Source organism: Cyanistes caeruleus, chromosome Z (genome assembly GCF_971803275.1).
Source record: "Cyanistes caeruleus chromosome Z, bCyaCae1.hap1.1, whole genome shotgun sequence".
In the NCBI taxonomy this organism is placed as follows: Eukaryota; Metazoa; Chordata; class Aves; order Passeriformes; family Paridae; genus Cyanistes; species Cyanistes caeruleus.
The window spans coordinates 41,840,501-41,984,679 of NC_141732.1; the positions used below are offsets into that span (position 1 = coordinate 41,840,501).

The following is a 144,179-nucleotide window of genomic DNA, read 5'->3' on the forward strand; positions in this document are numbered from 1 at the left end:
TCACAGTTCAGCATCACAGAGCACAAGTACTCACCACACTAGACAGCACTGCTGTATAATTAGGAGTGTTGCCATCACAGGGCACTTCAAATATCCCTCATACCCATAACATCTAATTTTCTTTAGTTTGCTTATTTATGCAGGAAATTATTAAAGCAAAAATTAAACGAAAATTGACTCCAGCTATGCTGAAAATATTTGTTTATCAAATGTTTAGTCAATTCCTGACTGAAAATACACTGTACTTTCTGTGTATTGCAAAAACAGAAGGGCATAACAAGATTATGAATTACAGCCTTGTTTGAGGAGATATGAAGAGCTAAGCTGATCTTGTCTACTTGAAAATAGCCAGAACTGTGGTTATGGTCCAGAAAACTTACTTAACAAAAATCCAAGAGTAATCAAGAATGTTTGGATACAACATACATAAAATTATGATAGCACAATGTACATCAGGCTGAGATTTTTTGTTAGCTATCACAGAGGAATGCAGTTTGACTGAAAAAAATATTAAATAAAATTCCAGAAATCACTGAACTCTTACTGAAACTTACAATAAAGTCCAACAGCTAGTATGAAATGAGAAATAAAATTATCTCTGAAATGACTGCTCTAGATTTCCACAGCTGTCATGGTGCAGAAACAGCAAGGATATTCTTCTTTATTTATTCTTCTCTATTTGTCTCTATTCATATCCTTTTTTTCTTCTGGTTGGCTGGTTGGTTGGTAGTTTCATTGATGTGTTGACTGGTTGATTTGTTGTTACACAAGTTTGCTATAACACAGAATTAAGAGTTTTGTATTTAATCATGAACTATGCCATTTCACATACATAGGCCTGTACAAGAATTCTACACTTACAGGATCACAGAATAGTCTGAGTTGGAAAGAACTTTAAAGATCATTTCATTCTCACTTCCCTGCCATGGGCAGGGACACCTTCCACCAGACTGAATTGCTCAAAGGTCCATCCAGCCTGGCCTTGAACACTTCCAGGGATGGGGTAGCCACAACTTTGACAGAAGTGCTGAAAAACTAAACAAGTGTTTAGATACCATGATTTTTCAAAGCCAGTTTCCCTTCAGCTTCAGGACTCAGCAGTTCACCATTTAATCTGAGGTTTTTTGAGAAAGCAAGTTACTACCACATGCTTTTGAAATTAGTTGCAGCCTGGTCCTCCTGGGCAATTCCAGAGTCATCTGTGGCCCTTAACACAACTTGCTCTTTATCTTTCACTTCTGGTTACAAGGCATTAATGTATCCTATGCTGCTTCTTTTCATGTTCTTTCTTTTCATGTCAGGAGTTAATTTTTTTTTTCTGAGACTAAATACTTCTTGTTTAACTTCTGATATTCCTATTAAATGAACACACAGCAGGAGACAGCAGAGAAATAAGAAACTATATGTTAGAATCAACAGCAAAAAAAATTCTCCTTGATAACTGCAGTCAAAAGCATTCAGAATACGAGCTGGGAAGGCAATTATACAGGAGACATTTTGCTCTTCTTTGTGAAAAAAATTAACTTTGTTAAGTTTCTGTGTTACACTATCTTATATTGAATTATTTCTTAACCCATTCAGATTTCTCTGATTCAGCAGAAACCTTACAAAAATGCATCTTACTTTTAGCCACAGTGCCAGAAACATCAGATACTTCAGCTCCATGACTTTGTAACTATATTTACATTGTAATTTTTTTGTACACGTATTAGACCTCCTAAGTAGGGCATAAACAGGTACTATATGACGTGTCACTTTAAAGAAATAGACAAATGTATTACCTATATATCTTCCCTGGAAGATAAAAGTTTCTTATACTCAGCATCTGAAGTCCGGTGTTCAAAGCAAACATATTAAAGTCAATTTTTATTTACCTGACTTTGAATATGAGTTAATCTTTTAATCTCCATAAATTGAAACACTGTGTTTTAGGTGGTGGCTCTCTCTGACATCAGAATTCACAAGCACACTTGCATGCATGAAAAAACAAGTACAAAGAGAATCCTGTGCACAATAAGATGAGTCGTCATACTGATAAAGCCCCAGTGTCACCATCACATTGACGGGGCACATAGGAGCTGGTGACAAGCAATAAAGAAAATTGCATAGAGGAGTTTGAAGAGCAGGTAGAAAACAACAAGCCAACAAACACCAACCCAAACCAAAACAGAACAATCTAGCTTAATTTGTGATTACATTAATGCTCAAAAACACAAATTTCCTTTTGAAATTTCTTTTTTACCAATTTATAAATATGGAAATCTTTGCTGAAAAGAGGGCCACCTACAGAGTAAGTAATTCATATTATGGATTAATTCTACTGAAAAAGTGATAATTAAAGCAGGAAACATTTCTTTTGTGTCAGCTTCAGAATAAATGTAAATGTTCTCTCGCATGTCTTTGGTTAGCCTTTTGAAGGCAGAAAAAGTAGGGGGGGAAAAATCATCTTACTAATTGCAAACAAGTCTCTCTCTTTCTGCTCAATTAAAATTTAAACTAAGTGGAATAATTGTACATATGGCATGCATAACAACAGCAATAACATCCTCTCCAATTCACTGCAATGGAAGTCTCCTCATGTTAATGGTATATAATGTCACCCAATTTAAAAAATTGAATGAAATATAAAGAAGCCTTATACAATGAAAAAAATGAGTATCTGACAGGACCCCAGGAAATACATTTACAACTGTAAGATGGCCAAAGGTTTAGCAAAGGATGGCATTCATTGCATAGAACTGTTTCCTGGTGCAAGCAATAGACTTCTCCCAACAGAGGGGGTGCAAGATGCTATTGCAACACCAGATTTTTAAGCTTCATAAACCCAAGACCCAAATACAGTAGGAAAGAACTACAAATTTTGAGTCACATCAGATTAAATTGAATGTCATGATCGCTGTGATTAAAAGACAAATTGTTCAAAAGGTCTGTTAATGAGGCCCAAACACTAAACTTTTTTGTGATTGTTGCTGACTGGCTAGCAAAAATTCTGTAATTCTGTCACAGATTAATATAATATTTTTGGTTATTTGGAATATGAGTACCAGTATCAAAAATTTCAATCTATTTTGCACACATAGGAAGTCCACTTCTCAACAAAAAGACCTCAGTTTCTTGTCAATTAGAATGTTGTGGTACTACAAAGTTTATGAACATCATGATTGGCTATCTTATTCCTAAGTCTCTTTAGCTGACTACTGTGTCATATGTCATTAGGCCTGAACATTACAATATTTTCTTTCTTGATGCCCATTCTCATTAATTTCTTTAAGCTGTAGGTAATACAGGTTCTAGAAACAGCTGATTATCAATATTTTTATTGATTTAGAACTTACCTAATTGCATTTTTTAACAGAAAAAACTAAGACACTGTCCACTCTAAAAGAAAAAATTACATTAAATTATCATAAATTGTTTTTAATCAGTATTAGAAGGGCAACAAAACTTTAAGCAAATTTAAGCATACTTTGATGGATTGGGGAAAAGAATAAACCATTCACATGACCCTTTTAAGTCATATTTATTCCAGGAGTTTTAACATTATGAAACACATTTCTAAGCACATCAAAACTGAAGCTTTCAGCTTCCATAAAAAGATTACATTACAATTCATAGACAGCTAGCATCCAGACTACAGTTTGTTGCTTTCACAGACTTCTTTTTCTTATTGATAATTTACTTCTAATTCTATATGTACAAAAACTGTTGCCTTAACATGACTTGAAACTGATTTCCTTTTATTCTAATTACTTTCATTTTTTTGGTTTGGTTTAAGATTTTTTGTTTGAGACTTTTGATATACAAACCAGCTGCATTCATCAAATGCACATCATGAGCCTCTAGATCGGAGGGCTGAAGGAGAGAGAAGGGAAAGCAAGGGCTTATAGAGAAGGACACACTAATTCAATACCCAGTCAGTCTTCATTGATTAGGCTACTGTCAAGTTTTTATTTCTTCTACCACTTCCAAAATAGTGATTTCTTCCTGAAGATAAGTTGCATTTAATTTTCTGAGGCAAAGAAAGACATAATAGGCATAGAAACAAAAAGTTATTTCCATTAGAGGAATGATAGCCCAATGTCTACAGCAAGTTAACATGAAAATATCTGATAGACACTTCATGGTTATTCAGAAATAGAAATCTAATAATTATGCAAATCAAACCTTTCTGAGTCAGAGTGCGGGGATTTACATAATTGAGAAATAAACTTACAATTATGGGTCAGTGATGGCACAGCATCAAGGTACTCAAGAGGAAATATCCCAATGTCACTGTATTTAAACCAAAAATATGGAATAGTTGAAGGGCAATAGATGTAGCATATTAAGCCTGAGTCTACAGAAATATGAAACCTATGAAAAATCTCATTCTATGCACCAGAGTAAAGTACAAATTCTCAGCTGCTAAAAGCCTACACAGCTTCACTGACTGAAATGGAACTACATCAATTTCAATAGCTACAAAGAGAGCACTGTTAGAATAGGTCAGTATGCTATGCAATCAAGATAAAGACATGGAACCCAGATAAAAGTTCTTAGAGAATTACAGCCTTTCCAACCCCCATCTCCTCCCTCCCATTTCTTCACCAAAATGAATGTTGTTTGGAAGAAGGATTACCCCTAATGTTATGAAGACCTGATCAATTCCCTACCAGTACTGAAGGTGCAAGTGGAGCAGCAGTCTCACAAGCTCTCTGCTTACACTACACACCAGCACCCACAGACTTAGGGTCATGTGCTTGGGCAAAACCTTTTTACCCAAAGGTGAGATTAAATAATTTTTTCTGATTAAACATTCCTCTGGTTACAACAGATCAGCCTGGTCAATTTAGTTTGATTTTAAATTTCACAAACGCATGAAAAGAAAGTTTGAAAGTTAAATACTATTTTTACCTTTTTTAAAGTTCATTAAGAGGAAGTAGAAAAATTTAAAAAAATGCCTGCTAGAGGAAAAATAAATCTGTCACCCTTGTCCCAACATTATTAAAAAAACTAAAGACTTTGAGAGGCCTCACAACAGAGTATGCGCTAATTTTAAGATAACTACTAAAAGATTATATCATTTTCTATGTATCTCTTCAGACCCTGAGAGTTTGGACCTCTATTCCTGTTTGTGATTTTCAGATTTTTCTTTTCTTCAAGCAAAAACTCCACTACGGTTTTTCAGCTCAATTATCCTACTTTCTTAATTATTAAGCTTCCTGCCAAACATTGTTTCCACCTCTCTTTTTTTGCCCATGCTGAAATCAATGGCATCAATCCCTGGAGTGTCAATCAAGAGAAGGGAATTAATGAAGTCACAAAAACTTGTCAGATGTTGCACACATTTCTTAAACCATGTAGCAAAAAGAGAGAAAAGTGTGCTAGTCTTAAGATAGAAACCAGATTACAAACACACACATATAGTATGTATTTGATCTCTGTGACAAGGAGCTGGAACAACAGGAAAAGATTTCCCTGAGTGAAAGATGACTATTAACCCTTGGTGACACCTCATACATTATATCACAGAAGGTGTAAGGATTCCCAGTTTGAGGAAAATAGCTTTGCCCTTACCTTTAGCATTTGTTACTTTTCTATTGAAATTTCTTCCATATACTTAGCCAAAAGAGGTCTGTCCTTTAATGCATCTGTTTGCTTGATTGTTTCTTTGTTTTTCTAAAAACCTAAATAAACGCACAGGATGATTTCTGTTTAGGTAGCTGAAATATATCTAAAGGCAACTGAAATAAAATTATCACATCAATGATGAATGTACTGCCAGGTTCATGTTGGGTTTTCATGTTTTGCTGTGTGCAGTCTGTTTTCTACCGGTTGGGTTACAAGAAATTTTCTCAAAAATCTGTGTTTTCCTCTGTCCAGTTTCACTTTCAATTGCTATTTTATAAGCAGTTAGAAAAACACAACACAAAAGCATCACAGAAACAACACTTGTTTAAAAAATTCATCTGTTTAAAAAAGGTGTGTGTTCTTGTTTGTCAACATGAAACATATACATCATAATTATAAATTACTGGTTATAATAAAATTCTGTTATATCAAAATACTTCTGTAAGGCAGAAAATATAACAAATATAAAATAAAGGAATGTCTCAAAGTGCCACATTAAAACAGAGAATGTGTACTATACAACATATGAGTCAGACTTTATATCAGCACTGATTTTGGAAGGAAAGTATTTTATCTTTCTAAATTGAAACAGTTTGGGTTGTTTTTTTTTAAAATAAACAGAAGTATTTAAATAGAAGAAAGGTATTTTAATGCCTGTGATATTCAGTGACTTCCCACTGGCCTTATACGAGTGTTTTCCACCTCATATTTATACTACTCAATCTTACTAAGTTAAATGTTTCTGCAGTAAATTTAGCAGAAGCTACTATTTATTTTAGCAGAAGCTATAAATCAAATCAATTTCCACCCTTATCTGAAAGCTCATATAAATATGGACACTTGTTTTCCTTTCATTCAAGATGGTTTGACAACAAAATATAATCCTGAACCGAGTCAAAAAAATCCTTCTTCTCCTTAGCTGCACAATTTATATGCAGTGACCCTGCAAACCTGCAATTCCTATATTCATAAAATCATGGATTTGTTAAGGTTAAGGTTGGCAATGGTCTCTTAGATCATTAAGTTCAACTGTTTACCTTACCCCTTTGTGGTCATCACTAAACCATGTCCCCATCTACTAGACCCACACGCCTTTTGAACACTTCCAAGGACAGTGATTCCACCAGTACCCAGGACATTCTGTTCCAATGTTTGAACACCATTTCAGTGAAGAAAGTTTTCCTAATAGACTTCCTAAACTTCTTCTGGTACAATTTGGAGCTGCTGCTTCTTCTCATTGTGTCACTTACTACTTGGGAGAAGAGGTGAACCCGCACCTAGTTAAAACCTCCTTTCAGGTAGCTGTAGAAAGCAGTAAGGTCTTCCTTGACCCTTCTTTTTCCCGGCTCAACAATCCCAGCTTCTTCAACTGCTCCTCATGATGCCAGGTGAAGAATTGCTTGCCCCAAGTGGGCTAACACAATGATAACTTTACAAAATCATTAGGCTATGGAACTACACAATCAGAGATTATAATAAACATTATAATGTTTATTATAATCTTACTATTATTATAATTATTATATATATTATAATAATATTACTCCAAGGAGAGGAGTAAGAAATTATACTTCATTGATCTAAGGACTCAAAAAATAATGAGCAGATATGTTAACTTCTCTCCTAATTAGGAAAAATAACATCAGTTCATCACATGGTCAGACACAACTGTAAGGTGACTGACCACCAGAGATCACCAACAACACCCTCAAGAAAGAGGAACCTATGTGTTGAAGAGAACATATATGGAAGAGAATATATGTTAATAGCTTTTGGGAAATTATTGTCACACATATGTTTCCTCTGGGAAAACCTGTGAATATGTATGTAAAATGTAGTATGCGAACAGGAGCTTTTTCCATACTCAGCATGTAAAACAGGTGACGCTATCCCCTGTGTATCTGGTGACACAATGAAGAACGTCCTGCTCCCAAATACAAAAATTATAATCTTAAGGAGTTTGCTTTTTTGCTGGTTTTTCGCAACACACACAGACTTTGTGATCCTTATCCCTCTCCAGCTTCAATGACCTTCTCCAAACTTGCGCCAGCACTTCAAAATCTTTCTTTCTTTGTGAGAGGTCAAAAACTGAATACAGGATTCAAGGTACACCAGTGCCAAGTACAGGGAAAGGATTCCTTCCTAATCATGCTTGACATGCTATTTCTGATATTCACACTAACAGTAACAAACATAAAAACCTGGCTTAGCTTCTACACTAATTAAGAGCTGTAAATATTTTCCTTATCTTGCTTTTCATATTGCTGTAGATTTTTTACACCTCCTTAATAAGTATAAGGCATCAGCTGCAGTACCAGGCTGCTGGACAAAAGGGAAAACCTCTACAGCTCCAGCAGTAGTAACAATCAGGACCTTGACAGTAACATATGGCAAAGACAGTGAAAGTACTGGAGATTAATACAGTAAATACAATAAAAGGGATTTTAAATTACATCTTGTACATTTTTTAATTAAAAGGGCAAGATAGTTTTTTACTTCTTGGCTAAATTTTTAAAGACAAGCAAGATGTGTGGTTGAGGTTTACTGTGCTTAAACAAGCTTACAGTACTCAAACAGGTGGCGTAAGGTGAATTAGGAGCCCACATTTCAGCAACAAATTTCCATTTCATTTTTGGTGACAACTCCCAGCAAAATAATGATACTGATCTTAACAAAACAGTTGATTCTCTTGTTCCAAAATGCATTTCCGTAACAAACTTACTAATTTCTGAGAAGTGGAAAGGTTTACCACATGTGCTTCATTTTTTTCTGTTCAAAAGGAAAAAAAATCTAATATTCAACTGACTAATCAAATTCACTCTGAAATGTAAAGAGTTCATAAAACTAATGTTTCTGACTGATATTTGTATTTATCATTGTACTGGATTTGGCCAGGATGAAATTTACTTTCTACACAGCATTCTTTGCATGCTATGCTCTGCATTCATGGCTAGAACAATGCTGGTAGCACACTTGTGTTTTGTTCATGGCTGATCATGTCATGCTTGCAAAAGCATTTCTCTCTTCTTCACTGTCCTCCTTTCAGCAGACTGAGAGTGGAGGGCACATAGCCAAAAGAGCTGACCAGGTCTGGCCAATGCATTTGCTCTTACATAAGACATTTTGCTGAGCAATGAATGTTCAGGGAGAGGAGGAGGGAGGGATCTTTGTGGTTCTGGTATTTGTCTTCCCAAATAACCTTTATGCTTTTTCCCTGCTTCCCAGGGAGCAACATCTTCTGGGAATGGCAGACACTTTTCATTTTCCTTTCCATGCAGCTTTAACTCTTCTTATTAAAATCCCATTACCTCTATCTATGAGTATTCTCACCTTCTTTCTATTTTGTCCTCAGAGCTAGGTGGATGTTTTTGGGGCAAACCTCTACACTCACTCCATGACTTTACAAGATTTTTTTGCACTCTCCATTCATTTTAATATTTCCTCTCTCTTGCTTACCTTCTCTGATTAATGTGGAAATCTTGACATTTTTTCCTTCCTTCCCCTTCGTATTTCACTGTGGAAAGGAGTGTTTGAACATTTTAAAAATACAAGGATAATTCAATGAGACAAATGAAACAACTATACATGTCTCTGATGACACACAAAATTAAGATTCTTCAACAGAATTATAAGACACTTCATTTTCATAGAACCATAGAACATGCTGAGTTTCAAGGGACCCATCAGAATCATTGCATACAAGCCCTGGTCCTGCACAGGACACCACAAGAGTCACACCATGTGTCTAAGAGCATTATACAAATGCTTCTTGAACTCTGTCAGGCTTAGTGCTGTGACCACTTCTCTGGGGGAGCTTGTCCCAGTGCTCAAACACCTTGTGGGTGATAAAAATATTTAAGAATATCCATATAGATATCCCTTCACAATCTTATAAACTAGCACAAGGACATACCTTTGAACCTAATTCCAAATATCCAAAAATATAATCTGATTTTAAGGTGGAATAATTCATGATGGCAACATAGTAAACATGAAGAATATTTTAAGAGACATTGCAGAAGGATCCCATGGGCTTTTACATAAAAATTTTCTTGATGCAAGAAGACCTCCTTCACAATGAATCACATTCGCTTTGCTTCCTTGCAAGTCAAAGTACTTGTGGAAAGCTGAAATCAGAATATGAAGACCCTTGAATGCTCTGTGAAGTAAGAAATTGGTTAAAATATGAACCATGTGACTTCCTCTTGATCATTTATAATATGATGAGAAGAATCAAGATTTTTCAGTAAGCAACATGATGAAAAATCACCAGTGTGGGCATACACAGAAAACCAGCACATTTTTTTGTACATTCTTGAGTATCTGTCAAAACTCTAATGTTTCTCCACACAGCAGTGCTGAAACACATACATAGTTCAACATGTTTCATGCCACTTTATTCACCAACACAAAACAAACAAAAAAAAAGCAAGAACAAAATAAAAATTTTTAAAAAGGGGTTGGTGGCTGTTACTCAAAACCCTAAGACAGAGTAGACACCCTAGAATCAAAGCAAATACCGTGGATGGAGAACTGTGGATCTTACCGAGTAGATGAGAATTGCTTAAGAATGAACAATGTTGCTTACAGTATGTATTAGTAGAATTATGTATAAGGACAGGGAAAGAAAATCTATTTAAGGGCAACCTTGGTACAGAATAAAACAAACACTGACTAAACAAAAATGAGAAGGGAGAAGGCAGTTTCTAATTGTCAGAATACAAGGCTTGCCAACAACACTCGAGAGCACTGATAATGTGAACCTGGGAAAAGGGAAAGGAAGTTATGGCATTTCCCATCCTGCTTGACAAGGAAAACATGCATTTATAGATTTTAAAAAAGTTATATCTATCAGAAGGCAGGTTGATGGGGCAATTTTTGAGATAAGACTTATGAGTCTTCCCACATGAACAACAAATATAATTTCAAAAATTATGCTTAGAGGTTAGCATAAGACAATTTTGTAATATAAAGCTATAAACCTGGACAATTTTGAAATTATAATGGGTAGCCAACCTATTCAACATTCAGTTAAGAGCAGGCAATCAAGTCAAGAAATACAGCGAAGAATGTGGTGAATCATTTGCAAACTTCATCAGCACATTCTCTAAATAACTTGTAAGTCTGATATGACATCCTAGAGGACTTTTTGTTAAGTAAAAAAATCACTTGGTATGTGGAATTAACACCTATGCTGGTTTATAAAAACAATGAAAATAAAAATACTTCAAATAGCCAGTGAAAGAAGAAAACAGCACCTGCTGACTTCAGATAAATTGAGTGCTTGTCCTGCTACTGTCTATCCATCTATATCAATCTAAATTCTATGGCTGCTTTCTTTTTATATCTTCAGAACTTTTCACCAAATATATTAGTAATATCAAATTATAAGTTCTTTTATGAAAAAGAACTACATTTTCAACAAAGAAATGGCAAGAAAATAGTAGTTTTCTAAAACAGCTAGAAATGCATTGAAGATCTATGTAAAATTAGGGGAGAAAAAAGAAATAAAATAGATATGGTCTAAAATGCATGGTTGAAACAAAGAAAATATTAACTTTTTTATTTGTCTAGAAAAACAATAAAATAACCTTGTGAAATTTATGCATCCATTACATAAGTCAGGCTCTATCTTATATGACATTAAAGCTGTGGTAATAATCACACGGTACCCCTCTCTCTTTTTCCTACCACGTGACAATTTCTGCAGATCTCTCCATGTAATTGGTGTGGAAGGGAGAGAGAGTAGGGTATTGCTCACATTTCTGAAAACAAAACTCAGCTTTCAAGTTGAATCAGCAAGCTTCAGAAACCTCACAGAAGAAAAGTTACTACGAATGATGCTTCCAGTATTCAAATGAAAGTTGGATTCAGTGAGACAGAGTGAGACACTCTACAGAAGTGAGAAAACACAGAGGATGCCCATTTGTGGGACAGCAGGGTCTGTAATATAATATGGCTAGAAATCAGTCATAGAGTACTTACATTATTAGTTACAGCCACTGCAACCCTGAGCAGTACCACAGGATATTTACAGTTTATGAATGTGAAGACATTACCCCACAGGAATGGAGGAGACAGCTGTAGGAAATGTGCAAGCTGGAGGCAAAGTGAAACATTTGTGGAGCTCCAGAACTATTCAAAAAGTTTCAAAGATATTCTGGAAGTAGAGGAAAGACCTATAGTGCACCTGACAGTCTTTTCCAACGTGCTGGAAGTTTCATCTGAATACCTTAAACTTATTTAGTATGCCAAATAATCCCTTTCCATCAGTTTCATTGCTACAGTGTACTCACTGCTGTAGTCTTCTCCCTTCAACAGTTCTACTCAAACACCCGATTGAAAAGAAAAATTACATGAAGATATAATTCATTCTATTTCCTTTAACTAAACTGATCTGGACAGACACTAAAATGCAGGCAAGTGTCTAGCCTAAGGCTTGGTACTGCAAAAGAAATTAATGTATATGAGTGTATGTAATTTCTGAAAATTTCCTCTGTGGCATCAAAAGTCAAAGCAGATCATGGGAATACTTTTCCTTTGGCAAAATGCCACTGCTTTCTAAGGCATGAATTATATGGAATCAATCACTCCTATGCCAGATAGCTTCGATTCTAATAAACCTTTCTACATCTAATGTATGGCTTTATATTAAAGTGTTAGATATTACGGAAATCTTCAGTAGCACTAAAACTGGGGAGCAAAATCTTTCTATTCTATAGTATACTTATGAAACATGTTTCCTAATAATTTGATCAAAGTCTCTCTAAAGTGGTTGTGAAATGGGAATAACAGAAATGTGTAATGCATATTTTTGTGCCTCTAAGCCATAACACCAATCCCAAGGATAAGGCAAACTGCAATACATGTAGCATTTGTGCTGGACAGTCGCTTTCAGCAGCTGTATGACAATCCTGGGCATGCATCTTTACTCCAGCCAGGCAAGGAAATGACATGAAATGCCAATGAACCAAGGTGCTCTCCCCAGCTTGCCCTACTATTAGTGCATTTTGCAGAGCCGCAATAAACGGGGTTAAATTAGAGAAATTAAGATTACTGGATGGGTGGGAGCTGCACTTTGTGAATGTGGGAATTGTGTGGGCAGAGTAGCCAGATTCCACCAGGTTTAGAATAAGATCAAAGTATAGAGTAAGAGTGGGGAGAAGCGGCTAGAAGCTGCTACATGTCTCCCATATTTGACAGTATCTGTCAGCTCCACCTACTCAAATCTCTCCTTAGTTCATACCACTTGTGGTGCCAAAAATATGTCACATTAACAATCTCAGCTAGACCAGAAAGCAAATCTCCCCTGCACTTAGCTGCCATTTCTTCAGCACTCTGCTGTCAGACAGAAGACATATGAGTAGGTAGCTTGCTTGTCATCACAAAAATCACCCAGATGCACCACTTGTGTCACTATCTGCCCTTACAGACTGCCTCTGTGGTCCCCGCAATGTCCCCAACAAACTAGGAGCAGTTTGCATCTGGCTGAGGTGGAAATGGCCTTGCATTTACCTTTAGACTCCTTACTCTGCATCTATATTGTGGCATGGCTACAACAGTAAATTTCCTACTCACATTACAAAAGACAGAACAATACTAAGCCACGGCAATTTCTACCAACAGGTGTAATTGCTATGCTTTCTATGTACAAGTACAGCCTCTCTAAAATGAAAATTTCTCTCCCAAAAACAGAGGACCATAGAGATTCAGAAAAAATTACTTTCCTGCTTCCCACAGCATGGTACTTCTTAATATACAGATTTTTTTGAAAGAGAGCTGGCTGATTTCTATATTGACACAAATGGTGAACAGCTAAATCTTCTGGGCTAAAAATCTTTCTGAAACTTCAGAAAGCCAAGCTTATACAAGTTTGGTGGCATACTTTTTTTTAAAGACCACTGGTAAATTATAAGTTAATAAAAGTCTTTCAGGCTGAACATTGAGCTATGAGCACTAGAGTAGCATATGGTCTTTTTTACATGAAAGAGACAGCCTCTGACTGTGAAATGCTACACTTTGTTTATCATCCCTCTCAAAACCAAGAAAAGTCCTACAGCCTCTACTGTCCCTGCATTACAGAATTTCTTCTAGCTAGCCAGTCCTTGTTTTTTGCTAACAGATGCTGATATTTTACCTGCAGCAATAGAAAGATAAAGCAAAATTCTAATTAGCTGTCTGTACATTGCTTTTTGCCACAGTTGTTGCTGTATCTGGACACAGGCTTCCAGAATGCTCCTTTTGGTCAGAATGAAAACGAAAATAGGTTTTTAAATGCAAATGTATTTTAAAGCTGTGTAATACATAAGTAATAAAATACTAAGGGTGAAATGTAGGATGAGGTATGATGAAGAGATAAAACAAGGAAAAATCATACCTGATAAAGGTGTTTGATAAGAAGCAACCTTGACTGTAATAGTGAACACAATTTCAAAATATGGAGTACTAATCTAGCCTTCATTAATCTGTTGATTTTGTCCTGTTATTGTTTGGTTTAATTTCCATTAAAACTACCTCTTTTGCAGTTCAGATAAAAATTGTGCTCACATTTCAAAAGACCTACATAAGAGATGAATCTGGAGAGAATCAGTTTCTAAATAACAATTTGACAAGATAGCCAGCACAATTGTAGGAAGGAAGAAGTGCATAATCCACACACAAATTCCAGTACCTTTGAAATTAAAAAGCTTCTTGAGGTGTTCTAGTACAGTATGAAAACCCTTCAGAATTGGAAGAACAGACCTGGGTATATATTTCAACATTAGCAGAGAGTGAATAGAAGTCACAATACATTTTGAAATTCCTGGCTGAAGATGTACATTTCTGGTGCTTTCTAAAACTCTCTCATATACCAGGCAACAATTCTCTCTCTAATATTTACAGCCACTGAAAACAACAGACCAAAACACAAGTGAAAACTTTGAAGCTTCAGATCCATGCAGCAATATTAATTAACAGCTTTCCAAAACTCTCAAGTCTACAATCATGCCTCTTGGACAATAGAAGACTACTCATTTAGTTCAGAAACACCTAGAGAAATCAGTTTTCTAATGTTTTTGTTCTTTGCCTTTCCTAAAGCCTCAAGAATTTTTTTCCATTCACATCATTTATCCTGAAAATACCTTATATGCCTCCCAGAAATTTATAAAGTTAAATAGGAGAAAAATGCCAAAAAAAACCTGTAAGGCCTTAAAAAATCTGAATCTTGCACTTTGGATTGCACTGAACCATATTTCAAAGTGCTTATACATCAATGTTTCCTCACAATCAGCTGACCCTTGATGCTGTACAAAAAATTAAAGCCTTAAATTTATTTTTTAAAAATGTTGAGAATACAATAATATTCACCAGTTTTCCCTTTAAATAATTTATGTGGCTTGGTTAAATTAAAAATTCCAATGGAAAAGTTGTCCAGAAAAGTTTATCATCCTTCAAAATAAGTATTGGAATGATCAGTGAATTCTCATTCAGTGGTTAGTGTGCCTTGGGTTTTCTTTGTTTCCCATATTTTTATATCTATATAGTTTTTAAATAAAAGATAGAAATAGATCATAAAGAATTCATTGGGAACTTTTGAGGAAGGAAATTGAAACCATCAGCCAGATATAAAAGCTCTTCAAATTAGTAACTACCCAGAGCACGAGGAACGGACTACAATTCCCAGAAGATAGCACGTAAAATGCAACACTTAAGTACCATGAACATGGCTGACATTTTGTTTTGCAGAGTTCATTCCTATTCCAGTATTACAGAGGTGCCACTTACAAATGTTATTCTGATAGTTCACAGTGGCACTTCCCATGTGTATCTGCTACATTGATTTTAAATAAATCAGAAAATATCAGGAGCCAGCAACTGGCTAACTACAGTGGATAACCTACAACTTCTTCACAAGCTGGTTGCTAATGAGGCAAGGCTGTAGTTTGGTGAGCATGTATTCCAGAGAAAATGCTTTACTAAACTCCTTTGTGATAGTAGAAACAGTCAAACAGAGAATATGTCAGAATTAAAACACACAAAAACCTTAATCCACATGAGTTCCCTGAGGGGGCTGAAAGCAACATGAAAAACGAATTAGGTTAACATGACACTACAAAACAAAACACTACAAAAAGAAATTACTGACCAACTCTAACCAAGATACCTTACTGATGACTTGAGCAATTTCATCTGAAACTCTTCTCATCTCCACTTGGTATCGTAAATGCAAAACTATTTTACTTATTGACCTGAGCATCTCAGAGCTATTCATATTTCTGATTTGATTTTAAACACAGAAAATAAGCTGGTTTTCCTTCACTTTTACTTTTTTCAGCATAAAAGCAAAAACACCTCTAACAAAACTGTAGCATCAATACAATTGTTTACTTAGTGAAAAAGTGTCTACCTTTACTGTACAGCCTTGTAGTACTAAAGACAAAAATGGGAATACTATAAAACACAGGACATTTACTGTGCCATTTCCACAAATCTAGGTTAATAGCAAATGAGATGTAGTCCCAGGATCATACTTTTAACAGGAAATCCTACTAACAGGCTGTACAGATCTTAAGAACAATTCTTCCTGTACCTGGGGAGGAACAACCTAAAGCGTCAGCACAGACCGGGGTTGCAGACAGTCAGAGCAGCTCTGCAGAGAAGGGGCTCTTGGTGGATCACAAGTTGTCCATAAGACATCAGTGCCCTTGTGCCCAAGAAGGTCAAGGGTATCCTGGGTTACAATAGGAAAAGCATGGCCAGAAGGTTGAGGGTAGTGATGTTGTCCCTCTACTTGGCCCTGGTGAGGCTGTGTCTGGCGTGCTGTGTCTGGTTCTGGGCTCATCGGTAAAAGAGAGACAAGGAGCTACTGGAGATGGTCCAGAAGAGGGTCACAAAGATAATTTGGGATCTGTAGCACCTCTCTTATGAGGAGAGATTGCAGGAGCTGGGCCTGTTTAGTCTGGAGAAAAGAAAACTTAGAGGGGATCTTATTAACACATATAAGTATCTCAAAGGTGGGTGTCAGGAGAAGGGTGTCAGACTCTTTCCAGTGGTGCCCAGCAATAGGATGAGGATCCATGGCCATAAATTAAATACACAAGTTCCATATCAACATGAGGAAGAACTTCTTTACATTGAGAGTGGCAGAGCACAGGAAGAGGCTGCACAGGGAGGTGATGGAGTCTCCCTCTCAGAAGATATTTTAAATCCACCTGGATGTGTTCCTGGGTCACCTGTTCTAGGTGACCATTGGCTTGGAAGTGGGATTGGACTGGATGAACTCCACAAGTCCCTTCCAACCCTAATAATTCTGTGATTCTCACCCTATAGCAAGCAGGGATATGCAACAGAGAAAACTTTCCACAAGTGTGCAAAACGACATTATCGCAAACATCTGCAGAATTTCTTTACAATATTCACTTCTATTAATCCAAACATCTGACGCACAGTACAGCGATACTCTTTCCATGAGTCACTGAAGCAGTTCTAGAGCTGTACAGAACAAATTCCTCTGTTTACTGAAGTTGCTTGCAATATCCACAAATGTCGATGAATGTCAGGCAATGTTCACCCATGACTTAAGATATTATTTCATTTTCACTCTTCTGAACATCATTGCATTATAGAAATATTCAGTCAGGTTTTATATTACTGATCTCAAAGTTGACAACACAGCAGATAGCACTCTTCAATAAATCTGGTGTAATCAACCTGCACATCAGGCCATGCATTTCTATAGTGCTGTAACATTACAGTTGGAATTGGCCACATGAAGCAAAACTGTTTTCAGGACACCCATCCTATCCCTGGGTCACAGAGCAGTGGAAGATGGATGGGATCTCTAGTCGTCACCTTGTCTAACACCCCATGCTCAGGAGTGGTCATCTAGAATAGATAGTCCTGGACTATATCCAGAAAGTTTTTTTGGCTTTAGTTTTCATTCTTTGGTTTGGGTTGGGTTTTTTTATTCTCGAAGAATGAAGACAACCACCTCCCTGGAAACCTGTGCCAGTGCTCAATAACAGTCAGAGTAAAAATGTGTTTCCTGATTTTCATTAAATACCTTCTGTGTTTCCATTGATGCCCAGCCTGTCACTGGACCCCATTGAGGACCACCTGATTCCATATTCTTTGCACCCTCCCTTCAGGTACTTATATACATTGATAAGGTCCCTCTGAGACTTCTCTTCCAGGTGGAACAGTCTCAACTCTCTCAGCCTCTCCTTGCAGGAGAGACAGTCCAGTCCCTTAACCATTTTCATGGCACTTCACTGGACTTTTTCCAGCATGTCAATATATCACCTGTAGTGGGAAGCCCGGACTGGACACAGATGTGACCTTACCAATGCTGAGGAGATGTGAATGATCACTTCCATCAGCCTGTTGGCAGGACTCATCTTTATGTAGCCCAGCATACAATTAGCCCTTGCCTTCTTGCAGCACACTGGTGACTCATGTACAACCTGGTGTCTACCAAGACCCACAGAGCAGTTTTTGCAAAGTTATTTTCCAGCCCCCAGCATGCGCTGATGCCTGGTGTCATTCATCCTCAAGTTCAGAGCTTTACACTTCTCACTGAACTTCTTGAGCTTCCTGTCAGCCCATTTCTAGAGGTTTCTCCAGGATAAGAGCACAACCCCTGAGTGGCAGCACAGCCTTCTAATAAATCAACTACTCCTGCCAGTTTTATGTCATCAGCACACTTGCTGAAGGCCCACTGTGCCCCATCATCATGATGATAATTACTTATTAATTAATTACTAATGAAGATATTAAACAGGCTCAGTCTCAGTATTGTCCTCGGGGATCACCAATTGATACTGGCCTTGAATTAGCCTTTGAGCAATTGGCCACCTCACTCTGGACCTGGCCACCCTTCCACTAGGCCAGGCATTTCAATGTGGAAGCTGGTCAGGCATAAACTCCCCCTGATGAAGCCATACAAACAGCTTCCATGATGTTTTTGTCAGGGTGCCTAGAAATATTTTCCAGGGAGTAATATGGGCCTCTTTAAAATGTAAAAATTAAAGCCATATTTACTTTTTTTTTTTTTTTTTAATAAAGGTTTAATCTCCTTGAGTTGCCTGGCTGTATCAGGTGTTGCCAGTAGTGGCTCCTGAAGTTGCCTGTGACAACTGAACTCACCTTCCCTCAATAGCCTCAGCGTAAACAGATGACCTGCCCTATTTCTCTGGGGCCAGGGCAGCACTGCAAGCTCAGGATCAACTTATTTTCAAATATTTATCATGACAGAAAGTTGTATAGATATCACAGGTGACAGATCTTTACAGTTTTGAAATCAGCAAACACAGAATAAGAACTAAACACTGAGTAACATTTTATCAACTTAGCGCCCTACAGTATAACAAATTGGTTTTTGAAAATGTATTATTTTATGTCATTATATAATACACAGGCTTAAAGGCTGACTGTGCTTCAAATTGTCTGAACCCATGTAACAAATGAAAAAGAAAATGCAATGTTGTATATGTAAATTTGAACTCAAATTTTGCTCTTTTATAGACTAAAACTGATTTTCAGTTCTCTAAGCTGATATTCTTCTTTACAGATCCATTCACCAGGATTTGACAGTAAATTTAATTACTTTATAAATGTCACTGTTGATTTTAGGAAAAGGCTGGAAGCATTAATGGAAAATATAAACTCTGAACGTGGCCAAGGCAATATGCTTAAGATGCAATTGCATTTTAGATATAAAAAACGTCTTTACTGAGATTTTGCTGAACCTTGAGTAGTTATGTTGCAGCTGGCAACAAGAAAACAGAAAGTTCCAGGGAGCAGTAAGAGACAGTAATGATCCTTTCATATTAATGACAGTCAGCAGATAATGAAAACACGATGCAAATCGCCTATTTACACTCAGCAATACCATAGTTGTTAATGGACCAGTGAAGTGAAGAAGAGAGCAAGCTGTAGTAGAGAATGTAGTCACAGCTGGAGTCAGCCCAAGTAGCAGATTCAGCTATTGAAAAGAGAGGAGACTCTTCTTGAACTGCATTTGAAGAGTATAGTAGTTACTCTAGAAGTGCAGAACCAGAGTTATGCTGAGTTACAGTTCTATTTATTAGGACCAGTTCAAATGAGGTCTCAAAATCAGGACAAAACTCCTTATTTTCCAATCTACCCCCATCCATTATGAAGCAGGAGCTAATCTGTGCAGAAAGAGTGACGCCATAAAAGCATGAACATTGTTAGTAATTGCTGACTTCTCTCTGAGAGTTGCTGAAGTACCCATTTGCCATCTGGACCTCTCTAGAGAGGTTTGCTGCCTACTGGGGGCTCACATTCACAAAGTCACAAAGAGGCTGCCACACCTGGTAAAACCAGAGGACTATCATGCACTCCTACTCTTACACACAGGGTTGAATTAGGCTGCAACAAGAAGTTGTCCAAGCATCAAAAGGGGCTTCACATCTTTCAGAAAGATGTTGAAGGGATCAGAACCATGGGTAGTGTCCTTCTCTATACCCCTAGCTGGAGACTGGGGACCCAGAGAGAAGATAAATGGATCAAGAGAATGGTTGGCTGCATAGCTGGTGCCATGCCCAGTGTTTTGGCTTCTATGATCTAGGATGCACACCTGAGGAAGAGGTGACAGTCAATGGGGCTCACCTGACTGGGTGAGGTGAGCATGTTCTAGGAAGGAAACAGGCTGGACTTCTTGGCAGAGCTTTAAACCATACTCAGCAAGGAAAAGGGATATATTTCCAAGTGTCAAAGAGGAACAAGGAAACAACAGCACTTCCAGGATACAGTAAAGAAGTACCTGTAAATTCTCACTAAGGAATTAGGTTAGGATCCTCCCAGAAAGGGAAGAGATCTCCAGCCAAGAAGGGGCTATTTGTATGTAGGTCAGAAAATAAATTCCAAGGAGAGTGTATTCCCATCTCTGGTAGATGAGAAGGGACATCTGGTATCAACAAATATGGTATCAATGGGAGAAGGAGGGAATACTCAAAAAGCTCTTTGAAATACCCAAAAAGCTCTTCAATCACCCACCACCAGACATCCCATGTCTCTCAAGTCCCCTAACATCTAGGTGGGATGTGGGAGTGAGTTCCCTCCCACTGTCAATGAAAAGCAGGCTTGAGAGCACTTTATGAAACTGAATAACCACAAGTTTACAGGACCTGTTGACATGCATCCAGGGTCCTGAGTGGTGATGCTGTTGGCAAGCACTTCTCCATCCTATTTGAAGAGTCATAGTGATCAGGTGAAGCCTCTAATACTTGGAAGAAATGAACTATCACTTGTATTTTTAAGGCGAGAAGACAGAGAACTGCAGACTCTCTTCTGTGCCTGGGAAGATGATGCAGCAGATCCCCAGAGAAAATATTTTAAGGCACATGAAGATCAAGTAAGTGATCCAAGGCAGCCAGCACAGGGACTGCCATTATCAGAGAGGGATTGAATGAGCTGAGCTGACCCTGCAAACTCCACACCCTCTCCCTCAAACCCAGCTAAAGATGATAACTCTTCTGTTCTGGCCCCAGCTGAACCAAGGCCCCACAGTAATGTGTGTGAGTTAAACAACCCTGGAAACTACACCCTTGTTTTTCTATAACCACAACATTAAGGGCAAATTTTGCCTGCCCAAACTGGTGGCCTTGTGTGATGGAGTGACTGCAGTGCTCAACAAGCAAAGACTAATGTCATCTATCTTGACTTCTGTATGGCCTCTGACACTGTTCTACACAACATCCTTATTTCCAAAATTAAGACCAGCTTAAACTGAACATGGATTTGAAGGGTGGACTGGTAGGTAAGGAATTGGCTGGACAGATATATCCAGTGAATTGAAGTCAATGTCCAGGTGGAGTTGATGACAAGTCATGTTCCTCAGGGCTCTGTGTTGGGACAAGTGCTCCTCAGTATCTATCTCAATTACACAGACAATGAGGTCAAGTTCTCCCTCAGCAAGTTTGCAGATGAAATAAAGCTGATCGACAATGCTGTTGACACACCTGAAGAATGAGTTACCATCCAGGCAGACCTGGACAATCTTGACAAGTGTGTCCAGGAGAACCTCATGAGATTCAACTGGACCAAGTGCAAGATGATGCACCTGGGTCAGAGCAATCTCAGACATGAGCACAGATGGAGAAGTCATTGAGACAAACCTGATGAGGGCTCGGGAGTTGCTGAGAATGAAATGCTGGACATGAGTAAATAGTGTGAACTCACAACCTAGAAAAACCAACCGTGTCCTGAGCTGCATCAAAAGCAACATGTCCAACAGGTTGAAGGGGGTGATTTTCTCCCTGTGTCCTGTCCTTGTGAGACCCCACATGGAGTGCTGCATCCAGCTCTGGGATCTTCAGTGCACAAAGATGTGGGCCTGCTGGGAGGGCCGTTAACAACAGGACTTAAAAAAGGAGAGGTATTTTTTAAGAAATCCGACAGTTTTAGGTCAAATGGGGAACCATTTTAAAATTTATATTAGAATTAAATTAAACATTAGAAGAAATTATTTACTTAGAGTGTGATGCGTCACTGGAACATAGAAATTGTGAATGCACATCCCCAAAAGTGTTTGGTGCCAGGTTGGATAGGGCTTTGAGCAACCAGGTCAAATGGAAGCTGTCCCTACCCATGGCAGGGGGAGGTGAAACAAGGTGATCTACAAGGTCTTTTCCAACCCAAGAATTCTATGAGTCTATGAAATCTTCCACAAACCAGGAACTAGAGCCTACACCATCAGGAAAAGGCCATTCCATTTTTCATTTTGATTGGTGCTTCCTTTACAGAAAGTAACCACAGTAAATCAGTTCTGATGTTTCAGAAATGCTCAAGGCAGGGGGGGAGGAATATATTGTACAGTGTTAACTGTAAGTTAAGCCAATATCTGATGCAAGACTATGTTATTCCTAGATATCCATTAATTAAATATGAGGTTCTTTGCTATCCTTACAAGCTTATCTTCTTGGCTTATAATATGCTATCCTAGAAACAAGGTCACAATACAGAACAAGGAAAAGGAACAAAATTAGATGTGGTTTTCTGATTTACTTTTGCACATTGAGTCCATGAGTATTCTAGAAAACATATTTCAATTCCTCCCAGTTTTGCTGCTTTGAAACAGCAGCCAGTTGTAAAGCAGAACAAAGTACTGAGTTTTAGGAGGTGTAGTATTTGACAGCCGTAGAAAATGCAGCACGGAAGAAAAACCACATTATTTTCCTTAAGGTATCTAAGTAACTGACATCAGAAGCCTGTAAATAACATAAATTTCCATTGTACACAAAATTGCTATCATTCAAAAAATTATTCCATTTCAAAAATTAGTATTTTTTTATATATTTTTATATTATTAGTATACTAGAAATAGTATTAAACATGCTAATATCAGAATTCTCTTTGGTAGTGTTATTTTCCAGTAAAAGATAATTTTAATTATAATTGCTAGCAAAACAGATGAGGTAGAAAAGCAATACAATTAGATCTAATTCAAAATTTTGATATGCATGGGTTTTTTTCTACAGTAGAGGACTCTAATAAAGTTATATTTAACATCATATGATAGATATGTAAAGGACATAGAAGTATAACTTCTTGTAAAGGACATAGAGGTATGACTCAAATGGAATTATGCTGGTTAGGTATTTCAGTACCAGCTGGCAGCTGACATTACACACTGCAGGTCTTAGGTGTAATGGAGACCACTGAAGACACCATCTTCCCCTTAAACAAAGGTACTTAACAAGTTCTGTTAACAGCAGTGATAAATTCTTATCTATGGATAACATATGAGGAAGTAATGTTCTACAAGAGCTAGGAATAAAAGTTCTCAGTCCTGTGGAGGACTTGGGGATGCTAATGAACGTAAAATAGACTGTGAGCTAGTTATGAGGCCTTGCAGCCCAGGAAACCAGCCCTATTCTGCAACAAAAGGAGCAAGGCCAGCAGGTCGAGGGAACCTCTACTCTCCTGTGACCCTACCTGAAGTACTGCATCATTCTTAGCACAAGAAAGATAAAGCCCTGTTAGAGTAGATCTAGGGGAGGGCCACAAAAATCACTGAAACACCTCTTCTTTGAGGATAGAGCTGAAACTCTTCTCCTTTGAGGAAAGGGTGAGAGACATGAAGTTGTTCAGACTGGAAAAAAGAAGTCTTATTGCAGCTATTCGATACAAATAGGTTTATGAGAATGTTGGAGAAATAAATTGTTAACAGGATTTTTAGTGACAGGACAAAGGGTAAGTTTCAGTAAGAAACTGAAATATGGTAGATTTAGTTTTAGATTGGATCTAAGGAATAAATTCTTTACAAGATTGTTGTGGGTGCCCCATCATGGGAAATATTCACAGTCTAATGAAAGATGCCCCTGTCTTATGAGAGAGGAGTCAGGACTGATTATCTTTGAATGTCCCTTGCAATTGAAATCAATCCATGATTCCATGAAAATTGGATTGACAGGTGTCTGAAGTCAAGTTAGAGGACACTATTTGGATGCCTGTATACTAGTAACCTTGCATTTTCCATGAGTCAAATGTTACAGATTTTTTTTAGGAAAGTGTTAACCTGAACTTAAAGATTGCTGGTGATTGAGAATTTGTATTTTAGAAGTCATCCCCTGGTTACTTTTACAGGAAAACAGACCTTTTATTTCTAATTCAGATATGAGAAGTCAAGTTTTAGTCTTCTGCCTTGTGTTTGCTTGCTGCATTAAAAAATTCTGCTTCTAGACAGTGATCTCAATTTATAAATATTGACAAGCAAATGGACTTGTGAACAATGCTGTTCAATGAACTTAAAAATGTATGGGCTTTATTTATGCAAAATTTTTGTCTCTGTCCCACTCTTATCTCTGAACAGCAAAAAACTTTTGAGTAAGATTAGCAGCAATCCTAAGGATTTATGCAACTTCTCTATTCACATACTTTCTTTTTATATGTACAATACTGATGATAGTAGAATTTGCACTGTCACTTTTGCTAATTGTGTTTGTATTCCTAGATTTTTGTAGTTACAGCTCCTTTCTATAAACTCAATCTTTGTGATTTCCATTCCTATAACTTTCACTGGATAATAATAAACTATGACAGAATTCTAGAAACAAAATTTCAAGCAATATCAGAACAGATGTCTTATAGAAGTTTATTACATCAATATCAATACTTAACTAAATTTATAATTTCAATAAAAGAAAGTTTGGTAGGATGGTTTCACATAGCCTACTTTCTCCAAGCCCACTTTGACACCATTTGATTCTGTTTCAATTTCTTCATAATAAAAAAATTGTCTTCTATTTTTATGCTTCAGATCAATGTCAAGTTTTCTTATTTTTTAAACTTCCCCCTGAATCAGAACTTGCTTAAAATCTGCATTAACACCAGAGACCAACCTGAGTGAGTTTTATTTTGATAGTACTATAACTGCAGAAGACTGTAAGTGGAATAAATAACACACCTACTGTTTATTTTTTTTTATTTTTTTATTTTAAAAGATTGAGAGGGAAAGGGAAAGGGAAAGGGAAAGGGAAAGGGAAAGGGAAAGGGAAAGGGAAAGGGAAAGGGAAAGGGAAAGGGAAAGGGAAAGGGAAAGGGAAAGGGAAAGGGAAAGGGAAAGGGAAAGGGAAAGATCTTAAGTTCTTTTTCCATATGGAAGCCTGAGAAGCATATCCTTCATTGCTTTGCTTTTTAAATATGACAACTTAATTGACATTCATGCACAAAAATGAGAATAGCTCACCCATAACAAAAACCAAAGATGCAAATATTGTCTCACCTAACTGCACCTAAGTTTAGGGCCATTTAAATTCTATAATTTGAGTCTCAATTCTCAAAATCTCAAGTCTTCTTAGATTAAAAATATTGCTCTATTAGACAAAAAAGTACATGTGAAACTAGGTTTCTGAAACTCTACTCTATATACACCTAAATAACGGCATATAAACAGATTATTAAATAGCAATCAAAACAATGTTTTACCAGCAAACTCATTCTTACACGACTTGGAAAATACCAACAAATTTCCACAAAATCCTGTGATCTAAAACCATTAATATAAGACCTGTGTCATCATTTTGCCAATAGTATAAGCTGGCACCAGTTAGTGCTTTAAAATCTTACTTAGTATACTACTGTACTATAAGACTGCTTAGCACAGAAATTTCAGTCACGTTGGTTCTTGAATTTACAAACAGGTAAAGGCTTGAAATATGCTTGAAAATAAAAAGGAGAAGTGCTACAGTTCCTATATGTAAAGTTGTTGAAACTTATCTAAACTGAAATTTCCAAGAACAATTTTCTTGCAGAACAGAATGCAAATGTGAACTACGGGTGTGTTCTCATTTGAATACTGTAAATACCTGTGTGTGTATTTGGTCTTAAGAAAACAACAAATTACATTCATTTTTTAAATAAATCTATCCCCTTTCATAAAATCGCATATCTTCTTAAGATCATGGTTTCTGTTTCACTGTTCCAACTACAACATACAATGTTTTCATTCTTCAGCTATGCCTGTGTACACTTAATTGCAGTGAATATTTACTTTCAGCAGGTCTACATGCAAATTAGTGGCTGCTGCTGTGAACTTGAAAATAAGGATGTTGACCTAAAATGTGAAACAGCATTTTATCAAGGTTCTACTGCTCCTTTTTTTATCTGTAGTTACTTGAAAAGACTACAGAAACAAATAAATAATTCTATATGATTTTGATGTCATTCTGGCCATCTATATTTTCATGTGTTTGCTATTCAGGTAGATAAAAACAGAGTTATTCATCTATTCAGTAGAAACCTAGATATTTTTAATCTTCAGAGCTGGAGACTGAGCATTACTTTTGTAGTGTAGGAAGGAGTAGACTCTGAAAAAGAGAAAAAAGAAATAAATCTCAGACTTTAGCTATTTAATCCAGCACAAATAAATGGAACCCTTAGCTAGAAACAGATGGGTTTGGTCTTGTTTCAAAGCTACTCTACAAATGATCTCTGTGCTATCTTTCAGAAATTCTGCTGCTTTATATTTTATAGAAGATATTCCTTCTACAGTCTGTTTTTCAAAAGAAGGTATAGGCATTATCTATAGCACAAAAGTTCAGAAGCAGGAATACAAAAGTGATTCATGATCCAAACTCTTCATAAAAAGCAGGGAAGTAAGTTCTGTTTAGGGAGGAATAAAACTATCCCTGAGCTGCCTCTGCCCTCAAAGAGCATAAAGCTGGCCTGTTCTCAAGAGGGTCAAATGCAGGTTTCAGGCAGCCTGACAGACTTACATATTTCCTAAGACTGTAGATACAACTCCATCACTACATAGTTTATGATTGCCTCTAAAGATGGATCATGGCCTTAGTTTTTCCTCCATTGCTTTCTTATCTCCATTTTAACCACTGTTGCTACCATTACCAGAACCCAGCACTTTTATAGTAGACTTCAGTTTGGAAATAGACAGAATGAATATTCATACGCACAGATTTTAGTTGTTAGCAAACAGAAGTCCAGCATGAGAACAAGAACAGTGTTATGAAGCCACACCCTGTGGTCTTTATATTTCCCTTTTAACAGGTTTCTAGGACCACTATATAGACCACTTAAATGAAATGCAAGGAATGAAAATCTACTGTAAGATTAATTCCACAGAAAATCTTTTCTACGCACAGACAATTAAAGGAAGTAAAAATGAGCCTATGGTGTATTCTCCCTCACAGGAAACTTTCCCTTTTTCCTAAAAAAAATGTATTAAAGAACACTCAAGAGAACAAGGATTTTTCAATAATGGTGAATATAAAACAGAATAGCAATATGAAGTAATATGTATAGTTTCAGGTGCTATGTAATAAAGATAAAAACAGGTATTTTTCTATAATTGTACAGTGGTTAAATAGTTAGTGTCTTGAAGTAGATAATACTGTCAAAGAATATTCTACCAATACAATGAGGCTTTCATATATACACTGTGATTCTTTCTGAGGAGGAGAAGCACCTCTTCAGGAATTCAAAATCTCCAATACTAATCCCTAGAGAAGTAAGTAAATCTAGAGATTGAGAATATTTTTGTGTTTACCATCAATTAAGGTTCAGGCATATACAAACACAATTTTGTATACATATTTTCAATATCAAGGGTCTTAATTAGGGTCCAAACTTTTAACAAAGCAGATTTGGCATTTTATTATTAGTCTTATTAAAAGACATAAAAGACAACTAGATGTTACGAGTATACTGCTTGTTCTCCTAAAAATGAATGTTCCCAATTATGTCTGCATTTGCAGCCAAGACAGCAGGGAACTTACTACAGATTTACACATACCCCTTTCCCTTAGGTCTTCAATGTATGTTTTCATAAACTCTTTCTCAACTTGCTCACGTTCACGTTCATTTTCTATTATTTCTTCAGTGTCTTCACATACAATTGTTTCAACAGGACTGTCCTTGAGACTTACAAATCTAGAGAGAGATTAACACAGAAATATATTTACAGGCAGCTGAACATCACTGGCCTTTGTAAATGACATTTTAGAAATTTCATTTCTAAATTGAATTAGAATTCAATTTGGTAGCATTTTGCTACCAAAACCAGAAGAAATGTAAAGCACATTAGCTTAATTTAGCATTATGGAATAGTTAGGATACATCTATTATTAAAAATACAGATTTCAAATGGAACTTTCTCTATAATCCACTTTCCATATGAAAATGATCTGTTTTTTCTTTTTTTCCATCTATCTACATAAATCGTTCTTTACAATAACAGGTACAGTTCTTTATTACAGAACTTCTGACCAACTGCACTGTAATTTCCCCATCTGTTAATGGGCAATATGAACTTTATCCTAACAACATTGCCTAGCAATCTGGAATTTTGCCAGAATCATTTAACATGACAATATGTACCTCTGTTTTTTGGTGATTACATTTCTTGTCTTTTACGATACATGGCAGGGCATGCATTACTTTGTAATTGCAAACTATGTAAAGCTATACTTTGCAGGTGAAAAACTAGGTGGTTGCATAAGCAGCTTAAATAACTGGCAAACAAGTGTATAGCATTCTGAAAATCTCAGATTTTTCACTCCAAGAAGGAAAAAAAAAAAATTAAAAGTTGTTAGTTTCAAAACAACAAATGTTCAAACTAATCATACAGAGTTCTAAAAATCTGATGAACTGCTGTGAGTTTGTGATCAGCTGCCTTGTTTGGCCCAGGTACCAACCAAACACCTCTCTCTGCCTCTCTCCTCAATTAGACAAGGGAGAACAGCAGATGAAAATATTGCAGATAAGCTTAATGAGAAAAGTAATACCTATGCATAGAAGAAAAGCAAAGCAAAAAAATTGCTCTCAACTTCTCAGCAGGTAATATCTAACCACTTCCTGGGGAACAGAGACTCAGTATATGTAGTTGGTTTCTTTGGAAGACAAAAACTCCAGTAACACATGATCCACCACCCCTCGCCTTTCTTTTAGCTTTATATGCTGAGAATGACACCCTAGGGTATTAAATATCCCTCTGGTCAATTGGGGTCAACTGCTCTGGCTGTGTCCCCTCCCAACCCCTAGCTCACCCTCAGCACCTACTCTTTCTTAGGGGAGGGTTGGAGCGATAGCCTTGATGCTGTGCCACCACTGCCCAGAAATTGCTAAAAACACTGAAGTGCTATCAGCACCTTTCTAGCTACTAGTGCAAGGAATAGCTCTAAGAGAGGAAAGGTAATTCCAGCCACAGCTAACTCCACTCCAAGCCAGACCCAACACAGAGCCTGAAATGGCTCCATAATGAAGAACATGAACATTGCCTGCAGAAATGCAATATCTCTGTAATTGCAGACTAGAATGTCTTTTAGTCTTATTCTGCATGCAGCAGTAAGATGGTATTTCACACCAAAGAGCTACTAAACCCTTGTGACCTTACCTAATGTTTCACTAGCCATATCTTCCTCTCCCACCAAGATGCTTTTGTCAGCACTGAGCTTATCAGCAGCTAGATCCCAGGCTACTGGTCCCACTGTGAAGCATGGTTTTGCAACTCTAGAGTTAGAGCTACTATGACCCAGTCTAGCCAGAATAGCAGTTTAGACATACATATGCTCAATGTGGGTAACCGGTAGATGAACATCACGGAACTGCAGATCCTCTGTAATTTCCAATTTTGTGCCTCCTTTACCATTCTGATATAAATTGGGTCAGAATTTGTAGAAACTGGTGCTGGTGAAAGCATTTCTCCTGGGTGTTTCTTACCTTATCTTTTTAAGAATATTTTCCTTCTTCTTTCACTTTTACTTACTTTAAACCTGTGGTTGACTCACATATGGCCGTGGGTATCTCAACCAGGTCATCACCACTGACAGCTAACAAACTGAGCTTTGGCATATTGACAAGAGCTCGTGGAAGATAAGTCAACTTGTTTTTCTGCAGGAGAAGTGTCTGCAGTTCATCTAACCTGTAAAGATGTCAAAGACAAAGATGATGTAAAATATTTATTTCAAACAGGAACATCTATCCAAGATAGTAACACTGACTTAATCTTGTGTATAATGGGAGCAATATAATGCAATATCTTTTTTCTCTTAAAAAGTCACTCAAACCCTACTTTCACAAAATTTCATCAACTTTAGTGGAAATCTCGGGTACTGGCTCAGCATTATTAATAGCATGCCTCTGACAAGCAATCAGAAGCACGCTCAAGATAAAAGGTTACAAAATTTACTGTGCTTTCATATAGAAAATGTTGCCAGAACATGATATAAAGCCTCACCATGTGCATCCTGCAACTAAATAAAAATACTGGCCACCAGCTCACACCTTTTACTCATATGCTGGTTTCTATGAATTAGGTATATCTGTGGTAGGCAGTACATCTCCACCTATTGTTTTTCACTAGTAATTAATACTGTGGGGAGCAGGAGAAAGACCAGCTCCTCGTCAAAAGGCTCTTGCAAGCTGTCCCAATGAAATCAATTTAATGGCAGTGGTTTGTGGAGGAACTTTTGTGTTATTTCCCCTGGCTTTTCCTAATCCAATAGAAATTTGTGTCTGTGCCTTTATTCCTTGTATTAGGCAGAAGACAAAAAGTATAGCAAATTGATGAAAAGAATTTGTCTTATTTGACTGGAAGGGCCCATTCCTAAAACACGGCAGGCTATGCTTATCAGGCCCATGTGGTTTGTTTGAATTCAGGTAAAAATATTAAGTAAGGCTTCAGTTTACTGTCAACTCATCTTTATTAATCACAGACTATTGTAATGGTATTACAGACAAGGATTATTCACTGAGCTTCTTTGACACCACGGGCATTGAAGTCACATGTCTGAATGAGAGTATCAGTTTACTGATGTGGGGGTTATCCTGACATATTTTAGTCTTCGGAATGCACATGAGCCCAAAGTCAAACAAAGAAAACCTTATTTTTTGGAGCCTGAATATGATATTCTAGCATCAAATCTGGCAACTCAGTACAAAATGGAGAAGATTAATTGTAGAAAGGGAATAATTTGACGCTAAGGGAATTTAGGTTCCAGGGTAAAAAAGGTTGTTTAAGTAGAGAGGGTATCCTTGCCTAAAAGGAAAATATCCTCTTAGAAACTCTTTGAAGTTAGCTGAATCTCTGGTCATATCCCTTGGGAAAAAATGGCAAGTTTATTTTGTTTGTTGTGAATTATTAACACAAGTTAAGACCAGTGCTGCTGTCAGAATAATCTGTGATTACACAACGTTCCAGAAAAGACTTTTTGCCAACAAAAAAGGCCTAACTTGTAAAAGTTAGGAGTGAATGAGTTTTCTGTGAAGTTTTCTCTGATGCAAGGATTTCTATACCCAGATAAATAAATAATCCTGAATATTTTCTTAATAAACTTTAGTTAATATGTTTGAATTTTTTCAGTGAAGGCTAGCTAAAGTTTCATAAACCAAGTCACCACACTGCTCTAGAGTGAACAAATAAGCTCAGGGATAAAAAAAGTGCTTTCTCAGGCTAAAAAATCCCATTAAAAGAATCAGCATTATTTTTTAAAAAACTGGTTCAAAGTGGTTATCTAAATTGGGAGAGTATGTGTGTACACATTCAGAGTAGAAGAGGACTGTCATTGGGGTTTTTGAATATTACCAATATTTTTCTTCTTTACTACCAAAGTTTATCAAGCTTTCTGAGTAACTAAAATAAGCTTTAGTTCACCTTCTTCCTCTCCCTATCTACCCTCCAGAGAATTACTGCTGCCAATTTCTTGTGGTGAGTCCCCTTTGCTGGAACTGGGGCAGAGTATATCTGGTGAACTTCCCAAGAATAACACAAATTATTATGAAAGCAGCAGAAAATATATTTTGTTAACTGACTGCCATCAATGAGCTAGTAAAAGTAGTTTTTGTTCTCAGATCCAGTCCATTAATAATAACAGAAATGTTTGCATGCAAAAATACCTGATACATTTCCAAATGTGACTTTGCATCAACAGTGTCCCTTGGAAGCTTGTTACTTTCTAAATTCACTTAAGAGTTCCTATACATCTCATTGAATTAAAGCATAAACTACCTGTCTATGTCTTCTGGGAGATCTTTCAGGCTGTTGCTGCTAATATCCAACCACTGCAAATTAGACATCCGGAGTACACAAATTGGAATAGAATGGAACTTGTTCACTGAGACATCCAAAAACGTGAGTTGTTTCAGGTTACTTAGCTAGAAAGAAGCAGTGCTTTATTTTAGTTACTTTTTGCAAATACAAGAAGACATTTCATTCATCAACAATTTTTATTCCTCTAAAAGCACTTAGAAAGATAAGAATTCTTTTTTTTTACTCAACTATCTTGCCAACCTTGTCTCTTAGTCATCATTTTATAAAAAATGTAATTCAGAAGTACCTACCTCCCAAATTGTTCATCACTCTTCTAACAGCATCAGGGGATTGAATGAAATTTTTATTCTTTAAAACCCTACAGATTTAGATGACAAGTCTGGAACCAGAAAATTACTTGGTTCTGAGGTAACAAAAGACAATTTTTATAACTAATAGATACCAGGTTGCCATTCTCAAAATCAGAGATTAGATAACCCCTATCAAAATTACAAAGATTCCCTTCACTATAACCTTGCTGTGCACTGAGAGTTTAATACTAGGACATGATTAGAAAATGAAGCTATCAATTTAAGCCAGATAATTTGGTCCAATAATTTTCAAATATCTTTAAAAACACATCTTCCATACTGCAAACTTAATATATAATAAGAAACACTAGAAATTTGTATTGGAATAATTTTCAAAGGAATTCTATTTTAAAGTAATAAATACTAAATGCAATCAAAATTAAATACAAATGTAAAATACACCTGTTAAAGAAATTAATGAGTTGAATAGAGCTCTCTGTGTAGTGAATCAGTTATGCATTCTACCAGTGTTCATAAACCCATGCATCTAGCTAAAGTGAATATCAAAGGAGTATAAAAGTTAACCAAAAAAGTATTTTAGAATTGAAATTATATTTCTGAGATTCTAATCAACAGTCACCATCACAATCAAACTCTACAGATCATGATACAGAAAAAAGTAGCAAAAAATTTCCTTGGCCTTTGCCTGAAGGTACCTCAGAATACAGAAAAAAACCTCCAACTAAACACGTTTTCCACTTCCAAGGAAAGCAGAACACATGTGAAGGATAGAATATGAAAAAAATTATAAAATAATAAAAAACTCTCTGAGAATTATCCTTGAGAATTATTTTTAATTATTAAGAATTATGACCTGGGGTTTTTTTTTTAGTATTATCTAACCAAGCTCCTTATAATTACAAGGCTTTCATCTTAATTTGACCCTTGCTATTTAAAATTCTCACATTCACAACATGATGATGTGACAGAGCTAGTTTCTTTAGAGGCCTTTTGACAGTGATTTTTGGTAGGGTTTTGTTTTGTTTTGTTTTGTTTTGTTTTGTTTTGCTTTGTTTTGTTTTGTTTTGTTGTGTTGTGTTGTGTTGTGTTGTGTTGTGTTGTGTTGTGTTGTGTTTTGTGGGATTTTTGTTGTTGTTGTACTTCTTTTTTGGGATGTAGGTTTCTTGTTTGATTTGAGGTTTTGTAGATTTTATTTGCTTGCTGTTTCTTTTTTTCTAGTTATAGCCTCATAAGCTTCAAAATCTTATCCTCTTGAGAAATATTTTCAGGGAGATTTACTGAAGCTATCCTATTACAAATGACTACACAATGAAGTTTCTCTTTCAAAAACATGATAGAGGTTCAAAGTTCTTGAAGTCAGAGGTATAATTTCAAAATCTCCCCCCACACTATCTTAAAACAGTCCTGGTGAGTCATCACCATGGATATGTCTCACTACACATTCAGAGCAGGCAAACACATTTTATTGTGATACATTTTACTTTCCAACCATTTTGTCATTTTGGGGACTGACTACAAGCAATGAACACTCAGTCATATTCTGTAAATTCAGATACTGAATCTTTTTTCCAGAAAAACAGAATCCCTCTTTGAACAAGGAAAGCACAGAGACTCTTCCAGATTATAGCACCAAGACAGTATAGAAAATAATTGTCAGCATCTTTATACTGCAATAACTTTGTCGTTTCAAATTATCATCACAATTTCAAATCCCAAGCAAATATTTAAAGTTTCTCTAAACTCAGAATAACTTGCTAAAACTGCTGATACATGTATTTCAACAAACTATCCTCCCAAAAATTTTGCAAGTACAGAATTAAAATAATATCCCACAGGCTTCAATTCCACCCAAAATGCTCTCAAACCATCCCCAAAGAAAAGCCACAACCTCTAAATACAGAGTAACAGATATATGTCAAAATATATACTCTTTACTGTTCACTCAGGTTCCTAAACACTTTGCTTTTGCACACAGTCACGCTGAAAAATCTTGGTAACATTAAGGTTAGATGGCAAATTCATATTTCTTCAACTTTTCTTCCCTGAAAGTCCTTTATTGAATTAAACACTGCAAACAATCTTAATATTGTAGTATTACATTTTTAAGAAATATAGCTGTTTCTTCCATTTTTCATATATGTTTCTCCCATTTTTCACAACGCTAACAAGTGCAATGGTATATAGATTTTTTTAATATTTTAAAACTTGGTTAGATTAAAATAAACATTTTCAAGAGGTTTTATTCACATAAAAATTTGCAAACAAAACATAAGGCCATCTACAAATTCAGTACAAAATCAATACAAATTTTGGTTCAGCATGCCACAGAATATTTGGAGCCATGGTTATATTGCATATGCTGCAAGCCCTCAGTACTTTAACAAAGCTGCCCATTTTCTAGAGTATGTTGAAATCTAATGGAATTTTTAACTCAATATCTTCATGATAAATTACCAACAAATGCCTATGATAGATGATGCATTGGAAATTATGGCAGCTGTGTATTATATTTTCTAAAGAAAACACTCCGTATTTTATTTCTTCTTAAAGGACTGATGGATTTTTGCACCTTTTACAACATTTCATTTTCAAACAAGCATGACTCCCATATAATTTTTAAGTTATCATTCATTTTTGCTTGATGTTGTTTTTTACTATTTTCCTTTATGATGCAACTTTGAATCAGTCGCTATATAGGCTTTATACAAATTCCATTAAAAAAAAAATAACCATATTTAGTAGTCTAGCTACCTGGACAGACTTATTGTGGTACTTATGTTTAATCATTCTTGTCATTTTTCTTTGAAAAACTGCACCATTTAATTTATCTTCATAATTTTGTTCATAGAATTAATCCAGATGATATTGTAGAGGTCCATGGCCTCTTTTTCTCTCTGACAGTTAAACTTTCAGAGCAACATGTCCAGGGATAAACTATTATTTGATTAACAAGTGTAGTTTTATTTTTCTTCTTCTTTTTTGTTGTGAAAAGGATTTTCACATGAGGTTGCTTGCTTATTTACCATGAGTTGCCTACTAGTTAGCATCAAAACATTAAAAGGTGTAACATTGTTTTAAAACACCATATTTTTCAGTAAATGTGACATGTAAGTAACAGAAACTGCAACCCATCAGACTCAATACATGGTAAAACATGTGAAGGATTAACCAAAAAATGTCTATCCATGCATTACAAATGCACTTTTGCCCAGAAATTTCAGAATTGAAGTCAAAGAAAATTTGTACCACTTCAATGGTATAGGCTGTCATATATATTGTTTCCTGTAGATTGACACTCATTATTAACCTGCTGAACACGATAGTATATATATGAAAAAGAAACACCCTAGGAAGAAACTGCATAGTTGTCCACTTAAATATCATGACTTCAAGTGCCTATAATTTATTTCACTGAGCTGTAAGTGTAACCTCTTCTATAATCTCATTGACATTCATGGATAAAAGCACCAACTACAGAAACTTAGTAGAAGAATCATTAGAGGCAGATGATACCTTTCATGAAGATATGGTTGGGTATTTATAGCCCAGCCCACCATCAGACTGCTAAACTGGACTCTTAAACTTGATAAAGCAAATATATTCAACAGTCAATACAATGGTCTAAAAACAGTACTTATTTCATGTGTTTTGTGACAAAACCCTTAGAAGCCCAAAATACATGAAATCAAACAGCACTTCATTTGGTTGTATCTTGTACAATGCCTTAAAGAGCACAGTTATCTGTCTCAAACACTTTTAAGACGGCTGTTAAGGGGAAGGACTTTACCATGAGATGAGATGAGATGAGATGAGATGAGATGAGATGAGATGAGATGAGATGAGATGAGATGAGATGAGATGAGATGAGATGAGATGAGATGAGATGAGATGAGATAAGGACAGTACAGGATGTGCACTAACTCCAGGCCTGGTGGAGGTGAGACCTGGGTAGTACATCCTGGACAATGCATCCAGAAAAAAATTTACACTGTGGTAAACTGTGTAAAGAAGCAGCTGCTCATTTGCTTATCACCAGTCAAACAAAGCTCACCCCAAGCTATGATATGGATAGCATCCATAATCACTGAAGCCCCTGTGAAGAGGCCTCTGTGGATACCTGGAGCTTGGACAGCAAATTAAACCACCACATCTGGAGATAAGATAAAGGTGGTGCTATTGTCTGAGTGTTATCTCATGGGGAAAGTTAACAAAGCTTTGGGAGAAGAATCTATCACTGATAATGACCACAAAGAATGCAAAATTTACGGGCCTCAAGGGAAGCCAACTCAGCATCCGTGCTGAAAGCATCTCCATCTTGGTGAAAGGTAATTCCTGCAGCCGAAAATCACAAGCACCAACTCACAGCCTACCAACCTAAGAAACCTACCAACTCAAAAGAAGAGAAAAAGTGAGGATGTGGGTTTACTACCATTAGAAATAAGGTAATCACATGAGCAATAGATTAAAAGAACAGTGTAGCCAATGAGCATGAATTCCTTAGTTTGCTAGAATGTATAAATAGTGAGGAATTTTGAAAGAGTTTAGGAACTCCACCACCAATAAACCCAGGGAGATTAAGGACCAACAGGTTGCTGCTGGATTCATGGGTGGCAAATATCTTCCACTTCATATCTCTCTTTCTCCCCTCTGCCTTTTCTGTTTCTTTATTTCTTCTTCATATTGATTGTTAAATAAAATTTGAGTTGTTGACTTGAGCATATGGTGTTGTTTGCACCTAAATTAGGGCAGAGGGATTTCTCACTGGATTGTGGTACCGGAGAAATGTAAGTGAAAGACAGCACTCACTGTGATGGCACCATTCTGATTTTGCAATGCTAAAATCCTAACGTTTTGTAGAGTTAATCCATCAACAGACACTATTATCGTTATGCCAAACCATTTACTTGGAAGTTTAATATTGTCCTCTTTCACAGTTCAATACTTCATCATCCAAAGAACTGAAGTTTAGTGCTTAATGAGTAAATATAGTCATGATGATCTAGCATTAAAAGTCCATAGAAAGGGATTTTATTTATTATTAAAGCAGGTTTTTTGTGTGCACAAATCTTTAATTATCTCTACAAAAAATGAGGAAATCAGTTTTATTCAATATTCAAAAAATACATGCAATACATGCAACACATGCAGTGTTCACAAAAGTATCAGGTATTGATCAATCAATCAGCTGATTGAAGAATCACATAGCAATAAGGGCAGGACTTTCGTCATATAGTTAAAATCCCTAAGAATGGAGATTGTGTGTTTAAGTCTAAACATAGGAGTTGTTCCAAACCAATAGAAGAGTCACATGTATGAAATTAAGTACCCAATTAATGATTTCCTGGGCTAAAGCCAAAACAAGTCTTCTTTCTCAAAAAATAAATTTATGTTGATTACTTACATTAAATTTTCACAGCTTTGATGCTGCAGCTACACACAGTCTGCATATATTATTGAGCTTTGCCATCATGAAATCATCTCATATTCAAATTTCCAAAACTCATAAATTAAGGGCACAAATTAGAAGGGAAAACTAGGCTCTACCAAAAGTCAATTAAAGATTTTTCATCAACTTAAATAGGTCCAGTAGCTCACTTTGGGAGTGTACTCTTCATATGTTTAAATTAAAATCATTAGAAGAGGAAGAACAGCAATATCAGTAGCATATGGACATTAACTGACCTATCCAGCATGTTTGGAGACAAAGTGTTTTTAAACCTTTCAAAAGACTCTTTAAAGTTATATTCTGTTCCTTCACCAAGAGATGATCAATACTGCTTACTCTCATAGCACAATAAAGAAAAACCCAAAAATATTTTTTAATTCTGCTTCAAGGTGCATAGCAATTGAAGAAATACTGTTCAGATGGTGCCATCTTAATTAAGATTTAATCACGCACAACGAATCTGGTTTGCCATGACAACACAATGCACCCTGTGCAGTTACCCTCCTGATTCAAAAAACTGAGTATGCTCATTTGAGCTCATTCTGAAACCCAGAATAAATCAGTATTTTTCAAAATGGGGTGGAAAATGGAAAAAAGGTCCAAAAGATATGGAAATTTTATTCTGTAGCAACTTTAAAAATACATTATAAACAAAGATGACAGTTCAAATAAACAATTACAATACATTGGCTATTTTGCTTTGCATTGATAAAATAGTAACCATTCACTTCAAAGGAAAAAGTTATCAAGGATGTTTGAAGAGGTAGTATCAGCAGAAGAGAACCAAGTAATAATGCAATATTGACAGATGCAAAATACTTAAACAGGAGAACTGTGGGAGAATATCACAGAAATAAAACTAAGAATGTGGTTCTGTAGTTCTAATTTGTTACAATCACCCCATTTTGATAACTGATGCTGAAATTATTTCACCTTATATATACTGCGGCCGGGCAACAACAACAATCTGCATTCTTCACCAGGCTGAGCAGAGATAGCCTGATAAGCTTGAATAAAGGCTTTCACAAAATGTCAGCCAGAAATCAGCTTGCTAATATATTAAGTGGAAGACAAAATGTTATGGCAAAAAAGGCACTTCTGCCTCAGCAGCAGAGATCAGAAGATTTGCAATTTGTGAGCCACCATTATAATACCAAGAATAAGCATCTCTATGGTTTTTCTGCTTTGCAAACATAAATGGTGGAAATTCCTTTTTTCGTGGCACAGAATAACTTCACCAAAATGCACAAGATTCTTGCCATTTGTGGTGCTGAGAACTAAAGCAGTTGTGAATAATTGTCTGCTAGCAGGAGAACCCTACAACTTGGATCTGGATTTGTCTTTTCTTGAAGCAGAGGTCTCATAAAGAATATCCCCAGATTTGTGAAATTCACAATGCAGATAAGACTACCTTGCACACTGTGATATATCTGGTCTGGAATTAGACTATATGTAGTCCAGCATATTTTTGTAAAATATCCATTATAAAAATTATTTTTCTTTGAACTCCACAGACTACATATATATGGCACTGCTAGTACACAAACCTACAACTGAAGACACTGTCAAAAATTTAAAATAAGAAGTCACTGCTTTGTGGCTTGACAGAAAATTTTCTCTCCTCTTTCTTCCTTTCCTATAGTGTTGCTAGACACACATGGGGTTTTTATATACTTTCTTTCAGATAGTGACAAACCTAACAGGAAAGATTTTGATTATATCTCTTCCCAAAGGATTCTGTTCTCCCTATTTTATAACAATATTTCAAGGAAGTTTTATGTCTTGCTTTGACACAAACATGCAAAAATAAATTGAAAATAAAGCTAATATTAGTAAAATAATCAGATATGCAAGAGGTCATTTCCTGACTTGGTCAAGAAAAGCAAGGAATAGTACATATGTTGTACAGTGTACAGTTGTTGTACAGTGTTCTGCAGTGAGCAGTTTTTGGTCCAAATAGATATCTAGAACTTGTTATCTAGAATAGATACCAAGAACTTGTTGGTGCTATTAAGAGCATGATGCTGTGAATTCTTACAATTCTTAGTACTCCATTTTGCTCTACTCCATCCAGTCATCCAGTGACCAAGAAACCTTAGGGCATCTATTGAATTATGTTTTTCTTATTTGGTGTCTGATAAATGTAAAAATTAATGCTTAATCATATACACACTTTAGAAGGCTTGCAATGGAGCTGGACTTTCAAGATGAATTTTAGAGGTTCCTCTAATGTAAAATATACTGATATGTGGCACAGGTTCTGGAGAGCAGCCCTCTAGTAGTACCACACAGTCATGTATCTTTGGTAGGGATGATAACATAGCAAGCCTACAAACATCATCTGATTTTTACTGGAAAGTCTGGAAATTATCTTTTTCTTGGATTTTCGGTTTGATTGATTGATTGGTTTGGTTTTTTTCCCATTATACTCCAATGAAACATTTGCTAAAATGGTATTTAAAAAAAAAAAACAACACCTGCCTGCATAGAATATAACTGGCCAGGTCTTCAGGGTAGCCAAGAGGCTCTTGTATTTCTGGGAAGCTGCTAGGTCTAAATTATATCAAGACCTCTTCCATTGGCTCAGAGTACCTCAGGAAGACATAGGCATCTGCATGCAGCTGAAGGCTTGTTCCATAAGCTCCTTGGATTGCTAAATATTGTCCTGTGTCTCTTAAACAAAAAGGAAAAAGTGGCTAACAAAATCAGTCATCTTGCCTGTCCCAGTGTAGCTGTTTGGAAGATAAATTGTGTAGAATCAGGTTTCATGGTATTGAAACAGTATAATCTCAAATACATTTTACACTTTTATTGCTATGTCCTATATCAATATAAGTAGCTTACAAACAAATGTTTTACTACTCAATTCCCTTCAGATAGCATCCAAGATACTTACCTTTGTTTAGTTACGTATTGCTGTTAGAAGCATATATAGCCCCAGTAATTTTTTAATAATAAAACAAAAATCTTTGATGTATTTGTGCATATCATATGCAATATCAGATCTTTTCTGTGATCTAATTAAATAATAAATGTTAATATTAGTATTTATATTTAAATATAATATAGTATTTATATTTAAATACTTAAGGTTATTAAAATATTAAATACCTATATAATATTAAAAGCATATAAAAACTTGAATATTGCAAAAGAAAGTATGACTGCTGAACAAATACATTGGAGCAACATTTATTATTAACAGCATGCATCTGAAGCTGTCATGATTTTCACAACTGCAAATAAAACCTAATACTGAGAAGTAGAAGCTAATGCAAGAGCATTTCTTAAACTGACTGAAACCTGGAAAGGATGGAAAAATGAAAAAAGTAACTTTGTGAAAGTCTTGTGCTCACTATGCACTAGTGTTCAAAAAAGCAAATAAATAGTTGGATACATATATATATATATACATATATATATATAAAATATGATATACAATAATTAATCCCAAATTACTTCCCACTAAGTAAAACACTACACACAAAACACCATAATTTCCAATTTTTCTCTAGGCAAATTGTAGTACTATATGGGATTTGGATATTAACAATAGATAATAACAGAATGGAAATACCTTATTTACTTTAAATTTTTGGTTTGCAGCAGTTTTGAAAGACCTAAATCAAGATTAGGAAAAACTGTAAAGGTTAGAACAATTGAGCAAGAAATTGGTAATTCATGACATATTTTTCCTTCACAATAACAACATAACCAAAAAGCATTGCACTTCTCCATAAAATGAAACCTCTACACAATTAGATTCTTGAATTTGTAACATTTTTTTTTTAATAACTTTGCAGAATTCTGAGGAATCTGACATTTACATAAATAATGACAACCTCTATTTCTATGTCACAGTCCAAATAAGCAGTTCAAGTTTTTTCAGCCTCAGAATATAGCACAAATACCTCACCAGTGTTCTTGTAGAATAATTCTGCTTATTAATTACTAATTAATGCTGAGATTTCAAATGTCAAAACATCTAAATGTTTAAATTTTTAAGCAGATCTGCAATGTAGGGTTTATTACTTTACTGATATCATCATTACCAGAGCACAAGAAACTGCAAATAAATCTCTGTGATGCATATGCTCTAAAAAACACATGGTAAGAGTTCTCTATTGTGCTGTTTCAATACCTTTAATAGTCACTAAAAGCAAATGGGAAAAAGCGAACAGAAACACAGTGGCAGGAAGTCACTTACAAAAAGTACATCAGAGGAAGTATAACACAGGTTTCCTGATTTCTAGTCTTGACATGCTGAGAACCACTCCAGGTATGTAATATAACAAGTATATCAAGACCTTAATTATGGCAATGAAATTGATTGATATTTAAGATGACCAATATTTTTAGAACCTCCTAATTTCTTCCCTTTTTTTGAAAAATGTAGTCCAACATTATACAGTTCTGAAGCATCACATTAGGTCCTCTAATGTCGGTAACATTTTTGTTGCCTCTAAACACTATTTCAAAGACCATTTTATATCTGAGAATGAAAAATATTTCAGCTATATTAAGGACAGTTTAAAGTAGCCTGGCCTCTCCTTAAACCACCTTAAAGCACCTCTGAAAGGAATATTCTAAGAGAAACCGTAAGTGCAGAAAAGAACTGTAAATCATGAAATGGTGATGCCCATGCGTGATTAAAACACTTGCAGCCCCTCTGCTACCACTGTGACGCCCTTCAGACATCACTTCCAACTGATCAAATCTGTGTTTCAAGATGAAATGAAATACCAGTCTCAAGACTACATGGCAGCCAGCATATGACATGACTGAAGCTAGGAGTCAGCAGCAATCTGTGGTACATACACTTGCCAGTCATGCAGCCATGTAATCATGCATTGTGTAACCATACACAGTCAGGGGAAGTTCTGTCACATAATCACACACATTCTTCACACCAGCTCTACACACAGGCAAGCACTGGTCACATATACCCAACATCCACACTGCATGTGTAAAAATGGTATCTCAAAATTTAAGTCACAGAATTCTGCAGAGAGAGATTATCAGCATCACCTCGGATTAGTCCAGAAAGAAAGAGTTTGATGTGGCTACAGTAATGCAGGTGATGGGGAATCTAATAAAACATGTGTCAATTAAAAATAGGCCAGAAGAAGGGAAAAAAAAAAAAAAAAGAAAGAAAAAGTTCATTTTGCAAAGTAAAAGATAAGTCTGGAAATATTATTCTTACAAAGCTGTGGTTTAACCTTTACATGATCTCCATAACATGTGTTTTTATTATCCATAGAATTACACATCTCCTTCTAAATTCCATCAGTAGAAAATGGTTCTATGACAAGTCAAAATAGTGAATTAGATGCACTGTCTAAACAGCAAGTGAAGACATGCCTCCATTTTTTGTATTTGTTCTGAGCTTTCTAGCCATTCCTTTCTTAACCTAAACTCATCCTGCTTTTTACTGCAGTTTAGAATGACAGAAGTCCAGGCCTGTGAGTTCGAGTCTCATCAAAAAGTAAAGCTGTATCCACTGGGACACAGCCTTCTTTGAATTTCCTCACAAATTTGACATCTCTTCCACTTCACACTGGGTATAATTCTATGCTCTTTTGTCCAGGACTAGTAAGGCAGAGATCTTACCTGAGTTCTACATGAGATAAAAAAATCCTGGGATGATGTCTACTTTCAACTGATCAGGCTATCTCTCTCTTTATATCTTTCCCACCAATCAATGATGATGAATAAAAATGTCAGCCTTACCAAGTGTTTTTTACAGCTGTGAAGAGTTGATCAATCATATAAACACTATAATTAGTTAACAACTGATAGAAATATATTCAGTAATAAATTAAACACATTAATTTCAATTATACTCTCCAACTTTATTCTTCTTAAGGAATAAATAATACTACTCATTATCTGCACTTCATGAAAAAATAAATAGGATGTTTTTCTATCCCTTCAGCTAAAATTCTGTTTTGATTGTCATCAATCCCTGTGTGTTGGCACCAGAGACATTTTTTTGCAAGACAAAACATGCAAGCCTGATAGTGCTATGTATTTGTTCTGCTCTCTGCTTCTATTCAGTAGCTATATAAAATCTGCCTCAGATTATCTCACAGATGAATGGAGGTTATATTATTGGAATTTTGAAAGCCTATTTTGCTTTCAAAGAGATCTGGAGCTGTTTTGAGAGAAAGCAGAGTTGGAACAGTACCAAATACTCTTTCCTGGTGCTGAATTCTTTTACAGTTATATTCATGCTTTTTGTAATAATATAGCCATGCTTTAATGTACATATTATGCCCCTTTGGTCATTGTTAAGTCTTCCCTTATGCTGTAAAATTACTTGTCTGTCATTCCCTATTACAAAAACATTTTAGATTGTGAAAGGTGATATTACTTTTACTGAACTAATGTGAAAGGTAAAGGAAAGGTCATTGGCACCACAGCATGGAAGTAAGCATGGGTCAGATCTCCAGTGAAGTGGACTGTTATTATTAGCTGCTGACTTACTCTGATAGTGAAGTGGTTTTAAAATGGTGCTATATTAATTAGAAGGCTTTGGAAGCACAGTGTCAAGAGTGGGATCAACTGACACGTTTTCCCATGCCTAGCTGCATAATCGTATTTCCTAACATAGATCCATGTCCTTCTTTAGCCCCTCAACTATTAAAACACTCATGAGAACTCCTGCAGTAGTAAGGCCTCTGAGAATCTCTTCTGACACCTAACACCTTTGCACCTGCTTTTTTGGGTTTCACACTCCTCCTACTAATGTTTGATATTGCATCTTATACCAGTTCCATGACACAGCTGTTGTTTTACATGGATTGACACTTTGACCAACTGCATTGTAAAGCAGCTATCATGAGCTTTAAGCAAATTCAAAGGGAATATAAGCCCTGAGCAAAGAAGAGCAAGATGAAATCCTGTCTAATGGAGATGCAACCAAGACAAGCAACTGGAAAACCACTTCTGAGACTGAAAAATGTATGTACAGAAATATTGGCCCAATTACAGTCAATTGAACTCTCCGGAGTGACTTAAAATGAAAAATTTACCAGAGGTTGGATTCCAATACCAATACCAACTTGCAGCACCCCTATCTCTTTGTGGTCCTGAAAAACCCTCACAAATAAAATTCCATTTTTAACAAATATGATACATGGCTCCTTTGCAACCTACAAAAAAATCTTACAGAAGTAAAGATTTAATGGATTCTTTTTAGTCCTATTTAAAAAGACAGAAAGTACCTACAGGTGAGTTCTTCCAGTGCCTTACTGGATAGTGGAACCTCTGGAAAGATAATGTCCTGTACTTTTGATTGAATTTTTAATTTATAACTGTCACACGTATTAAAAAAAAGAAATAAAATAAAACAAATAGCAGTGAAATAAGACAGGTTTGGAAGCATACAGATTTAAAGAATAATGTGCAAGTAAAACAAGCTATTATTTTACATTTCTCTAGAGATGTCTGGTCTCCCACCTACCAGGTAATGGCTTTGAGATGTGTCTGATTACAAAGACAAGAAGTTACATGAAAATGCCCTGTGGGGACTTATTTGAAGCCTACACACACACACACACACACACTTATGCCTAGAGTTTGTGCCTCTGTTCCTCCTGCTAAATGTGTGGCTTTCATGAAGAGGACTGGACAGACAAACAAACAGAGGATGAAAGAGACTGAAATAGAGAAGAGAAATTATCCAGTTGTTGAACTTAAGTTTTAAAATATTAATTGGAATCATATTAATGTATAAAAATTTACTTATGTCTATTCTGGATACTGTTGTGTTTGAAAACCATAGGTGACTAATTTTAATGCCTAATAAATCCCTGATCATGTCAGGGTTTTTTTTAGGGTCACACCTGTTAGTGTTATTAAACTATTTAAGAGACAACTATTCATATTTTCAGGTAAGCAAAGCAGAGAAATAGGACCAGTTATAACTCCTGTGGCCATAGAAAGCCTTTCCAGGGGGGATGTATTCCTGGAGCTGTAGGTCATCAGTGCAAGTAAGCTAATTCGTGACATAAAGGTTAGAAGATGTTTGGGCTGCAGTTACTCCTTCTTATAGTTTATTTATCTTGAGTTTATATTCCTTATCAGGGATTCATAGTCCTGAGGGATATGAGTCAGTCAAAGAATAAAGTCAGGACCCTGAGCTTTAGGAAAGCAAATTTCCAGCTCTTCAAGGGTTTAGTCAATAGCAATCCCTTGGGAAACTTATGTCAGGGACAAGGGTGAAAAACAGAGCTGGCAGATAATTAAGGATGCCTTCCATAATGCATAAGATCTTTTTATCTTCAGGTGTGAATGACCAGGCATGGATGAGGAGGGACTGGAATGGCTAAGCAGGGAACCCTGGTCAAACTAAAGAGAAAGAAGGAAAAACATAGCGGAAGTATGGACAGGTAACCTGAGAAGACTATAGGAACACAGTCTATTTGTACAGGGATGGGGTGAGCAAGGCCAAGGTGAAGATACAAGTGTATCTCTGCATCCTTGTAGACCTCCATGGGCTGTAGGAGCATAACTGCCTCCCTGTGTTCTGCATCAGAGGCTGCAAGCAGAACCTCAGCTCTGGTGCGTGGGTCACCTCCTCCCCTTCCTTCTGCACTGACCTTGGCACCCACAGAACTGTTCCTCTTACGTGTTCTCACCCCACTCTTCTCTGGTTGAAACTACATCTGCACAATAACTTTTATTTCATTCTAAAGTGTAACAGAAGCATTGCCATGATTTCTAAGTCGCCCAGCCTTGGCACTGTCTCTTCCAGACTTGGAGAAATCTTCTAGCAGTTTCTGATAGCAGCCACTCCTGTAGCACCCATACTACCAATACCTGGCCACACAAACCCAATACAGTATGCTAAGGCATACAGAAGACTGGGAGGTGATTCAGGACAGCCAGCAGATCTTCACCAAGGAAATGTTCTGCCTGCTCAGCCTAGTGGCCTTCCACAGTGGAATGACTCCATTAACAGATAAGGAAAGAGTTACACAAGTCATCTGTGCGGATTTCTGTAAAGCCTTTGACATGGTTCCCCACAACATACTTCTCACTGAGGTGGAGAGACAGGGATTTGATGGCTGGAGTGTTCAGTGAATGAGGAATTGGCTGGGTGGTATCATCCCCAGCATACTGGTCAATGTCACAGTATCTGGATGGAAGTTTGTGAGAAGTGGTGTGCCCTAGGGGTCTGTATCGGAACACTGCTATTCAATTTCTTCATCAATGGTGTAAGCAGTGGGATCAAATGGACCCTCAACAAATTTAGAGATGACATGGAGTGGTGCAGTTGACCTGTTTGAGTGATGTGTGTGATGTGATGTGACAATGTGATGGTGACATGACGTGATGTGATCCAGAGGGATGCAATGTCATCTAGAGTGATCTGGACTAACTTGGGTACTGGGTACATGAGCATCATGAGATTTAATGAGACCAAGTGCAAGATACTGCTCCTGGGTCAGAGCAAACCCCTGTATCAGCACAGGCTGGGGCTGAACAGATGGAGAGCAGCCCTGTGAGAAGGCCCTAGGAGTGCAACTGCGTGAGAGGCTGGACATGACCCAGCCATGGGCAGTCCCAGCACAGAAAGCCAAACGTGTCCTGGGCTGCATCCAAAGCAGCGTGGGCAGCAGGGGAGGGAGGGGATTCTGTCCCTCTGCTCTGCTCTGATGAGACCCCACCTGGAACCCTGCATCCAGCTCTGGGGTCCCAGCACAGGAAGGACATGGAACTGTGGGAGGGAGTCCAAAGTAAAACAACAGAAATTATCAGAGTAATGAAAAACCTGCTCTGTGAGGACAGGCTGAGAGAACTGAGGTTGTTTAACCTGGAAAAGAGAAGGTTTCAGGGGAGACCTCACTGTGCCCTTTCAGTTCTTAAAGTGGGCTTCCAATAAAGATGAAGGCAGCTTTTAGCAGGGACTACTGTGATAGGACAAGGGGTAATGTTTTTAAGCTGAAACACTGTACAGGTTCCCCAGAGAGGTGGTAGGTATCCTATTCCTGGAAACATTCTAAGTCAGATTGGATGGGGCCTTGAGAAATATCTTCCAGTTAAAGATGTTTCTGCCCATGGCAGGGGGGTGCACTAGATGATCTTTGCAAATCCTTTCCAACCCAAACTATTCTACGGTTCTATGATTTTGAAAGGTCTTCATGTCTGTGCTTGCTTATATTAGGACTTAGCTGAAACTGTGCATCAGAAATACAAAACAAGATTTAATTTGATCTTTTGAAGACACAGTGTGTTAAAGCAGCCATGAAGCATAACCTTTTAATTTCTCTGAATTTTAAAGTTCATTTTATACAGGATTGACATAAAAATGTAGGTATTCATAGATATTCACTCTGCTTGACAAATTATTCATATGCTTTAACAGTCTCTAATTCCTTCACTTTGCGCTACCCAGATGATACAGAAAACATTCTGATCACTTACTGGGACTACTCAGATGTAGTATTGAACACTGTTCGAGGCAGAATAACTTTGAAAAAAACTTTTTAATTTGTTTTCTGTATCAGAACATCTACTGCAAGCATTTCTGTCTTGTTCCTGGTACTGTGGAGTGACTTGCCTGTCCTGTTGGTGACAGCATGTGCCGTACCAGATGGTACAGATGGAGGAAATTAGAACTTCTTCATACTCCCTCTCTTCTCATTGAAGTTCCTTTGGGTCACATAGATACTGTTGGCTACCACAACATTATTGGCCAAAAAAAAAGGAAATCCACAACAAAGCTGTCTCTTTGAAATATCATGCGCAAGAAACTCTAATTGCTAATCTAATCTAATTGATCCAGTAAATAACTGTAGAAACTAATACTTTCTGAAGAAAGTATACTTGAAAATCAGGCCAGAGCAGTTTTTCTACAAACTTTTATCAGAAAATATAGTATTTATAGTACAGGCTTTTTTCCAGGAAGAAGAGATTTATTGCATAACCTGTATGATGATGACAGTGAGAGGAACTCTATCCAACAGTTAAAATACAAATACCAACATCATACTAATTCTTAAATTCATATGCAAAATTTACAAGAAATTTGGAAATAAATCCATCCATCTCCTTCTCCTTGTAGCTATTAATAAATAGCATCCAGTATAATCACACTAAGGTAAGAGAGGGACTGGATAAGGTACAGGACATGCCTCTCCTGATCATCTCAACTAGAAGAACAAAGTCCTCTCCACCTAAGAATCTTATCAGATATGTGTTGTATCAGGGAGGATTACAAGCCTACTTACTAAGCCTCATAGTGTACCTTCCTCTGCTAAACTTGGCTACTGAGGTCTAGAAGTATCTGTTACAGGCTGACTGCACAAACCTAATGTCATGTAGGTCGACTTTTCTTATATGTACATTTACATATTATTTTAATTTATATTTTCACTCACGTCCAGAGGAAGACATTATTAATTTGCAAGTGTGGCTAATATAGATTTGAACTCCACTGCAGATCCATAAACTTTCTCTGCCAAATTTTACTTCCAATTGATACTAATGAAATATTGATCTTAACTGTAACTTTTTAATATCTGAACATGTGAGACATCCAACAATATAGCAAATTTTAAAAAACTGAAAACTAGACATTGAAACAGATTGCTCTTCCTTTGACACAATATGGAATGGTATGAACTCCTAAGCCTTGAGAAAGTAAAAGATGAGAGCACAAATCATCTATTTTTTTTCATGTAGCATCAGATTGCCTCATTTTAAGATTTAGAGAGATGACTTACAGAGTGCAGAAAGGGGCCTTTACAAACAGAGAAAGAGCTTTCTCCTAAAAATGAACAGACAAGTGAGCAATGTGCTCTCCTCCTGATGTTATGGCACAAGACACATCCCTCAAGGAACATTTCCAAAGCACACCCAAACAGAAATACTTAAAAAGTCCAGGCATTTGGACATACATGAATAGGTGATACAGCTACTTTCATGAGGTGTATTTAGACAGGAATAATGATATGGTTTTGGATGGGGTGTCTCTCTGGCCATTACTCTATATAAAAAAAAAACCCAAGGCAAAATTAGACTTTAAGAATTTTTACTGGGCTGCAGTTGGCCTTTATTACTTTTGACTAAGTTTTACACTGAAGAATACTAAGGCTGTTCTTGCACACTCCTTTAATCTTCCCAGAAGAAACTTTTAAGGATTTGAAAGTCAAATAAAAATTTAACTTCATAACAGAGGATAAACAGGAAACATTTTTATCAACACTCTACATTACTTTTTCTATTGCCAAGTTTCCTCTTTCTTCCTAATGTGGTAAAGGGAAGCCATTCTCCTACCAAAACAGAGCTTGCATATATTTGCTTGCTTATAATCTCCAGTTCCCAGTACTGGTTCCACATGAGAGACACAGCCCATCCTTATGACAATTTCACTGGATTAATGGATGTTAGCAGCAATTGTATTAGACAGTAAACGTTATCATCTAACTTATGGTCATAAATACTTGTATTATTTGTATTATTTGTCCATGACAAGGTGCTGGGAGTGTGGGGAGTTCAGGGGAAGACACACTGCAGGAAAACACCAGAGGCTGCCCCAAATGGATACCAAAAATACCAGATGGCTGCAATGGACTGAGCACAGGAAGCAGCAAATCTCCTCAACAATGTGTGGGGTGCCACTCTAAAAACTGATTTAAAAAAGAGGAAAATAATCCACCAGAGAAAGGGGGAAAATAAGAAGAGTGAGAAAGAACAGAGGGAATATAAAATGAAAGCAGGAGGAGGCAGAGGTGCTGCATGGCGGAGTAGATCTCCACACAACAGCTCATGGAAGACTCATGCTGCTGCAGATGGATATACCTGAAAAAAGTTCAGCCCATGGGTACCCCACACGAGGAGAGAACAAAAATGTGAGGATGAAGGAGAAGCAGCTATATACTTCTGTGTACTGGCTGTAACTTCCCTTGACACCCCGCATTACTCCTGATAGAAGATAGAAGAGGATAGAAGAGGATAGAAGAGGAATCTGAAACTAAGTTGACCTTGGGAGAGAGGGGAGGATTTCGTTTTAGTATTTTGTTTCTTATTAATTAAATATAAATTGACAAGTATTATCTGCCCAAAGTACAATCTGTTTTGCCTACAAAAGTAAATAAGAAACAATCTGCCTTTCTTTTATCTTGAACCATGAGATTTCTCAAACTGTTTTCTCCCAATGTCATGCTGAGGAGGAGGGATGAAATGATCAGACAGGTAAGCATTTGGCTATTATCCAAAGCTAGCCCAGCACTGTCTTTCTGTTTTCCCTTTTTAGATTATTTAGACTAATTCAATATTTTAATTCATTAAATAGCTACCTGCTAATCTCCATAACTACTTGTCTGAGAGTCAACATTAGACACCTATTATGTTAGCAAGGATACTGATGCAATTGTTCTGAATAACGAGGCCTAGCGAGTTTGACAAAGGCCAAACACTTTGCAGCATTTCACATTACTCGACAAAAGTGTTCTTTTAATTATATGTTCCGCTTCCAAAGCTGCCCTTGAAATGTTGATTCTGAGAAACTGTGTTTATAACCTAAATCAGAAGAGCTTGTGTAGCTTACTTCCCAGATCACTACAAATATAAATTGAGTTTCAGCCTCCAGAGAAACACAATAGATAATGCCAATATTTTTTCTTCTTGACCTTTTGTACCATACTAACATGATGTTACTTGCAGTTTTTACTGTTATATAAAGTTATTTGCACAACTCCAATTTTTTTCCATAGGTTTTAAGTGAACCATTAGGCCATAACCTACACTCAGTTTTGTGGCTTTCAATCTCATTGAATAGGAGACTTTTGGAAGGAAACAGTATTTTTGAGCTCTCCAAAAGAAGCACCAGTCTCTCAGGCTCAGCCCTGGAAAGACTTCCATGCACAGGCATGTTTATATGCAAACACTTCCCATAATGCATAAACATGGGTAAATCTTTGCACTACAAGATCTCACAAGCAACTGGGAAAATACTCAGTGATTTTAAAATAGCAGTGACTGGGGGTAAATTTACCATCCAGAGGTTTGAATACACTCATTATTCTAAGATAATCTTATTTAATTCCCTTGCCTATTCAAGACATATGAACTTATGATTCCTTTATACTAGTTAAGTTCTATCTGTTTCATTCCCTAGTTTTGCTATCCAAAGAAGAAGAGGCAGGAGAAAGGAGACCTGCAATGCTTATTTTGTTGCCAGCATTTCTTTTTCGTGTCTGTTTATAGAGGAAAGGTTCACTCTTTGTTTCTGTTTCGTTCACACAATTTTTTTAGCAATTCTTTTCAGATAAACTACTTTACTATGACAAGTCAGCATGGAAAATTAATTACTATTACTTTCCTCAGACGGGAACATAAGCAGGGCTAAATCAGATCTCACGTAAGTTTAATCCACTCCAACACTGTCTGTGAATTACCAGTAACAGATGTTTAGAGAAAAAGTAGAAATCAGTAAAGAAAAGGCTGACACTTTTCCCTAAAGGTCTGTCTACTCACGCCCCAGAAATCAGGATATTAAGAACCTGAGAAATACAGATGACAACTAAAATTGTGGTTAGGTACCAGCCAATGATTTTATTTCTCCCTGACAATAAGTCTCGGAGCAGCTGTGGCAGAGAGCAGTTATGCAGCCAAGAGAAAAAAAACCATAATGTTGGTGCATGCCTGGGAGTCCTTTTCTCAGTCTATTATATATTCATGCCATTCCTCACATGTAATATCCTTTTCAGAAAGATATTTGTGCTCGTAGCAAAGTGCAGTGCTGTTAATAGAACTCTCCATACAGTTTTTAAAGGAAAGCAGACACTGGGAACAAAGTGTGTATGTGAATGTGACTATCAAGATGCACTTCATTTTTACTGAAAACAGCTACTTGCAGCCTTCTGCTTATTATCACAGCCAAATCCCCTTTAGAATCCTCTCCTCCATGTATCAGCATATATACAAGCAAAATTTAGTCAATTTTAAAATTTGAAAACCAAAACAAAGTACCTTGGCCCTATTTAAATGCTTCTAAGACATTTTCAGTGATACTACTACTAAAACATTATTGTTAAAAACTGCAAGGAATGTGATTTAATCTGTCAAGAAAAGATTTGAACACTGTGATAAAAAAGATGGAAACAAACATAGATTGTTATCTTACTTCAAATGGGAGTTCTGTTATTTCCATATTTCCAGACAAATCCAGTTTTTCTAGATTTTCACAGTCACCCAGTTCTGGAGGAACTGACTTCAAATTATTGAAACTCACATTGAGCACTTTGAGGTTTTTTAAGTGGCCTGTGAGGGTAAGATAATTCAAATCAGTGTACTTAAAAAAAAAAAAAAAAAAAAAGAAAAAGAGAGAGAGAGAGAGAAAGCAAAAATAAAAGGATAAAAGGTATACTCAGTTAAGCAAAGAAAAAGATCCTTATTGTGATGATGAGTAAGATTAATAAATATTTTCTGCAATTATCACTAACATTTTGAGGGGCAATAATATCCCTTAAGCAGCAATGTTTTTGGAGAGAGTTTGAAAGGAGACAGCAAAGACTTTCAAATATTTTGTTTCTTCCAGTGATGAGATACCTCTTGATCTCAGCTGAAACTAAAGTAATTGGCTTTTGGCTTGTCCACTGCAGAACATTTGCCTGCCAACTGAAACACATCTTAGAAACTTTTATACAACCTTTATTGGGAACAATCATTCATACTGAACTCAGGACATCAAGAATTCTGTCTTTAGTATCCTTCATTGCACACTTTTGGTTGTAAAATGGATATATGCATATGTTTTATTATTTTCTTTATTGTGATTTATCATATCCACTGGCTTAATTTAAACAGCCTTATAATATTCTATGCTACATTTAGTAACAAAGATTTTTGTGTCTTCAGGTTATAACATTACATAATTGTCAGCAAAAGGAGGGTTAGGAACATAATTTAAATACAATATGCTGAAAAAAAAATGCAAGTTATTCTGTGATATAATCAAACTGGAAGAAATTTGAATATATGAAATAGCTGATGTGTTAGCAAAGGAATCATTAAATACATAAGATGAGAACATTATATGGAAAGCCCGGTTGTTGTATTACATAAATTGTCACAGAATTGTAGAATCACAAATGGTTTCATTTGGAAGGAACCTTTGAAAATCATCTACTTCAAAGCCCTGTCCAACCTGACTGAATACTTCCCATGATGAGTCATGCACAGTTTCTCCAGGCATACTGTTCCAATGTCACATCACCTGCATCATAAAAAATTTCTTACATCCAATCTATACCTATTCTTGGTCCATTTAAAGCCATTGTCCCTTGTCCTGTCAGTACAGGTACTGGTAAAAAGTCTCACCCTGCCTTTCTCATAAGTCAGCTTTATATGTTGAAAGGTGACAATAAGGTGCCAACAGAACCTTCTCTTCTCCAGTCTAAACACTCCCAGCTGTCTCAGCTTTCCTTCATGGAAGTGTTCCAGACCTCTGACAATCTTCACAGCCCTTCACTGATGCCATTCCAGCAGGTTATGTTTTTCTCGTACTGAAAGTCCGGGACAGGATGAAGTACTCCAGGTGGAGCCTCACAGTGACACCCTCACTTCAATATATTTGTCACACTTCTTTTGCTGCAACTCAAGATACTATTGGCTTTCTGGGCTTCAAATGCACATTGCCAGCTCACACCCAGTTCTCATTCACCAGTACTCTCAAGTACTTCTCTGTGGGGCTATTCTCAATCCATTCACCCCCAGTCTACACTGATATTAGAAATTGACCCAGCACATGTTCAAGATCTTGTACTTTCCCTTGTTGACTTCCATGGAGTTCAAATGAACCCAACTCTCAAGCCTGCCAAGGTGTTCCTGGATGGCATCCCTTTCTGTAAGAACATCAACTGCTGTGACAGATTGGCATTTAAAATATATATATATATATATATATATATATAATATATATACACAGCTTGTTATCATCTCCAATATTCCCCTCCACTCATTTCTTTTCCTGTAGTATTCCCTTCTACCCAGTGACAGAATACAGCATTCAGAAGGAAATGCAGAGGTAAGAAATACAAATGCAATTCAGCATCTGGAAACTGGGAGAGAACAGTATCATCATCAACAAGCTCCCAAAGTGGACTAGGTATTTCTAAAGTAAGACAAGACATACAGCAACCAAAAACTTATATTAATCAGAGTCCCGGGTCTGGACAGGAGAGGGCTAATTATTCCAGTAGCTGATAAAGGGCATGGCCAGGACACAGAGATTGTTCTATACCACCTCACATCATTGTCAGGAGTGAGAGAAAGAGACTTTCTTCCAGGAAGAAGGAGTTCTGGTTTGGTCAAGTAACTATCGTGGAGGGAACCATCTGATTTATTAATTTTCTACTATCAGGGTCTTTTTCTGTGTGAATCACATCTTTTCTTGTAGCTTTTGTCATTAGCATTGTGGTTGTTACTGTACATTTTATTAACTCATTGAAGTTCCTGTTAAGTTTTTCTTCTGTCAGTGTGTCATCTTTGCCTTCTGTTCCTCCTATTCTCCTCTCCAGAGTGCTGCAGGAAGAGGAGAAGGGGAAAGTCAGGGAGAAAGATGGAGTAGTGCATGGTTTGAAGAATCTCAGGGAGCACTGAATTGGGGGGTACCATTCCTAAATCACAATAGTCTTCTATTTATAATCAATTTTTTTTCTAAGAATCTGGTGTTTCATTAGATTTGGTTGACGTTGCAGAGTACAAAGTGTCCTCAAGTCAGTGTCATAATAGTGATCTTATCATTAAGACATTAACACTTAGTCTAACTTCTTCCAAAGCAAATGTTGGCTTAGAGTTGCTCACCTTTTGCAATCTGGGGAAATCCTCACTAGAAGTTTTTTGGTGCCTCCACAGAAAAGGACAGAGAGGAAGCATAGGAAGTAGAAAGTCCTACATTTTTTCCCTGAGAAATTGCTGTTGTCAGAGCCAGTGGCATGTAGTTTGATGGTCAACATTACCAGTCACCAGATCACACAGCATTTTACATAAACCCCATAGTCTCCCTTGGACACAACATTGTCTTCAAATTATGACTGGACTGCCCAAATCATCTCACATTTGGCAGACAAGGCATATATTGTGAGATATTAATGTCTACACATTACAACAAAGGAAAACATAAGGTCATCTACCCAGCTTCCTTCCAGTTTTAGGTCTGCCAGGAACTGAGGTATATTTCAAAATTCAGCTATACTTTTAGGATCGTGACTTTGTTTTCCAGTACTGTAAGTTGCTGGTTTAGTTAAAACAGAAGAAAATATTTCTGTAGGACTACAACAGGCATTGTTTTGCCAGTACGCTACTATCTGACAAGGGCTGTTGGAGTGATAAAACTAATTTAATTGTATCAACATCTGAACTACTTTATTTCCATATTTTTAAGCACCTAAAAATAATAGAAGTTTAGTCTCCTGATCAGGAAGCCTTATCAAGTTTAGTATCATAAGGTAGATAAAGATACGCTCTATTTATATTTAATATAAATTATATAATGTATATTATATATATTATATTTATATTTTTATATAATATATCTAGTATATATTTATATTTAATATATCTATTATATCATGTGCTAAGTGTCATCACCATGAACTTACCACTTCATTGCAACAAACTAATCACTGGAACAGAAACGCCTTAAAACTAGAGAATCAGAAAATCACAATTTACTTCCTCAATTTTACTTTCTCAACTAATCCCTTGTTAAAGGAGAGCAAATCCCTTTGGAATAAAAAAAGAAAAATTTATTCAATAGCCCTGGAATGTCTGTTCTTTCAGCACTGGTATATTGTACTGGTTCTATCTGGAATGGACTTAGTACTTCTCATAGCAACTCATATAGTGTTATGCTTTGGATTTATGACCAAACAATGCAATAACTGAGCAGTAGTAACACAGCAAAAATTTTTTTCTCTCCCTCTGCTGCCCCAGTGAGTCAGCTAGGGGTGGGCAAGAGGCTGAGAGGGGACAGGGCTGAGACACTGAATCCAAACTGAGCAAAGAAATATGCTACAGCATATAATGTCACATTGAGCACAAAAGCTGGAGACAAGGGCAGAATGGGAGTGAGTTTTCCAAGGTCCTTATAGCTTAGGGACTGCATGTGGATCTATTTGTGGTGAGTGCTTTTTCATCACTGATTTGTTTACATCTTCTTTTTAAACTGTCTTTATCCTGATGCATGTGTTTTCTCCCTTTTGCCTTTCTCTTTCTCTCCCCATAGTGCTGTGGGAGACTGGACTATGGGGACTGAGAAAGCTATATGAGGCTTAGCTGCCTTACAAGTCTTAACCCACAACAGATGTAGTTGCTAATTTTTAGGTCACTGAAATTTCTACCTCTCAGTTCCATTATTAATTAAGAGAACTATTAATGGCATCTGGTGTTACCAACATGCTAGTCACTGTCTTGTCTAACTCTCTTCAGATGGTCATCTCTGATGCATTAGAGACATGGAGCAGAGCTATTTATGAAAAAGAAATCACAAAAATGTAGCAGCCTTTCTGGGTAGTGTGATGGACTCAAGCACAGATTCTCTGTCTGGTTTTCACAGCACCTGACATGTGTGTCAGTGCTCCCAGTGTGGTTTGCAGGTATGAGAAAAAAGATAAGTAAAAGATGCATCACATTTTTTCTAATGATATATAATATCTCTCTAAAATGACAGAAGGGCGCTACAGATTCTACAGTCAATATACAGTAATTGCTGTGATTAAGTTTATGAAAATTACTGGGAAAAGGCATGATTCATGCAACTGAATTTTATTTCCATAACAAACTCAGGACAACATAGATGAGTGGAATGAAGCTTGCCAAGATCTGCCTGCAGGGAGCAATCTCTTGGAATTCTATAGGGGCTATTTTTCACCTCTGGGCTCTTCAGTGGATTAAGTTATGACATCTCACAAGTGAGCAGTAGTCAAGCAGTAGCACACCCTTCAGGGCAATGAGACATATATAAGACTAACCAGGATCTCCTGGATAAAATCCTTGCATGACCACTTCAGATAATCACATTTTTTATTTCCCACATTCCATTGGAAAAGTATTTTTTACATCTGCTGCTGTTGTGCTGTTATAAGAAGTTACTGAATTTCATAATTTTCTTTATTTCAAATAATCTTCAGATTGCTAGCCTACATTTATTTGTAGAAGTTTTATAACCATTCATTCTTTTGTCTAGTTCATCTTTAAATAGCTTTTTTTTTTTCCTCTCTGGTGTTTACTTCTGATGTTTTCATGGGCAGCAGACATCTCAGAATTTATTTTACTAGCCTGAATAAGCCATTATTTCTAGTCTCTGCTGACAAAATAAAATTCCCCTCCTTAAATGATCCTAATAGACTTACTTTGCATCTGTTCTCATCTAAAATTACTGGATAGTTCTCTTGTGACTGTTAGATTTGGAATTTAATTTCTTCTGGTTTTTGCATTTAATGATCTCTGACATGCTTCATGAAAACTGAATACATGACCTTGAGCTCTGCAACTGTGAATTTAAACTCTGTATTTTTTCAGAAGCCTATCTGCTCATCAGCCTTTCTATATTTCCACCTGTTTTGCAGTGACAACACACAGACAGTGTCAGAAAATTTCAGTAACCCATTTGCTGAAAATTACTAAGTGATAAAGTCAAGACTGATCCTTGAGAAAATCCACAAATGACCTTCTTCATGACCAATGCCTTCTCTTTCTAAATAGACACATTTTTATCTCTGGTTTAACAAATCTTTTGCTCATTTTCACAACTGTGGCATCAAAGTCCATTCTGTTAGAGTCAAACATTCATTTTCCATAGTTCTCTGTATCAAATACATCATGGAATACCAGGCAGACAAGATCTACTGCTAGAAGTTCAATCACTGCATTGGTAATTAAATTCTCTAATTTTTTATAAGCAATGCAGAATTCTAATAATGGTAGTACAAATTCACCTTTTACACAAGCCTAATTAGTAGTCCTTACAAGGTATCAGAGACAAAATACAGATGAGGTTACAGAATTCCTTTATTATCTAAAGTTCCCATTCAATGCAAATGTAGATCCACTTGCAAACTGGAGTAAAAAGCTAGACAATTTTTTACATTAATCTGCAAGCATACAATCATTGAATTATGGAATGGCTTGGGTTGAAAGGGACCTTAAAAATCATCTAGTTCCAGCTCCACTGCCGTGGGCAAGGTCACCTCTCAGTACACCTGGGTTCTCAAAGCCCCATCCAATCTTGTCTTGAATACTTCCAGGGATGGGTCATCCATAGCTTATCTGGGCAACATCTTTAATTGCCTCATCACCCTCAGAGGAAAGAACATCTAATATCTAAACTAAACCTACCCTCTTTGACTTTATGATCATTTCCCATTGTCTTGTTACCTTATAAACAGTTCCTACACAGCTTTTTCATGGGCCTCCTTCAGATGGTGAAAGGCCACAGTAAGGTCACCCCAGAGCTTGCTTTCCTACAGGCTGAACAGGCCGAACAGGCCCATTTTCCCAGCCTGTCTTCATAGGAGAGGCCCTCCATGCCTCTAATCACCCTTGTGTCTCTCCTCTAATATCATGCCAACATTTCCACATCCTTCCTGTGCTGGGACCCCAGAGCTGGATGCAGGGCTCCAGGTGGGGTCTCACCAGAGCAGAGCAGAGCAGAGGGACAGAATCCCCTCCCTGCCCTGCTGCCCACGCTGCTCTGGATGCAGCCCAGGACACGTTTGGCTCTCTGGGCTGGGAGTGCCCATGGCTGGGTCATGTCCAGCCTCTCACCCACCAGCACCCCCAGGGCCTTCTCACAGGGCTGCTCTCCATCTGTTCAGCCCCAGCCTGTGCTGGTACCAGCATGTGCCTCACCCAAGCACAGCACCTTGTACTTGTGTCACTCTATTGGGAATGGTGTCACTTTATTTGGAACGGTGAGAAGAACAACACAGACTCTCTTGTGAGTTGAACAGGAGAGCTTAAGGTTTATTACCTCAGATCTTCTTTTATAGACTGATACATGAAAGAACAGAAAGGTAAAACTCTTATTGATCAGTAAACTAACACATCACATCATTGGTCAGTGGGGTACACCACCCCTTGACCTTCTCTTGTAAAAAAACCAAAAAACTTACAAACAGCACCTGCAAGGCTGTCTTCTATCTCTGAGGATTGTTTTAATTCCTCCTTATGATTTCCCGGGACACTTTCTCAGGCGAGACTGAGAAAATTATGCGGCCTGCTTTTCCACCGGCACTGTGCTCCCTGCTTTTGCTCATATTTAGCATCCATATACTTGGTCTTGTTAAACCTCATGAGATTCACATGAGCCCAGTTCCCGAGCTTGTCCAGGTCCTTCTGTATGACAGACAAGTTAACCTAACCTTCAAACAGGTCCACTGAACCACTCATCTGGGCATTGTCTGCAAATTTGCTAAGGGTGCACTCAACTCACTGCCTAAATCATTGATAAAGATGCTGAATAGCACTGTTTCCCATACAGTCTCCTGAGGCCAACCACTTCTCACAAATGTCCATCCAGACACTGAGTTCTTGACCAGTACACTCTGGATGAGACCATCTAGCAATTTCTCATCCACTGAACAGGGCATGCAGTATCATATCCATGCCTTTGCAATTTAGAGAGAAGGATGTGGTGGTAGACCACGTCAAAGACCTTACCAAAATCCAGACAAATAAGAACCCTTCTCTTGTCCATGGATAAAGTCACTCCATTGTAGAAGGCCAACAAGTAGATCAGAAAGGACTTTTCCTTAGTGAAGCCATGCTGGTTTTCTCAAGCCACCCCCTGGTCTCTGTGTGCCTTAGCATAGCTTTCAGGAGGATCTCTTCTATGATTTTCCCAGGGACAGAGATGATGCTGACAGGTCAGCAGACCCCGAGGTCCTCCTTTCTACCTTCTAAAAGGGGCACAACATTTCCCATCTTTCAGTTCAGCTGGGGCTTTACCTGTCTGCCATGACTTCCCAAATGTGCCCTCAAGCCTCTGGGATGCATCTCAGCAGCTCCTGTAGCCACACCTATATTCAGGTTCCTCAAGTGGTCATGAAACTGATCTTTGCTTACAGTGCAAATGACTTCACTCCCCAGTCCCTGCTCTCAGGAAGTGTGAGAAGAGGGGGTGTCATTGAAAACTGAGTAAAAAATATCCTCATAAAAGCAGTCAACTTGCAACACCAGTGTTTAATACTGCCTCTTCAAAGGGGGGATATAAACAAAATTTTCCTCTGTTTCATTCAAGACTGAGCTGCTGGACAAATAACACTGAATACTGAATAAATGGCAAAGATAATAGATGAGTTTGCAGTTCCTCAGAATAGCCATTTAAGATGAGAATATGTATTTTCTTCTTGAAAACTCAAAAAACACGTTGGGAACCTTATAAATAGAAAAACTATTTTAAGCATCAAGAAGTCACTTAAAATTCTATTAGTAATAGTTTTCCTCTCTGAATTATAGAAAATTGGATTAATGATATGCACAAAGAAAATTTTATACTGTGTAGTGGAAAAGAGACAAAAATTCTCTGTGATTTCTTAATAAAGTAAGCCTCAAAAGCAGTTATTTTTAATCCTAAATATTTAGAAAATCAAAAATGGGAGAGGACACAGTACAAATATTTAGTTAACAGCTCTTTGAGAAGTATAATGGATAATTTGTAGGACAAAAAAATCCCAATATAACCTTACAGTTTGTGCCAGCACAAAGGCTTCAGGAACATTAAACACTTCAGTTGACTACTTCCTATGTGAATATGAGAATATATGTAAACAGTTTCAGTTATAGCAATTAATAATGTACTAGCACTACTTTATATACAGCAATTGCACTGCAGACACATAGTCAAAGCCAGAGCTGTAATCTCACTCAGAAGACAAAGAAAATCCCCTGGCTACACCCCATTCATGATTTTTTCTCTTTTATTCATAGACAAACCATGATAAGACAGACAACTCTGTTCTGTAGTTCTCTTTTCTTTTTTTTTTTACAATTTCCATTAAAATATTTGCTGTTACACAAAAGCTATCAAATCAGAAGAATTCTCAACTGCTCTCTGTTACAATTTTTTTCTTGCTCATCTACACATGTGACTATAAAATGTGATTTGAAATATCTGATAATGGATTCAATTCTTTCTTCTCTCTGATTCAGAGTGAAACATTATTTTATAAATCTGGTAAAACAGGAATATGAACTTCAATATTCCAGAAGTCCAGAGACTTCTACTGCAGCAATATTTTTTCGATTGAAAATATTCTTACCGCCTCATGTTCTCTCATACCTTTACCTCTTGTGAGAATCAAAAGTTGCCATAATATGGCTCACCAGGTTATCCTCTGCCAGATGATTTGTTGATCTAAACTTGACTTCAATTCTGTCTGAAGATTAAAGACTCAACAAGATGCATGTCACTGCCAGCATCAACTATCTGTCATTGCTCTCAAGTACATTTTAGCTCTGATATTTACCTAGTTATTGCTGTTGTGTAAGCAGAAGACAAAATGATGAATACCTTAGCACTTAACCTTTCCAGACCTCACCTTCTGATTTAACACTCAGTCCTCACTCTTCGCTTAGATAGAGCTCCCAAATCAAACCCACATCAATAATTTTCCTTGTGAAAATTTAGAAGATAAGTTGACATATATATAAGCATACTTTAAGTAGGAAAGATTTCACTTAGAAGCAGTATTCAAAAACTTAAAAATATCCAAGACCTTCCATAATACTGTCTTATGAAAATAATTAACATTTTCAATACACATCAATATGCATCTCGTTATGCATATATAGTACCTGAAATAAAAGCACAGCTATTTTCAAGCACATCCCCTTACATGTGAGCAAAGAGAGCATTACACAAATTGAGACAAAGCTCCTCTGTAATTTATGTCATAACAGAAAGGTCAGTTCCACTGTCTTATTAATAGGTGGCCTATCAAGGCACAACATTCAGTAAGACTGAAAAACATAGGGAAGTTCTGGCAAAAAAAAAAAGTGCTAAACATTTCAAGTACACAGTCCTGGAGTGGCTTTTTGTTTATTCTTACTATTTCTTTTACACTACATCAGTGATTATGCATCATTTTCTGGATAGAAATTCTGGGTAGAATTACTACTGCGATGTTGAACTATATATAAATTATATATATATATATATATATATATATATATATATATATATAAAAGTAGTATCTATGGCTTGGCAAATTTGTTAATTTGATTATGCAGTCTAATGTTCAAATTCATGTTTCAACAGAGGAGTGCTTAGATTTTATGAATCTTGAAAAATAAAATCTCTGAACAAAAGTTCCCAGGTAAGAGGAGGATGGTGAGTGCTGTAACACTGTGTCTGAGGGAAGCCCTACAACAAAGCTTTTTGTAACATTCTCTTGCCCTTCCAGGCAAACATTTACATAAAAAAAACAGCAACAAAAACATTGAAAGAAAAATCATGGGTATAAGCTAGTGGGATAAACATATTGGTGGAAAAGTAAATAAATGGGAATAACATAAAAGCTACTGATGAGCAGAAATCCCATAATTTTAATGCAATTGAAAAAATGGTGATTGCTACTAGAAATAATGAAGCTTTTTTCCTTGTTTCTCTAAAAAAGGTCTGATACAGGCTCTACATGACCATCTACTAGAAAAATCTACTTGTCCCCTGGTCAGCAGCGGTGTTCCCCAGGGCTCAGTGCTGGGGCCAGCCCTCTTTAGAGTCTTTATTGTTGATCTGGATCAGGAGATCAAGTTTCTCCTGAGTCATTATGCAAACAAAACTAATTTGTGTGGGAGGATTGATCTTCTAAAGGGTAGGAAAGATGTTCAGAGTCATCTAGACCAGCTGGATCAATGGGCCAAGGGCAATTGTATGAGGTTCAATAACATAAAGAGCCAGGTCCTGCCCTAGGATCACAGTAGCCCATACAGCACTACAGGCTTGGGGAAAAAAGGAGCAGGAAAGCTGCCTGGCAGAAAAGGACCTACGGCTGCTGGCTGAAAGATGTGGAAACATGGCCCAGCAGCGTGCCCAGGTGGCCAAGAAGGCCAAAGACATCCTGACCAGTGTGGCCAGTGGGACTAGGGAACTTACTGTCCTGGTGTACTCAGCATTGGTGGGACCACACCTCAAATCCTGTGTTCAGTTCTGAGCCCCTGTCCTGGTTTTGTCCAGAAGGGGACATTGCTAATACCCAGAGGTTATCCTATACCATCTCACAACATTTTTCAGCGGTCCCTTCTGGTCAATTAAGTGTGGCTGGGTATCACTGCTTTGGTCTGTAATTGATGTTCTAGATGTTTCCAGTAAATTGTTATTATCTTGACCCACGATCTTTACCTTTTGTGCCTCACATTTTCCTCTCCACTCCGCTGAAAGGGGAGAGGAGACAGAGAGGGAATGAATGAGTGCCACATGGTTTGGAGCCCTTCAGTGGGAACATTAAATTGAGGAACACCATTTCTAATTCACAACAGCCCCAGACATGAGGTGATACAGACTGTCCAGAGAGGGGCAACAGAGCTGGGGAAGGGTGTGGAGCACATATTTTATGAGGGAGCTGGTGTTGTTGATCCTGGAGAAAAGGAAGGTGACCTTATCACTCTCTACAACTGCCTGTAAAGGATGCTATAGGAAGATGAGAGTCAGTCTCTTCTTCCGTGTGAAAAGTGGGAGAAGTGAAAAAATGAGAGGAAATTACCTCAAATTGCAGAAGGGGAGGCCTAGATTAGATACAAGAGAAAAAATTCTTCACTGGAAGGTTGTCCAGGCATTGGAACAGGCCACCCAAATAACAGGTAAAATCACCATCCTCGAAAATGTTAAAAAAAATGTGTCCATGAGCCTCTTAAAGACGTGGTTTAGAGATGAACACAGAGGGGATAGGTTTATGGTTGGCCTCAATGATCTTACAGGCCATTTCCAATCTTAACAATTCTGTGATTCTGTGATCTGTGTTCATGTCTTCATTGTGGAAACAGATTTTAATGGCATTAGTGATATTTTCTTTGTAGGGAACATTTTCATTAACAGTGTATAATATTATGAAAATAAAGAAAAGCTTTTTCTGTCTCTACCTGCCTCAATTGATAAGCAGCAACCCTTTAAAAGCCTCTGTTTAATGGCTTAAGGTAGCCTCTGGCAGGAAACTAGTAGCCTTTCCCATTTCTTCAATGCTATTTCCCCTTCTCTTCCAAACTATATCTTATAAGGTGTTTGTCCATTAAACTCACTGATCTACCTGAGATCTGCTGTCAAAGTGCTGCTAAAACAGTTAGTGCTCATTTTATGTCTATTTTCTCCTGCTTGTGTCCTGTTTATGATGTGCTAGTGTGTTCAGATGCCAGGCTGAAACTATAAAATAGATCTTGATGTCTATGTAAAATTTTCTTTCCAAGATATAGTACTAGTAAATAAATCAAAAGCATGAGTGTTACTTGACTAATAGAATACTAAAATAGTAGAAAGTTCTAGGTCAGATTTCTGTGTTTCAGGATGCTCTCCCTCTTCCTGTTTTTCTTATTTAAACTTAAGATATCAAGGGAGGTGGAGGTTTTAGTCTTTAAGCTGTTATCTCTTAGTGTACATAAGGAATGGCATTCGTTGGGAAAGCCTAGGACTACTATATTTAAAATCAAAGGCTGAGACAGCTAAGTGCATGAACTCAACAGTCTCAAGCCCACAATGGGCCCAATTCCTTCAGCTCTCAAAGATTCCACCTGTTACAGGTATATTTTTTGTCATAAGAGCAGTAAATCCCTCTCAATACCAATACAATCTGTCAAACAAGATTTTCTACTGTAAGATCCAAGAAATAGGAGAGGCAAGCATGAAAAGTATTTTTATGTAACTTAAAATGTCAAGGGCTGAAGCATTTAAGCATTAAGAATTTGTTTCTCTAAAACATACAACATCAGGTTGAGTAGATTTAGATTAGATATTACAAAGAAATTCTTCACCATAAGGGTGTTGAGGCACTGGCACAGGTTGCCAAGAAAAGCAGTGGAAACACCATCCCTGGAAACATTCAAGGCTGGGCTGGAAGGGGCTCTGACCAACCTGGTCTAATGAAAGGTGTCTCTGCCCACAGCAGTGGCATTGGAACTAAATGAATTTTAAGGTCCCTTCCAATCCAAATTTTTTCTATTAATCAATTACTCTATGACATAGCTCTTTAATAAATTAAGATCATTACTGAACTCCTAAAAAAAAAATGTATATTTTTGCAGGGTTCTATTTTTTTTCCTTTTCCCACAATCTTTTGTTTCCATTCATCTTGTTTGAGGCTTAAAATCCTGCAATATTTCTATTTTTCTTAATCTGTAAGGAATATAAAACATCACCTGTTCTCTCAGAAACAACCCTCCATCTACTTGAATACAAGCAATAACTGCCATATAATCAGATAACAAAAATGTGCTAACTTTTTCCCATACTATATTCATGGTTTTAAATACAATTTGGCAAGTATAATCAAAGCCAGAGAGATATAAAAATGCTGTGAAGACTGTTCAGTGTAAGCAAGGAGACAATTATCAGTAAATTAACAAGAATATCCATGGATGCTCATTTCCCTGCACTGGCGTTAAATGGTATGAGTATAAATATCTGAATATCTTGGATCAACTCACCAATCTCTGCTGGAAGATGGTTGATTTGATTTTTTGACAATTCCAATACTCTCAGATCTTGAAATAGTGCAATGTAGGCTGGAATGATTTGTATCAGTGTATTGTACACATGCCATTCTTTTAGATAGATCTGTTCTTTCAGAGAATCTGGGAGTTCCTGAAAATGAAACAAAAACAGGTAAACAGAAAGCATGAAGTTAGAATTTTGTTACCCTGTTTCCAAACAGGGAGAAAAATGTACTTTGCCTTAATTATCTTGGTGTAGAATAGTAATTTGCCAAAGCCTTACAGAAGCTGTTTGCTTTTGAAGAGCATTACAACTGTCCTCATCACATATTCATTTTTGTTTTAACTCCTAATGCAATTATTTGCTCTAAAACAGAAATCTGTCTGAAGAACTCAATCTGTTTGGTGTCTCACACATTATTTCCTTTTTCCAGATGGAGGATTTCTTTAAAACACATTTCAGTGCTTTAATTCACACATCAAGATGTAGCAAAATGCAGCACAGAACAGAAGAGTGCATAGAGAATATTTAAATAGATTTTGCTAAAAAAAAAGAAAAAAGGTGTGATTTTCTTCCAAATATCTGCCAATGTTTCAAGACTTGTTTTCCAAGAGGGAACAGAAACCATTTCAGGTATTATACACACATATCACCTGGCTTAGCTTCCTAACATGTTGCGGCAATGCTAAAAAAATTTAAGAGGATTTCCTTAGAAAGAATAAAATTCATTTTAATATTAAAAAACAAAATTTATTTTTAAATCATTCCACATTTGAAAGTAATTATTGATTTAATCATGTAGAATTCTTTGCTTTCAAAATTCCAGTAATTTTGAAATTTCCTGTAATGCCTGAGTAATTCTCAGATTATTCTATTTAACAAGTCTTCAATACATGAATGAAACTTAAATTTATAAACACTTTGATTCTTACAAATTGCTTTAATTAATTGGTATTCACTTCAGATGTACATGTCTTTGTTTGAATTATGTCACCAAATTCTTTGAACTTAAAACAGACAAAAACCCACTCCAAAATTTGAAAGGCAGATCATTTAAACTCCACTTTCCTAAGCATCACATATTTTACCAGTCTGTCCTAGCTTTCATAACACTGTGTACTGGTAACATGTGGAATAAATAATCTGGAAGAGTTTCTACCACTAACTTTGCTCTGTAAAAACAGATGTGAAAGTTTCAGCCTGATTCTTTTATAAATTTCAGGTTTGTTTCCTCTGCATGAAGAATATGACACAGTAGGAATTACTGTTCTTTATAAAAAGGGCTTTGCCATCGTCTTTTTTCTACTAGATTTCATAGATCTCCTAAGACATTTGTAAGAATGATGCGTTCAAATTAATTTTATTAATGCTGAACTTCTGGATTAGCAACAGTGCTATTTAACTCTTACTTAAATTAAAATTTTGTAATTATTTGTAATTGTAATTATAGATAAACTGGACTGTTGATCAGAAGCCATTTTTTTGGTTGTTACTGCCTCTCATTTCAGCTCTTTTCAAATTTACACATGCAGACACAAATCCTATGTTTTGTTGTTATGCCTTGCTACCTTCCCTTCCATATTTAATTTCAGATAATTTCATTTCTTATTTCATTTTCCAAAAAGATGTGCATGTGTATTGCATTGTGATCCATCTTCTCTATTTGTCAGTTTATGACAATTAAAAAATAAAATGCCTCAAATGCCTCAGGGTTGGTAGTGAGAAATCTCTCCAACTTTGTGGAATAAGTTACTATTTCTCATCTTCAGTGTTGCACATTTTTCTGCAGCAAAATAAAATATTAGAGGACAACAGCAAATTCAATTAGTATTGTTTTCCCTACCTGTAAAGAACAGAAAATTCAGCACACAGGGGACAGTATTTAGCTGGAGTGTCATAGATATCTCTGTAGGGAAGAGCCATGATTCAGAGACAGAGATGAATAATCATATTGCAGGGGAAAAAATGTTTATGTCAACAAACTCCATTTTCTACTCTATTTCTCCACAGTGCATGTCAGGCTTTTCCTTTCTATTGACCTACTGGCTTTTTGCATTTATTGTGACAACACACCACCTCCATCTGTTCAGTAGCAAATACAGTTCTTTCTCCTCTGAAGCCAACAGCCATGCTGTTCTCCCACACTGAAAAGGGTACTCCACAAAATTCTCATTGATACATTGAAAACTGTGCAGGACACAAGGTTCTCTACCAGATCAAAATCAAATTCATTCACAATTTCAGAAAAATTAAGCCAAAATACAAAAAAAAAAAGTTTATTATTAATGGATAAAAATTTTTTTTAAATCTTTATGTCTGCATTAAGACTTGTTTAGAGCACCAAGTTATTCCTGTGCAGCAACAGAAATACATTTAGACATGACTTCAGAAGAATGGGAGAAAATTCCATTCTTCTACCAACTGTCAACTTGCTTTTCTTTCTTGCAAATATTTCTTTATATCATATGATCATATTTACAATTTGCAAATGCAAGCATGCAGATTCTTTGCTACTATGCGCTTTTTCAATATTTTCCATTTTAAAACACATTTATATTTGTGTTGCAGAAACACAAATTGATGTGATATTTTGCTTCCTTACAAACAAGATAGGGATGGGAACTGAAACTTCCACAAGCTTTACGTTTGCTTTACTCTCTGATTCTCTTGTGTTCTTTTGTAATCTTCTGCTGCCATGCTAAAGCTGGCAGCCTGCTGATAAATTGCTGCATGAAGACTGACACTTGGAGGATAGCCAGCCTTTTGCCTTTAACAGCAAAACAATACCTCAAACTTGTTTGATTTTTGGAAGAGAAAAAGGTTTAAAAGGAAATAAATAACAAACATGCAACTACTGCTGATTATAATATTTCTAATTAGGAGAGAATTCACCTGCTAGACCTGAGCCTGAGCTAAAACTGTGATCAAAGCTCTAAGAATCTAAATTTGTTTTCTTTTCCAGCTCCATACTTTTATCTGTCATGGGCCAAAATAAAATTTTGGATCCAAATCTCCCACTCTTTTAAAAAAAATTGAAGCTAGTTCCAGGCACTCCCTGCTGCAGGTCCCCAGCACAACACTGGCACTGTCCCCATGTCCCCCCTGTTCTCTGAAAATATCTGTGTGTTGTCTTTCACCCAGTGTGCAAAAAGGCCAATCCACACAGAAGTGTTAATTTACAGTTCTGCACAGAAAGCGTTGCTGGGTGGCAAGCCCTAAACCTTAACAAGGCAATTCTATCAACAAGGAGTTTATCTTTCTGGCATTTGGGCATCACTCCCCATCCAGTGGTGGCACCCCAAGTGGCTAAAGGCAGACAGGGCTGAGCTCAGCAGGGCCACAAGCACTGAGGCTATGTGGGAAGGGGATGATTTAGGTCAGCTGGAGCCTCTGTGTAGAGAAAGCAGGGTCTGCCTTATGCCAGGCATGGCTGCTTCCAGATGGCTCCACCCAGTCCCAGCCAGCTCTGTGCATCCCACCCTGCTGTTATAAGGCTGCTAGTGTGTGGCCCATTGTCACAGCAGCACATTCCAGGGCCCTTTGTGATGCACATGCGGTCTCATGGTGCCTAGAGACTACTGTCTCAGGCCATACCCTGACCCCAAGGTTACTTAAGGAGCACTAAGACCTGAAGTGCCCAATCCCAGGAGAACATTTCCCTTAGGAGGTAACACATCCCCTGGATGCTCCAGTGGCAGAGGTTGCCAGAGACGCAGGGTGAAGGACTGGTGGGACAGGACCCCCAGCTCCTCTTCCTCCTCCTCCTCCTCTTCATCTTTCTCCTCCTGCCCATAGGTGGGCCACAGGCAGCCATAAGCAGCACTGCAGGCAGAGGAGCGCTGTGTGTCTCTCACCACTGAAGCTTAAGAGATGGCCAAGGCAGCAGCTTCTGACTTCATGAAGCAAGTGAGAGTAGCAGAGGCAGAGAGCCAGGGAGGGGCTGTACACAGCCCCTGCTGCCCACCCCCAGCTCTTCACCAAGCCCTCTGGAAGCTCACACCCTCAGCAGGCAATGGGCAAGGGCAGCAGCAGGGGCAGTCCTGGAAGTACCAGAGCCCAAGGAGAAGGTCTTGGTAGAGGAGAGGGAATACTTGAAACTCTATGACCCCCAAGAGCTGCCTCAGCTGGAACACAATGAAAACCAAAGCTGGAGTGCTAGAAAAGAGAAGCCTCCCTTGTCCCTCATGGGACACGTCAGGCATGGTCACAGTGCTGAGGCTTTAACAATGGAGTATCCCACTTGAGTAGCCTACCTCTAGGCAGTAGAGAAATGGGCTCAACTTTGGCCCTGTTTTATGAGCCCTGCTGGATGGCTGAAATGATGGCTATGAGGACAACAGCACAATCCAGAGCAGCAGAGCAAGGAAACTCCAACTCACAGGCCTTGCTGATCACCCCCCAGCTCTTCCACATCAAGCCAGATGGAAGCCCATCTCCTCAGGAGCAGGAAGTAGGACTGGCAGCAGGGGCACTCCTGTCAGCATCAGCAACCAAGGTAGAGGCCTTGGATAAGAGGGAGAAAGACTGGGAAGATAACAGAGACCAAGAGCTGTCCCAAGAAGAGGACAGCACAGACAAAAAAGGGTACTGACGAACAGAGTCTTCCCATGCACCTCCTGCATGAGGCATGGGAAGAGCACTGAGGCAGCCAACTGCACACAGCTATAACCACCAAATTGGATCTGCTGAGGTGGGTCCATAACAGGCCTCCTTATGACCTGGATTTGCTGTCCTGCCTGGATGAAGACATGGACTGGGAGGAAAAATGTTTTTTCAGCCTTGAAGGTGATGTCATGTGGGAAATGAGGGAAAGAACAGCTTCCCAAAAGGTCACTTTCTGGGAGGACAGGTTGGTGGCATGGAATAGGAAGTCATTTGAGCTTATCCTACACAGGTCTGCACCTACAGCAGTCCCCATGCAACAGGTCTCCCCCTTCAGGAGGGTACTTGATGCTCTGTGCAGTGTGTTCCAGTTCCCTTGCATCACAGGACAGCCAGAGCTGTAGCATCCTGCTGCCAGCATCAGGTGGATCTCTGGAGATGGAGGCTGGCCCTAAGCCTGTGCAGAATCTCTGAAAAATCCCAGAAGATAAGGGGCTAATGTGTATATCTCAAACAACAATATACAGATGAATGGCTGTGGATCCAGCCACGTATTTTGCTAATAAGAAACAAGAATTGTTGACAATAACCAAGGATTTTTGGTAATAACATGCCATGGGAAAGAACAGGATGTGGCTGGAAAAGGCAGCCACACAGTAGGTTGTGCTGGCCCAAGCAGAGCAGTGCTTTTCCAGGACAAACATGCTTGTTGTAGTTTCCAAAGATAAACACAACACAGTACCACCTAAGCACAGAAATAAGGCCAAGATGCAGCCTTGGACTGTAGGGGGATATCAAGGGCACCCAAAACCCCCAAAGGCTTCCAACCCATTTCCAGAAATGTCTGAAAGAATGGACTGCGCATGATGACAAATTTGCACAGCAAGTAAGAAACCTGCTTTCAGGGCAGGTAAACCTCTCTATAAAAAGTACCTCCACTCAAGTCCAGGCGGAATTTCCCATGTGATATTAGACTTGCCAAAAAAAGGAGATAATTGTTTCCACTCGCTCTCCTTGTAACTATTCTGTCTGGCCAGTAAAAAAGCCAAACAGAAAATGGTGACTCACCATGGATTATGGGAAATTAAATTCTAATACTAGACCTTTAACAGCAGCAATGCTTAACATTGCTGAGTTAATTGCCATTATACAGGAAGCTCATCCACGTTTAGCTACCACCAGTGTGAAAGAGATGTATTTTATGGTTCCATTTCAGGAAAACCATTGGAATTGTTTTGCTTTCACATGGAAGGAGATACAATGCGCTTTTACCAAATACTGAAGGGATACTTGGACTCCTCCACACATTTTATCCTAGCCCAAAAATTATCTACAATGCAGGAGATAAGGGAATAAGGGCCTAGCATTAGGGCCTACATTAATGAAGTATTGACTGGGGGTCCAGACACAGATAAAATGGGAAATATTCAAAACTCTATTATTGAGCACATTGAAGGTGTAGGGTTAAAGATCCCAAAGGATAAAATTCCGTGTCCTCCTTCAGAGAAAAAATCTTGGGAAGAGAGGTGCTGTTTGTGTCCCTGTCGAGACGTTAACCTCACTGTAGCAAGTAACTGTGCCACAAATAAAAAAGGAGCAAGGCTACCTGAAAAACTCTGTCCATAGCCTGTCATCTCTGCATTTCTATCCCAATATGGTACCCTTTGACAAAGTACTGAGGGATGTTGCCACCCCCAAATACATAGCCCAGAGGCCTAGCTTGGGACTTTTTCACCCCATGGCTTGACATTGGACCCAGTTCCTGAAAATTAAGATGCACTGGACCCATATCCAACAGGCAGTATTTTTGGATACACACACCTCATACCCATACTTCACACCCACTACATGTAGAGGTCTATTTTGTTCCCATCATCTCCCTAAATATATTTGATGGACTATAATGACACCTGAATTTGCAAGATGATGAACTGTCTTGTACCATTTGGATTAGCTTTGAGATTTAAGATGCACCTTGTATAGTTATCAGACCACATCAATGGGAAATAGAAAACATCACATGGCAAATGCATGCACCAAGCAATTGAAAAAAATATGCCCCTGGAGAACTAAAACTTCAAGTCCAACAAGTATCAAAAAAGGCCTTACAAAATCATTTACTTCAAGAACAAGATGTAGAATGTTAAAGAACAACACGTGGAATGTTAAATTTAACCAACACAGAATGTTGTATTACCATTTATTATGCCTCTACTTCCATTAAGGAAGCATGAGCTAAGAGGAAAGAAATAAATGGCTGAACTGCTGAATTGTTTTAATCCATGAAGCTAAATGACATGTTTAATGGTTGGAGCCCCAACTCCTGGCTGCTGTCTACACTCTGATCATTTGAACTCATAGGGTGGGGCTCATGAATACTAAAATTTGGAATGATGTTATTAACTGGATTTATTTTCTAGATTATTGGAATGGCAGTTGTTTCATACATGATTTATCGCATTATCTCTTCTTCTTCTTCATCATCCTTATTTTCTCCCTCTGGTATGTTCACATCACCACCATAGACCAAGACTATGACCATTGATCAAAATTTAAGTAACATGGTGGTGTAAGGAAAGGCTTAGTAACATTTGCAGCACATACTTTAAACAAGCACTCACTGGTAGCTATCTTCTGCTTGTACTATCTTTTCTCTATCTCTTTATGCCTCTCTTTCTCCCTCCTCACCTGTCCTGGTTTAGGGCAAATTTGGGAGGAAACTTCTCCAGAAAGCAGATTCAAGCAGTGCCTCCCACTAATTGGTTTGGGGAAAGATTTCCTTGGAGAAAAGTGGAAAAAAACCTGTTTATTTAGCAAGAAAAGTATTCTCAAGCATAAAAAATGAATAATATTAAACCATAAAACCTCTTATTGAAGAGATGGCAAATTCAGAAAGTCCTTGTCATGGGGTGTAGCTGGGCTCTCTCAATCTCTTATCAGTCCCTCTGGTGCTGATGAGTGCCGAGGCCAGGCCCCCATGGGCCACAGGCCTGAGCTCCCAGGGGTTTGGCAGGGTTTTCAGTCCAGAGCAGGGCTGGTTAGTTCCAAGAAAAAGAAAAACCACAGTCTGGGGAACTACTCTGCCTCGGCTACCTTAAAAAAACTAACTAAAAGCAAAGGAGAGTTCTCTCCCACTGTCCATGCTGCATACAACTCAGTCAATGAGAGAAAATACAGGGGAGTAAGTGCAGTTTCTGAAAACAAACTGTGCGCTTATTTTCCCTACCTTCACTCTCAGAACCAGTCTTAAAGGTGCAGAACCTAATATCCAGCATAAACAGAACAGATACCTGGGGATGCGAGCATCATAAAGTCACCCTAGGACACCACCTCAAATTTTTCTTAATAAAGCTGGTACACAAAGTAAAATTTGTGTTCTTGTACCAGCATTTGCTCTCATTCGCACCTTCGTTTAGGCAGAAAAATTTAATATCAAATTATAACAGTAATTTACTGATAAAACCTGGTGAGTTTTTTTGAACTCTGTGTTTTTTGTCATTCCTTTCAACCACGAGCATTTACAAATCTGTGGTGGGACATCACAGTCCCAAGGGAGCAGAGTGAGTGGCTTTGTTGTGGACATGCCAATAAAACAGGATGATTTGCCAACCATGCTCACTTGTGCCTGTTGCTTCTGCAGGGAAAGAAGAGTGCAGGCAAGGCCCATGCCAACAGGCAGAGCAGGAGAGCCCCCTTCCTCCTCTTCTATGGGCTAAGCAGAGACTCTGCCCTTAGCCCCTTCCATGCTTCTTGCACTCCAGCTCCTGACTGGCTGGAGCCCAGAAGCAAAGAGGGGTTGCATCCCGACACTGCCACCAGGCTAAACATTCCTCAGGCATTTGGGGTCACGGGTTAGTGGTGGACCTGGCAGCTTTAGGTTAATGGCTGGACTCAACAATTTTAGATGTCTTGATTTGATGAAATATACTATGTTGTGGGACTACCTTTAATAATAAAAGTGGTCATGAGTTTTCTTATTAAATAAAAGAGTCAGGAACTTCTTTTTTTGGGGGGGGGGGGGGGCAGGGTGTGAATCTCGGGAATTTACATAACCACAAGAGAGATTTTCCCTGTCCATTCAATGTAGCAATGCTTCCTGACCCTTTGTAGAAAATAAATACATCACTGTGAGAAACAGTTGGGAATAGCAAATGAAAATATTCTCAGTTCTCAGTGAAAATACATATTATGTTAGACAATAAAACTGTGAGAATAAATACAAATATAGTAATTTGCTGACTTGTTCTGCTAGGAAATTAAATGCAAAAAAATAATGATTTATGAGTAAAGAATTTTACCACCACTCACTTACTTGCACATCTGACATTAAAGTTTTTTAAAGTACGTTTGCATCTAAATCCTCTACTTAGGTAAAGCAGCATAACCAAGGACAGTCCTCCTCTGCATTTGAAGAGCATCATCAGCTTTCCTCTGCCAATATTGATATCACAACATTAAAGAATTTGTTTATCCTGAATATTTTGTGAAAAACATTTAAAATTCACTGATTCGCCAGAGAATAAACATTCATTAATTAACAGCAGAAAGTAAACACTCAGAGGGGAAAAACAGAGTTAAAGTGATTTAATTTAAAAATTCATATGAATATTCATGGCATTATTTTGCCTCAGTTTCTAGTTCTAATGGTGCTGTTTCTCTGAAGAACTAATTTAATTGAGTAGATACATGTTTATGTGTACAGAGGTTCTCAAGTGCTGCATCAATTCTAGTTGTTTTTTCTCTAGGCATCCAATTCAAACACATTATTCAAAGGTCCATAATCCATATATATATGTATATATATATATATATTTAAATTTTTTTGCCTGTAAAACTCTCAGATAAATTATTTTCTTTTTCTGAAACATGCCTTGGGAACCTGAAATTACTTGTGGCACAACACACCATTCTCATGCTTTCAAAATCCCAAGTGCTTTGTAGACACAGGAAGATTTGGGAGACTCACTGCTTAGGCAATAAAACTGGATTCTGCCCCTTTTATATTAAAAGAGAAAATCAAGAGAAAACCTGTCTGATCTCATCCACAATATCAAATTGTGATTCTATGATTATGATACTAGTCCTTTTTTTTTATTGTATGCTCTTTTCTTTCCTAGCTGCAAATCCTAATTCATTACTGTCCTCAGCGGGCAGAAATGCACACCCATGGGAGGTAGACACTTGAGTCACAGAACCACAGAATTAACTTGCATGAAAAAGGCCTTTGAGATCACAGAGTCTAACCAGTGACCTAACACCACCTTGTCAAACCAAAGCACCAAGTGCCATCCACTCTTTTCTTAAGCACCTCAAGGGACAGTGCTTCCACCAACTCCCTGGGCAGCCCATTCCAATGCTCAGTCACTCTTTCTATGGAGAATTTTTCCCTAATGTCCAGCCTAAAATATTTGTCCAGTATGTACAGAGGAGACAAGGATTCCTGAACCTTTAGGATGTTGTCAAACAGCCCTAGCCAGATGGAGCTTTGACAGACAAAGGTAAGACTATGTCATAAATGTAGTTATCAACCACTGCCCACAGGCTGAAGCTGATTACATGGACAGGCATGGCTAAACCAGAACCCAGGTTACAAAACGTGTTTCAGATTCAGAGGGACTTGCTGAGTACTTGTTCTTCAAGCAGAAAGACTAATTCTACATCCAGTGCTGTTGATCTACACGGAAATGTGGATCTGCATAAAGAGAATACATTTTTTTCAGAATTCATATACTGCAAAATTAAGTTCTAGTCTCTTTAGCTACACTTTGTGCTTACTTGTCTAACATAGTAGTTTTCATGTCAGCTTTTTCATACTGGTACAGGCTTTCATACAGAACACTGTAGTGTTTCATTCACTGTTACAATCTAACATTTCCTCCTTCTGTTTTCCTGGCATCAAAATAGTTTTCATTTCTGTACTTATCCCATGCAAGACATGCCCAGTGCTAGCTGTATTGTGTTTAAGACTGTTATTTTTGCTTCTAAGAAAGCCTGACTTGTATTTGATTCTTCTTATTTCCAGTCTCTTTTCACTGATCTCACTGTCACTCTAGCTTTGTTAAAAGTACAAACTCCACTGCTCCCTTGTCTACTCTAACACTGTGTTATAAGTCCTTGGCTTTAAATCCATAAATCACTCACTATTAATCTTCTTCACAGGAATACATGCCTTTAAGGAAGGCCCATAGTCACGAACACTAAAAGTAAAAATACACCAAAAAGTGTTAAAGGCTAATTATTCCAAATTATTACCACTTTTTCCCTCACTGTTTTGTTGCCTTCAAAGAGCTTTATATTTTCTCAGATGTGTTAAAATTACTTTATAAGTACAAAGAACAGTAGGTCACTATCTAATAAAAATACATTATATCAATGATATTTGAGAGGTGGGAAAAAAGTGGCATGAGGTCTCAAAGGAAAGAGTTCCTATTAGGAATTCAAAATAAGTGATCTGCTCTGATTTTCACCTTTACTAAGGTTCTCAGAAGAATGTCTGATGTTATTTTCAAAAAAGCATGATCCAGATTATTTTCAAAATATTTACCCAAACTATGCCAAACTCTTGTGGCTGGGTGAACACTGTTACCTATCTACAAGTACTGTGGCTATGAAGGGTAGATAAGGAGATAAGAGATAAGGAGAGACCATGTTCCCTAGGTGCCAGATAGCCTCATGGTGCTTCTGCTGAAGCATGACCAAAGGCATTGACTACATTGCTCAACTGCTAGGTTAATGTTTTGTCTCAATGAACTTAAGGGTCTACTCCAGCCTAAACAATTCTATGATTCCACCATGGAGTGTTTTACAAAACAAATTTTTTACCTCCTACTCAGCAATGCAGAATCAACAAGCCAGTTGCTACATGAATATGGAGCACAGAGCAGCAGGTTCCTTCCAAGAAGGCTACATTTTCACCATCTAGACAGCCTAGGCACTCTGACATTGATACCTATGGAAAGGACGTGTTAAAGCCACATCCCCTTGCTGGGGATTACTCCTCTGTGAGACTTAGCTTCCCAGCATCCATAAAAAGAAATGGTATAGCTCAGAAGCAAGCCTTGTTCTCAAAATTAAACCTCTAAGTCACACCAACAACCTGCTCAGATTTAGCTATCAACTGTCTAGAGGATATATTACTGCTTCATTGATGAGAGAAAAGGGGAAACATAATAGAAATACTTATCAGCTAAAGGGAAGATAGAAAATTCAGCAGCTCATCCCCAAATGGATACTTTACAGGACTGTGCTGTTTGCTGTTGCCAGTGGTAAGTGGCCAGTCAACAGCAAATCCAGCTGGTTATGTGCCCATAAATCTGCACAGGTAATCCCAACTCTGACTTCTCAAAGTCCCTGAGTGCTTAATCACCGAAACTTTCAACTCATAGATGTATTTGTGCACAAAGCACATAAAAAAATACTAAACCACAATTGACACTGCAGCTCCCAGCTACATAACATACAGCCTTCTCTGAGAAAATTGTCACATATCCACAGATTTTATTCATGTGTAGATTGCCAGACCGTGCAGCACTGGTTTTATAGTCTGAAAATTCATTTTGCTTAAACATGAATACTTTCTTTTTGTGAGAAAGTAATAGGGGAAAAGACTATGCTGTCTGATTCTGTCTTTGGTTCAGAATCATCAGTTCAGATTTTAGAAAACAAAATAAGTTGTATGATTTGTACAACAGATAAAAGCTACAAAATTTCTACAGTAAGTGGATATACACTTCTTTCAGAACTTTGTCAAGTGAGTTTTGACAATTTTGAAATAATTGAAAAATTTGAAATAAATTGAAATAGAAAGTGACATTTCAATTTTGAAGAAGTATCGATCTCTAAATAAGTCAGCTGTGATTGCATCTTTGTCTGCAGATACCTGAACTATATCACAGTTTATTGTTGAAACAGGAAACCCACTTTAGCTAGGTTAGAGCTGGACAATGAGATTGGATGGCTGTTTGATATGGACACACTGAGCATCTGATAAGATATCAAAACCCATGGTGGTTAGGAATGTACTGGTCAAGATGGCATAATGTAGGTAATAGTACACCAATTTCTCTTAAATGGGATTTTTCAGATCAAATTAGAATTAAATATTCTGGAAAACAGAACAAAACATGTGTGTTTGATTTTGCCTCCTAATGCAAAGCCTAGCTTATGATGACAAAGCAAAATTTTAATGGTTTGTCAAGAGAGAGTAAGCAACAGAAAAGTTTAATTATGCAACTCCCTGCACTCTGATGCATTAAAGATATTTGCAGTTGTTACTACATCAGTGTCTAAGGAGCTGTAGTCTCTCTTTTCTTTTTTTTTTTTTTTTTTAAGTTCTTCTAAACTAAGGTTTACAATACCCAAAAGAATGCAGTATTTAACTACATGTCTTAAACATCACTTCCAAAATCCCAAGTTCTTGAATGAAGATATGTGATAGCTCCCCAGAAACCAGTCCTATCAGATCAATAATTGGTATGAATTGAAGAAAGAGTATCCTTAGTAGAGCTGAATGGGAACAAGGGTTTTCTACAGTCCAGAAATTTCAAATATTGTATGTTTATTCAGAAGGAAATTAAAGCAAGAAAAAGAAAATGCTGAAAAAAGAAAACACCGTCAGATTCAAGATCAAATCTAGGATAAAGCTACACTTCAGGTCAATAAAAAAATAATTCTAGCTTTTTTAGCAATGTTTTGATTTATATTTTTTGAATGAAAATACTACATGAAATTCAAAATTTTAACTTCACATTATCATTAATAAAGTAGCATATCTCCAAATACATTTCAATTAAAGCTCTTACAACTCCAGAAAGCTTCAGAAAAGGTCTAACCCACCACTTGCTCAATTTCCAGCTACCACTAATTCACATCTTACCTGCAAACTGCAACTTCACATCAAACATATCTGCAAGTCAAATGTGCATTTTTTTTGAGACCCTTGTGGATTGACACTAATATTAATTTTAAGTTGAGCGGATCTTGAAAAAGTGTTATCACACCATTAGAGCAATAATACAGATCTCTGATTAGTAGAAGACAGCAATAAGCCAACAAATATTATTTTCATCTCTCTTCACCCATTGGGGAGTTCTAGAGAAGGAGACCTTATTGCAGTGTTACTGCCCATACCAAAGTTTTTGAGAGGGATAAATTACATGTATCAGCAGAGAATTTAAAGTACACGGACCTGAAACTGGCACTAGCAAATAGTTTGATTGCTTCTCATACTGTGAAAAAGCATCAATTTCATATGCATTTGCCATAAAAAAAGGAGGGATTAAAGGATGTAGTCTAAGACACTAAAGCTCTTCACCAAGAGAAACATATTTTCTATTATATTTACCGTCCACTGCTCTCCAGAAAGCTGAAAAATAAACTTGCTTTTTTCCTTATTTACTCCATCTGACAAGGCATGACTCTTCTTGAGCTGAGGAGTCTTTCCATGAGTGTCCAGGTTCTTCTCATTGATGTCTACAAAGCCATTCTTGAGGTATTTTGATTGAGGAATACCTTTCTTACGACACTCTAGTATCAAATTCCACTCCTGTTTTATCCTGAAATAGTGCCAAAAAATGCTTATGTGAATCAGCTGAAAAAATATGGCAGGTAAGTTCTAAAGCTTAATCTGTGTTTGCAGAAGCACTTAACAAAGTCCAGTTGTTCATCTAAGGTATTGGCTAATTTCATACATATATATCTATATTAAGAAAATATGCATTTCCTGGAGTTACACTAAGATTTTCTAGACACACATATAGATTTCAAGTGATCAGGATTTCATCCACTGACACTAAAACACTGACACCCAACAAATAACAGAAAAGTAGAGACTGAGCAAACTGTTACAGAAAAAAACAAAAATTATGCCCTTTAATTTGATAGGATAGGAAATATATTCTGACAGGACAAGTTCTATGCATAAACAAAATTAAGTGTCTGGAGATATATGAAAACATTTTCTTTGGGGAAAAAAAAAGATAATAATTGCCTTTTTTCCCCTGCCCTTTCTTGTTCAAGTATAATGATTAGTTTTAATTTTTATACCAATATCTTCTTAGGAGGTAAAGGTCAAAGTTATCACATGCCAACTGATTTCAGATTCAATTTCAGTGTTACTTCTGCATCACCTCCAAGGCAAGCTTTTTCCCATATAACTTCAGGTGCAAATTCAATTTGACATAATTAAGCACTGTCAAAAGCTCATGCTTTTAGTTAGGAAAGATTTATTTCAGCTTAGTCAATTAAAGAACTGGTTGATTAACAGAATCAAGCCTTCCTTACACCAAAATAAGACTCTGCCGAGTCCCTTGCATCATGAATCTGACCTCACTCTTTGACTTCTATATCTTGTGGTACATAAGATTCATTTATGTCATCTCCATCCTCTGATAGAAACCTTAATCTAAAGGACTGAAGAAAACTGAGAGCTTAAGAAGGACACAAAGTTCAGGATAAAGTACCCCTAAAGAAAGTAAATATGTCATGTCCTAGAAAGAGAAATACATGCAAGTTTATAAAGTTCAAACAGGAAGATCTTTACACATATTACCACTTAATCATGGGATTCTTCTCTATAATGCTAAGATATAAGAAATAATGTCACATGAAACAGAATCATAAAATCATAGAATTATTTGGGTTGGATGGGACACTGAAGATCATCTAGTTCCAACCCCACTGCCACCGGCAGGAGCACCTTTCACTAGACCAGGTTGCTTGAGTTCTCCCCTCAGCCGTGAACAAATGAACAAATGATCATTGAACACTTCCAGGGATGGGGCTTCCACAGCTTCTCTGAGTAACTGGTTTCTGGGTCTCATCACCCTCACAGTAAAGAATTTCTTCCTAATATCTAATCTAAATCAACTTTCTCTCAATTTGAAGCCATTCTCCCTTGTTTTTTCACTACAGGCCCTGACAGAGAGACTCTCTCTGGCTTCCTTGTCTCCCCTGTCCAGATAATGGAAGGTTGCTATGAGACCTCTAAGAAACTTTCTCTTCTCCAGGCTGAACCACCCAAACTTTCTCAGCCTGTCTTCATGCTCTGGTCTTCTTATCAATCTCATGGCCTTCTCAGGACTTGCTCAAACAATTCCATGTTGTTTTATTTTGAGAGCACCAGAGCTGGATGTGGAGTCTCAAATGAGAAGAGGAATGGAATCGCTTCCCTTGACCTGCTTTTGATGCAGCCCAGGACGCAGCTGCTTTCTGAGCTGTGAACATATTACTGGCTCTGTGGATATGTCTGGGATCACCTCGACCCAGGTGTAGGACCTTGCATTTCACTTTGTTAAATTCCATGAGTTTCCCACAAACCCACCTCTCAAAGCATGTCTCTCTGCATATCATCCCTTCCCTCCAGCATGACCACACCACACAGCTTGGTGTTGTCAGTGAACTTGCTGAGGGTGCCCTCAATCCCACTGTCCATGTCACCAAAGCAAAGATTCTGAGTGGCATCAGCCCCAACACTGACTCCTGAGGGACACCACTCATCACTGGTCTCCACTCGGTCATTGATCCACTGGCCACTACGCTTTGCATGTGGCCATCCAGCCAAGTTTTATCCACCAGACAGTCCATCCATCAAATACATGACCCCCTATATAGAATCAAAAGTCATGAGAGACAGCACTGAAAGCTTTGTGTAAGTCCAGGTTGATTATGTCAGTTGCTTTGCTCCTATCCACCAATGCCATGGGTCCATCATAAAAGGCCCCCAGATTTGTCAGGATTAAAACCAGAATGTCTGGTTCTAAGTCACATACAAGAAACAAGTTACAAAGTTAGGTACAAGAAGCATGCCCCAAAGTCTTTTTGAAATAAATAATTTTTGGACACCCATAACAAGGTATGAAACTGCAGTGCAGAGCACTCTTATGAAAATACAATAGTAGATTGAAAATACAATACAGATGAAAAGTCATAATTGACTTAATGCTATCAAAGTAAGTCTTTAGACAGCAAAACTGCATGCCTAGATAGAAAGATATTGATACAGTTGTGCCACTTACAGAAATCTCAGGGGATTTTGGAAAGACTTGGAAGCAGAGAGCACAGCAATGGCAGAGACACAGAGCACACGGACATACTGCAGGCACTTTCCACACTTTCAGAAAATACATGCAATCATTTATCAGAGGAGGAAGCCTAAGGGGCCACCAGAGGAGAGTTTCAAGGAGCAGCACACTACACATGGAACACAAGAGAACTGCAAAAAGCCCCTTCAGTAAAAATGACAGCAATGTATTCCTAGGTGACATCTTTATAAAGGGAAAGTACAGAAAAGCACCTTCTACAAATATTTCAGGAGGTGAATTAAGAGTGAGGTTGGTTAAAAAGCAGCTCACTAGATAAAGTGTTGACAGAGTATATAAAGACTGCACAAATTCAGATGAAGTGCATTCTAATGAAAAGACAGTAAGGATCTCTTTATCCCTTATTTCAAAAATTACAGAAATATCTTTTAAAAGAGAAAATTGTATATATCTTCAAATGAAAAAAATTAGAAGGAAAACAGAACTCTGATAAACATCAAAAGAGCAAATGAAGTTACTGCAGGTATACAAATGAGTAGGAAAAGGATTTGTAGCATATCAGATGAAGGAAGCTTCACAGAGATGAGGGGAACAATAACTTCTCAAAATATGAAAGGAGAAATAAAGGAATAATTATAGAAGTTATTGATAGCTGCAGAAATGTTATTCATTTTTGGCTTCAGTTTTCATTAGAGAGATCAGAGTACATGTCACAAGACAACACCTGGAAGAATTCCTGGTAGTAAAAGTATCAATAGAAGAGGTTTGAGAATACTAAATACATTTGAAATACATCTCCCAGTTTCTCTCAGTGTCTACTGCATTGTGGAATATTCCATACTTCATACATTCAAGCTGTGATATGTAAGTTAAGAAAAAATAGACAGGACAGACAGAAAAACATTCAGCCCAGCACATCCCTAGTGTGGACTAAAGGTGTTAACACAGTCAAGGAAGAGTCTACCAACTGTGCACAGTATCTCCACAAATCTTGCATAAATTTACTTGATATGACAAAGACAAGAAAATAGGTTAAAGTAGATATGGCTCCTTAGCCCACACTGTGATATGTCAACAAGCTACAGTTAATATTTCCAAATTTTCTGTTACAGAGGGAGAGATATCCGAACACCTGATATCACTAAGCAGCCCTACTAAGGATATCCCCACCAGCTGCACTCTAGAAGTGCTCAGATGACACTTTCCCATACTTTAACTACCAGCAGACATGGTAGTAAAAAAAACCTTTCAGATGCTTTGACACAAGAGCCAATGCAATTTTTAGTATTGATCTTAACTATTCAATCTGACATTTGTACTCCAGAAATTGCCAAGACAACAGAGTGTGGATATTGTAATAGCAAGAGATTGCTAGAAAAAGCTACAAAACAATATTTTCATGTTTTATAAGAAAAAATAAATAGTCCCAAACCACCTACTCAATACTTCGTTCCAAAACTTGTGTACCAGTGAGTGAGTGTAGCTATACAGCTATAAAAGCTCTCTACAGCTAGGAAGTGAAGTGGTATGGTATTAACTGAATTTCAAGGAAGAGAACAAAGTTATCTGAGCAATTAAAAGGCAGGAGTGATAAGGACCATAGAATAAAACATCTAGAATTCTTTTCTTTTTAAATATTCCAAATTTTATTTAACATTGCTGTTCTGCTTTTTCTCACACTCTCCAGTCTTCCACATAGATCTTTTCTTTCCTTCTGTGAAGCTTAACTCTGCATTACTACCCTCTCATTTCTATGGAATTCCTCCATTTTCTGTTGAAGGAATAAATATTTCACTCAGTGCATAATTTAGTGCACTGAAAATGCTTGCCCACAAAATGGGGAAGTTTTTGTATTCATTGCTCTTCTTTCAAGCCCAAAAAATTGCTGACTCATTCCTCACTGTATAAATTATAAGAATGTTAGAAACCTAAACAACAGAAAGAAGAGGTCAAAAAGTCTAATTCAATAAAAAGTCAGCTGCATTACTACCCATCAGCACTGTCTCTGTCAGGTAGACCCCAGGAACACTAGAGTAGAGGGCTCAAGTCTAAAATTTTACTCTGTCAAAACAAGAAATATAAAAAATGGTAAAAAGGGAGCTACATTAAAGCTGAAAAAACAAACTGCCCTCTGACAGTCTGCTGATAACATGCACAAAGCACAAAACTCAGGAGGCCATTGCTAGCCAAGTGAAATAAAATGCATACAACAAAAATCGATGTTGAGCAAATCAGTCAGTGAAATATTTACCTCAGAATAAAGAGAAGGGTTAAAATTAAACCTGCTAGGGAATTCAGCATGCATATTGCACACTGATATGGAAATCCTATGTCAAATTTCCTTTTTACTCATACATTAAGTTATGGTAAAGTGCTCTGTTAGGCTTCTAAAGAATGCAAGTGTTGTGTACAAGCACATTTTGAACAGATGGAAGGTGAATTAATAATGGAGCAACAAAAGTGCATAATTTTGTACAGTACATCTCAGAATGAAAACATTATATTTCCCATGGGTAAAGGGTCTAATAATTTACAACACCTGGCTGTACCCTCGAGCTACACACTACCCAAAATAATCATCACAAACCTTACTGGCTTGGAGTAGCAGCTTATATCAAACCAGTGTGTATCATGAAGAAAAGATGACAAAGCTGTAAATTTGCAGGTTCAGCTGAGACCAAGCCAAAGAGATCTACTTGGCTATATGGTTGTCATTCTGCTCTGTCATTGTTAAAACACTGGGTTGATGGTACTTTTTAAGGGATCATTGTGAAAATGAAGACCTTTTCCAGTCTTCATTTGGTGATAATCCTCAAATTAGAATTTCCACCATGGTTGTCATATCTGGAGGCTATTACATGGATCTTCAAGAAAGGAATCTAAAAGTAAAGGCCTCTAAACCAGTGAGGCAAAAAAAAAAAAAAAAAGTCCACACTAATAATAAATCTTTTGGATACTAATATACTTTTAGTGAAATTAAATTTCTGGTCCTGACACTTTAAAGACACCTGATATTCCAGAAATACATTTCCACATAGGACAAATAAGTTATAAAAACACAGCTCTCCTGAGGTTTATATCTTTTTAATACTATTTAACAATAAAATATTTTCATCTTCCTCTAGGCCTTGATCAAACTGTTGAAATCATATTAAAGAAACAACAATTATTTTCAGTAGTAAGAAATTTGAAGATAGTGAAGTCAAGCCAAATTTAGGTGAGAGTATGAACATAAAAAATATTTTTCTTGGACAAAAGGCCCAGATGAGCTCTAAGGTTTCAACTCAGCTAACTGTTACAGTATTTCCTCTTCAATCATACAAATAGTCCCACTAGTTTTTAAAAAGACTGGTTGCATGCTATTTATGTTTGTAAAAAAAAAAAAAAAAAGAAAAGTTAAGTTTCATACCTATATATCTGTAACAAAAAAGCACACCTGGCAGACGTATGTGGTATAGAGAAATTTTACTCTGGCAAGTTATTTTCCAATATATTGCCTTTTTACAGTAAGCTTTCAGGACAATACTCTACAGTTATGAAATAAGATCAGCAGGGAAATAGCAGATTCAAGTATTTTCATTCTGGTTTGTGTCTTTTTCCTCTTCAGGTAATCATTTCCCAAGGGCTACTTCACTATTGGACCATACCTTCAGAAATAAAGATTCATGGCATATATTTTTATTATTATTTTTATATGTATTTCTTTTCAAAGACATGGGAGTTCCCTGCTTGAAATTTTATTTTCTCCAACAAAATTATGAATCTAATAAACCTGATGCAAAGAATTATTCTACAAGAAACTCATTTATTGGACCTTTCAAAGGAACAACCAGCTTGGAAAAGAAGTGTGCATTGGTAGGGATTTCATAGCCATCAAAACTAGTGGGAGTAACTGGGTTTATTTCAATTGTTCTTCCTTCAACAGGTACCCTCTGGCCAATGTCTGATTAGAAGCTCTTGGGAGAACGTAGAGATTCCTAGGTAAGGAAAGGAAGTTTCATTAGATGGCACTATTTCCTCTAAACCAGGACTCAAGAATTGACTGGGACACTACATGGTGACACCAGTTTAGAGCTCCTGAGCACTGTTTAAATCAGAATCACTATCTGAGCAGGATCATTAAATAATCCTACGGAATTTTTAGAAGAGATCACAGTAAAATTGGAGCTCAGCCCAGAATAATATTGCTGATGGATGAGTAACATTTGCTTCAAATTCAATTGGATTGATCCAATTTCCATATCAGTGCCAGACTCTTTCGAGCATTTTAAAGGATTGTGGCTGAACAGCAGCTTTCATCTTACAATGCATGTCTGTGCATTACTTTAGATGCATGGTCTCTATGCAAAAACACCTACAAACAAAGGCAAATAACTTAGTATACTTATTTGTCCTGGAGATGGAAAACAAAACTGTTGACTATAATTTGTGTTTGGGGCTAAGGGACTCCCAGCTTCAGTTTCAGACTAGCATAGAAAAAGTTCTGCATTGGGTATTGAGTAGGACAATAAAGATAAACATAACATAAGATCTTAGTTCAGGTACAAGTAGAGTTATAACACTGAAGTTTGGCAGAGAAATAGAGACAAATCCCTTCTACTAAACAAATAAGTAACCTTTCAGGGAAGAAAAGTCAGTCTGCCTGCAAAGTGTGGTTTTCTTGTTGCTTTTTACTTTTAATATTTGGGAAGTATATAACTCAAAATATAATACATGCACATTTAATTTGCCAGACTTTGGGAAGAAATTTCTGGAGTAGAGACACTGGAAGAGGGATCTGAACAAACTTTTATTTTTGCTGCATGCTTGTTGGTGAGCAGAGGAGGCTCATTGCCATTTCACAGCAAAGATTTAGATAACTAATCTGGACAAACAGTTCTGGCATTTCCTCACTTGAATCCTTAACTTGTTAGCTTTCAGATTTATCTTACCTGCTTTTCACACAAATAACAAACGTTGCAATCCTTCAAAAAAAAAAAATCTAACTTTAAGCTTTCACTCTTATTCCCTTAAAAAATAAAAGATAATGTTTAAAAAATAAAATTAAAAAGAGAGAGAGACAAGTAATAAAGAAATATCAGTGCAGAAAATCATCATACCACATCAGGATCATCTAACAACATTCAGGATTTTTGTGAACAATAAAAGATTTTTCACCACTACCAGAACCTAGAAGATTAGATATAAAACAGTGCTGTAAACACAAACTTCTTTCCATAGTAAGCATTTTCATCAACATATAGGAGCTCTCAAGATACTGTACACTTTTTGTATGAGTTTGTGGTCCATATGCTATGGAAGGTTTCCAATGGGGTTTTCTGACAGGATCAAAAGCATGACATAAAATGAAAATAAGTCTACCCACAACACTGTTCTATTTCTTTTTCTTTTATATTCAGTTGCTGGTTTACATGTGTTCTTTAAACTGCAATACTTTTACAGTCCCACAAAACCAAAGAGGAAACAGAGGACTGAATTAATCCACAAAAAAATTTATCAGATACCAGTACCTCAGAAGGCCAATATTCTCAGTAGCTGGTTGTCTAGAATTAGCTTTCACTGGCCAGTTGCTTAAACATCTGCTTTGTAAACAAATATTTTTACAAGTCCTCACCTTTAATGCACAGTTGAAGCTTTTCATTCATTTGTGAGATTTTCCTCTTAAGAAAATCTTCAGTGAAAAATTATCTTACAAGTTACTGTTTAATGAGGCTGCACGAACTAAATTACCTTGCCCTAAGGCAAACAAAGCTCCCTAGAGGTTAACTGGGAATTTGTTCTGGAATAATACACACTGCATTTCACTGCATATTATCAGGTCATTTTACATAGCAACACAGCATATGAAAGAACTGCACAATCTCAAAGCCATTAGCAAATTATAACCTCTTTGAGAAAAATTGGGTTTTGCTTAAAAAAAAGAAAAAAACAAAACAGCCCCAAAGGCCAGATTCCAAACTCTGTTCCATGAGTGTATTTGCAGAGAAACATTACTTTTAACCCTTCTTAGGAATTCACTCTGACTTCTGTCAAAAGCAAATATCTAGAATCTTAAACACTAGAATGCTGTCCTCATTTCAGGAAAGTGCCCTCTCTAAATGTCCTTTGGGGAATTTTCATTTTGGATAAAAGTATTTTTAAAATCTTTCTTACTGTGGCACAGTATGAACTTGCATTGATTTCACTAGACCTACCTGACAATACTAAAATTTTAATCCCTGAGTATGATACGTGAATTTAGTCAATGCAGAGGTCCATAAAATAATGAAATGGAATCATTATTTCTTTTATTTAATTAGAAATACAACTTTATCTATATTTTCAAGCTAAAAATCAGCAAAATCTTCTCATATTTTTGGTCTAACATTTGAGACCACTGAAAAGCACTAAAGAAATAACTTGGGAGCTGACATTTAGGACCTAAATGCCAGTGGTCACTGCACACCTCATAAAACAAAGAAGATTTTCTTTTAGCTGAATTTGGCATTTTATTACTAATATTCTTATTACTTTGACCATTATTCTATCAGCTTTGACCATTCTACAAGGCTGCACCATGAGAATGAACATGAACTTTGCCATTTGTTTCAGAGGGTGTAATACTGATCAATCATTTTCAGGAGACAAAGTCTAATGTATTTCCTCTTTTTTTTTTCCAGGAGCTCTAAAAGTAGAACTAACTGGAAAACAATCTGAATGCATGACAACATGCAGCCATACAAAGTACAATACACAAACTGCAATTAAAAGAAGAAAACAAAAATTCTTTCTGCATGTGGCAAATGCACCTGGGAACTTTTATTTCTGTGCACTAGATCTCAAATTTCCTATCTTTGAGTGATACAGGAAGATAAGAGCATGAATTTAGATGTCATTAGTGGGAAAAAATGCATAAAAAGCAGTGAAGCCCCACTTTTTCAGATGGAAGTGTGTCCAATAATAGCAATAATAGCAATTAACTGCAGGCAGAAAAAATAGGGAGAATGCATTTTCATGTTTTCATGGAAAAGACAAGTCACTGTATGAACTTATTCTTAACATATGCTACTGACAAAAGCCGTGGGCGCTCATATTAGTTACCTCAGAGAACATAAGGCTACCCTCTTTCCCTCTTAAGAGGGAAAACTTATCATGCATTAATTGCTTTTGTACTAATGAACTCAGAAGTTATCATCTGCACCACAGGAAACCAAAAACAAAAAGAAAAAAGTGGAAGGGGTATGTTGACATGTTGTCCACATTAGGACAGAAATACGGTTTGATCAAGTTTGATCCCAAATCCTTTCACTTGTGTTTTCTACCATAAGGGAAACAGCAAACATCCATCTCTCAGCTGTCATGGTTTAGCCCCAGGTGGCAACCAATACCACACAGACATTTTCTCCCCAACCCTGTAGTGGGATGGGCAGGAGAATCAGGAAAAAAGGTAACACTTCTGCATAGAGTTAAGAATAGTTCAATAACAGAAACAAATTAAAATATAACAATACTAATAATATTAATAATAATGGCAATAATAATGACGAAAAAAGAGAAAGAAAACCCAAGATAAATTATGTCGAATACAACTGCTCACTCCTAGCTGATTCCTGAGAAACAATCACTCGCTTCTGGACAATTCCACCAATTTATACAGCAAGAAAAAAGTTCTATGGCATGGAATATCACATTCAGGTCAGCTGTCCTGGCTGTGTTCCCTGCCAGCTCTTTGTTCAGCCCCTCACTAGAAAAGAATGAGACGCTGGAAAATCCTTGACTTAGCCTAAGCACTACTTAGCAACAATCCAAACAACAGTGTGTTATCAACATTATTCTCATACTAAATCCAAAACACAGCACTGTACCAGTTGCTAAGAAGAAAACTAACTCACTCCTAGCTGAAACCAGGACACAGCTCACACCAAAAAGAAAGCTTATCCTTGCTAGAGAATTCAACCTGAACTTATTTTTTCTTTTTTTTTTCTTCTTTTTTAGTTAGGTTTAGAGTTTTTAATGTAAGCTTAGGTGGAGATGGAGAAACCAAGACTGCTGCTACGTCTGTTTTGAAGAGAAAGGTCCCATGGAAAGGACAGTCAGACTTTGTATTACCCTGGTCTCCTCTTAGACCATCTGCTCTGTTGTCAGTGTAGCTGCACTGGCAGTGAGAATCTACTAGTGAGGATATCCTGAGAGTTCTGAAACACCACACAAAGTGTCCATGCAATTATGTACAAGGGCACTGTTTAACCCTGTGCATTTTATTTTTAAAACAGAAAGTGATTACTATTTTTTTCTCTTCTCAGAGGGAGGAAATTGCTAAGTCATATGTTTCCAAACTTGCCAACACAGTTTAATATTTAACAGTCTCTTATGGGAAGCAAAATATTGCTTAAAGAAAAAATAAATTCAATATCATAAAAACTATAAAATTATATTTGTGTGTAAGCATTATAATCAAGGCTTTTTTTTAATACCCCAACAAGAAAAAATAACCTAACAATTCCTGTTCTCTTTGCTATTACCTATTCAGAAGCAATCTAATGTGTCCACTAATTTAACTCCTTTTCTTTCTCCTGTCAATGTAACAAAAGACTTAAAGTATTTCTTAGTACTGAAACTTATGAACGTGTGTTCACAAATTCTGTAATTAATAATCCATAATTTTATGTTGCATATGAGAAATAGAAAGGTACAAATTCATGGTTTTTCTCTCTTCAATTTATGTCTATGGTAAACAATAAAATTTAGCATTAATATATTACAGTCTACATAAGAAAGAGCAGAAACTAATGAAACATAACTATTTTTTGTGCTGCATTTCTCTTACTATCATGTGAGGAGAGTAAACAAGATGTCATTGAAATCAAACCCAAACCCCAAAATTTTAATAATCAACAATTATTATTTAGTGTATTAATAATATTTATTATATATACATATTTCCATTTATTATATTTAGCATATGGCAATGTTAATGGATAATAAGAACAGATTTGGTTAAAATTAACAACACAAGAGTTGTCTTACTTCTCCAATGCACTTTGTTCTAATCTTTCTTTCTCCTTCCTCTGACGTTCTTTGTTCTTCTTAACTCGAGTCTCCCACAGTCCTCTTATGACAGAAAAGTCAAATATTACCACCTGATGCCCCATATTGTTGGCATTAAGCTTCTCCTGCAAGAACAAGCCAACTTTTCAGAAAAGGAATAATGAGAAAAATAAAGATCTAAACTATCATGTTTCATTAAAATTGTCTGGGGAAAAATGCTGAGGTCATAAGAAATATTAGCATAGTATGTTTTCCAACTTACCCAATTTATCTAGGGTTTTGTGCTGGCAGTAATCAATGTGGCACACAATTGACTTCTACATAAAATCCATGGCAACAGCTACACATTGAATTTTTGTATTCCTTACATTTTTTTCCTTTCCAAGATAAAGACAGAGTTGCAAAAAAAATACTGGTTTGATTAAGTAACACTGATGAAAATAGCTTTAAAGGCTTTGCATTTTTAATAATTTCTGTGACTAATATTAAAATGAATGCTCATAAAGAATTTATTCATTTTAAATCATGCAAAAGCACTTCATCTGGAGTTGTTGTGTATTGATCTTTATGACCTCAAGCTGTCCTACTTCAATAGAATTTGTGAAATTCCAGTGTTTCCATAAGTATGTGCGTATCTGTGAAAGGCATTGAAAGACCAGCCCCGTAACACGCAAAAAAAAACTTACCTAAGGCAGAGACATGGGGAAGGTTCTGTGGACATGTCATGGTCCCCACGTACTAAGATGTCCTTATTCTGGCCAGTCAATAGGGTTGCCTTTACAGCAGCCAGTAGGACCATGGCCAGAGCCCGAGGTTATTCACCTCAGCACATGGTGAGGTAGTCACACCTGTCTTTTTCAGTTTACTGGAGTGCAGAGTCAGATAACTCCAAATCATAATGAGCCATCACGTGTGAATCATCCACCTGTCCTGTACACTATTATAAGTATTGTTGTCACTTTTATTTTATTTTTTTTTAATTTCATTGCTGTTTCCACTAAATCATTCTTATCTCAACCCATGATCTTTACCTTTTGCTTCCCATTCTTCTCTTGATCCTGCTACAGGGGAAGGCAGGCAGTGAGAGAGCAGCACATTGTCTGGTATATTTTGAGTGGGAGCACTAAATTGGGGAACACCATTCCTAAACCACATCACATATAGAAACACATTCCAATAGACAAAGGTTTGTTCCCAGTGTATGAGGTTCCAGGCAGTTAAGAACTGATGTCAGCCAGAAAAGGGAGGTCAAAGGGTATGTATCACCTCTGGTATAAAATGCTGGAAACCTAGTAGCAATGGACAAGGAGAAAGCTTAGTTACTAATTCTTTAATGGCAAACTCTTTCCCCACATTTCTTGACTGCAGAGAAAATTCCCTCCCAAAAGATCAGGTTCATGACCCTCTGAGGAACATGAACATACACAAGTTTTTGGGGCCTGATGAGATACATATCAGAGTTCTAAGGAACTTGGCTGATATAGTTGACAAGTCAATCTCCTGATATCTGGAGAGTCATGGAAGTCAAGGGAAGTCCCTGGTGAGTGGAAAAAGGGAAACACTGCACTCATCTTTAAAACGTTAGATAGGAGGACCTTGGACGTTACCAAACTGTCAGCATCACCTCTGTGCCTGGCAAAGTCCTGGAACAGATTCTCCTACAAGCTATGCTAAGGCACAAAGAAAACAGGAAGATAATTTGGGATAGCCAGCAGGGCTTCAGCAAGGGTAAGTCCCACCTGACCAACCCAGTGACTTTCTGTGATAGAGTGACTACACCAGAGGACAAGGGAAGGGCTACAGATGTCATTTATCTGGACTTCTGTAAAGCCTTTGACACAGTCCCCCACAATGTCTTTCTCTCTAGTTTGGTGAAACATGGATTCAACAGGTGGACTGTTGGATGAATAAGGTGTTGGCTGGACAGTCACATCCAAAGAGTAGTGGCCAATAGCTCAGAGTCCTGATGGACATTAGTGACAAGTAGTGTCCCTCAGGAGTCTGTACTGGCACCAGTACTAGCAAATATCTTCATTTATGACATTTACAAAAGGATCGAGTGCACCCTCAGCAAATTTGTAGACAACACTAAGCTGAGTGGTGCTGTTGACACACCTGAAAGCTGGGACGTCATCCAGAGGGACCTGGAAAAGCTTGAGAAGTGGGCCTATAGGAATTTCCCACTTATTTCCCACTTTCCCACTTGGCACAAGAGAAACTTGCTGCACTAAGTGCAAGTGCAAGAAGACCAAGGGCAAGGTGCTGTACCTGGGTAGGGACAACCCCTTAAAACACAGTCTGGGGCGTGAACAAATGGAGAGCGGCCCTTTCCCTTTGCCAAGAAGAACTTGGGGGATGCTGGTGGGTGAGAAGCTGGACATGACACAGCCATGGGCACTCACAGCCCAGAAAGCCAAACATGTCCTGGAGTGCATCAAAAGAAATGGTCAGCACTTTCAGTGAGGAGATTCCTCCCTTCCACTCCACTCTTATGAGGACCCAGCCTGGAGTGCTGCACTCTTCTCTATCTTCCTCAGTGCAGGAAAGGCATGGACCTGTTGGAGCTAGTCAAGAGAAGGACCACTAGGATGATTAGAGGGATGGAAAACCTCTCCTTTGAGAAAACACTGGGAGAATTGGGATTGTTCAGCCTGGAGGAGAGGAGGCTTTGGGGTAATTCCAACTGTGCAGTACCTAAAGAGAGCTTACAAGAAAGATGGAGAGAGCATGTAATGATAAGACAAGGGGGAATGGATTCAAACTGAAAGAGATGGTTTAGATTGGATATTCTGAAGATATTCTTTACTATGAGGGTGGTGAGGCACTGGAACATGTTGACCAGAGAAGCTGTGGATTACCTATCCATGCTCAAGAGCAGGCTGGATGGGGATCTGAGCAACGCAGCCCAGTGAAAGGTATCCCTGCCCTGGAACTGGATGATCTTTAAGGTCCTGTCCAACCCAAGCCATTCTATGATTCTCTGCGTAAAACACAGTATGACTCACAAGATGGTGTTCCCTACAGTGGCTCAGTACCAGTACAGGAAACTAATCACCTACTAAACCTCTAACACAAGTGCACAAACAAATCTTGATTAAAGAAGTGAAGATATACTTTCTTGCCCAGAGTCACTGGTGGGGGTACAGTCATCGCAATGTACTGGCTCTCATGAAATGTAGCTAGATTATCAACAGAGCAAAGTCAGTTATTTAAACTTTGTGTGAGGTTTTATTAGAGAACACATTTATTATACCACTTAAAAGCTTAGGAAAAAAAAAAAAAACAGTAGAACAAAACCCTGTTTGACCGTCTACTTATCAGTTAAAGCGCCATCCTCCCCTTCTTTTCTTGCTTGTTTTCAAGCTCATGCCTATAATTTTTTCCACAGATGCTACCAAGCATTGTGTCCTTCAGCTGGAGCTATTTATTATCTGTCCTTCTGTTATAACATTGAGGACAAAGGGGAAATTATTCTCCCCTCTGTATTTTTTCCCTTGTAACTTTGCAACCGTCCCTTTTCTCTTTCACCCCCTTCCACCTACACATCCCTCTGTGGTACATAACACATAAAGGATTAATTTATTCTGAACCAGGGAAACACCCTCATGTCCTCTGGAAAATGCACAATATGAACTAAAAAGAATTATGCATAGGTACATCCAGAGCAAAGGTACCTACCTGCTCACCTTATTAGTCAACTCAGTAAGAAAGGCCCCTTCAAATACCAACAAGTAGTGGCTCAGAAACTGGTCAGAGACCAGTATCATTCTATTTACACAGCCTTTTGTATCTTAGGATGTTTATATAAAATGTAATCTCTGTTGTTCATAAAGCCGCACCTATTTCTTGTTTATCTTTGCCAGCACTAAAAATGAGGCAAAAATAGTTCCTAATCTGTCTGGAACTAACAGCTGACAACAGCTGAGTCAAAACCCCATTAAAACAGTGTAATTAAAACAGTGACCTTATTCTCTGTGGAAAGGTTTGTCCTTCTAAAACATATTCACTACTAATTTACAGGAACTATTTACCTCATAAAATAAAATGTTCACCTCTGCTTACAGGAGAAAGAAATCCAGTGACAAGGACTTCACCCCTCACAGTAACTGCAGACCAGCAGTCACTCTGCAGGGTCTAATTCATTTTAATAGACCAATTCATAGAAGTGTGTTTTGGTAGAAAGGCCGTTGCAAAAGCTGAATTTTTGCGAGACAGTGAAGTTGCAGCTGGACACTTGACCTCTGCTGGAACTAGATGGCCTTAATCAACACAGACTCTGAATAGACCCTGAAAGCTCTCCTTTTCCTTGACTTGTTTCTCACCTTCCTGTCTCACAGGTTAAGTCATCCCTTCTTTATTGAGACACTGATTTATTAAACACTGGATTGGAGAAGTTCATTTTATCCACATATTGCTTTTATCCACATATAGCTTTTATCCACTTTTTGTACTAAGCTGCAAGGCATTGTGGGGTTTTCTTCTTTGGTAAAGCCAAGCAGAGGAGGAACTTGGGTGAGAGGTGAGAGCTGTTGATCATAATGCCTCAGAATTAATCTCTTCAGAAGGAGCAAAGCCACAGATCCTGATCAGATTACAGGGTGACTAAGGCTTTAGGAATATGCATCAGGACAAATGTGAAATGCTTTTTGACATCTACAACTCTGAAAAGGTCACCTAGCAATCTTCACAAGGCTGTTGCTTTATCTTATATCCTTGTCTAAAAAATGGGCAAGAAGTATTAAGCATGATGGCAGGATATCTATTTGCTGAAATTCAGACACCACCATTTTCCTGATGATGAGATGTTGCCCAGAAAGGAAAACTGGCTAAAGCTAGGCTTAACTGATACTAAGTGTAGGTTCTTCAGCATACCTACTCATGCATGGCAAGAACTTATGACAGAAGAAGCAACTACTAATAATGATTTTGATTTCTAGAGATGCATGTTCAAATTCATGTGCAGTAGGGTTTTTTTTCCAAACATCAGATAAGGCCTGTGGTGGAAAACTCAAAGCTGTCATCTATTATCCACAGGTGGTAAGCTACATTTGGATAGAGAGAACTCTCAGTCATACACTTCTTCCTAACCTCTTCCCTTCAGCTAGGAACACAGCTATATTTCCTCTGTATTCCTAGGTTATTCACAGACAATTTCCATTGTCAGAAAGCACAGTGAAGTTAGAAAGGGTCTCTAGAGGTCACCTCATCTGGCTGCTCTGCTCAAAGTAGTCATACACAAGTCTGTACATCCTGTAGTACCCCTCCTCTTCCAATTTTCCCATCGTTTTGTAATTCAGCATTGCTTCTTTCTCATCCCATGCTTACACATGATCATTAAGGGCAGGTTTCTGTCATGCTTGTGAGGATTACCTGACCCACCCATACGGCAATAAGTGAAAAACTATTTCTTATCCAAGAAGCAGGCAACTTTGCTTTCATTAAGGACAAGTCCTGACCACAAAAGCAGTCATGACCTGCATTTGCAAGACCCTACTTCATAACTACTCTGAGTTTGCTGCTTAAGGTCATCTTGACTTGAATAACATCTAAATGTATCAAATATCTTGAGTAATATCTAAATGTATCATTTAGATGTATCTATATCTAAATTATGCTGTAGATCATCAGCACAACCTTCTTAGATGATGCATAGTTATAATTTTTATCAGTCTTTTGAGTTATCAGTGAGATAGATCACAAAACAAGGCTATCATATAATAATTCATGTACAGCACCTTCCAGGGGAAAAGGGATTCAGGAACACAAAAAGAAGGGAGTGTCATTTACAAAAGAATCCCATATGGAGAAATTAGTCCTCTGTGTGTATCTACTGAAGCAAATAATCTTATCCCTAGCCATTTACACCTCTCAAGAAGTTATCTGCAAGACCTCAATCAATATCCTTTAAAGGCAACTGTACTGGGAAGTCAAGCTGATCTTGTCTTCTTTGTGATGATTAGCTCAGAAACAAAGCTGGCCATTAAGGATAGTTGGTGGGTTTTTTTAAGTGTTCTAAGATTTCCCCTTCAGAAACAGCCACACATTATATTTAAGGAATTATTTTTAGGTTAATTAATTAAATAAATAAATAAATAAATAATCTTAATATTTTAAAGATAGTCCTTTTTTATTTTTATTTTTTTAATAAGCATTGCATTACTTGACAAGGTGACATAAGAATTTGCAACCAAAGAGACTTGTATTAGTGGCGGAGGAAAGAAATTTTCTTTGGTGTCACTCCTTCCTGCTCTTCATTTTTTTTTTTTAGGAAGAGGGGGAATAAAAATTCCCTTTGAACACCATGGCCTTTGCAAATCTCTTCCTCAACCAGCAGGCTATGTCAACCTTGTCCCTCTTTTCATCAATAAGGAAATCACAAGAATCTGTATGAATAGAATTTTCATCCTACCTTATAAACCACAGATTCTTTCTCTCCCCGTGGATGTACTTTCAGTTCGAGGTACAACAGCCTGAAAAACATTCTCGATTTCATCATTCCAAGGTCCTGTGCCTTCACTAGAACACGTTACCAAGCTCCTCTCCTACTAAGAAACTCTCTCTGACTCTTCCTATTGTAGGGCCCATCTCAACACTGAGACCCACCTTTTTAGCAAGTGAATTTAATAATCTGCCACATCTCTGAGCCAGCTAAGGCGAGAAGAAGCGCTTGCTCTGTAAGACCACTCTTTTGCTGACAACACTTTGGTTTGGGTGCTCTATTACTGTGAGCTATCCCTACATTCATAAAGCAGAAAAACTACCTTTACAGACACTGGTGTGCAATTTCTGGTCTTAGAAAGAAGAAAACACCTTTCCTTAACCTTCCAGGAATTTTATTCATTTAAATGTGTCTATAAATAGGCCTATTAAAGTCAAACACTTTCCTCATGTGTATAATGATATTGATACTTTTAGGCATTTGGAGAATTGACTGGCAAAACCCCGTAATCTTAGGGTTGATACTAATCGTATGTTTTTATTTAAATGATATAATATTAATGCCAAATACTATTGCTAGTAAATGCATCTGCCTAAGTATCTGCATGGATTATTTTTATTTTAGCATTTATATTATCATTTATTTTATTTTATTGCATAAATTCACCTCAAAGTAGGCAAACTGGTCTCTAGCATCTATTTCAGACTTTTTTTTTTTAAATAGTAAGAGTACTCAGAGGCTGTATAATAGGGTCTCATCAGCAAGGTGTTGAAAATATATAGGATGGAAAAGAAGACAACTGCCATGTGATGTCTACAATCTTTATTATTTTTTATTTATTGTTATTCATGTTGTTGTTACAAATATATGCATACCTCAGATGCCAACTCTTCAGTAAAACTGGAGAAGTTTGGTGTGCTGTGCCTTAAATGTCCTTGCTCCCTTCAGCTACTGATATCTCCAACCCTTGTTTACAGGTCTGCCACAGACACATCCACAGCTATCTTTGATAGCAGTCAGTGATCTCTCATGATCACTTGTATTTGTTTCCATTTGACCTCTGAACCCTGAGCAGGTATTTGATTTTTTTTTTCCTTTTTTCTTTTTTTTCTTTTTTTTTCTCCCTTAGCTTAATATAAAGGGGAAAAATGATGACTTTCAATACCTCTGGAAGTGTCAGCAACCTAACTGTGCAGGACTACTGGAGGCAACTAGGTTTCAAAATTAGGATGCCTTTTGGCAGCTTCTGGTGTTTAATGCTGAAGGAGTTTCATTTCAGACACCTGAACTTGCACTATGAGGTGCCATGGACTACCTGATATTCAAAAAACAGTTTAAGGATACATGAGCTAAAGGCAACACTGAATTCTGAATGGAAGGCCTTCCACAGAGGAAAAGTGCTTTTCAAATCAGCAGCTTCATTGAAAGAACAATTTTCATCCTTTCTGCATTTATCTCAACATCTGCAATATATTAATCAATATGTAGATACCCTGAGAACCATACTAAAAAACAAAAACAAGAACAAAAAAAACAGGGCAAGGTCTTCTTTGAAAAGAAAAGTAGTGGAGCATAAGAGAAGTATTCTTAGATATGATGACTCTGTGGTCTGCCAAGATTAACTGTACCAAACTCTTCTACAGCTCCTCCCTGTTTACCAACATGATCTGTCTTCTCTGCAGTGGGTAGAATACAGCCAGTGATGAATCAAAATTACATTGGCTTTATTATAGCAGAGTTAAAAGCCTTCTGAACTGTCTGTCTGTCTGTCTTCAGTGTTAATGTAGGCCAGCATAGTATTCTGTAGAACAAGACCTGTGTCTTTTCTTGAGTCTGAAAGAGTCCAACACAGTTTTGATACTACAGATACAGCCAGTATTAGTCTCTGTTAACAGGCCTCCTGATTTCACATGGCACCTGGTTGCCCTAAAAAGACAGCACTGTGTATACGTTCCTCTGCTGTTTTACATGAGTTATTAAATTATTAATGTTTTGGTTTCTTCAATTTGTTTAACAACCTGGTTCACTTGGGCCCTTTTTCTCTCAGATAATCACTGTGGGAGATCTGCTGCACTCTAATTAATATTACTGGCAGGATTACACGGTGAAAAATGTGAGTTAAATATTTCCTACCAATCCTGCAAATAATTTCTTAGGAAATAAGCTCACTCACACTGTGCTTCAGAATTATCAAGTCATTTATCTCTCAAGTCTTTAAATAATTCAGAGGAAACCTGACATTTGGATAGCAACTGAACACATTTTTTATGTTATCAGGAAAAGATTAAATTAGAGAAACATGCTGTGATTGAAAGAGCAATAGAAATTGTCAATGTTCACCATACACAGCTATATTTTGCTAACTGAGCACAGCTTGCAAGTGGGGTAGTGCTTCTCTGTGACACTTGAGGAGTGGGAGAGGACTGCAAAATGGGAAGTTGCCCTTCCCTACCTTGTTTTGCTTCTAGTAACAATCTCTTATTGTTCTACACCAGCAGAGAATTTTCCTTTCAGCTAATCTGGTCTGTTTATCTGCCGCTAGCCTCACCAAAAGTGCAGCTTTGACAGTGAGAGTTTGTGCAGACAAGGAGAGTTCGAGGTCCCAGATCCAGGATAGATTGTGTTTCAGAACACACATGCATGCATCCATGCGATTGCTGGGTCCTGGGGAATATGTGGGCAGGGCAATGCAATGGATCACAGTGGGTGTTCCCCTGAAGGCCTGGATCCCCAGAGATCCAATAAATGTAGCTGCAGCACAGAATAAATACAGGAGGAAAGAGACAAGCTGCTCCACGGCTGGAGAAGGCAGTCCTGACACCTGGACATGAGCCCAGATGTTTTGGGAGTTTGAAATGTTCCTTCCTGCTCTCTCAAGAGTACAGTCTCAGCCAGCTGGCTCCTACATAAACAAACACAGACAGACAGTGACACTTTCAAGCTATTAATTAGTCCAGCTCTCAGTGAAGTTAATTTCAGAAATTAGTGTCTTTCTGTATCACGGAGCTTAATCATGAACGCTTTGATGAATTAAGTTCTCTTTATAGTTTTCTTCTTTAGCCATTTAATGAAAGAGACATTTATGAATAGAATCTGATGTTAGCCTCTTTCATACACAAATAAGTAATTTTTGCATTGTTTACACACCACAACTAAGAGAAAATTTATTTTATAAACCTACTCATCATATTTCAGGTAAAAATAGCTATGAACACTATAAAATTAAAAACAGATATGCAAGGGCTGAACTTGGTTTCCACATGTTTTTATGTGCATATTTCTCTTTGTCCAGTGCTGTAGCATAATGCTTTACTGACAGTTTTCATTAATCAGTTCCTATTCTAGATGTAAATTAACCAGTCTCACAAACAAGAGCCCTCTTTATCACTGCAGTCTTCGCATCTTGATTTTTAGACAATTTTTCACGGGGTTATTCATTAATTAGGTCTTTAATTATGGATTAATTAGCAGCTGAATTACAATATTCCTTATACTTTCTCAACTCTTGTAACACTAATATGTTTGCCATCAACCATGATAGATGTTACATATGCAAGGGGATTTATTACAGTTGTATTCCCCTAGCACTTCAGTGAGCTGACTAATTATTCTTCCACTGACAATGAAGCTAATGAAACACTGGACTGATGTCTCTGACAATTTTTTTTTTTTTTCCCCACTAGGTACTGCTGAAGAGAGGCCTAATTCTCTTAAGACTGAGAGAGGAATGATGTATTTGAAATGGGCATGTATTTTCAGGTTGTTTCTTATCAAAGGAAAAACAGCTCAAAAGTGTATTACATATTGGTTGAGGTGTTCAATCTATGAATGTAGCTGTAGTCAGCAGGTGTAAACAATTGTCTTAGGCAGCATACAACAGAGTCCTGGGAAACCAAAAGCGTGGTTTTAATGTTTAAGCATGCTTTAAATGTTCTAAGAACTGATTAGAGAGATCCCCCTTAACTTCTTATACATAGACCTGTGGCAAATATACTTGTATTCATTGTCACTGAGCAAAACACAGAGGCTTTCATATACAATTAGATGATCTTAATTTAGCATAGCATTACACTCTCAGATTTCTCAAACTTGTTTCAGGCCCATTGTGTTTTTTAACACAATGTTTCATTGACTTCTTGCTTGTCTTAAGGTTCCTGAACAATTCCCAAGAATTGAGGCTACTATTACTTACCTTTCATGTACCCTTAGAGGGTATAGCCTCAGAAATTATCTCTGTGAATGACCACATCACAAATGTTATTTTAGACTCTCTGTCCTAACTGCCAGTAATTAAAGACCTTCCAAATGTATCATTTTCTTTTGCTCCCCGGGGGCCATTTTAAATGTATTCATCTAAGAATTCAATCCTGCCACCTGCCCCTACTGCAGAAGAACAAAAGCCTACATCTGACCTATAGCAGTCCTATTTCCAGCATAAGAAACAGGATCATTAGTAGTATAATGAGTAAAATCATAGTCATAGCCAACTGCAAAGATGTTAAATTCTGTGATTTAAGATAGCAGACAATTTAGATAAACATTTTTAGATGAGCAAGAGATGGTGCTGCTTTCAACTACTCCAGCAATCAGGTTCTTTTAGCTCTAATGGCCCAAATCCCACCATACAGTCATGAGGTGGCATCTGTATTTTATCTGTTCTCTCATCACTGCTGTGTCTTTAGTCTTTCCCACAAAACTTTCACCACATCTGTGGATAGGAGTCACAGGTGACATTGACATCTGGACACCTTCCTTTGGAATAATTCTTCTACCTTCTGTCTGAGAAGAGCAAATTGAATGAAAATCTTTGGTATGATCTACCTCTTAATAAGAATTGTCATCCATCCCTGATCCTTGAAACTGTGCTCAGTTAACTGCTGTTGAGAGGAAGAGAGCTGGTCGGTACCTTTTAACCTACAGAAAGTAACATGTCAATGATAGCCCATAAATACTTGTGGTAACAACAGCAACAATAATGACAGTATTTGACTTTAAATGATAGGCTGTGTTCACAAAAGATGTAGCAGGCTGTATTTCCTATGCCAGTTAGATTAACTGTAAGTACCCTTCAGAAACTGAAGTTCTATAACTCTTTTTAAATTCCACTCTAAATTTTGACAGACAACAAAGATAAATGACTGACCTCTCAAACCATTTTTTTTATTGAAAATCATTCTCACACCAGCATACGTCCTTGAGATGTAATAGCAATGGTTTATTATATCTGAGTCGCAGAGTGGAACTTGAAAGGTTTCCTAAATTATAAAGTTTGGATTTGTCACAAGTGTAAATCTACTTAGAGGAACTATGCACAGGATGAATCTCACTCTCTTTAAGGATATCCACCTAACATACTAAATGGACTAAATGCTCTCTGTTTCAGCTATATTTCCCATATGCTTTGGTTTTTAAAGATCCACAGCAAAATAGCAGCAACCTGATAGCTATTTCTAACTTTCCCTGCCATTTTCCACCTTGACCCCATGCATCTGACAAAACACAACAATCAGCAAAACTGTCACTTACCTACTACTAAAGAAACACAAGTGTCCAGAACTCCTGAGTGTGCTCTGCAGTTATTCAATGTGGGACACTGAGGTTGTTTATAGCATAGCTCATGGCCAGCCAGATCTGTTTGAACCCCACAGCGTGACTAGCCTTCCAGATGTACTAATATGCTATATTTGTAAAGTGATAACATGATCTGTGGTCTTACAGCAGAGACATGGGCAGGATAAAATGTCTGCAGTGCATGAGTCAACACAGGATGGAAACAACAGTGCTAGGACAGCATCTCATTTGCTTCAAGGAAAGTGCGACAGAGAAAATGTTACTCATGCTTATGTATATTTGTTGGAAAAGGGCAAGGAGAATAAAACAAAAATGCATAGAGAGTCTGAATTCCTCTAGTAAAGGCTACCTTTTCCTTCCCACGTCCATCCAAATCTGAAATTAATACACACGTGTACACAGACAATCACCATGCAGTTTGCATGACTGAGTGATTTACAGCAAATTCTGCTTTTTCTTACTGAGGTGGCTCAAATTTTTATGACAATGCTTGTCACTGATGGTGGTATTCCTCATTATTTTTAATGGACCAGAAGAGCAGGGCTGTGGGCAGCCAGAGACCATCTTGCTGCAGAATCAGCATTGCCAGGGCAGGGACTGACAAGCTCAAGGGGCTAATGTGGGGTCCTGAGCCAAGGGAAAAGGAAAGGGTCCTGGGGGTGTCAGAGAGAAGATGGACATGGACACCAAAAAAGGGAGGGAGGCAGGGAGGCAGGGAGGGAGGGAGGCAGGGAGGGAGGCAGGGAGGATTATTTCCAAAAAATAAAGTTTTTCATCCAAAATATTTTCAAAAAACACTTTTAATTTGATTTCCTTTAAAATTCAGCATTTCAATTAAAAGTTTCATGTTATAATTTTTTTTTAAAAAAAGTTTTTACAACAATTTCTGCTTATTTTTCATCCCTGCTAATAACAATAAGCATTAATTACTGCAGCTGGGCTTGGCTGAAGCTTCAGATACTAGTTTTATATTGCTGTGCTTTCAGTGACCTTGCTGAAATCACGTCAGATTGGAATGGGAAAGTCAGGGAAAGTCATGAGTTGTGAGTTTAAACGTTCAGTTCTGTCTTCAGGTCTGAAGGAGGTAGTATCAGGATTCACTTTGATCTTTCTCAATGCAGTGTGTTTAAAGGCATGGTGACATGTCTTAAGGATCCTGCATCACATAACCCTACTAATCAGTCATCTTTGTCTTCACTTACATAAGCAATAAATAGTAATCACCACATCAAGTTTTTATAATATATTTTTATTTTCTGATACAACTACCCATTTGCATGGTTTTTTTTGCCACATAGCTATACAGATTTCCTGTGGTAGTTACCAAACTTCAGCCAGAGGAGCTGATGAAGAAATCAGTGAGGGAGACAATACCTTGAAGCAGGGAAAGTGAGTCCCTTCTATATGCAAAAGCATGGTCTGAAATTCTGCTTTTATGCACTTTGCCTGGGAAAACGTGTTGCTATATTTTTGTTCAGAATGTGAAAAAATGAAATAATAATTAGCAATTGTATTAAGAAAAAAGTGACCTCCATCTCACTTTTTGAGGATCCATCTTTTGGTGTACAGGTGTTGATTTTGGCAAAGGAGGGTAAGAGGTCTTGTGTGCTTTAAGTGTTGAAATACTGAAATGTGTTTCAGTAACAGAAAGCTGAGCTTGCAGTTAATTCCCTGGCCTTAACCAAGGATTCATAGATCAGCTAACCTTCCAACTACAATCATAGCTTACCCATGACAAGGAGAGGCTTGGGATGTTTGCTGCAAATGAGAAAAAGGATCAGCTGATAAAGTAGGCATCACCTACATAAAAAAAAAAAAAACAAAAACAAAAACAAAAACACAAACCAAACAAAAAAAACACCGGGCTATCCTATTAAAGACAATGCACTAAGGATGGAAAAACAACTGAGGAAGGTCATGAAAGAATTAGAGTATTAAAAAGTGACTGACTGGGAAGAGAGAAAGAGAGAGAGACAGACAGAATATACAATATTGTTTAGTTGTGAAACTCAGTATACTTGAGAAAAAAATACTAAGGAAAAGGAAACCTGTAAGTCAGTACATAAGTGCTGGCATAGTACAAAAATACCACAAGTAAGGGAGTAGTAGACAGCAGACTGTTCAGGCCAGTGAGCAGACAGAAGGCTTGCTTGCTGACAACAAAACCTATTGGCTGGCTTGAATCTATTTAAGGTATGCCAGAGTGACAGAAGCTCGTTTGTTCAAAGGTGTTTGCCTACTGCATCCTGCATCCTAGCTCATCATCAGCAGTATTCATCTGTCAGAGCCAACTGACCTTGGTTCAAACACAGCCTTGCATGCCTGCCACAGCATTCCCACAGGAATTGCTCCTCATCCAGGTGATCCAGTAGACTGACCAGCATCTATGTACTCATTTGACACTGCAGTCTACTGAATCATCCTCCTGGATGAGGACCACTGCCTGGTAAGTGGTACAAAAACAGTCATTTCATAAAGAGGCATGGTCCATTTTGGCTGCTAGAGTTCATCAGTCTCATAAACCGGAGCTATTGTGAAATATAGAAGGAGCCAGCACTGGACTCCCTGACATCCAAGTCTTCAAAATTGCTTGCAAATCTGCCCAAGCTGTTGTAGTTTGAAGCCAGCTGCTCCAGAGGCAGCAGCTGTATAGCTTCTAGTGATGAATTCACTCGAAATCAGAACATCCCTGGTTATGAATCAATGTACTATCCTAGGATAGCAGATCCTCTGACAAATCCACCACTCAGATAATCCAACTGACGTAAATGAGAATTGACTACAAACAAACCAAGGGATACTATCTTTTTTCACTTGTGCATTAGCACAACTAAACCATTACAGCTGCTGCAAAACTTCCATACTTGATCTCTTCTTTTTAGAAAACTCACACAGTAAAGGCAACAAAGATACTAGCAACATAATCTGCTGTATAAATAATTGCCATATAAGCATATCTATACCTTTTTTCTGGTCTGTCTTCATTGTTCATTCTAAGGGTGATTACATGCAATTAAATTAAGGTGAGTAGAAAACTCTAAAGGTTAAGGTCAATGTCTGAGTAACACAGGCTGCAGCCTAGACCTAGCATGGGGTAGAAGTGGGAGCAGCACTTTGTGTAGACAAGGCACCTTCACACCAGACCTTCAGACCTAAAAGACTGACAACAGAGTGGTTCTAGCATAGCTGAAACCAAAACGTCTACCAGAAGGAAACACTTGACAAGTAACAGCTTTTAAGGGACATATTTTCCATAATAATACAACAAAGTAAAATGCAGGCAAAGACTTACACAGAACAAAGACTTACATAGAACTTGCTACAGTAATTTATCATGTACTGAACCATAATGTTCAGCAAAAATAAAACATTTTGCTTATTGCTTTGCTTTCATATTATCCATATGGCTTTCAGTCTTGAGCTGTCAGAGCTGCTGAGTAAATGTAATACTGCAGAATCCGTAAGTCACATTAGAAATCACTTCAGCAGGTCAGATTCTTATATCTGTGACCTTCCAGTATTAAGGGGTCAGTTCTTCCTGATGCAATCTCAGTATGCACCAAAGAAAGATCCAATTTATAACTCCAGACAAAGCTACAGCCCGGAGATGACTGTTCTGAAATGTGCCTGGAGCATTAGTATGATGAGTTGAGTCTCAGGCAATGTTCATAATTCTGGGCTCTGTCTCACACTATTTTGCTGTCCTACCTGTGCTATGAGACCTTTTGTGCAGATTTACCTCTCTGTCACACAGGTGCTTCCACAGGCTTGGCTTGTGGCTCATCTTGGTTTTTTGGGGTTTTTTGGTGAGATTGCACAAAACAACCTCTTCCTCTGCTTCTCTTTAGAGATTTCTTTGGAGACTACATCGACTTAATACAGAAGCCCTCAAAATTGCAGCTCCCAAAAGATCTGGGAATAAGCAACTCTCAAAGAACTATAAGACACCTGTATATCTGTCCCCAAAATTTCATAAATGCCTTAAAAATAATTTTAACTCATTTAGATTGTTTGTGCAGAGGTAAGTCAGCCTCCAGTAAATGTGCAAGGACATTCAAATCACAACAGGAAGAATGTCTAAAAGTTCACAAAGGATCGCACAGACACTGTGAGGAAGAAATGTAGAGCTTAAAATCTGGAGTTGTACAGAACACCATAGACTTTGAGCAGACAACAAGGCTGTGACTGATTGAGGTCCTCCCAGGAGGCTGTTAACAAGGTTATAAAGATTCCCAAGATGAAAACATGCCAGAACTTACATCAGAATTAAGATATGATGACCATCCCTCTGTGTCAATGACGTACATATTTGTAAGTGGAAGCAGAGTTTCACTCAACCACGGATTCCTTTCAGAGCTACTTAGACTTGTACCTGATTTGAACTGAATCACCTCATTTAAGAAACATTTTCTGAACTAAATAATGACATGTCATCTATTGATCTCTCTCATTACATTTAATTGTGCAACAAATTAAAGACACGAGAGCCCACCAGGAGCCCACTGGTGTGAATGAACAGAAATTAGATGTGTGTTACGTTTGATTGACCAGTAATTGTTGAGAGCAGGAGGCTTTTTGGTAGGAGCCAGGCTCAGGAGACAGCCTCATTAAAGGGAGCCAACCGTAGCTATCCCTCCACCCTGACCAAGTCAGTGATGTAGCACAGGCTCCTTTTGGAGGTGCATGTCTTCATCAAGGTGTAACAGGACATTATCAAGGGACAAAACTCATAGCATTCCAGGGACAATTAAATCCGGAAAACTCAGTTCAATTTATAGTCACCTTTGCCTGTCAGAAGCTCAGGAGAAAATAGACCACTACCAAATTCAACACCCTGCCTAGGCAGCTGTAGTGGGCTAACCCTGCCTGGATTCCAGGCACACACCAAAGCTTCTCTATCACTCCTCTTTGCAAATGGACAGGGGAGGGAAAATATAATATATGTTCCTTTGAGATAAGGGCAGGGAGAGATCACTCACCAATACCATCATTAACTGGCATTAACTGGGGATATTAATTGAATTTATTACTAACAAATTCAGAGCAGGATAATAAGAAGTAAAATAAATCTTAAAAATACCTTTCCCTTACCCCTCCTCCTTTCCAGCTCTACCTCCTCCACACTGGCAGCACAAGGAAACAGGAAGCAGTTGTTTTTCCCACAAATCAGGGAGAATAATCTGTTCCAGTGTGGGGACCCTACCACAGAAGAGAGTTCTCCACAAACTTTCCCAATTTGAGTCCATCCAATGGGCAACAGTCCTCCACAAACTGCTCCAACATGGGGCACTCTTCCATGGATGAAGTCCTTCAGGGAGAGGCTTATCCTGTGTGTGTCCCCCATGGATTTACAAGTCCTACCAGGATTACCAGGAAACCTCCATAAGGAAGCTTATGGAAAGACTCCTCTTTCCATAAGTCTGCAGGTCCCTGCAAGGAGCCTGCTCCAGCACAGACCTCTCATGCATCCTCTCAGCCTCCTCTCAGGCATCCACTGGCTCCAGTGTGGGGCTCCTCCACCAGCTACATGTGGATCTCTGAATCCCTGTGGATCTCCATGGGCTGCAGGGGCACAGCTGACTCACCACAGTCTGCACCACAGGCTGCAAAGGAATCTCAGATGCAGTGCTTGCAGCACCTCCTGTCACTCTGTCTCCAGTGACCTTGATATCTTCAGAGTTTTTCCTCTCACATGTTCTCACTCTGCTCTTCTCTGGGCACAGTTACATCAGTGCAATAACCCTTTTTTCTCTTAAGTCTGTTGTCCCAGAGGTGTTGCCACCATTTCTAATTGGCCCAGCCTCGGCCAGTGGCACATCCATCTTTGGAGTTGCCAGAGATTGGCTCTACCAGACATAGAGGAAGCTTTTAGCAGCTTCTCACAGAAGCCACCCCTGTACCCACATCCCTGCCCCCACCAAAACCTGGCCACACAAATTCAATACAGCAGCCTGTTCCTGTAATGTGTCTGAAAGGACAAAGCGACTCCCTACCCTGTGAAAACCACAGCACACCATGGATCAATACAGATTTATGGCTCTTGCCCCGTTGCTTTCCGCTGTGGTACAATAAAGAAAACAAAGAAAGGTTCCTATTCTGAGCTGGCTAGGAAGCAGCACACACACTGTTGTCACCCTCCTCCTGCAGACTTGCTGCTTTACAAAACCCCAGCAGAAGATGATGTTTTTAAGAAAGAAACAAAGGGTGCCATCTATTGTCCAAATTGCAGGGACATTCACTTCCTTGCACTTGTGGCATTGAACCCTGAGGTTCTTCTGCCTTCAACTATACTGCTGCTATGCAGAGATGAATACAAATACCTGCTTTTTCCTTTATTCCTGTGTGCCACATGGGGCCTCAGAGATAGATCTGCTTCAGCAGTCCATTTTATGGAGTACAGGTATGTGCAAGAATATTTTACTAGAACACAGAGTAACCCTCTGGCATGACTGCCTCATCCCTCCAGTCCCAGTGTAGAGACATTTACATACAATATGCAGTTCAAAGGGCTCCCCATGTCTATTACTAGGCTACAGACAGTAACTTTCCTGAACGTAGGTATACTAGCTACAGATAGAAAAGACAGAGAGGAGAAGCTGTCTCTCTCTACTGATCCAGAAGTTTTTGGTTTAAATTCATGGTGATGCTAATAAACTAAATTGTTCAACAATAAACAACACAATATTTGCTTTTTTTTTTTGGTAGTCCAAATGCCTTGTTGGCATTCCTTAACCATCTCATACTTGGAAATAATTGTCACAAGCCATTTCAAAAAGAAAATAAGAAAATAGCGCTGACCTTTTCAGAGCCGCTGATGTAAGGGAAAAAAGGCACCAAAGAATTAAACAAAAAAACAAGAAACAAAAGATCGGTGAGAACTCACGAGGCTGTCACGAGTCAGGCCAGCAAGTGAGGAAAAACTGTGACATCAGAAAACAAATTTGTCCTGCAGTGCCAGGTGCCTACTCCTGTCTTTACAGGGAAGAAGATGTAATCTGACCTCATAAAAACATTCTGACACATGGTTAATCAGAGAAGGCTGGGCTAAAGGCTTAGAGAGGCTTTGAGATTCTGACTCATGAACAAGGATTGCCTGCCATGATAACAAATGCCCTTACATTGCCCACTGCCTGCTCCCTACCAGCAGGAGGGGAGGTACGAACAGACTATAAAGGGTCTCTGAAGAATGTTTGCCAACAGTATTTTGGACTGGCAGCAGAAATGCCAGGCAGTTTCAATGCTTTCCTGACTCAAAAGATACTTCTTGAAGGGCACATGAACCAGAAGAAAGACTTAATTACATTAAAGGTGTAACCCAGGTGACTTAAAGAAAAAAAATACCTTGAGAGGCAAAGAAAGTGTAAATATGAATACGATCTCCTTCCAGAGAAGTAACTTTCAGACAAACACACCAAAAAAATTGCAAAGTGACAATTCAGTGCCATGATACTGATTATACACTAAATTTAGATCACACTGGGACGACCTAATAAGTATTAAAAGAGTTGAAGTGAATTTCTTATGCTTGGAGCCCATATGATTAAGACAATTTCTAGTTCCAAAGTGGCATGTAAGAAGCTAGCTCAAACTAGGGCAATAAAACTCAATCTAGGCTAGTAACAAAAAATTTGTGGTCACTGCAGATCTTGTGCCATTGGAGTTAAGCTAATTTTGTAGTGCTTCTGTCTGTAATTTATTTCATTCTCTATACTATGAAAAGAGGTGAAAGAAATTACACTGAATGAAAGTCCAGCCTCAAATCACACCATTATAACACTGCAGTTGTAAAGACTGCAGGAAGAGCCCTGAAAGGAAGAGAAATAACTTAATTGTGCCAGTCTGATGGCTTGTTAATGGTTTTCATTTATATAGAATACAAGGGTTTTACTTAATAGGAGAGAAATACAAAGAACAAGATTAAGAATGCAGTATTGAAAGTGGATAAGGAGAAGTTTTAGTTTTATGAACATTCTTAGCACACATTAATATTGATAAGGTAATTCACCCAGAAACAGTCAGGCATCTCCTCTACACATGACTCATGGGGCTAGTTATCAGAATCAAATATTTAGCTGGAACAGAGTACAGGCTCTTTGCAAAAGAACCTCTATACCGCAGGGACAAGACATCAGTTTTGCTGACCCCACAACTTATAAATCTACACAGAGCCAAAAGCCACAAGATATATATCATCATTCCATGGGGAGCCTGAGGGTCTAGGAAGCTGTGTGAATAGTAAATAGGGTAGGTGTGGCACCCTGTTCCACCTGCCGAAGAACCAGGTCTGGGTTTGGCAGGTGCTTTGGTTCAGGGATGCTTACTGAAGCTGGTTCTAGCAGCCCAGACAGATATGTTAATTATTCCTGCGATCACACAGACCCACCGTCAGATCTCATGTGCTATAATCCTCAGATGGAAGGCACACTTGAAGACCTCACCAGCCTTTGTAGATGAAAGTCATCACAGCAGTTCACTACTAGCATCACAATAACAACAGCATTATCTATTACCAGTATAGCTTTGCACAGTTGAGCATTGTATTGTTGACAACAGCAAATATTAAAGGTGCTACAATCATTAAATATATATTAGCTTTCAGTCTGTCAAGAAAATATTACAAGAGAGGGCAGTGGCAATTACAGAAGGTAATTACAAGTGGAGACAAAGCCGTTTATCACAGCAGAAGATGAATTGTAAAAAAGGATGAAAGACCCTTGTTCTGTCTGGGCAATTCATACAGATTACACAATAACTTTAAAATAATTAACCTAGTAGAATGTAATGATTTTTAAAAAACAGTTTAAATGGTGTTTAATTTGTTTAAATGAACTATCCCATTAAGACCCAAATTCATCATTTTGATTTGGAAGTTTTAATAAACTAAACCTTTAGCACAGCTTTAATAATTGTATTACAGGTTTATAGATGAATGTCTGAGGTGGAACAGATCCTAGTACAATGAACTCATCGGTAGGACTGGTAATGATTTCTCAGAATGCTTGAAATCAGAGACACAAAGAATAATTTTGATGGAAATATTTTGTTATTTTCAACTGTTTCCAACAACAGATAAATAAATGTGCATTTATACTAGGACACAGGTTTCTAACACAGATTCAAAAAGTCATGTGAAGCGCTTAGGTACTACAATGAATATAACAAAATATCCTAAAAAAGAACAGGTATTACTGAAACAGCATTTTCTAGACAGTCACTGTGGGGAAAATATCTTTTAGAAAGGCCATTTTAACTTCAGGATCTTTTGAACTAAGTTTCCTACTACTGCAGCGTTTTCCACCAGCTGATCAAACTCCTCCAGTGCTATTGAGAAAGAGGCTCCTGTATCTCATTTGTTTGGAGGCAAGTAGCCCTCTCCTTGTGTTCTGCCAATAATTACTCACAGCCAGTTCCTGCTGGTTGTGCATAGGCTAGCACAGCCTTGACCTGCAAAAGCACAGGAACTGAATAAAGGATCCCTCAGTCATATTTCTTGCCTCTGCAATAATTACAAAACATGCAGGATGCCAGGACCAAACAAACTAAGTAAAATACACACTCTGAAAAACAGAACAATTAAAACCTCTGTTTCTCAGTACTGGAGAAGAAAAAGAGGATTTAAGCAGCACTTCATTGTGTATCCACAAGCAATGGGTGCCAAAAAAAAATGGGAGATGATGTTTTCAGACTATCATTGATTCCCAGGCAGTTTGTGCTTTAAATAGTTTTTCATTCAATCTAATAAGGTTAACTGGAAGACTGTATTTCAGAGATTTGGGATCCGCATTATAAGCAAGTAATGGAGGAGCACCAAAATCAGATTTTTTTTTAAACATGAAAAGACACATTGTGACTGATCCAAGTCTGTTTTTAATCACTTGGAGGACTAGATGAGGACCCCGGTAGGAGGCAGAAGAAGCTGGGATAAAATCTGCCAGAAAAAGAAACCTACTAGCCCTCCTTCAGTCATTTTAGCTTTCTCTCTGCCCTGAACACATCCATCTGCCCTTCTCTCCTCTTGGCATTGGTACATGCATTGTTCCAGACACAGCAGGCTTGGGGAGCTAATGCATGAGAGGAAAAACATCCCATCGCTTTCGGCAGAGTTAATTTCTGTCGTCTGAAATCCACACCTGGCAGACCTCAGCAGGTGGGGAGACCTGCAGGGAAGGGAGGAGTCCCACAGAGCCACAGCTTTAAGAAAGCGGGACTGTGGCAAAGCCAAATTAGCTCAGCACTTGGGAAACTGAAGTCTCACTCTCAGACAACCAAGCACAAGTTTTTTGACTGATGACCAGAGAGCTAATGACTGTACTGCTACTGAGCAGATTCTAGGAGACTTAAGGGTCTTCAGAAAAGCTCCAGGGATCTCAAAGATCTTTCTGTCTTCTACAAAGAGATTGTACATAGGCATTTAAAATCTTTTAAATAGTGAATGTTGACTATAAATTGAGAGGGTTGGCTAAAGTGTGGATGACAGTATCTTGAATAAGTTCCAATACAGTGAGAAGCGCCTACTGCACTGTGCTTGTCCTCTGCTGCAATGATCACCAGCAAAAAGTCAGTCAATGAACACATCAGACTTTTGCATTGCTCTGTAAGATTTCTGACCAGTGTCTACAAGACATCTCTTAGGAACTACTAGTTCCCTGTCTGTGTCTGGTCCATACTGAGAGCAGTTTGCTGGTATAAGATTTTGGGAGTCAAATCCAAAATTTCCCAGTGTCTTCAATAACCTGTTTGGAAGTGAGCAATAGCAGTTTCTGCCTTCAGGAAGGTCTGAGTACCATATAGAGGTGTATATACTTTATATACACTTTACAGATTAGTTCTCTATGATGGCAGGTAGTGCAAGCCTGAATGTAATGTTTAAGGCATGATTCCATGAGACAGGGTGAACTGAACTTCATCAAAAAGGAGAAGGTTTCTTGTTCTATTTTGCCTTGCATGTTCAGGTCCAAAGCAAGAGATGAGGAGAGGCAAATTTCAACTTTGAGACTCCTTGGTAGAAAAGCACAACAAGCTGTATGAAAATTCCTTGAAAGTCACAGTTCATTCTCTGCTGCTGAGTGAATACTTCCATCCTTTACCTTGTACCAGCTCTGCCAGTAAGCAGTTCCCCTCTGTGGCTTATAATTAACTCAGAAGAAGGAGTTCCAGCAAAATATATTAGCAGCTTTCTGACAAAGCAACTAGTTTATAACAGGACTTCTGGATCTAACACAGCACAAAGCAGGCTGCTCAGGTGGGAGTGGAAAGAGAAATTGAGAAGAGAGGCAGAGGGAGATCTCATAGCATAGGGTAGAATTGTAGACTATCCTGAGTTGGAAGCAACCCACAAAGGTCATCAAAGCTGAACTCCTGTCCCTGTAGATGACAATCCCAAGAATCAGAGCATGTGATTTACCACATCATTGAAAACAATTTTTTTTTTTACGTTCAGTTAACCAGGATATAAAACCAGTTTAAAATAATGGGGGGGAGGGAGGTGGAAGCAGGGGGAGGCGGGGTGGGTTATCAGGACAGGGCAGTGGGAAAGAAAGTCATAGTAACATTTGTTTTAAGTCTTAAATGCTTGAGACATTCTTGGAAGACAGGACATTCAGTTTCTCCTCTAGAGTCATGTTGCTTCAGTATCTAACTCAGGATCATTTAACACTCCATGTCCGCATCATCCCCTAGGATTCAAATATATTTACAGCTACACTTGGGGAAAACTCAGAGTACATTTACTGATACAAGCTTTTTTGCTTCAATTTATACCTCAGCAATTGCAAATACAAACATGGGTGAGAGAAGAAACAGATTTGCAGGATCTGTAAGTTACTGTTTATGTTTGATAAATTCATGGCACCATTCTTCCTGAAGAATACAGAAAACATGCAGAAAAAAAACATAGTTTAATAAATTCCAGTTTACACAATGGAGAACTTAATGTATGTAGCTCCAGCAACCTCAGCACATACCACTTTTATGTTGTCTAAACAGTCTGATGGAAAATGGCAATACATCTTGACAGATACAATCCATAGTGAAAACATGCTGTTGGCCTGCTGGCTAGTCCTTGTACCAGCATATTCACATGGAAGTCTTAACAACTGTGTATTCTCATCACATTGCAAAGGAGAGAGGTTGTGGTGTTTCTAACTCAGTTTTTTGATTCAACATTTTGTCTTTACATATTTAGCTAATTCTATTCCCAAGGCTGATTTCAGTGGGATTGGTGAATGGGATAAACTGCAGCAACAGAAGCCATGGTTCCCACTCCTTCTTCAAATCCCTTTCCCACTTCCCCTGCTTTTGATCAAGAGACACCCAATCTGATATTAAATGGGCCAATTCCAGTCACAGACCAAATAAAGAAAAAAACACTTTGTTTTATTGTTCAATGTGTTTTCTTTCTGAAAGGGATGAGAAGGTGATCAGCCAATGACAAAGAACAGCTCACTGGATGGGAGCAGCTCATGTATTTTGCATTAAATGGCATGACTTCCCCTCCCTAATCCAGAAAGCCCTGCATCACATCAATAGTGATGAATACCAAGGGAATGAAAATAACTCTGCATCATTCAGACACCATGAGCCTCCTGCATTTTCAGCATTATAGGAATAATGTCATAACCAACTCACTGGCTTTGCTGTTAAAGCATAGCCTCTCCCAGTTCTGGCTCAACAGTGAAATGATGCAAACTGCTTGTAAAATTGCATGAGCATGTCCGATCAAAAATTTTCACTGCTGCTTGAAATAACGTCTCGCCCTGGGAAAAGGAGTGCATTGAAATGTAAATCTGCCTGAAGGGCTATAACTTACAGCCCTACATAAACCGGTTCATACGTACATACAGATATATACATATATACAATACGTGTGTGTGTGTGTGTGTGTGTGTGTGTGTGTGTGTGTGTAAAAAAAGAAAATTAATCCCTTTCTAATCAAACTTGGAAAGGTTCACACATCTGGAAAACTCAGGACATTTGTGTGGAGAAGCTGATAACTGCTATCACTGGCTCCTCATTGACTCTTCATTGGCAGCTTCACACTTCTTGCTGTTCTGCAAGTATCAATTTAAAATGGCCTGCAACAGTGCCAGCTCAATTTAACGCCAAGATGCTGAAGCTAGTAAAAAAGAAAGTATTGAAAAAACTATGCAAGTGTTGCAAGGGAGTCCATGACTTAAAGATAGTACAACTTGGAAGACATGTTGCTCCTCCATCTCCAGATTTGTCTTTTTGCTTTATATGCATATATTATATATGTGTGTATATATACGTGTGTGTGTGTGTGTGTGTGTGTGTGTGTGTGTGTGTGTGTGTGTTTGTGTGAGTGTGTGTTTATATGCATAAACGTCCAAGGAATATTGGTATCCCAGTGTTAAATTTTAGATATCACCTATTTATATGTGGCCTTTAAAGTTCATTTCCCCAAGTTGTCTAGCAAATCATTAAACATTTTTGTCACAGCTTTGCACATGAGAAAAAGAAGATGCTTTTTTTCCCAAGGACTGCAGTACAGCCATTCTGTTGTACACTCAATAAACTGCACAAGTCCTGTGAGATCCATCACAAGTAGCTGCAGATGATGGTGTACTCAAAGCACAAGCAGTGCTTACCCAAGGGGCCACCACTAATTTCAACAGTAGTGGAATTGACTGCTTATTAGAACCCATTTGAAATTTTCTGTAATGCAGTGGAGGTATGGCTTTTAGTCCTTTATTCTCTATTGCCTTGACCTTGTGTTTTGACCTTGTATTGCAAAATGAGTGCATAAATCTATATTGTCAAACTATTTTTCCCAAAGGGCTAGGCCCTTTGACATGGCAATTATGTGTAATTTACAGTGCCCACAAAGCTTCGATTACTTGTGTTAGGCTTAAAGAGCCTTGGCCACCTGCCTGACATTCACCTGATGATTTGTTCAAATTTAAACTTTACAGGTGCAAATTTCCTTGAGGCAGGCATCATCTGCATAAGAGACAAGGTTAGCATACAAGGTATTCTGTTTTGTATTGACTTGGCAGATCCTTAGGCCTGCCTAGAGATCCTGTGATTTCATGAAGCTTTGATGGGACTAAAGACTTGCTCCTTGCAGCTTTCAGTTCCATGCCCAAGTAATGGCCAGGGCTCCTGTTTGGAAAGGAAGGAATTGGATTAAAGTTGTCTGCTACTGCATGACTCAATGCTATTAGACATACTAGACTTGATATAATTAGGATTCTTTCGAATATGAGAAATCGTTCAACTCACTCCTGCAGTTTTCAGTTTTTAATTAGATATTTCCTGGAATGTGTTGCAGATACCTTTTTTTCTTTCACAAAAAATCTTTCTGCACTACCTGCTGGCTTTCCAAAATGGTCCTGGGGCAGTTATGTCAGTGTAGGTACAAATAAATCTTCATCCCAAGAATATGAGTGAAAACACATCTGCCTCTGACACCTGCTGCAAAATGTGTTCAGTACTGGGGCAGTATGTGCCAGAAACACTGGCAGCCTATATCTGCTGTGACATATGTTCACTCAGGTGAGCTGTAGTGGAAATATCCAAACTGGGAGTGGGAGGTAGACAGGTGATAATTGCCTTTCAATTGTTTATTGACTAACTTGCTAGGCAGGAAAGCAGAGGTAGCAGCACTTAAACCTTATAGGATGCAACTTGGAAAGCTGCTTGAAGTTCTCACGGCGAGTTGTTCTTGAAAACAGACGTTGGTAAGCAACAGCTAGAGGGTCTTGACAACAGAATGCGCTGTTATTTCTTCCTTGCTTTTGAAAGTGTACAGAAGGATGATGACTAAAGAGCATCCCTACCAGGCTAGAAAGGTCAAGATCCTCTTTACAGCTCTGTTAGTGCTCTTGACTTATTTTTTAGCAACTGAAGGGGATAGATTTCTCTGCTCTTCTAGTGGATTAAATTTTGTTTACATGAACTTTTGGTATATTCTTTATTATATGTATAACTTCTAAGGAATTACTCCACCTTTCTTACCTATACTGCAACTTAGACTTGTCCTTCTTGCCTCTGCTGAACCCCTTTTTGTGTCATGGATTCATTTTTGTTCTGCTTCTGTTCCCTGACACAGTGAAGCTGTGACAGGTGTTTGGTAAGGATTTTTCCACTCAGTGTGCTAGGGAAGATTTGAAAATATTTTCCCCTCTTTTTTTTATTTTTTTTTTCCTTATAGTATATTTTTCTGTTTTTAAAATTAATAGTACAGCATTAGGCATCCACAGAAATGAACAGTGTCACCAGGACACAAATTTTGGATTCTCCTTAGAGTATTAATGGAACAAATAAATTTTCAAGGGTGTAAGCTAGCTCTACCTCTCCTTGGCCTCACAGACAGTAAGTTCCCATGCCACCCTATAACTGAAGACTGTGCACTGGAGCAACTTTATGCCATAGGAATGGTGGCAACTTGCCTGAATAATTCACACTCATCACCTTAGTGACTTTTGCTTCTCCTTTGTCTTTTGCTGTGAACAGATTTCTTTACTCTTCAACTAGGTTTTGAAAATCTGAGCTCTCTATCTGATTTCTAAACTTTTAGTTGACCTCCATAGTACTCTGCATATTTCTAGTCCTTAATTTAGATTATTTGTCTTAAGATAATTACAACAAAATTTCTCAAATTTTCTGGGATCGTTCTTGTAGGGAATTATTTTTGCAGATAGTAAGCTTTCTCACTCTAGAAAATTTAAAACAAAGGAAAACTACCAGTTATGAAAAATGTGTAACCTTGCTGTGTATCCACCAGCCTCTGCTTGAAGTTATTAAAGGTTTTGCATGCTGGAAGCCAGCTAGAGCTTTCCTGTTTTCAAAGGACCTATTTTCCAACCACTTGAAGAATCTATTTTTTAAAAAGGAAAAGTCATTTGGGAAATTAAATGTACATGCTGTGCCTGAAGAAGACGATTCTTGTACTAGAAGACACTTGGTCTTAATAGGCAAAAGCCACTAATGGGTGAGGCAAACAGCCTTTTACAATCATATTTTAAAAGTTTGGTGATACCCAAAATTTCTTCACTTAAAATAATTTTTTTAAGATGTACTCTCACTTGAAAAAGACTCTCAAATTTTCTCTGTATCCTTGCCAAAATGCTGCTATCAATAAATTAATACAGCTCCCTGACCACAGCATAGAGGTGTTACAGAACCATTTCCTCCCGTCACCCTGACTTCAATCTGCCTTAAGCAATAACATGAGGAAAATACAATACTAGAGGGCAATCCTGTTTCTCAGTTTCTGCTGAAAGAATATCAAGTAATTACAGAGCTACAAAAAACGGGAAGGCAAGACATCAAGAAGTTATCATCCTGACCTGTGGTCCAGGATAGGATAAAAAATATCCAAAAAAAACCCCTAATCCTTGTACAACAGACATTTCCAATATTTCTCTGTTTCAAAATATTTTTCCTTTATTTTTTTCAATACAGTTGAAGGAAATTCACTGTTTGTAACTTTCAGGTGATCAAACACAAAAACACATATGTGTGAAGGTAGGATTCAGGAGAAGAGCACTAGTTTTAACAGAACTTTACAAGCAAGTAGTTAAAGTTGTTAAGCTTTGCTGCAAAAATTAAGAACTTGTACCTTGGGGAGTTGGTTTGGTTTGTGTTTTTGGGGAGGGCCTAATGTATTAACACTTCTGTGGCTGGTACTGTGACTGATGCACATAGTCACAGTGAAAACATACAAACATTATGAAAAACATAATGGAAATTTTCAAAAGAAGTCGTTATTCTACTGGTTTACCTATAGGCTCATTTTAAAAATAAACACTTTCTTTTCTCTGTATTTAGCAGAGACTGTGATGCTGTTATCCATTGTAGAAAGGAATTGGTTCCTTTCTGTACAAGTGTGCTTGTAGGACTCTGCATAGCATAGGATGTATTTCAAAATGACTGTGGTAAGTAAATTGGCTTTAGGGGCTGAGATAGCAGATATACAGTGTGCATTTTCTCACTAAGCAGGATCCTAAGCTGCTAGATTGCAGAAGGCAGCTGACATCAGCATTACAACTAGGACATCAAACATGCCAAAAAAGCATCTTGGAGAAACCTCATACTACAGGACAACTGTCTAATTACTTGAGGGGGAAAATACAAAGGGTTTCTGTGTTGCTAAAACAACGAAATAGGGAAAATCTCTGTTCATAAAAAGATTATTTTAGAAAGCTACGCAGAAACATAGAAATCTGAGTTGCCTACTAGGTAAGGAACAAACCGCTGCTCTAGCTTTTCTGGCTTCCACTATCTTCTCTCCTCTGAATGCAACTGTTAACAGCTATTCACAGCTCCTTTCAAATTTCCTGTGCTCCTGAGTGCCCGCCAGAAATGCATTCCAATGGCTCAAAAAGGTTTTTGAATAGAAGTGGAAAATGTGCATGTTCACTGCAGAAAGAATTTGTCCTTTTGATTTCGGCTTCTCAAGAAAAGTAAGGATGAAGAGGAGATTCTCAAAATGCTTTCCCAGTATCTTACCAACAGAAAATATTTGTGGTTATTTTCACACTACTGATACTCTGCTTTCCAGAATGGAAGCTGAACAGAAAGTTCTCACTTTTCTTTGGGCTTGAAAGTGTGATTTCAGGGTTGGTTTTCCTTCATTTAGTAGAAAATTTCTGTAGTACCTAACTAGCAATATTGGCTTCTTCCGGATGTTTAAAGAGTCCTGAGAAATTTCTTCTAAAGCTGTGTTTTTCTGTACCTGCAGGGATCTGCCTCTACCACCATGGAAGGTGTAACAGAAAAATAAAGCTGATTGTCAGTATACCTCAAGTCACTATCCGGGGATCTTCACACTCTTTTATGAGGGGGGGAAAAAAGGGGAAGGGAGATGGGGAGATTGACAGAGATTTTTACACAGGATGCTATTTTCTACAGTGAGTAGAGAACACAGTTGTTCAGTTAAATATCCACAGTTTTTTTCGTGGACATCTGACAAGCCTGTTAATATCTCTCTAATTCCCCAAATTATCTTCCTTGAAAGGAATGTAATTTCCTAAGCAGTGTTTTTTCTTCACAAGAACTGAAAGATATTCTCTTTAGGAAAGAACCTAGGCTTATAATATATTGGTTTCAATGAGTGATACAAAAGTTAAAATGGCAAATTAAATAATGCAGTACCCACTTACATAGTTCAAACAACTACTTGTTAAACCTTTCTTTTCCTAGGCAACTAGATTATTTTTCTTATGAGTCTTCATCAGAAAACTGAGGTGACTATTTCTCACACTTTGAAAATTTTGTTTCTCCTGCCTCATCAAGAAGCTTAATTTGAATGCCATGCTTACTTTAGACTTTTATATGTATACATATCTCCTCCTATGGTCAGAAACAGTTCCTGCCATGCATGTGCCAGTTCGATGAAGATTTACAAATCTAATTGTGTAACCTGCTTTTTTAGCTATCTCCAAGTCTGTACTTTAGTCATGGCAAAATAAACTAAGCTCATAATACTGTCCCAGAGCCTCCCTTAAATCACTCACCTCTTATTAGAAGCTTATACTTTTAAAAAAAAACAAAAAACAAAAAAAAAGGTTATTTGAGTGCTAAGTTTCCTCTGTTACTTCTTGAATTCTTTCCAGTTTGCAAACTTCACATTTGTCCACTGTTGATACCTACTTTGTGGTTTTAGGGTATGTCTGTGCTTTAAGAACATCTCTGCTAAAATATTTTTACAGCATAACTCCTGCCGGACTTTCTGCTGAGCGGCAGATTTTTTAAAGAAGGTTGATATCGATCTCAGTATGGCCATTCCCTGATTTGTGTAGCCCAAGTGAATCAGAAGAATTTTCCATGTGTGTACACATGCCATCTCCTCTAAGAATGGCTGTAATGGGCAATAGCTTGTGCTCACAACTGCTAATAGGCTGTGGTTTTCCATGAAAAACAAATTGCCTCCTGCTGCAGGGCTGTAGAATGGTTAGCCTTTGTTTTAAGCAAAGCAGTGGCAAAATATAGCTACAATGACCTATTGTGGAAAGCCTCTGATGCCCAGCTTTCAGTACTGTCCCAAACTGATGACCTGAAGGGATTCCCTGAAAATTAGCAACTACAAGTTTTGCAAACCTGATTTACAATAACATCTCATTTGCTTACAAACAACATCTCACAAAGTTGGGTCCAATACAAAGAGAGGGAGAAACAGATCCTACTGTTGTGAAGATGACAACTTTTATTAGGCAATACAGATAAATTAGGAATTAATGAAAATTCACTACTGCTTTAGAGGTGTAAAACCTGGATCCAAAGACAACATAGCTCTGAAACAAAACGTACTCTTGGAGAAAGTTGAGCTTGATTGTCTGAAGACCAGAACAGCGTCTCTGGCCAAGGGCAGTGGCTGTCAGATTGGGAGTTTGATGAAAATTTAATTGCTGGAGCGGTTGAAGTTTGTATTTAATGTCCTTAGTGAAAGTTTGGAAAGTACAGATTTGTATTCCAGAAAAACTAGTTTTATTGCATACAGAGTGCTCCCAAAAGCTGCAGTTTGTCTGTGAGGAGATGCCACTGGGGAGAAATGCATAACATCTTCTAATAATTCTGTGTTATCTTGGCATTAGCCTCTTTCAGAACTATAGATAGTACATGAATGTCTTTAAATGATTACTTCATATCAACTGGACACACTCACTTGCAGGACAATTTGACTCTTATTTCTGGTACTTTCATCAAAAAGTACCAAAATTTTAACCTGCTTTGAGTTTCTTGACTTCCCTCCCCTCCCAGTTTCCTTTCTTGTTTCTAATCTCATTACTACCTTAGATACCATCTAAATAGGTTAATAGACTGCTGCTGTGGAGCACTGAAAATCCATCTAGGCAATCAGTCTTCTGTTTAAAGCAGTCAAGTGAAGCTTTAAAGTAAAGATGGGGCCTGAATCAAAATGTTAGGTCTAAGTACCTTTACCCAGTGGGACAAAGTGAATATAGGGTCATGGTTTGTGGCTCTTTTCTGAGCTGTTCAATTATCTTGCTTCACATGCAACCAGCAATGGGAGTTTCTAATTTTCTTTTCAAGTGTTTCAAACAGAAAAAAACCCCAAATATTCAAGTTGAGTTATATTAAACAGAAATAATCACTGCTGATTAATTAATGTCAGATCTAATCTTTTCAGTAGGTAAACAAAAAGTTCTAGCAATCTGTGCATCACATGGGTAACTAGGTCTTGATTCTCCTGGGTGATTTGGCATTGGTCTGCTTTCGGTTCAGGAGAAAAAGTGAAACATGTTTATGCCTTTGGGCGGTCCCACAATTATGTTAAAGAGTACACTAGGCCAAAAATTTGAAAACAAAAGGGGTTTTTCTGCCCCTGTTGTCTCTAGACAGACCTTTTTTGCCGTGGACATCCCTGAAAAAGGAACATACAGACTGACATCAAGGCATTCATTTTTAGCTGTAGATTTAGATTTGTCTTCCAGATGTCCAGTAGTAGCAGACGGAAAAGGAAAACAGCAACACTGTTGTCCAAGCAGCTTACACTGCTGAATATTGAGGTGTGTGAGAGCCTTGAATGAAATGATCCAATAATTAACAACACCTGTGATATAAACCAAAGCAAAGAAGCTTCCTCTGACAAGGTAAGCCTTTCTTTGGTGATTTCTTCCAGGGCATGTAGGTTTAGCAGGAGATTCTGACTACAACATACTTCAGAAGTGTCTTCACTACATTGTGACAAATTAGAGGAAAACCTGGAGGAGCATAAACACTTCACACCAAATCTACCCTTTTGTGAGGGTACAAACAAAACAGTATGAAGAGGTTTAAAGCCAAAGTTTGTGCCAGACCTGAACCATTCTCTTTGAGGTTCTCCAAAAAGTATCATAGAGACACGTAATATAAACACCTAGAGCCAGGAAGAAATACAGCACCACCACCACTGTGAGCAGGAAACTTTGCAGTGACTGCAAAGATCCCCAACACCAATTCAAGGCTGATCTTAGAGGGATTTCAGTACCACAGGACTCACTGAAGAAACTCTTTCATACATTTCTCAGTCCGACCTGTGAGTTTTGCTGCCTGACAAAATTACGTTCAGCAGTATCTATCAACTTTTTCACTGCAACTCTCGCCATGACATGGATTCTCTTTCGCTTTATCTCCCTCTGAGGTAGCTGAAAATACAAGTATGGATTTTGCTGATTCTCAAGGGGAGAAAAAAAAGTATTTTTCACCTATGATAGATTTTTCAACATTTCTACAGAAAAAAGAAGGAAGGAAACAAAGAACAAAATGGGAAGGGAAGGGAAGGGAAGGGAAGGGAAGGGAAGGGAAGGGAAGGGAAGGGAAGGGAAGGGAAGGGAAGGGAAGGGAAGGGAAGGGAAGGGAAGGGAAGGGAAGGGAAGGGAAGGGAAGGGAAGGGAAGGGAAGGGAAGGGAAGGGAAGGGAAGGGAAGGGAAGGGAAGGGAAGGGAAGGGAAGGGAAGGGAAGGGAAGGGAAGGGAAGGGAAGGGAAGGGAAGGGAAGGGAAGGGAAGGGAAGGGAAGGGAAGGGAAGGGAAGGGAAGGGAAGGGAAGGGAAGGGAAGGGAAGGGAAAGACTTTACAGAACTTTGAGTGTTTTGGTTGTCCTCAAATTACTTGGGTGAATTTTTTTGCTAGCAAACTCAGGAGTAGCATCTTTAATACTGAATCTATGCCTATCTTGTTGCTTGTAAATGCTTTTTTCAATCCCATTTCAGGATGGATCTATATCCTCTTGACAAAGCCAGAGGTAATATGTTTTCCTCAAGGAGGGATCAGGAGGAATTCTGATCCGCTTTAGTGTCTTGTGAGTATATGCTCTAGTTTGCAGGGGAAATTCCTGCTGTGCACAGCAGGAGCTGGTGCCAGGCTGCAAGCTCACAGGATATTTTGTGACAAAGTCTGCTTTCTTCCCATGTGTTTAAAATTAACCCGCTCTGCAAAATCTTGGCAACTGGCTTCATAATTTTGAATTTTTCATTGTAACTGAATAATATGTGGATGTAATAATATGTTATCCTTCTATCCACTGGGCAGTTACTTTTTTATTTGGTTGGGTTTTTTGTCTGATTTACTGGGGTTTTTTGATTTCTTTTGGGTCTCAGGGGTTTTGTTGATGAGTGGCACTTTTCCCAAAATCAACCTACTGATAATACATCCATCTCATGAGTTGATTGTCTCTTTGAAAAGACTGAGTGATCATCTTGAGCTGCTGTAAAGACTTAACATAAATTATTTACTTGACCTTTTTAGAACTGAAAATCTTATTTTTTTCTTTTTAGTTCATAGCAACAAATTTATTTTGTAAGTGGAGAGGAAGCTTTCCCTCCCATTCACCCTTTGCTTCAGAATGAGAAAAAATTATACATGCTGAGATTTTGCAAATTATATCACTCTAAATACCTCTTTATGGATTGGTTCAGGCTTCCCAAAAAAATGAATCCTTCTTATGAAAGTCATTAGAATTTATCCACTCGTTTTGAGAGAAGTGCCAAATTACCTACATAGTTAATATGTATGTGTTATTTAATCTGGTAGACTAAGTCTGTACCAGTAATTTAAAGTAGATTAAGTTGCAGCAGTAAAAAAAGTGTTTATAATTATTCCTGAACAATTCCATAGTTTGAATATCTTAACTGCACTATAAGGATTATATAAAAGTGATCACACCCGTCATTAAAATGTTTGCAACAAGAAAAAACTTTAAAGTTTTAGTCAGTTAAATTATCTTGCTGAGATATCTCATATGCTTCTTTTCTGCATTAAGGTTTCCTCAAGGACCTCAGCCTTCTACTGGGTGGTTATTTATATAAAGGAATTGGGGTTCACCAGGTATTATCCCATGCTGTGGCAACCCTGCTGTGAAGATGCTACACCCCTCTCACTGAGGCTGGTACAAACTGCATTGTTTTTTTCCCTAAGGTCATTCACACAGTTTAGGCTTGGGGGAAGGGGAAGGTGGATGCACCTATTGTCTGCCTCAATAGCAAAACTCCTACAGAATTAAACAGCAACACATTTTATGTTGTTTTGCGTGTCAGAATTCAATTCAGAAAGAACATTCCACATTTACAGTAATACCCAATCTGTTCTTAGACTTTTTAAAAAATATTGTATAAAGCCATATTAAAGTCTTATTGAAAAATTTTATTTCATTCTGGCCACTAATGCAGTTTAACAGGTTTAATAGGGACAGACTGAGAGCCAAAGTCCCCTCTTTAAAAAATGAAAAATCCACCCTTAAATACCTGCTTCTACTGGTACTGTTATGTCAGTATGTCTCAGCCAGTATCTTCAGGGAGTGAAAAAAACAATTCATCCTATATTTCCATCCATTTTGATCATTAGGATAAAAATATTTGTGTACCACCTAGGGTTCATCAGTTGCATGGGTAACCAAAGAATCCTTTCTACTTGAAACCAAATCACTTCTTCAGAAATGTCAAGCAAGCTGATACCACGGGAGACTTTAGTTAAAAAGAGCTAGCCTCTCCTGCTGAAGACAGACTTCTCTCTCCAAAGATTTATCTGCAATGAAATGACAGATAAATCCATCCTGGGTATTAGATAGTGATTGTGAAAAATTGAACAGGTGTAAAAAAGAGCTATAATTCAATATGCAGGCTACCTGTTCTTGACTTCCTTGTCATTATTCATAGGCAAACATTGCCTAGATCAGTGTCAAAATTGGGTTGTCCCTCTCTTTCTAGTAGATTGGTGTGCATACCTAGCAAAAATACATAATGTTCCTTAGGAAATCAAGTCACCATACCTCTTCAGCTGATTTCATTTAAATAATTTTATGATTCTGAGATCCATCTTTATACAAACAGCTGCTCATCTAGAAATGGAAAATCTACTTCATAGCAGAGCAACTCACATTCATCTCTCTGACTCCCAAGCTGAGGGCTGTGATCACCATGCTAGAGGTTATCAGTAGGGGCATCCTTTACTGCAGCTGCTGAAGCTGTGCCACAAGCTCACTGGAGGAGTGAGAACCTAGGGAGCTAATTTACTCTGGTGCTAAGTGCACTCATTTTCAAAGCAGAGGTCTGGGCTGCCTGCAACCATTTACAGATTTCTTTCCTCCTTAGGTAGAGAAAGTTGTGACAAAAATACATACATTTGTGACCACACAAGGACTGCAGACAAATTCTTCCATTTCTTTATAGCTCATAGGACTTTTTGATACATAGGAACATAACTTCAAAGGATTGGTTACAAGTATAATCCACTCTGCTACGAATTTAGTTAGGTGTTAAGGTGATTCTCACCAGATCTAGGAGACATGAGGTTAAATTGCCTTGGGCTGGAATGCATGCCTCTAGCCACCTACTGCCCAAAATTCTGGTATAACTCTTATCAATAAAATATCATGAAAGAGGAGAACAAAAGTCCCACAGATCATGCATGTTGAAGCTGAGAGCTCATGAGACACTGGCAGAGTCAAGCTAGGAAAGCACTCTGAACACTCAAGCTGGTCACTTAAAAGAGCAAATTAAGATGAGGTATATTAGAAGTCCCTCATCACCCTCTGCTGTTTAAAACAGACGGTTATTTGCCCTTTGGTCTCACAGTTCATGCCTCATCCTGTTCCTACAGAAATAAAAATAAACCAATCATGGCCTAACACTGGCCAGAAAGAAAATTTGAAAAGAGACATTTTGCTTTTCTGTGGCTTTAAATAGTGTTACTACAGCTTCTGCTTCTTCCAGCCCTGGCATACCCCAGACTCAGTGGTTTTCTTTTTCAGTGTAAGCACAGAATTTTATTTACTAAAGCATTTAACAGAAATCAATTCAAGTCCTTTATGCACCAAGGGAATCTTAAACATGTCTCTAGCCAGGGCAGTACCTCCAGCTCTGGCAAAAGCTACCTTGGTAGCTCCAACAGGGCTGAGGGGATATTGGCTACAGGAGACATTCAAGCAGAATCTTTGCCTGTGAAGGGATAAACTGATGTCACAGTTGTTGGGGTTTTTTTATTGAATACTTATTAATTACCTCAGCTGGAGAAGTAGCATTGACAGGATTCTATAAGGTATGGAAATCCTGGACATACACATCCTCCAATCCCTTTTCTTTTATCTGTGTGTGATGCAAGGAATTTCTATTACCTATACTTTCCACTCCTAACACATATTGATCAGTATGTCCCACACATTTTTTGCTCACTGTGGTTACATTTTGGGCAGTAATTTCCCACACCAAGATGTCAGAGTCCTGAAAGACATGAAATAAGTATTCACATGATAGCTCTTTCACAGTAATTAAACACATACTTGTTCTGATTATGTAGCGAATATGAACTCCACTGCCCTCCAAGAAAAAAAAAAACAAAACATTTTCAGTTCCATAAAGTATTATTTTCATGTGATCCTGCTTGTGCCCTACAAAATATAGTAGGATATCCAAGAAAATGTGCATTTTTATCTATTTAATTTGAACACATTTAGGAAGAGACTATTAATCAACTCTGAAGTTTTTGGTGTTCCCACTTTCAGGGAAACCATTGCTTAAAGCAAAATGCTTTATGAGTCATTGCCTGTATTAAGCTGCATGGTGGAAAACCAGACAACCTGCTGAATTCAGGTTTTTAAACTGAGTGTGAAGATTAGTACTATAAAAGACAAAGTCTATGGATAAAGCTTGTCAGGACAGACCAGGCTCAAAATATCCCTGGGCACATCCAAGTAATCTATGCACCATGAAAGTAAAGTTGTATGAATGTACTCATATCCAACCTTTTCAGCTTTCTAAAAAGATACTTAAATTTTCTATTTGCACCTCTCCTCGTGATATTTGTCATGTTTTGATTTGTTCAAGCACCATATAAAACCAAAAATCTCAGGGAATCCCTTTTCCTTCTCCCACTCTTTTCCAAATATCTAAATGCAAAAGCGAGCTGAATCTGGATTTCAAAACTTTCTTTCTACTGTCCATAATGACAAAACTAAGACAACATATGTGCAAGAACATCAAACCACACAACTCACAGATCTTTCATGATGGGAGCAAAGAATGGAAAGTAAATTTGCAAAATAAACAAAATAATTAACAAGAGTTAATTTTAAAATTCCATCCTTGGAAGGTAATGTGACATTAATAGAGATTACACTCTAGCCCAGAGGTCCTGCAGAGAGGCAAACAGATTTTCATTTCATTGCCTGTAGGCTTTACTTTTAGCATTTTTTTTTTCTGAACTTCCAACCAAACCTAATCCCTTGTTTCCTCTGAAAGCCTCTGTTGTTTTTCGTTATTATTTTATCTTATATTTTGTCACACGGTCTCAGAAAAAAACGTATTTTTGAACCACAAAAATTCAGAGCCTTTTTTTGTTTTTTACAATTTGTTGTGTCCTGCCTGTACAGTGATTAGAGACCTGACCTGTACTGACTGCAGATGCACTGGAGCTGTGGCCTGTGACTGTCCCAGCACAGCTGAGACATCATTCTTGGCTTTCCCCACAAACAATGCCTAATACAACCCCAAGGCCAGATGCAGAGGGCACAATCCTGGCCATCTTCATGCACACCAAGCACAGGATAGAACTGCACACCCTTTAACTGCTACATTGCCCTAAAGTTTGCCTCCCTCCACCTTCCCACACCTGCACCTGGGAATCAGAAGTACTGGCAGTAGCAACAAAAACTCAGAGCAACAAAAAAGACCCCTTCTGAAGATTTGCCCCTGGATATGACCTGGCCTTCATTTGTTTCATTCATTTGTAATGGCAACACACTGCTTGTATCAAAGCCATTCACTTCCACCATGAAAACAAACAGGTTGACTCATCAGTTATTAAAGAGATAATACCTTTTGCCTGCATGAGGTAACTCTGCTAGAATAAAATGAGTGAAAAATAATCCTGCTCAAAACCAACAGCTTAGTTGCAGTTAGTTTTTGTGAGGAGAGCTGGCTTTGGCTATCTCAGCTAAAAAGCTGTGCATTTCTCTCTGTATGACTGCATACACTGGCATAGAAATTTCTTTCTCATGTTGACCATGCAGGAGAAGCAATCTGCCAAGTTGCTTGACAAAGACAATCTATCCTTTACCCATTTAATCATGCACAAAGCATACTTAAACAGATGGGACCAAGGACTGTGGTGTGCATGTCCTGGATGCCAGACATGCTCTGACAGGTGAAATTAAGAAGCTCAGAAATGGCCCAGATGCAGCCAAGAACTTGTATCAGGTGTAAACCCACAGTCAGAGTGAGGGTATCCTATCTCCTTTCCACCCCTGATTTCTGCAGCCATTCAGTAAAACAGTTAATTCCGTTGTAATATTTGAAAAACAAACCCAAACTCACTATGGAAATCATTGCAGTGTCCTCTACTGGTTTTTTTATCCTAAATTATGACTTCAAAATGGACATAGAACTTTTTTTGGTTTATGATGTCTCCAGTTCTCACTCTTTAGGCCATGACAGACTTTTTTAGACACCAGTGTGCATCTGAGAGTAGAGATAGAACACTCTTGCCACTAAGAAAGAGTACAATTACACTGGGGACTGAAGATTACACTGAACAGAAGAGATTTGGACTTTCACTGAAGAAAACATTCTTTCCTTCTCCATTCACAAAAAAATTAAAAACTTTACTGATGCCACCTGATAACTGTTATTTTTTTACCTGTTTCTTTGCCAGTATTTACACAGTAACAAGCAGACACAGGTCAATAATAGGATCAATAAAAAGAATTAAAGTTAAAGGATATTAAAATTGCCATAATTATATTCCAGACAGAGCTGGGCAGAAAATTGATTCCCTGTCCTGCAAATGTTGAGATGTAAAACATATTCCTGTCTTGCATCAGAACAAAGCCAAGGATTTACCTTCTTTTTTTTTTTTTTTTTTTTGCTATTATTATGAAAAAATGGAAAAAAGGTCTGAAAAAAAAATAACAGAGGAAGACAGAAACAGATGAGCAGAGATGGGTTTTGAAATAGCTGATAGTCTTTTAGATAGGTCATTAAAACTAGATTTTAGGAAAGACTGAGTCCATTCCTTAGGCTAAATCAGAAAAAGTAGGAATTCAAACCTAAGTCTCACAAATCCCAGCTGAGAGCTTCAACTGTCAAGTTATTTTCCTTTTTTTGAAGGTGAGTCCTTCTTCCTGAACAATACTGTGTCAAAACAATACATTTCCACAGCATCACATTTAGAAAACGGGCCCTCTCCAATTTGTCACATTTCCAAACAACCAGGGCTACAGACTGCATGTTTATTGTCAGACTCATGGAACAGCTGCCTGAAGGTACCTCTATGCAAGCCCACAAATTCTACCTGTCATAAACAAAGAGCATTTTATTTTTTATCTTTCCCTCCAAATTGGGAATGGACATGACTTCTGACAGAATGAAAACTTTACAGAGAATAAGTTATATTGACAGTATTTTTAAAAATACTGTTTTTTAAAAACCAAAACCAACCCTTTATTTAAATTTTTGGCAACAGACTGTTTCCAATTTGGTTGTGATTTTTCTGCCTTTTACTCTCTACTGCAGGTTCATTTTCCCTTTCAGGAGCAAAACCAGATATGAATATTCCCATTTCCTCTCCTCCTTCCTCCAATCTCCACAGCATGCTTCACCTTCCTCTCAGGCTATTCAAGTATTTGGGAAGCTGTGTTGTAAACCAGATGGGAGAAAGTGTTCAGACTGGAAAATAAACTGTTGCAAAATCTTTTGTCAGTCTACCTCCTGCTTTCTGGTAAAAAATTCATAGACAAGTCACTACCTACAAGATGTAAAGTTGAGTAGAAACCAGAAAGTTCTTGTTCATAGTTCCACTGATCTCCGGCCTCATGTCTTTTCTTGCTCAGGCTGATCACACACAGGCAGATTAAAACTCACATTCAATCCTTCCTGTTCCATGTTAACATCACACCAGCAAACCAGCTACCAGCAAACCAGTAGCTTCTCAGAACTGCATTGAAGTATAGTGGAATCCTGTGGCAAAAGCAAGCCTCCAGCATTAATGCCACACACACTGGCACCACCTTGTGTGGTCTGAGCTTCAAGCATCACTCACCCAAAACAGACAAATTAACTATAACCAGGATAGATAGTAACATAGTTTACAGACTACAAGCTTTGTCACATTGGAATATATATTATTTGTCCTTTCCTTTCTATGCATCACTGAAGTAATACTGTAGCCCCTGTGATTTGCCTTTTTTTTTTTTTTTTCTTTTAAGTGTAATTTCTTCATTAGACAGTGGCTTTTGTCTAATATTGCCAGCCAGTATTAGGAGTTGTAGACTGAGACCTCCTGAGATGGCAACTTATGCACAGGGAGTCTTTTCACAGCTGGAGGAGAAGTGATATATTCAAAGTCTGTAAAAGGGAACCCAGTAAAACTAAATCTCCCAAATTACTTTTTGAGTATGCTTGGCATTCTGTCTTGTTAGTGTAAATATATATAAAAGTCTCTTGTTAGCAGGAATGTGACAAAGTGGACATAAGGGAACAAAAGTGGCATGGTTCATTGAAAGAGCTGTTTCCTATAAAATGAGATATTTTTCTGGTCATTTGGTCAGCAGAAGGTTATAGATGCTTCCCCAAAGTTTGTAATGCTGCAAAAACTCTTGGTCACTAATGAAGAACTGGACTGACTTTGTAAAGAGTAACTTTGTGCAATTCTGAGACCTTCTGCTGATGCCTGCTTGTCTGTGCTCCCGGGCACAGCCTGAAGGTCAGCAAGCACAGACTCTCACCAACATCTGCACAAGCCCACGATGGATACACACCGCTACATTAGAGCGTTAGCACTGGGGCAGGCTCGGAGAGTGAATAGAGGGAGTTCAGTCCAAGAGAAAGAAAAACAACCAGAATGAAGATCAAGAAGTGGGAACAGCAGGTAGATAATTGTTTTGAAAAGTAGGTATTTATTTCTCCTATTCTCCCTTGCTAACTTCAAACCATGAATCTAGGTGCTGCTCTGAGAACCTAGTAATCTGTAAGCTTTATGGAGCAGACATTTTCTCACTTGTCTAGTGTTGGTTGGGTCTATTCCAACAGGGTCCTAAATAACAACAAGGCCCTGGCTGACAGCAGCCAAACTGAAAAGTGGTGATGTCCACAGAAACATAAAATGCAAACCATATTGGCTGGTGAGAGGTTGACCTCGGGACATCCTGATAAACCTTCAGCCACTGTACTAAATACTGACAAATCTGACTAAATAAGACAAATCTGCCAGCATTGTCAGTGTAGGAAGGGGTTAAAGAAAGCAAAACAACTCAGTTTGATCCTTAGTGTGTGCAGGAAGACACACACTACCCTCCAATCCCAACACAGCAAAAGAAGAGGAATAGCCTATGATAGTGATGCAAACCCAGCCCTGAAAAACTCCAGCCAGTGCCTAAACAGTTAACATAGCAATGTGGCTTCTCCTCAGCAGACATCTATGTACTCAGCTGCGGTATTTCTAGGGAAAACAAAACTGAAGAACTGAACTTCACTCTTCAGTGAAGACAAGACACATAAAAATTGCCATGATGTAATCACTCGAGGTCAGCCATGCATATATGGGCATTGGATCAGATCATTATGTGGGTGCTGAAACGACCCAGAAAGCAGTGCTAGGCTAAATATTTGCTAATGTAGCTCTTCATCTAGCTTGCTAATTCTCTTGACAGATGTTTTACAGTAGTTTATAGATGGCAGCTATAGTTTTGACAACAGCACATAAGACACGTGCATGCTAGTGCAGATTTATCACTGTGGGATTGGTGGGCAGGGATGTTTCAGCTCCACCTAATACAACACTTCCACAAGTCAGAATGTGTATTGTGATGACATGATTCCTTCACCTACATCGGTGATTGTGTTTCTCTCCCATAAATGTTTGTGGCTTTATTCTCGTGAGCAGAATCTCTTCCATTGAACAGATCTAATCTATTACAAATACACACATAACCAGAGAAAGGACCAAGGAAGAGATTTTATACCACTAGATAAACATCAGCACAATCTACGAAGAAGGCATTTTTGTGTTGTCAATTTTTATGTGTAGGAATGAAGGGTAGTTTTCTAAATGATGAACTACCACAGCCTCCTGGAAAAATTCCTATGCCCCTGTAAACACATGAAGATTTAACAGAGAAAATTGTAGATTTTCACTTAAAAAGGAAATTTGAAACTGTTCCCAGAGCAACCATTATGCACTAGTGGAAATGAATTAAGCCAGGCCGTTTCACCATAAATGTTAAACACACACTCAACTCAAACTGTAAAGTCATCCCAAATTTGCAGATATTTTCTTGCTGTCATTGCCTGAGATAAATTTTATTGCTCACTAGAATTCCCCAGCTATTTCTTTTTCATTTTCAGACACACAAAACTACATTATCAAAGTGCACACATGCTGACTTCTCATTTCAGTACTCTGTGTCTCTTGGAGACTCAGGACAATGTGGTAATCTATTAAACTGGCTCAATTTTTTTTTTTTTTTTTTAAATCATAAAGGTGGTTAAGGTAAACACTACTGAAAAATCATCATATTTCCAGTAGTTCTGTTTTCTTCTTCAGTCATTCAGGTGTGCCATATTCAAACAAGCTGAGCACATGCAAGATTTACTTTAAATACAGTCGAGTCAATTCAAATTTTTTGTGATGCTGCCCTCTATGCTTGATCTGTAAAAGGACCAAATTTAAATGAAGTAATTGGAAATTTTAATCTTTGTTGTGAATGATGGCCATATTGATCGGGCAGCACAGCAGAAGAGACAGGGTTTATGAGAGGAGAAGTAAGTCATAGAGCTCATAAAAATTTTCTGAGAGAAAAAAAATTGCACTAATATACACATGTATGTCACAGTGAGAAACTGCAGCAGTTGCATCCTTGTCTTGTGCCCATCATAGTCCTCATTATCAAGAACAATTGTGTTCCAGAAAAACCTTCCCTTAATTTACCATTCCTGGGTTAAAGAAGAATCTCCTCAGAATGTTTAATATTACAGCAATCACATCATCTATATAACTGCTCACAATATATTAAAGTTAAGTGACTCAGTCTTCAGGAAATCATATTAACAATGTTCATGCCAAAAGCACTGGTTTCTGTGGTAGAGTGACTGCCTACCATGCCAATGTTTCGTTCCTATCCTTAAGAGTACCTAGAAAATTGGGTTTTCACAATTCATCTATCCATTCTCAACCAATAAATGCCATCAGGCAGAGATTGTCATAATTAGCTATGTTACTCATAACTGTTTCCTCTCACCATACAGTTTGAAGAACAGAATTTTTACTATTTGCATTTAGTAACAGATTATGGAATAACACCATTCATTTTTCTTTAAATCTGTAATTACTATTCCCAAACCAAAAGGAAAAGTGATGCCAGAAGGCCAATTCTCAAGTCAACAAGATGCTGGTATGTGCTGCTCTGTACTTAAGAGCAGGACTCTATCTGAGCAGATCCCATCTTTGCATTCGCTTTCTCCCACATTGATCCAGCTGCCAGCATAGAGCTCTCCAGCATGCTGGAGTCAACCATTGCTGAAAGAGAGAGCTCATTTCCTTCTGGAGCTTCATGTGTAATCCAATTCCTTAAAATAACCCTTATATTCCAGATTTCAATCATGGGGTTTATAGCTAGTTCTTTATCATGTGATTTTTTTATTCTCAGAAGCAGTTCACAGACTGTGCCTAACATCCACAACCTAGAAATGTTCATAATTGCACTTTGACACAGCAACCCGTTCTGAATGCCTGGATGAAGATATTAAAATTTGGGTTTGCAGCTTTTCCCAAGCGCATTATCTATGCACTGTGTCTGCGAACACGTCTAAAAACCATACGAATGGTTTTTAGAGGTGTTGACCTCCACAGCTCCAGTTCAATTCCTGCAGTTCCCCAGCTAGTATAGAGCAGAAATGAAGCCACTGTAGTGGCAGAAGTTCAGCTTCAACACACACCTCTCACTTCGAGCATGAGCCATCTGCAAACAGTGTCACGCACAGAGCACATTTTGGATTGTTGGGCCAAGGCCAAGCTGGAGCCCAGGGCCGTCACAAAGGACAGGATCTTTCAAATGCAGCAATAGACTGGAGACAAAAGGAAGGGCCAGCCTGCTGATAATCTGCACTACACATTATGATATAGTGGTTTGTTTCTGTTTAAATTGACACTAATTTAGGTGCTATTGCCATAGATTAAAATAACTGCTGAATCTCTCATTTTTGCCTGATAGATGACTACAAGGCTAAGTCCAAGAAGTGTCACACCTGTTCCTTACACATATCACATCAGCAATACCTGTTTATGCAAAGGTTGCTTTTGCATATATATGCATACAAGCTTCTTTTCTACTTTGGATTTGAATTCAAGTAAGGGGGAAAAGGAAGGATAAAGTAAGGCATGGAGGATTTTCTAGGATAATCTGATAGCTCAAAGCACCTGAAAAGGTGTCCTGCACACCTCCTTCCTTCAATGTTGAGCTCTCAGCCACAAATTCCCTCACTCCTCCATTCCCCACTAGACCTCTTGCTGAGATGCATCTATTCATAAACCAGAAAACTAGTTCAGGAAAACAAAACAAAACAAAAAAAGATAGGTTTATTCCAGGTAAACAAATCGATTCCTCTCCATAAGAGGTCAAATGCCACTAATGCCAATGCAAATCTCAGTGTATGCTTGACTTGGAAATTAGCTGTCTAACATTGTTTCAGCTTTATTGTGTGGCTTCATCTTAAAGAAATGCCAGCATATTTGGCTAGCTTAAAGATCAAATGCAAGATCTATGCAGGGATTTTCATTCCATTCATGGCTGTCCAGGATATGCATCTCCATCCCTGAATTAGGCTGTGGGATCACTACTTCTGCAGGGATTCTTTCAAGGCTGCTATGAAATTCATAGTTTGTATCTTGCCACATAAACCCAGAAAGCTTTCTGAGGTCATATCCTACTGCAGCACTGTTAACAGCAGGCTAAGCCACACTGAAATACTTCCAAATGAAAACAGTGGGGGAAACAAATGACAGATATTCAACCTTCAAATTGTTTCTGTATTTACTGCTAGGATGAACCACTTCACTGGGTAAAAATTTCACTCTAGTTTCAGCTGACAGCACCGAACAAGATTGCAGAGCCAGGTCAAATATGCCAATAAACTCAAGCAATTCTATTTTGTCTAGGGTAAAGATAGATTTTCAGGTAATTAAGAAAGAGAAATATAGCTTAATTGCATGATTGCACAAATATTGTACACCCACATGGCCTCATAACAAGACACCACAAGACTTGTAAGTTTTATGCAGATAAAAAGAGTCCATTATTAAACTTAAATGTTGAGACAACTTCCTGAATGGTTAACAAGACAGATATACACACTAGACAGCACGTGGAAGAGAAGTGAACTCAACCAGAAATTAGAGCACAACACTACTAAATTCAGCAAAAAAAAACTTTCTCTCTTTGCAGAGCCTGTGGTGGTTAAATGCATCATCTTATCAAACTTCAAAATAAATAATTGTGCAAAGTTTATTTTCCCTCAATATTTAGCTTTTCTTCAATTAAATACTAAAACTTTTACTTGAAAAAGAAGAAGAGGCAAAAAAATTCTCAGTTTTCCAGTATCTTGGTGTTGGTGTTGATTTATTTGCCAAAGAACACCTCCCTCAGAGGAGGATAACTAGGATCTTCTTAATCACTTCCCATGTGTACTAACAAATTTATATTTTTATTTTTTTCTCTACACAAAAGACATGAACTACAATCACTTTCATTACAAAATCTTTACAAAATCATAATGTATTTTGTAAATGACTAACAGTTAGACTTAAAAAAAGGAAAAGCTACATAATGCTCTGAGACTTGATTTATTCTATAAATTTGTGCCAGTCTGTGACAGTTACATTACAATGACATTACATCATTGTATGACATCTGCTGAACTGAAAGGTTCCCTTCCCAAGGCAGAGCTGTGGATGTTTCCTTTCATTTGGTAATATTGCTCATCTCCTTTGTACTAAACTTCATCCATATGTTGTCAGAGTGATGTGGGATGACTGCTCTACTCCTCTGTATATCATGTCAATAGGATGAGGGCATTGAAGGCAGCATTGTATCAGTGGATACATTACCTATGTTTTATTTCCCAGGGAAAGGAAGAACAATTTAAATACAGGAACTGAAATATATTTACATATTCCGTAGTCAGTTAAATTTATTATAAATCAGCTCGGCTACCAAATGGGGCTTCTTGTCACACAGCCATGGCTGCTTCTCCCTGCCTTCTGTTTCTGCCAGTCCCAGTGTTCATCTGGCAAATCACATCAGGGAACAGATCCAGTAGAAAACTTTTTTTTTTTTTTTTTTTTTTTTCCCCAAAGCTGAGTTTTCATTCAGATGAACTCCCTACTTCAGCTCATTCATGGCTGCACAAACAGCAGTGACAGCATGAGGGAGGCAGTACAAACAGCCCATGGTGTAAGACAAAGTAGACTCACCCTTTTAGCAGCAACAGCCATTTATCCTGTTTAAGTTCATCATGGACCTGTGGCACTAGTTAAGTGGTGCCAGTCACAATATGGATTATCTAACTTTCCTGCATATTACTTTCTCAGTCAATTAGTGGCCAATTTCAGCTAATCTAAGGTAAGCCACTCTTAACATGGAGCAAAAAAAAGCTGTTTGGGTAGTTCATACTGTTCATTCACACTGTGTATGCATACACAGAAATGCAGAGGCAACAACAGCAACCTCTCTAGGTGATCCTATAAGAAATTTCTAACAGCAATAAGAGCTGGTCTGACCAGCCTCTGTTGAGAAAGTTCTGTGATATTGTAAAAATCATTCAGTCTAACTGTGTAGAAGTTTTACATAGCCTTTAGAAAGAAATCCACTTGGGTAGATGTCAAAAGCCTTAGTAGCAAGCCAAAGACCATAAAAAATAAAGAAATAACTCTCAGGCTGGCTAGTATTACATCTTTCTGTCCACTATTCTCAACACTGAATGAGTTAAACACAGTCTGAGACATCCCCACATAAATTGCCCAGGGTCTACCCTTTCCTCAGATAACCCTGACTGAGAGTTTTGCTTCACTGAAGTCTGTAATACCAAGATTTCAATAAATGTTCATGGAGGCTAATTGTTTTTCATTATTTTCCATAATATTCTGCATATCTGATTTAACATTGCCCAGTTTGTTTAGAGATCTAGTCCTAATCCAAACCTGGAATTTTGGAATTTTCTAGTCAGCAGATATTTTGGCTGCACTGACCAGAGCTGAGCAGACCCTGTGCAGGTTTCCTAACTGCTCCCAGAAAAACACAGACACTCAGATTTTCTTCATCCTTGCTTCTGATTTATTCAATGCTACCTCCAGTCTTTAGGCATCTATTTATCCTTAAGTTTTCAGAAATACAGGGTATCTACAGAGCAATACAGTAGCTATGAGACACAAACATACCAAAACCCATAATGTATTATCCACATTTCAGCTCTCAGTGTAGTCATTCACTTGCATTTTGGGAGAGTGCCAGAAGATGCAGGCCACAGACTACAGTTCCTGGCATCAGCACAAGAGGAATTTTGTGCACCAATAAAGTAGCACCACATTTTCCTGCCACACTTACCCATACAGGCTACCTGATCCGCTGTCGGAACTAACTGTGCTGAGCAGCCCTAATTAATGGTTAGCCATCTCCTGTGTATGCAGGGCTTGATTGAAATGCTCAGGACCAGTGCTTTGGTTGGCTCCACTCTTATCTTACTTGAAGCTGATAAAAGGAGTGTGTCTACCCTTACTGCCGCCCCTCACAAATCCCTGGGCAGAAGCAATCACTCTCTGGCAGATTCTGTCAACAACAAACAGCAGCGCTTTTCTGCAGTGTCACACCAATCTCACCTCTGGTGCAGTCAGGCAACAGCAGCATCTGAGCAGCTTTCTCTATCCCCATTCCTATGCCTGAGGAATACCCTATTCCTTGATGGTGAGGCTGTAGGGAGAAGGAAGAAACAAGGTATCAAAAGCAAGAAATGTTTACCGACTGCTTTACAGTTCTCCCAGGTTGTTAGCTCTTGCAGTTACAGGAATGAATTCTGATCTTGAGCAAATGGCACAGGGTGTGAAAATAGATCAGTGTTTCTTCACCAGCAGCTGCATTTTGAATGTTACCTCTAGTACAGGGCTGGGAATTTGGTACCCAAAAAATTCTCTAGGAGAATTACATCGACACTGCATTTTAGTAAAAAAACCACTATGTGATGTTCTTGTGTTTACTTATCTCTGTTTATGTTTTTTCTGTCTTCCATCTATGGAAAGAGGAAACAAGAAGCTAAGTAGTAAATGACAGCATTTAAGCATCTCAATATTGTAACTTAAAGTGATACTACCAGTCAGACTTAACTGAAAATTAGTATTTTTTTCCTAATGTGCTAGCAAAGAAACCCTAGGACAAATGTAACTACAGGTCTTCTTTTTAAAGTCAAAATACTAGCCCCATTATACAGTTAGAGAACTCAAATGGAAACAAGAGTTTTTTGAATTATAAGCATTTTCTAAAAGTAAACATTTTCATGTGAGGATAATACATAAACGTTTTCTGAATACATGCAAAAATGACATCTCTTTTAGTTGTGTGAAACATTTCATAGTCCTAATTCAGAGCAGTATCTGTTGTTATGACAATACTTTAAAATATGTTAGGTTTTAAGCATGCACCTAAACTTCAGCATGTTTAGTTACAACAACCACAGCAGGCAGAGGCAGACAACAGTGTGAGTAATCTGTCTCTTCAAAGATGTTGCTATTTAAGATAGAAAAACCAAAATCCCTTCCTGAATTAACACGTTGTGATTTTTATCGTAACACACCTTCTGTGAAACATCTTACCCACAAACATTAGGGTAAAATTCTGGTGCTGATTTAGCTGAATTGCACACAAAGGTACATCAGTCTCTCAATTCTAAAAGGCATGGTACTTCAATACAAGTCTGTGCAATACAATATAATCTAGTCTATTATATATAGAAGAATATAGCTTCATCTAAATCCATTTAAGTTAGTAACAAACATAAAGCACACCATGAAACAGGATGCCATGAAGATAAAGGGTTAACATGTATCTACTAGAAAATGGTTGAGCTTAGAACAATTGGAGCCAGTAATTGTAGCAGCACTGAGAATGCCTTATCCCCTACGATTGGTGTAGCCCTGCAGAGCACTCTCTGCAAGCATTGCCTGCAGAAACAGCCATTTTAAATCTTCAGCAATTCTGTTCTGTCCTCTTGCTGATGACCAGTGTACTCACAGGACACATGAAAGAGTGTGTCATCATACAGTCATAGAATGTGCTGGAGCTGGAAGGGACCCCAAAGATCATTGAGTTCCAACCCCCCTGTCATAGTCAGGGACACCTTCCACTAGACCGGGTTGCTAAGGGCCTCGTCTAGCCTATCCTTGAACACTGCCAGGGATGGGGGATCCACAACTTCTCTGGGCAATCTGTACCAGTGCCTCCTCAGCCTCACAATAATGAACATCTTCCTAATAGCTAATCTAAACCTGCCCTTTTTCAGTGTAAAACCACTGTCTTTTTATCCAGACCCTTCTCTTCACCGGGCAGAACTGCCCCAAATCTCTCCACCTGTCTTCATAGGAGAGGTGTTCAACCCCTCAGAATACCTCGTGGCTTCCCCTGGACCTACTGTCACAGGTCTACATCCCTCCTGTGCTGGGAACCCCAGAGCTGGATGCCGTGTTCCAAGTGGGGTCTCAGAAGAGTGGAGCAGAGGGGCAGAATCACCTCCCTTGACCTGCTGGACATGCTGCAAGCATACACTGCTGGCTCGTGTCCAGCTCTTCATCCACAAGAACCCCCAAGTCCCTCTTCTCAGGGCTGCTCTCTGCAACTTCTCCCAGTTTGTGTTCATGTCTGGGAATGTCCCAGCCCAGATGCAGCATCTTGCACTTGGACTTGTTGAATTTCGTAAGGTTCTCATGGGCCCAATTCTCAAGCTTGTCCAGGTCCCTTTGGATGGCATCCCATCCTTCTGTTGAGTCAACTGCACTGCTCAGATTTGTGTCATTTGCAAACTCGCTGAGAGTGCACAGGACCCCACTGTCTGTGTCATTGAGGCAAACATTGCAGAGCAGTGGTGGTCCCAAAACAGAGCCTGAGAGACATCACTCATCACCAGTCTCCACCTCAACACCAAGACCTTGACCACAACTCTCTGGCTGTATCCAGCCAGACAGCCAACTCCTTATCCATTGTACTCTCCATCCATCAAATCCACCCATCTCAAATCTGGAGATAAAGAGCTTCTGAATAGCTTGTATTCCAGTTGTATGGTGTTTCCCACTCTTTCTGTGCTAGCAATTATGCCATAGTTTTCTAATTTCACAATTATTTCCAACTTCTCTTGCAACTTGCTACCCCTGCTGCTGTACACTTGTGTAAGAGAATGTCTTCAAAACACTCTCCATCTGCTTTAGTTCCAAGAGGGTTGACTTTAATTAGGACAGCTATCTTTGCAAATTAAGCCAGCCTTTGTACCAAATTGAATGAGAAATTATCACAGCTTCCAAACCATTAGTTCAGATGGGGCAAATCTGACAAGTGACTGCCACAGGGACTTACAAACAAGGGATGATGATGTCTTTAGTCAGTGCAGCTAAGTGCCTACTTCTGAGGTGTGATCTTGTACCTAGCCAAAGTGAAATTTGTACTAGCTTGGTTTGCAGTGACACACTGAAAACATCCCTCTTCTACAGGCCCCTCCAAAACAAAACAAGTTGTACTGTTGCAGTTTCTTGCCACAGCTTAAATAACGGCCACGTACACTCAGTGGTACAAAATGTGACAATATGATGAGAAAAGCCTGTCCAGCGCTGTTTTTTTTAGCACTGCCCAGCTGCAGGCCTTTTTGCTCATGATCCTGAGTCATAGCAAAGCCATGTGAGTGGTCCTAGCCCATTTCACTACACACAGTAAATTATACATAGGTGTCTGCTGATAGTGCACAAACTCAGACTAGGAATACCCACTTAATGGCCTAA

At 38.0% G+C, this 144,179-nt stretch overlaps 1 protein-coding gene and 2 long non-coding RNA genes across 3 annotated transcripts; 2 read left to right on the forward strand and 1 right to left on the reverse strand.

The window, feature by feature from the left end:
- Positions 1 to 25,009: 25,009 nt before the first annotated feature.
- On the reverse strand, positions 25,010 to 104,273 carry LRRC2 (leucine rich repeat containing 2). The gene is made up of 9 exons (XM_023944988.2): positions 104,163 to 104,273; positions 92,177 to 92,322; positions 80,476 to 80,686; positions 66,524 to 66,680; positions 53,013 to 53,149; positions 32,078 to 32,223; positions 29,837 to 29,992; positions 27,866 to 28,002; positions 25,010 to 26,423 (listed from the first exon to the last, which is right to left on the reverse strand). The coding sequence occupies exons 2-9, from the start codon at positions 92,299 to 92,301 to the stop codon at positions 26,374 to 26,376; spliced, it is 1,119 nt and encodes a 372-aa protein (XP_023800756.2). The 5' UTR covers positions 92,302 to 92,322; positions 104,163 to 104,273; the 3' UTR covers positions 25,010 to 26,373.
- Positions 70,116 to 74,501, forward strand: LOC111941785 (uncharacterized). The gene is made up of 3 exons (XR_002870257.2): positions 70,116 to 70,197; positions 70,326 to 71,315; positions 71,425 to 74,501. It is a non-coding gene; the product is annotated as an uncharacterized LOC111941785 (long non-coding RNA).
- Positions 76,425 to 89,953, forward strand: LOC111941786 (uncharacterized). The gene is made up of 3 exons (XR_002870258.2): positions 76,425 to 76,630; positions 87,096 to 87,151; positions 89,830 to 89,953. It is a non-coding gene; the product is annotated as an uncharacterized LOC111941786 (long non-coding RNA).
- Positions 104,274 to 144,179: the final 39,906 nt, after the last annotated feature.

Excerpts from the sequence above, each read along its gene's own strand:
- LRRC2 (XM_023944988.2), bottom strand. The coding sequence starts at position 92,301 with ATGGGGCATCAGGTGGTAATATTTGACTTTTCTGTCATAAGAGGACTG. Across the intron at positions 80,687-92,176 it reads GAACAAAGTGCATTGGAGAA|GATAAAACAGGAGTGGAATT; the intron begins GTAAGACAACTC and ends GCACTATTTCAG. Across the intron at positions 26,424-27,865 it reads TGAAGACCTAAGGGAAAGGG|AGTCTACTCCTTCCTACACT; the intron begins GTATGTGTAAAT and ends TCTCTTTTTCAG.